The sequence below is a fragment of the Larimichthys crocea genome, chromosome XXI (genome assembly GCF_000972845.2).
Source record: "Larimichthys crocea isolate SSNF chromosome XXI, L_crocea_2.0, whole genome shotgun sequence".
Classification (NCBI taxonomy): Eukaryota; Metazoa; Chordata; class Actinopteri; family Sciaenidae; genus Larimichthys; species Larimichthys crocea.
In genome coordinates this window covers 11130722-11251815 of record NC_040031.1, presented here as the reverse complement: position 1 = coordinate 11251815, position 121094 = coordinate 11130722, and the positions used below count along the sequence as shown (strand labels likewise).

The 121094-nt window shown below is 42.1% G+C and overlaps 5 protein-coding genes and 1 long non-coding RNA gene across 11 annotated transcripts; 4 read left to right on the top strand and 2 right to left on the bottom strand.

Annotated features, from left to right (window-relative positions):
* Positions 1–3001: 3001 nt before the first annotated feature.
* On the bottom strand, positions 3002–12782 carry LOC104921032 (transcription intermediary factor 1-alpha-like). Its single transcript, XM_027273201.1, has 18 exons — positions 12419–12782; positions 12074–12192; positions 11815–11962; positions 10368–10500; positions 9886–10002; positions 9556–9670; positions 9206–9352; positions 8918–9032; positions 7466–7842; positions 6651–6785; positions 6462–6567; positions 6315–6372; positions 6057–6189; positions 5411–5733; positions 5087–5216; positions 4364–4438; positions 3781–3936; positions 3002–3685 (listed from the first exon to the last, which is right to left on the bottom strand). The coding sequence occupies exons 1-18, from the start codon at positions 12738–12740 to the stop codon at positions 3452–3454; spliced, it is 2943 nt and encodes a 980-aa protein (XP_027129002.1). The 5' UTR covers positions 12741–12782; the 3' UTR covers positions 3002–3451.
* A 900-nt stretch (positions 12783–13682) lies between these two features.
* On the top strand, positions 13683–19221 carry LOC104921014 (3-oxo-5-beta-steroid 4-dehydrogenase). Of its 2 annotated transcripts, XM_027273202.1 has the most exons (11): positions 13683–13781; positions 14033–14219; positions 14915–15045; positions 15262–15429; positions 15560–15676; positions 16003–16080; positions 16539–16661; positions 17712–17821; positions 18364–18529; positions 18611–18693; positions 18891–19221. In XM_027273202.1, exons 3-11 carry the CDS (start codon positions 14953–14955, stop codon positions 18931–18933), a joined length of 981 nt encoding a protein of 326 aa, XP_027129003.1. In that variant the 5' UTR covers positions 13683–13781; positions 14033–14219; positions 14915–14952; the 3' UTR covers positions 18934–19221. The 2 variants fall into 2 exon arrangements, with proteins under 2 accessions (XP_027129003.1, XP_010731737.3); XM_010733435.3 differs by lacking the exons at positions 13683–13781; positions 14033–14219 and having other exon boundaries at positions 14879–15045.
* A 4993-nt stretch (positions 19222–24214) lies between these two features.
* slc6a13 (solute carrier family 6 member 13) lies at positions 24215–36856 on the top strand. 2 transcript variants are annotated; one of them, XM_019265790.2, is made up of 15 exons: positions 24215–24525; positions 27961–28164; positions 28739–28873; positions 29891–30031; positions 30467–30548; positions 30760–30892; positions 31110–31244; positions 33313–33416; positions 33576–33700; positions 33880–33992; positions 34138–34275; positions 34592–34694; positions 35001–35101; positions 35343–35513; positions 36232–36856. In XM_019265790.2, exons 1-15 carry the CDS (start codon positions 24519–24521, stop codon positions 36394–36396), a joined length of 1857 nt encoding a protein of 618 aa, XP_019121335.1. In that variant the 5' UTR covers positions 24215–24518; the 3' UTR covers positions 36397–36856. The 2 variants fall into 2 exon arrangements, with proteins under 2 accessions (XP_019121335.1, XP_027128318.1); XM_027272517.1 differs by lacking the exon at positions 24215–24525 and adding an exon at positions 27368–27483.
* Positions 36857–41445: 4589 nt separating this feature from the next.
* On the top strand, positions 41446–72543 carry mon2 (MON2 homolog, regulator of endosome-to-Golgi trafficking). 4 transcript variants are annotated; one of them, XM_027272691.1, is made up of 36 exons: positions 41446–41952; positions 47857–47920; positions 48753–48880; positions 51376–51507; positions 51655–51784; positions 52535–52632; positions 52983–53108; positions 53208–53402; positions 53819–53943; positions 54312–54451; positions 54538–54691; positions 54925–55115; positions 55438–55519; positions 55692–55873; positions 56606–56718; positions 57377–57481; positions 58518–58598; positions 58690–58763; positions 59131–59221; positions 59316–59417; positions 60428–60430; positions 61289–61399; positions 62167–62342; positions 62458–62620; positions 63115–63408; positions 63571–63769; positions 64370–65013; positions 65788–65931; positions 66864–66881; positions 67465–67593; positions 69025–69215; positions 69300–69360; positions 69443–69566; positions 69819–70026; positions 71203–71285; positions 71721–72543. In XM_027272691.1, the coding sequence occupies exons 1-36, from the start codon at positions 41845–41847 to the stop codon at positions 71882–71884; spliced, it is 5133 nt and encodes a 1710-aa protein (XP_027128492.1). In that variant the 5' UTR covers positions 41446–41844; the 3' UTR covers positions 71885–72543. The 4 variants fall into 4 exon arrangements, with proteins under 4 accessions (XP_027128492.1, XP_027128493.1, XP_027128494.1 ...); XM_027272692.1 differs by lacking the exon at positions 60428–60430; XM_027272693.1 differs by lacking the exon at positions 66864–66881.
* A 3023-nt stretch (positions 72544–75566) lies between these two features.
* Positions 75567–79422, top strand: LOC113744156 (uncharacterized). The gene is made up of 2 exons (XR_003461310.1): positions 75567–76491; positions 78980–79422. It is a non-coding gene; the product is annotated as an uncharacterized LOC113744156 (long non-coding RNA).
* A 2746-nt stretch (positions 79423–82168) lies between these two features.
* On the bottom strand, positions 82169–115066 carry ppm1h (protein phosphatase, Mg2+/Mn2+ dependent, 1H). Its single transcript, XM_010733438.3, has 10 exons — positions 114526–115066; positions 104356–104521; positions 101709–102065; positions 94511–94623; positions 94298–94382; positions 93949–94067; positions 88824–88887; positions 86617–86724; positions 84436–84587; positions 82169–84074 (listed from the first exon to the last, which is right to left on the bottom strand). Exons 1-10 carry the CDS (start codon positions 114756–114758, stop codon positions 83927–83929), a joined length of 1545 nt encoding a protein of 514 aa, XP_010731740.1. The 5' UTR covers positions 114759–115066; the 3' UTR covers positions 82169–83926.
* Positions 115067–121094: the final 6028 nt, after the last annotated feature.

Below are 121094 nucleotides of genomic sequence, written 5' to 3'. Positions count from 1 at the left end.
TCAATGGCAAAGTAGACTTTTTCTGTCTGTGACTAATGACTGGACTGATTACTCAACATCTGGAGCCAGTTTTGGGGTATTTTAAAAATCTGTTGTGGCTATGTCCAGACTGTAAGCCTTGAAACCTTTGGGATACATCAGCCAGAGGAAATAGGGGAAATAAAAAGAAAATTAGTATTTTCACTGCAAAGATCTCCATTTATTCACTGCTACCCTCTTGAGTTTGCTTCATCTTTGCACCCTCCCTTATATTTTTTTTATCCGAACTGATCTGCACAGGGGTGTTAAAGGTCTCCACTACTGGGCACATACTTTCTCCCTAGTTACTAAATTTCACAGCTGCACCCAAGAAAATGAGGCATTTACCCTCAGACTTAATGAATTAAAGCTTCTGTAACGATGCCACAGATGTGGGCTCGCCGTCAGCCAAAGTGATCATGAACTGTAAGAGGGAGCTGGGTATAAACAAGCCACATGCACACACACACACACACACACACACACACACTAGTCTACCAGAATTGGCAAGAAGCGTAGAAATAATTGCTAGACTGCATTATAAACATTTTGTACCAACTAAGGCCCTCTGCAAATTCAATCAGTCTACTGACTCTGGGCATGGTGACAGAGAGAGGTTAAATGATCTTCTAATCAGAGCCATATGTCTCCACCACCAGTCTAGCCAGTCTAGAAAGAAACATCACCAAGGACTTGATATCAGGACACCACAGGCATACAGGAAAGCCCACAAGTATATGGCAGTTATAAACGTGCAACTCGCGCTGTTTACGTGTAGCGTGCGATAAGTCTTGCCTTAAACTCTGAGCTCTGCAGTTCACCACAGTCTATGTTTTCTGTTTGTAGTTTGTCTTCTACAAGACCATATTGGTCTTAATGTGTTGGCCCATTAAAATGCATAATATACATTTATGAACCTTCCAGGAAGCCACTTGTCTCCATTCACTATAAAGTACCACGGTTGCAGGGCTAGTTTAGGGTAGATGTAGTGCAGATTTCAGATTAAATTTCATCCTTATTTGGAAAAATACATCTGCCTTTTTCAGTATTGGTATACAGCATTCTCCTTTTTAATGTTTATGGTGTAAAAATGCTTGCAGAGAACTTACTTGAGTATGTTTTCCATCACAGTAAACGTGTTTTGCTTGCGTTGCAGTTGCACGGTAAAAGCACTTTATTCAATCTGGACTTATATCGCCAGTCTACAGCAATTTAACCTTAACAACAAAAGCAGACATTGCAGACGTTGTATGTAATGGGATTACTTCAGGTTTTCTTCAAGTTGAAGTGAAAACATTAGAAAAAATGAATAAAAAACAGGTGTCTCAAAGGAAAAACCCTACAGCATACATTGAAAGTGATGTTGTGTAGTAAATTCATTCAAACACACTAGAAAACCGTGCATTGCACCTCTAGGTTAAACTCAGACTGCTGCTACACCACATATATTTGGTTCCTGCAGACTTCTATCAGTCAAGCATGTGGCAACCCCCCTTTGTAATGTAACAGTCATCACAACAACAAAGAGCGCCCTTTTACTGCTGACTTCCCTTAATCTTATCTTTGCCTTAACGTAATGTAGGAAGGAGATAAAAGACCATATGAGGAATGACGAATGCCCAGAATGAAAGCCAGACCAGTGCCAGGCTCCAATTCTGGCTTCCTCAAACACATGTGAGGGCAACTACTCATGTCTTCCAGAAACTACCGGCCCTCCTCTCCACCTCCGATCTACATTTAGGATTTAACAAGTAACAGCAGCGTGAGCTGACCTCCTAGCTCATAGGTGGAGGTAATTGGAGCGGCCGAGGTCGCATTCAAACAGTGTTAATCTTGTTGCGGGGGGTGCGGTACAGTTCCTTTGAAGCTCAACAAAGCTTGTCTTGCCACGTCTGTGTCAATCAGCAGAGGGCCGCTAACGCAGGCAGGCAGTCTCTGCGACCCGCTCAATGTTGGTCATCAACAACTGTTGAAACTTGAAAGGAGAGAGTGTCTTTACTCGACTGTAAAATGTAAATTGTAATGAGGGTAATAAATAAAGTATGGCTTCATTAAAGCGACAATGTGTGACTGTCCTACCGTGAAATAACAGATTTGAAATCACTTGAATGCTGCACTGACGTGTCATCAGGCGATAAACTCTCGCTGATTCACAGAGTTTCGTGATGGACAGTAAACTGTAGCTGCCGTTAGCTAATGTTAGCCACTTTGTTAGCCAGGGTGAGTACCACAGGCGTTTTAGATCACTGGTGAGAAGAGGTTTTCAACCCTGGTGTGAGTTCTGACAGGGAATGTAGATGGTGTTGTGCCAGAACCAGAGCTGGGCCCATCATAACTGAATTATGAATGGAGTGACCGAGCAAAAGGCTGCCAGGCAAGAGTAAATCTGGGGCTGGCCTTTAGTTGTTAAATAAAGCCAAACTGGACTTTTGGTTGTTGGACTACTAAGTAATATTAGCTGGCTGCTATGTCTTGTGTTGTTGCACTTGCATGATGCTTGGCTGTGCAAAGTTAATCGTAACAAATACACGTGTAACTGTCCATAATTATGACTAGTGCGATAGTGCACTCTGAAACTTGGGGCTAAATTGCAAAAATACCAATTTCTATGCAACACTGCTTTAACATACAAAGGGCAAAGAAAGTATAAAACATTAAACATTACCCAGAGTCATTACCGAGAATGAAGCTTATATATAAGACTCATATTTTTTATTGTACCCTGTAAACACTAGCACGCTGGCTTACATGCAAGCAGTTTTATGGCTAAATGTTGTCGCTCTTGGGTATTCAGAGAAGTTAGTGGTGACTGTGCAGAAGAAATGTTGCTGAATTAAAGTCTCACACAACATCTGCACTGTACTTTTTCTTTACAATCAAATCTGAAGAATTATTTTTTGAATAAATAAATAAATAAACACAACACATAACATAACATTTGCCTTTACAACATTAAAGCTGTGTTTTTAAAAAAAGCCTGGCAAATTAGATCAAGAAGAAATATTATGTAACAATGTGTGATAATAGAATGTAACACCATCTCACACATCGGAAGCTAAACCAGAACACACAACTGACCTGACCACATCATCTATTAGCTCAATGTTGATGTAAACATATGTATCACCTGGTGAGAGCAACTGATAACTAAACCAAAACAAAACACTGCTTACCATATAGCGATTCATGTATGCACTTTTTGCATGAAGTCTTAATCTTTAAGCTCCCGCCAGAGATAGAAGCCATTTCTAGTTATCTAAATGCAGTTAAGTCCAGAAAATATACCGAATTTGGTGGCCTGCATCATAGAGGTTTGCTTGCGATACACTTTATTCATTAAACATACAAAACATTTTCAAGTGTACCACACCACATGTTTGCTGGTGCTGGCAGTGTTGTCAAACATCTAAACGATTAAAGAAGATTTGTGCCCTCATAATGCTGCCTCCTCTCTACCGGGACAGCCTGCTGTATCCTGGTCTAAGGCTGCACATGTGCGCCGGCGCTTTGCAATCTGGGATATGTTGTCAAGAGATGAGAGCTGAGAGTCAGGAGGGGCAGTCTCCAGCTTGATTTCTGGAAAGGTCTGGTCAGGGAAGATGACCCTCAGGTGATCTTCAAACAGCTCCTTAAGCTTCTTGCCTGCCACGGTGACTTTTGTGTCGACCTGCCGTCCAAGTAGAAGCAAGAACGAGGGAAAAACATTTGATTAGAATAATACTAAAACAAGGGATTTTTGCAAACGATTTTCACCTGCAGTACCTCACTGAGGGAGTTATAGTTCTCAAAGACGAGCCTGATGTCTGATACAAACTCTGCAGCGCTTTGGTAACACGGGCTCTGCTTAGCCTCCAGTCGCTTTTTCACAGTGGAAAGCTTCATGGGTCCTTTTACAGTCAGCCTGTTATTAGCACACACCTACAGTATTTAGAAAGGGAGAGATAATTAAACAACAAAACTTCATGGGAACATGTTGACACAAAATCCTGATTAGCATCTGATATTTATGGATTTCATGTCAGCATTGTGCACAAGAGGTTATGGATTTTTACCCCATTTTGTTATGTGAACATTAATAAAAAAAAGGTATTTCAAGTCTAGAATGCACACACATATAGTGCTGTATGCACTGTCATGTATAATAATAACAAATACCACAAGCTCTCTGTCAAGGCAAATACTTATATACTATATATTTGCAGTACTTGATTTAAGTTGCTCTACCCCTGATTCAGAACTCCTCTGTCTTTACTGATAAATACTACAGATTACAGTTACACTACACTCTATGTGACATTAATCCTGTAAACCTTTTGTCTGTAGTCAGCCATGCTTTCAGACTCACCGAGGCGGATAGGGGCTCTTGGAAGTCTGAACTCAGGTCACTGCAAAACAAGTGCAGCAACAGCCTCTCACACTTCTGCAAGGGTAGAAAAAGACAGCTGACTTAATACATGATGACCGAGAAACCACATACAATTATCCAATCTATATTCTTTTGTATCTGCTTTTGTATTGCTTTACAGTGTTAATGTAAATATTCTCCAATAGTGCAGTCATTCAATGTTAATGTTGCACCTCTTGCACCTGAATATCTTGTAACTGGTGTTTAAATTCACACCAATAAACAAGAGTAGAAAATAACTAAGGTTAAGGTTGTGCATAAGAATAGAGAGATAATAAAAATATGACAATATGGTATTTGGAAGGATCACTTTTTTATAAATGTACTTGTGTTATAATGGTATCTGTCAGTGCTATGCATGTTTGCCCTAAATTTGATATTTAATTAGAAAGAATTCAGCGATAGGCCTCGTTCCTTGACGTTTTACAAGCTTTTACAAGAAAAGCTGAACTTTCAATTTAACCTAACTTCACTATATCACTATAATTCTATCCCCTTTATTATAAGCAAATTATTGTTACTTTAAAAAAAAGAGCAGACTTGTCCAGGGTGTACGCCGCCTCTTGCCCTAAGTCAGCTAGGACAGGCTCCAGTCCCGACCCTTATGAGGATAAGCAGTTACAGATAATGGATGGATAGATGGATGAAAAAAAGAGCACTGACTTGTTTGTCTTCAGGGAGAAATCCTCCTTCAGTATCTGGCTCCTTCTTTACTGTCTTGGCGTCAGGTTTGCTTTCGTACCTCATCTCAGGCGTTAGCAGGTCACGGCAGAAAGAGCAAAACCATTCGCCACTGAAAAGAGACAGTCCAGAGCAAGTGCATAATGCTGCTGTCAGATTAAAAACCTCAAAAACTTTTAGAAGTTGTTTGTTTTTTTCATTCCACAGAGGACCATAATCCCTTAATTCTGGTATATATATGAAAAATAAAAAACACGAGTCATAACATTTCCATCAGAGAGTAGCAATATATAAATTTCCCCTTGCCTGGGAGATTTGAGGAGACTTGGAACGTGGCACGAGAGGTGAAAAACCTTTAGACACTTATCGCAGCACAGCAGCTCTCCACCGGTCTGACACACGGCACACAGGGCTTCATTTGAGTCTTCCAGCAGAGCCTGGTGCTGTTGTTCTTCCAGTGAACGGACATGATTAGCGCTACTCTGGTCCTGTGGATTGCTTGGAGGCCGTGAAGGGCCATGGAGTTTGTCATCTGTGCTTTGAAGACGAGTCGGGACTTCATCTTGGGCTGTTATTTGTGGTTGGTCACCTGTGCTGTCAGGGAGGCTGGCTCTTTGGTTAGCTTGTACCTGAACAACAACAACTTTTGTGAGCAATTTATACGAAATAAACTCAACCCTGACCTACAGTAATGGACAAAGTTGTGTCTATCTGCCTGATAAGGGTTTATTGTGGACGTTTCAATTCTGGTTTTAACTCCAAATAAGGAGGTTTAGAAAATTGAGCGAAGCTATTGGCCTGTTTACAACCTCTCTACCATTAGTCTCTGTTTGCTCTGGTAAGTACAATGTTATGACATCTAATTGAAATGCCAGAAGTAATACAACTGCAATTTTCCTTTCAATTCATGCTCTGCAAGGATGGTCTGTATAATAATTTATCATCTCCTTACATAGCCACCGTCATCATCTGGCTCATCCTTGATGACTATGACGGGACCTGGTGAAGACCTTCGTCTTTTCTTGACAGCTGAGCCCACGGCTCCACTTGTCTGATGTGTTTCCGGAGCTTTCCAGGATACGGTCCTTGGGAGCAAAGCGGGAACGAATTAGGGTAAAGCGAAATTCACCGGAGAGTCTGATGGCACAAAGGGACTACGGTGATATCAAAGCAGTGCACAACATTCAGATTGTGTGAGCTGTCTTCTTACCCTGGCTTCTCCTCCTGGGATACAGCAGCGTACTCTGCTGAATTCTCCTGTCCTTGCACTTGAGAGAAATAAAAATCGGCTTTATTAAGAATACAGCAACACATACAGCCTACAACAGTGCAAACGACACGGAGGGCATAGACGTACCATTGCTGTGCGGCAAAGAAGATGGCAGGATGTGGGAATAGTTTGGTTTCAGCATATATATTGGACCACCTGAATCACTCCTTCTATTCAGATATGTGGGCTCAATCTAAACACAGCATTTGCACATCATTAATACATGTAAATGTAATTTATATCAATGTAGTTCACATTATGGATGGAGCCACTTGCCGTGTGTCGTGATTGGGGTAAAGTGGTGCCAGCATTGACGGGCAGTGGTGTTATATGGGGGTACAGAGGTGGAGGGGAAAACACATCCATAGGTTTGGGTTGGTAGCTGGAGCTGTTTCCCATCGCCCTCAGAGGCTACAAATGACACAAGGAGAAACAGAAAGATGGATAGAAATGCTGACATCATTTTCAAGCACATTGTGATAGACGTGGAGATAAAAAAAATCCTTGCTGTCGCTGGCTCTAACCTTAAAGCTTTAACCTCACAGGAACTATAGACTTTATTATAGTATTTTTCTTTAAATCTCTTGAAGGTGATCGTGCCATAGTGAAGTATAAAGAAAACCTATGACTATACCATGCTTTCAAAAATCCCAGCTAGTGGATCACACATCATTTAAAGGTCAAACATGCAACAAATCTTTGATTTCTTTCTACTGCAGAGAAGATTTGAGACTTCATAATGCAGCTTATAACAGCTTGTTCACATCAGTATGATACAACTTATGCGCCAGCATTGTCCTGTGAATCTGGAAGCTGGAATCAAAACACCCAGTGAACTAGACTAAACAACTTGTATGACAAGATATTATCATCGCTTTCTTATGGAATCTTGGGTCCGTCCTCTGTCACGTGTTGGCTGCTGTTTCATTTTATGATTTGGAGTTTTAAGCTTGTCCAAGACTGAAATCCATCTTGACAAGGAAAGACATAAATTGCTCTGGATGTGAAGGCTGTCAGTTCTATTTAGGACAATGCCATCCACTGTCAGTGCTTGTTAAGAGGGTTTGTCAGTCAAACAGACACACACTAACCTGGGGCGTGAACCCAGGGCTTGGTAAGCTGCTAGTTGGACTGGCGTTGTTGGGAGGTAGCACCATAAACCTGCGGCCCGGTTGGGGAGGCATAGTGTGGGAGGGAGAGCCTCCTTGCAGGGGCCCTGGGAGGTTTCGCTGTAGTCTGACACTCTGGTACCATGTCCAGGGTGGAGGAGGTGGTTGAGGCTGCCAATGGGCCTGCGGGTTTAGCTTGTCCACCTGCATCTGGAGCTGAGCCAGAGTATTATGGGGTGCTCCCAGGGCAAAGCTGTGGGGTGAGCCTGAGGGGGCCTGCCCATGGTGGGGGAGCTGATGAGGGATTCCCTGAACACCACCCAGCTGTTGGCCTGGTACACTCTCCACCACTAAAGAACCTGAGGGAACACACACACACACACACACACACAGTCTAAGCATAACAAGTAGGGCAAAATACAAAACTTGCAGACAACTGTGAAGCATTAAAGCGGTAAAAAGTTTGGGAAACTTTGGGGATTATTTAAGGAGAAAAACAGGTCAAGAAGGGATGAAACTAAAAATAATTACATAATTTAAGTTATTGATTATACTATCAATGAATCTGTTGAGTGTTAAAGCGTAAAAAATACTAACAAATGGCCCTGACAAGTAATGTGTGGTCTGACGTTCCAAAGACTAAAAGCTGTTTAAAGATAAATTAATTTCTGTCAGCTGACTCTTCGAAATATATATATAAAAAAGAGACATTCTTCATCCAAATGACAAGAGGGAACCAGCAAATTTCTGGTAAATACTATGATTTGCCTGAAGACAGTGGCAGCAAGCAATGGAAATATTTCAGATTTATTCCATTTTAGAATAAATCATCCACTAACCACTGCACGGATGAGAAGACGAGCCCCAAACCTTGTATGCAAGCAACAATAAAAAAAGACATTTGGGGAAAACAGTGAAATGCAAAAGGGACTGTCTTGTGGAAAAGTTCTGATGTATGTTTAAGCACATAGTTTGTGTGATGTTTATTATTCCATTATGATGGTGTGACTGGTGATTCATAGTGTTTATAAAAACAGGAGACTTTGCCTTCGACTAAAGGAACCAGGTCTGCCATATTAAAGGTTCGGTGTGTAGGATTTAGTAGCACCTAGTGGTGTAGTTGTTTATTGCAACCCCCTGGGCTCACCATCTCCTACATAGTGTGAAGAAGAAACTATAGTGTGCAAAAAGTACAAATGATCCACTCTAGAGCCAGCATTAAGTTTGTGTGCTCTGGCCTGCTGTAGAAACATGGCAGTTCAAGATGGCACACTGGACCTTTAACAGAGTTTTCCTCTTATAAGAATATTTTGGAAATAAGGTTTAAGGGTATTAAAAACAGAAAAATGCCAAATAAAAGCAGTGTCCAGACTTAAATCCATAATTAGGGTCCTAGGTTGGGTTCTGTGACAGATACATTTGGTTTTGTCTTACCGAGATCAACATTTGAGGCCCAGTAAGAGGATCGACACTGGAAGCGCACAGTGCTCTGTGGTACAAATGAGGTACTGCATTTTGCCTGAAGGAGGTTTCCAATCTGAAACAAGATCTGCAACAGAAGGGGTGTTATTAATAATTTCAAAGGAGGACACTTGTGTGTTACAAAAGGCATATGTTCCCACTTTATCACATCCGAGATAAACCAGGCGCCTAACCAGCTGTCAGAGCTTGCATATTGTGATGAGATAAGGTCGAGAGGATAAATTATCAGACTGGCCTTACCAAACGTTTACAATACAAGAGGGCTGTACCCCCATTCCTGGCTGTGGCCCATTTGGTGAAGTTGATGACATGATCCAGGTGTCTGGATAGATAGCCAATATCCTCCTGTTGTTTTCGCAAGACACTCTCATGATCCTTTGTTACAGCCTGGAAAACATGAATAAGTGAACATCTGCAGTGTTCACACTGCTTGAGGGTATGCGCTCTGGGCCTCAGGGTAAAACAGTCAACTGAGCTTGCGAGCAAGTACTAGAAATGTACACCACAGAAAGCTACAGATCTACAGCATGCGGTGAAACTGATAAATAACAATGTTTTGTTATATATCTTAAATATTTAAAAGGTCATACCTCAAGTTGATTAATTAGCATCTTGCCCTTCTTGTTTATCTCGAGAATCAAACTGCAGATGGATTTCTTTATTTCACTACGAACAGACGAACGGTTCTGGTCGACCTGAAGAAGCCTGAGAGACATATATATTCAATGTAAGTGTTCAGATTTGACAAATCATGTGAAATCAGCACATACAGTATTTACAAAGACATTTTGGAGACTTCTCATTATCACTTGAAGTCTGTGTGGTTTTGTCCTTAAACAATCGCCTGGTTGTTTTCTAAACTACATGTTCCATTCTTGACATGAAATCTTGCAATTTGTGGAAATACATGCAAAACATACCCATTGTTTATGGAGTTTGATACCTCTTCAATGACTTTCTTCTTCTCCTCTAGCTGATGGGTCACGTTCTCCATGTGCTGTTTGTGGTTTTTATAAGCATCTTCAAGGAACTGGTAACTGACCCAAACAGAACAGAAGAACAGAAGAAGAAACAGAAGTCAGCAGATACCTTATAAAAGTTAAACACGGATTAAAAAGTGCTCTACTACTGTAACTGAATCCCTTTATTTTCTCGGCTGAGTAAGGAGGATGAACAGCAGCACTCCTTAAACTAACAAAGCTTCAGTGACACAGTATAATAGAAATCAATATCATGAGTTAATATGTGGCTTTTTATGCTGAATCAAATGTCAGATAGTTTAATTTAAATCACATTTCACTCAGTATTGTTCAGTTTAATGTCATGTATACACAGGTATGCATGAACCGTTTATATGAAATAGTACTTGTACTATGTTGTATTGTAAACCATGACTGTATACTTATGGTCCTTGTGCTTCACTAGCTGGCAGTCACGACAGGTCAGCAGGTCACAGGTCTCACAGAACAGCTTTAGTGGCTCTTGTTTGTGGATGTCACAGAACATCGGCCTCTGAGTCGACACACCGTGGACCTCTGGAAAACAGTAGACGATCGGCCCTTCACTCTCAGTACATGACAATAATTCTTATATCTATTGCCTCGGCACTACATCATAGACCGCAGAAATCAAGCTAATGTTTATGTTATAAAAATTAGGATTATACTGGAGTGCAGATGTTTTAACTCTTATAGAGAGTGTGTGTGTTTTCTGTCTTTTGCATATCTCGTCCACTTCCCTTATCTGGCATGTGTTTACTGAGGCAGGGAGAGATAATGTTCAAGGACAAGAGAGACAGGTTAAGGTAAGTGTCATTTTGGACAAGAAACATAATGTTCATTACTAAGCAGAAAACCAAAAAAGTAAATTGTCAGTGGGGAGATGTCCAAGACAGCCCATTTTAAGAAAATTGTATAAGAACTTTGATACTTTGAATCCAGTCTTCCTTATTCAAGGGTTTTTCTTTTAAAATATCCCATAACAATTTTAAAGGTCCAGTGTGTAATATTTAGAAGGTTCTGTTGGTAGAAATTCATCATCTTCATGGCCACCATAGTTTCTCCTCCTACTATTCAGTTGGATGCAGTCTACCAAATCACCACAAGATGCCACTAAATCCAACAGTACAATACGACAAGTTTTTGTGACTTCACAGGAAGTAATGAAGACTTACGAAGAACGAATAACTAGTTTTTATTGACGTGTAGTAAATCTCTGAAATGAATGAATCCAAGGAAATCTTTCTCTTGCGGGTTAATGCCAAATTAAAAAGTACTTGTCTTTATTTGTAGCCAGGCAAACCCCCTCAAAACTAAGTAGCTATTATAGGGAAGCTGTGACTTGTGTTTGTGGGGTAATCAAGTCAAAACCATCTTTGGGCTGGGCTGTCACGCAACTGAGTGACGTCTGCCGACAGGTATGACAGGGTGAGTGACAGCTGCCTGCCATACACTGAAGTGACGAGGTAGGCACCATTAACAATTGCATTATGGCATCAAAATAATAATAGATAATAGCTTTTGCTGATTTTGCATAGGGTCCCTGAACAGCTAGAAATGGCCCCGATTTGCATATTATAAAACAAATCTTTATCATTTGGGCCATTAAATATACTCTAAGGTGGCAATGTTTAAGTTTTACCATGCGTGGCATGAGTTCAAAGTTTATTATGTGATTTCTTTCCCTATGTACTGTATACTAGGTTGTGGCATCTTGATGCATTCACCCCCTTTAATACTGTTGGATTTAAAAAAGAAAATCTATACCACATCTCTGCTCCCATAATATCTCTCCCCTTTGTCATGGAAACAGCACAAGTACAAATGAAGAAAGAAAAACAAGATTATTACTTTGTGATAGCTCTGTCATCGGTCTGATGTTGTGGTCTCTGGTGAATTTGACTCTTTGGTGGGCCTCCACGCAGGTGCTGCACAGGTACTCAACACAGTTCACACAAAACCCGGCAGCTTCCGTGTTGTCATCGCAGGTCATACAGAGCTACAGGTAGACGAGACAAGCATCAGATCACACATCTGCAGGAGGGATGATGTCAGAACATATTACAGCCATTAAAACTAGTAACATATGGTAATGAACTCTGTCACTAACCTGGACTGTCCTCTCCATTGTGCTGCTGGGAGCCTCAACTGTGTCCTTCACAAAGACGTTCTCCATCACGTCCACCTCCATGCACTCCTGCCTGCACACCGGACAGCGGATCACATTGACTGGAACAACAGAATCACACATGTTGGTTTTGAATCAGTAACATTTGATTGATATGTGACACAGGATATCATATATTTATAGTCAAAAAGGGCATCACATGTGTGTGTGTGTGTGTGTGTGTGTGTGTGTGCCCTTCAACACACCACACACAGATCCACAATGAAGTCTCACTCCCTTTGCACGCGGATGATAATCGATCCATTGTTTGTAAACAAAGTGACTCACGTGGTTTGGTCGCCCTGTCATCCTGAGAGTTTGGCAGCTCTGTCACGGCCAAATTCCTCGACGGCGGGGGCAAACATTTCTTGCAAAAAGAGTGCAAACACGGCAGAAGTTTGGGCTCCCGGCTGTGAAAGTTTAGATGGCAAACGGGGCAAGTGTCCATGTGATTTTGTCCGGTTACAGGAGACTTTTGCTCCAGCACTGGCATGCTCTCAGCTTCGTTCTCCACGATGATGACAGCAGCAGCAGCAGCAGCAGCAGCAGCAGCAGCAGCATCCACCGTCTCCTGCATCTCCGTGCGTCCATCCATCCTCGTCACTTGCATCCTTCAGCGCAGGATTTCTCTGCACACATAAGATGTACGAACACAGGTGAGCGGACCATGACTCAAGAGCAGTTCATCCTTAAGAGAGCATCTTCTCACACCTGCGTCCTCCTCTTCACTCTTCATCCCTTTCTTTTTAAACACAGCACTGTGGATGCATTAATAATTCCACTCACATGTGCGTACAAACGATAATATATCGACTGGAGCAAAAAAAATAAAAAGAAATAAATATATAATATATAATATACAGCGTCCGCGTGAGGGTGTCGCAAGCTCGCGCACAGAGCGGATGTTGCTCCAATTGTACCGCACGCGCTCGTTGCCGCACGAGAGGGGTGGGGTCAAAGAGCGCGCGACACTGACTGACTGACTGACTGATTGAAGTCAATGTGTGTTGCTCTGAAAGTTAGCACAATACTAATAACTTCATGATTTGAATTTAATCAAATCAAATCAAATCAATTTTATTTGCATAGCCCAAAGTCACAAAGTACATTTGCCTCTGAGGGCTTTACAATCTGTACAGGGAGTGACACCCTCTGTCCTTAGACCCTCGGTTCGAGTGAGGAAAAACTTGCCCACAAAAAACCTTTAACAGGGAAAAAAGGTGGAAGAAACCTCAGGAAGAGCCACAGAGGAGGGATCCCTCTCCCAGGAACAGATGTCACATGTACAGAACAAATCAACACAAACATATTGTACAATTACAATAACTGACAAAATGACAATGAATCACAATGAATGATAAAAATGATTACAGTAACAGATATGGTAGTAATAATTGTAAATGACCTTTAGTTTGAGTATATATTTCTATAAATGTGTTGTGCTTACTCATTCATTTTCTGAGCTCTCGGTGAAGGCCAGGTTATTATTTCTTTAATTATAGCAGACGGTAAATTCGGGGCTTTTATTTTGAAGGCGTCGCGCTGAAAACGAAAAATCAAAACATCCGGACTTCTTTGGCGATAAAAAAAAGTGTGTCTGCCTAATATAAGGAAATTAGTTCAATTAGCACCTGGCTGATTCAGGCACAAGGTTCGTTTTTATTACTCTTTATGTGATGTTTACTGTCTAGCCTGAGTTTTGGTGCTTTTTCCATACTTTTCAAGATGTGTTTGTGTGTCGTATCTTTGATTAACTTTGGTTAAAATGTGATTTTCCATGATTGTTGCTGTAATTGTAGCAGTTAAAAGAATCCTAATTTCATTTAGTAAATCTTGTAAGGTTGTGATAAGTTTATTGCTATAAGGAAAAGTAACTTTTGTTTTGTGTTGCCCTTTTCATAGCTCTTACGGTGTGTTCATAAGTGAATACGGTTCACAAAATAAAGCAATATGAACCATCAGTTAAAGAGTACGACCATCATTCAGCCGGGGATGCTACAATAATGACAGTAATAGTGCGCAGTGGACGTCGTGCAGGATCCACGAGAACCTGCTGGACGACAGAGCACAGAAACTCCGGGGAAGTTTGGTTAGTAACATGCATTAATGAGACATGTCCACAGATGGAGAGCGATATATAGAGAGATATAGAGAGAATGTCATTAGTAGTAGTTAATTAGTCAGTTAGTAGTGCGTTACACTTCTGGTGACGTTACTCATTACTGTGTCACATTTGCCATTTCATCCATCTGACCTATATAACCTATATATGACCTATATAACCTATATATGACCTATATAATAAATTAAATTCACTTCAGTTCATTTCATTTCATTTCATATGTTACTATCTTTAAGGGGCATTCATTAATCAACGAATGAATTGTTTTCCTAAAAGTCTGTCTCTATATCTGGACTCTATTTCTAACTTAAATTCCATTTATTAGACACTTATTTGGATTATAATGGAGTAGCATAATTTGATTTGATAGGATTTTTATTTTGTATTGTGTGTTGAAATAATGCTACACTGCAATGTGATGATCATTCTGTTAAAACATGTCTGAGCTCATTTATTTTTTTGGTACTGTTTTCAATTAGGCCTCAAAATATGCAACAGCATGTCTATTTATTTGATATACAACGCAGCATGTTGAAATTGTTGAAAGCCAGCCTTTGCCGCCAGCGAAGGCTGGCTTTAATTTTTATTTTTTTGTGTGTGTGTGTGTGTGTGTGTGTGTGCAAAGGTTAAAGCTCAGTTTTAATAAATGATTTATCTGGAAGGCTCGCGAGCAGTTCGGGGCAGAACAGTTTTCGCAGACATGGAGCTGACTGCACAGAGCCACAGAATCCCTCTCAGCGATGGGAACCATATTCCACTGCTGGGATTGGGCACATACGGGGACCCTCGAACGGTAAGAAGAATATAATGTGTGTCGCTTTGTTTGTTGCCAATGGCTGCTTTACCCGTGATGTAGAAGTGCCTGCGTTTATAGCTCGCAGCACATGGATAAACACTGAAACATCTTTCAAATGTCACTGTAAAATGTGAATGTGTTGTATTTTTTGCGAACATGAATGCATATAAGTTAAACAAATCATTATTTACATTTTCTGTGTATTTCCAATAGACACCCAAAGGCACTGCACTTGAGTGTGTCAAGCGGGCCATAGATGTGGGTTACAGGCACATTGATGGGGCGTTGGTGTATTTCAACGAGCACGAAGTGGGTCAAGCCATTCGAGAGAAGATTGCTGATGGAACTGTGAAGAGAGAGGACATCTTTTACTGTGGAAAAGTAATAAGTGTTGTCAAGTCATGTTGTTTTCCTATTGTGTATCTGAAGGACATTTGAGCACAAAGCAGAAACACATACTTTGCGCCATGTTCATTTTCTTTCTCTGTTTGGTTTTCCTTTATGTTCTTAGCTCTGGAACACCTTTCATCCACCAGAGTTGGTGAGACCGGCCTTGGAGAGGACACTGCAAACCTTAAAACTAGACTATGTGGATCTGTACATCGTTGAGCTTCCTATGGCCTTCAAGGTTTCTGTTTAGATGGCTTATCTTGTGAACATTGATCTCGCACTCAGTGGTAATGTTTGATATAGATAACGCTCTTATCTGTCAAACAGGTTGGTTTGAAATGAGAAGAATATGAAGCCTTAAATGCATTTTATGATGCAGTTTTATTCATGCTTGGCTGCATAACAAATAAGTGAAAATGTGGCTAAAAGGACTAAAGTAATACACAGTTTGTTTGTTTGTTTAAGACTGGGCAACTGGAACCATTTGTCTTTGAAAAATAGTCTAGTTGAAGCAAGCTGCACCTCCACAACTTGTTAATGCAGATTGTTTAATTGTGATCGTAGCCTGGAAATGAGTTCTATCCAAAAGACGAGAATGGCAAACACATCTACCACCACACAGACCTCTGCGCAACATGGGAGGTGAGTTTTATTGACTGTGCATGACTTTGCTCTTTTGCTTCTTGCTGTTTGTAATGTCAGCGTGTCATATTTTTAGGACACGTTTTATCACCGAATATATCTGGTAATCTTTTGTGACATTACATGATCACATAAGTATGAGTTACAAATATGAAACAAAGTCAAAAGAAATGCTATAAATTAAGTGTGGAGATAAATGTCAAGTCAATGTAATTTCATTTCATTCATGTGCGCTACATAAAAGTGGTTGCCACTGCTTTTCTGTGCATTTTAGTGGTGCTTGTAATGTACTATGTGTCATAAATGTCCATGAAAGTATGAAAGTAACAATAACATAACAAATAGAGATAACTCACTTTGAAATTGGCATGAAGCATGAGAAACTGTCAAGGATGGTGTCATAACGGCTGTAAAGATAATCAGCCTTTGAGACGATGTCGATCTTTTCTTCTCAACAGGCTTTAGAGGCTTGTAAAGACGCAGGGCTGGTTAAGTCTCTGGGAGTCTCCAACTTTAACCGCAGACAGCTTGAGCTGCTGCTGAATAAACCTGGCCTCAAACACAAACCTGTATCCAACCAGGTAAATTCATCCTGACTCTTCAAACCCCGACTGACATCAAAAGTAACAGAGTTTGTGCAGGTGCATACTGTTTAACAAGAAGGAATAGCTTTTCGTATGTTAAGGCTACTGTAAATGATCTGCTTTCCATTCAGCAAATGTTAAGTATATAAACTGACATTTACCATTACTTGGAGAAATGATTGGAAGCAATTTTAACTGAACATACGCACAGTATGTACAGTATATGTCCTTAGTTGGTCCATTTCTTGGCTCACATTGCAGTTTCAATAGACTGGGCAGTACTGTGCATTTTTATGTACTTGATTATGATTAATACTAAACAGACTCCTCATCACAACATAGTCAAAGACTTTTCTTTCCATTCCCACCCAATGTCATACCTGTCACACCGCGGTGAGGTCAAGCTGGGTTTTTGTTATGTCTTGTCATTTCCTGTTTTATTTTGAAAGATAACTCGCCCTTCCTCATGTGTCACTGGTCTGATTGTCTTCCCCGCCCTGATTGTCTCCACCTGTTCCCCATTACCCTGTGTATATATTGTCTGCGTCTCCCTTTGTCCCGTGCCGAAGTGTTTCGTCTCGTTCAGCGTTTTCATAGCCCATAGCCAAAGCATTATTAGCTCTTGTGTTTTTTGTTTGCCTTCCTCGTAAGAGTGATTTTCTGTTGTACTTCTTAGTCTACTCTGTTTTGGTTTCGTTGTCTTTAGCCTAGTGTATTTTCAGCCTCATTGGAGCGCATTAAGTTAATGTTTCATAGCCTTTTGTTTTTCCTCGTTGTTAAACGATTTTGATTTTGTTAATCTTTGATAAGAGTAGTTCAGAGTTTTTTCCTCCTTGGAGTGATTTTTTTGTTTCACCTAGTTTAGGCCTTGTTTCATAGCCTCACTCTTTCGAGGGTGTTTGAAGATCTGAATAAAACCAGCTCTCTGCTCTACTCTGCATCTGAGTCCTCCTTGAGTCCCGGCCTGACAATACCGGCTTGTAAGAGCACAGTGTGCTAATTAAATGTCAGACCACTTAGCGCTTATTGTGTATTTTCTTCCTGCAGGTTGAATGTCATCCATATTTCACACAACCCAAACTTATGGAGTTCTGTCGTCAGCATGACATTGCGATTGTTGGCTACTGTCCAATCGGCTCTTCTAGAGATCCTTCCTGGTACGTATGCACTTTGTGCGATATTTCTAAGCAGAGTTTGCTTACAGCTGGTGTGTTTGAATTGTTTTCCCTCCCCGTTATGTACGGAAAGGTGAAAAGAAAACGTCACATGACACTAAAAGGAAAGAAGGCCCAGTCAGTCCTGGCCGACTAAAGTTACCCCCTGTTTACTGCTGTCAGGCCATAGACTTGGTCTACCAAAATGCAGGAAAAACAGATAGAAAAACTCTTTTTGTTCCTGCTCTCCTCTTAACAGCAAAGTGTCAAATTGTTTTGCAGCATGTTCTATCATTTACTGGTTGTTTGTTACTCAGGTTTGTGTTATTTCTGTTATGTTGTGACGTTCTGCTGCTGCACCACAAATTGCCCCTTGGGGATAATAAAGATACCTTGAACCTTGAAATCTCTGTGACACTGACACAAAAGCAGGAGAAACACTGGCGATGTGTGAATTAATACAAAGAAAGTATCATGACATCTAACCTGTGTCACAATAAAAATGTTTCAATGTTTTGTTACATCATATTCTGTCTCTGGTTCAGGGTAAATCTGACATCTCCTCCCATGCTGGAGGACGAGCTGCTTGTGTCCATTGGGAAGAAATACAACAAGAGTAGCGCCCAGGTGGCTCTGCGCTTCAATGTCCAGAGAGGAGTCATAGTGATACCTAAGAGCTTCAACCTTGAGAGGATCAAACATAACTTCCAGGTAGGTTTAAACCATACTATATTATACTGTACATTATCATGTGTATACTCATTGCAACCATTTCAATCACGTTTGTTCCAGATATTTGATTTCTCACTCACTGAGGAAGAAATGAAATCCATTGAAGCACTGAACAAGAATATTCGTTTTGTGAATCTGCTGATGTAAGTATGCGCTTTGGAAAGAGGGTATGTAATAAAAAAGAGAGCTGAACCTTAATCGTAATATCTAATATCTATCTATACATTTGACTACGTTTTACTGAGCGATGCAAGAACAGCGTTCGACTAGTCCTCTCCATCATACTCAGACATGAAAAGATAACACATTTGTTTTGTTTGTTTGTTTTTGTGTTAAACAGGTGGAGTGACCATCCAGAGTACCCATTTCATGATGAATATTAATTGTTTTTTTTGTGTGTATGTTTTGCATCATAGACATGGACTTCCATATTTCACCAATAAAGTCAGTACTGATGCATTCTCATATCAAACACCAGAGGGCACTAGTTCACAGTAAATGGAAGAGATCAATAAAAAGACTCAGATGATCAGGTTGTTTACTTAAAGAGTTTTTATGCAAGACTTACAGGACGCTCATGTAACATTTAAAAGGAGTTCATGATTAGTTAGCACTGATTTGAAATGAACTGATGCAACTGTTGCTATAAATAAAGCTTGATTTGAAATGAAGACAATTTGAATTAAATGAAGGAAAAATACATCGAATAGAAATACATGTGGCTTCCAGATACATCAGCTACTAATGGTGATCGATATATATATATTTCCGTTAGGAGATTAACTTGCAGTGCCCGGGTATTTTATATGCATTACTGCTTTTATGTGCTTAAAACCATTGGTTTTATATTGAGTTTGTTGACTAAAGTCCAGTACCACGTTCAAGGCAACCCTAAAAAAACACAGATATATGGCAGCTTAGGACTTAACAGATAGTTATTAAAGTTCAAAAGTCGAAACTATAAAGATGGCCTTTTAACCCTGAGGAATCTTGCTGAAAGATATCGTTGTCTAACATATGAGGGGAGTGGGTGTTATTTACTCTATTAAAGTTCTATAACATGTGTTCTGCCCGGAAATGTACAGCTTAGGTTAAGAACATAGATTGGTGTACTGTAGGTTTGAAAATATAAGGTCTAGTGTGTAATTATCTTGTCGAACAAGTACAGAAAACGCATTCATACAAAGTACATAAAATAAAAATTATTTTCTATTTCAAGACATGGCTATTTAAACTTTTTTTTTTTTTGACAAAGCAAATAAGAGTATCCAATGTACTAATACTACTAAGAAAGACAATAACAAATTCCAACTCAGTTCAAGGTTGCATTGTGGCTCAGTGAATAAATATCAGCTTCCAAAACTGGACCGAGTTGGACCAAATATGGAGAGATCATATGTTATGCAAGAAAATTGCATAATTATAAACTGATGTGGTTCTTTCTGTGGCCAGGAGAGCTTTATCCAATCTCCAATCTGTGTTAATCACAACACTGGAGCCTCTGAGGAGTGTTCTCATCAACCGACATCTTTATGAACATCAGCTTAGGTTCCCGGACAGAGACAGAAAGGAGTGTTTTCCAAACCCTGTGTGTGTGAAGAAATTCATAAGTTCATGAGATCCTAATCCTGATTTCTTCATACTCACTCACCCCAAGTCCACAAGGGCCTCAAACTTCGATTATCACTACACGTTCATGAAAGCAGACGTTTGATTGTTGCATGATGCACAACAGCAATGGTCACTGTTACGGGAATTTTAAAGAAAAAACCCTTAAATAAGGAGGACCGGATTCGAAGTATCAAAGTTTAAGTTGAATTTATTGTTCTTGTACAAGAAGGAGCGTTTAACAGTGCAACACACAAAAGGGGTTACAGAGGAAAAAGGCTCCCTGAGGAGCTCTGACAGTTGGTTCTAATACATTTTTCTATAAATGGGCTGTCTCAACCCCTGTAAATTGTTAACAGACAATTTGCATAATATAGCATCTAAACGGTTTTCTTCAGCATATCCCCTAATGAGTAACCAGTATATCCCCAATCTAAATGTCACCTCTCTGACCTGTGTCTGGCTCATTCTGTCCTGGATTTTCTCTATTTATACATTAACTTGAACTTACCTTACCTGCCAATCTCAGTAAAACATTACTAAAGGGAAGTAGGAATAGGAAGACACATTGTATAATTTAAAACATCTAAATAGCAGTCACTGTTTGTGTAAGTCTTTTTATTGTCTGCAATGCATTCCATGCAAAACACAACTACGGCTGAATCCTCTTTGTGTTAGTCAAATGATGGTTAACATTTTATATAATTGAAACATGACAACCGAATCTCTTGTTGTCACCTTGACAACATGGACGAACAGCTTAAAAAAACTATGGTTGGGTCAGAGTCTAATGAAATCAATATATCACAGTGTTGACTCACTGTGTGCACACCTTTTACCCAGTAAAACTATCATGGCCAGTTTTCACCTTGGCTGTCTGTCAAGGGGCAAACCCGTTTAGCTTTTATTTCTCACACTATACGAGCACTTAGTCACGTAAGAAAGGTCTGCTTTTATAATGATATCCTGTACTTGACAAGGTCCCGCTTGAGAAAGGTAAAAAAGTAAATGCCACAATACCAATTGATCATTTTGAGTTGATTAACCTGGTCAATCTGATCTGATATCAATCATTAACGAGCCATGTGAGTGGACCACCAGTATATCTGAACACCTCTATCCGCGTTATGGAGAAAATTAGATTACAAAAGGAGAAGGGAAACAAATACTGGGAAAAAATGGACTGTTACAACCATGTAGATCTATAATATATATGTATATTTTTTCTGATTAGACCCCTGGGGGTCAATGACCTATGTCTGTGCCCTTTCTATTGGCTTATCCTTATTTTGCTTATGTAAAAACTTTAGATCTCATCTTTTATGTGTTCACATTTAAGCAAAAAGTTTGACTTCTCATGCCAGGAGACCTTAAACAAAATGCTTTCACACATTCAGTTTAACCAGGGCACTTGAGCTTCATGTAAAGAGACAGGAACAGAGTCTTCCGAGTAAACAGACAGATACAATCTGAGCAGTGACCTGTGGCTGTACAGTCATAGAACAGCAGGAAGCTGCAGACAGAATGAAGAAATAAAGTTCATTAAGGAGGTTGTTTTGTCCTCTTTTGTCTTCTTTTTTCCCCGCCGGGACATTTGCAAGCATGACAGGTGTTCTGGATGACCTACTAACTTTTGATAGAAAGAAAGAGTTACACAATTGGACTTTTGTTGTAATGGCAGGGCCAATTTAAACAGATCTGAACTAATATTCCAAGTTATTGTGATTTTGTGTATATAGTAGAACATTGTGTCCCATATTTATCTGAAAGCAGTAATTTGACATTTTGGGAAAGAACGTTATTACGAGAAGATTGACATCACTCTCATGTCTGACAATGAGGCTGTTATGGGAATTTTAAAGAAAAACCCTTAAATAAGGAGGATCATCAAAAACATCAAAGTTTAAGTTGAATTTATTGTTCTTGTACAAGAGGAGCGTTTCACAGTGTAACACACTAAACACACTCTGACCTGTTCCTAAGCCCCATTCTGTTCTGAAATCCCTCTATTCATACATTAACCTGAACTTTACCTTCCCCTGCCAGTCTCAGGAAAACAGCAATAAAGGGAAGTGCCCTCAGGACATGTAATATAAGAACAAACATTGTATAAGTTAAAACATCTAACTAGCTGTGTAACCCTAATTTTTATAACAGAGGCTAAAAGCAGCAGCATGAATTTATCCACCAACCTGAACATTTCTTTTGATTATCAATGTGCCCATGCTGTAAAATGGAATAAGACCTGTTGTTGAGGGTTGTTACGTTTCCCTTTAAGCAGAAACAATAACGCTGACAACCAACAACGAAAGACAGGAGGCAGTCAAAAAAGAGATTTATTTACCATATTTAAAGGAAAAGGTGAACAACAAATGTAGGTTTGAAACATGGGGGGCGAGAACTGTGGGGGTTGTGCCAAACAAAATAACCAAAGTACAAAAAAATAGGACCTAGCTCAAACTTATCTGTGAGAAATGAAAAAGCAAACCAAAGGCCTGACTATCTTATCTACCAAAATCTCAGAAAAGAATAAAAATACACCAGATGCAACAACCCATATCCTAGTGTGATAACAACTGCTTTCTATGTGCACGAATGTATAAGGTAACCCAGCCTTATCTCAGTTCTATCCCCCACCACAAACCTTCATAGAGCATCAGTAAGTCATAAAGCAAAGACAGAGAGAGAGCAACACAAGAGAGGATTTTAAAAGGTGTCCTCCATCTCTGATTGGATGATTGACTGGAGGGTGAGCCAATCCCCAGCTCTTCTGGAGCCCACAGGTGGCAGCCAATCTCACCTGAAGGACGAAGGGAGGAAGGAGAGAGAGAAACACAAACCTATACACAATGGTTTGCAGCATTATGTATGCTGCCAGGAGCTGTATTCATGCCAAGTCTCCAAGGCTTGTTGACTTACAGTTTTTTGTGGTTTATCTAACTTAAAAAAAGACTAAACAAGCTGGTTGTTGTTACATTAAGGTGAGACGCTACCTGTAAAATCATTGTTTTTTTATGCATGGATCATTTTTGAGTTTGCATCTGTCTATTTCTGCTAAATTTGCCAGAAATTAGTATTAAATAATACTTTCAGTAATCCAAAAAATAACTGTCTTCAACTGGGAAAGTTTAATTATAACCATTAGTTCTATTTTTTTACCCTATACATCTGCAGTGTCTTCCCTTATAGATCCTGTGGGTGGAATTTACTGGCCTCCAAATCAGATTGCAACTGACTTGCCTCGCTCTCCCTTCTTCCATGCATGTAAAAGAAACTACTATGGCAGACTGCTTAGAAGAGAAACCCGCTCCCTCTGTAGATAAAATGGGCTCACTCAAGATAAAACACACAGAATGCTAGTTTTCAGGTGTTCATACAACGATGAAAACATTTTAGAATATATTCCGTCACCCTAAATCTGACACACGGGACCTTTAAAAGTCTAAACTGCCACAAAAGTCAGGCAGACAGCTTCATTTTTATAGAAAGCTAATGTGTCCGTGTCGTGAATTATAATTTCATTTGAGGTGGGGGGTGGTGGTGGGGAGTTTACAAAAACAAAAAGATCTAACCCTGAAAGATTTCAAACAGCCCCCGTCCCCACCTCCGTAAAGACCCTCTGGATTGTGACCTTCTAACAAATGCCTTGAACCGGACCACTCTGGACCCCTGTGGTGGGAAAATGTTCTGAATGGGCGACTGGATCTGTGAGGAAGGACTCGAGTTGAAGGAATAAAGACTCCTTTTTTTGGGAGGGGGGGGCCTGAATTAAGAATGTGTTTGGGAGCAGGGGCTGAGTGATGTTTTAATCACAATCGGTCAGAAATGAGCACAGAAATATCGCTTGTTCTGGTCGTGAATCCTGTGTACAAATCATTTCGAATCCACAGGGTTTGTGGACGATGCATTTTTGCACCTTTAAATCTGTTCCAAACCATCCTCGGTGGTATTTCAGATCAGTGCACATATCAATACACATGTGCACATGCCTGACCAGCCTTTTTTTTTTTCCCAAACCATGCTTTCTGGAGAGAAAGGCCATGGGAGAATGTGTGTGTCAAAAGGTTACGCAATCAGCCCACCACGCTGAGACAGCACAGACCTCTAGTGTGCTGTGGGGAGTGAGTTTGTGTGTGTGTGTGTGTGTGTGTGTGTGTTGGGGGGGGTGCTGAATGGAAGTGGATAAAGAGGAGGGGGGTCTACAGAGAGGGGCAACTCAGAGGGAAAATCTCACTGTGGGCTGCACCAAAGATTTCAGTTCCTCGTATCTCCACCTCTCCATGAATGTTATATATATATATAGTGAAACCTGAAACAGGAGAAGGCCTTTCTTTGTGATTGACTGGCTTTGTACAACATTATGAAAGGTGAGTGCTTTTTTGTTATTATCGGTCATATTATCAGCCAGAGATCAAAGCTAAATTATTATTAAAAAATTATGAAACATTTCATTATGAAACATTACTAACATTCTCGAGAGTAAAAGGTTAGGCTTCAGAGAATCCAAACTTTGCTTAGCTGTTGTTATATCTGGCACATTTTTATGCAGGACAGATCGTTCCATGCTGATAATCATGCTGTCCATGCTGCAATCAGAAAGCAGATCAAATCGGACAAATGTGCTGTGTTGATCTAAGACAAGAGCCGCTTGTGTGGAATGTAATTCGTGGACAATAAATCAAATGCTGGACACTCAAAATTACAAAAAGGAAATTCATGCAGATCACCGAACCTCATCAAAGGTTCATGAATCAAACTAATAAGCCGGTTTTGTTGTTTATTGATTTGCTTATGTAGCGTAGCTTATTATATTTCTTTTTGCATTAACTTTCGTCTAGACATATTCTAATTAGACAATTAGACATCACGTGCTCCTGTAAATCTGTAAATGTTTATGTGGCAGCACAGGTGGCTGATTAGTGGTATACACATTGACAGGTTGATAACTGGAAACTTGAAGTGATGCCCACAATAAAGTGTCCTAAACCTGCATTCTTTCTAATGAGCAGCAGGCGGCAGCTTCAAACAAACCTTTAGTAAAACTTTAGTAAGTTAAGGTCCCATTTAGAGTACAGATGATAAAGCTGGGTATGTATTTTAGTGTGCAGCTACCTTGTGATTGGCTCTGTGTCTGTCTCATGCACCTTGAGGCTTCTCCCAGGACAACACATCCACGACATAGCTGACCAAACTGCTGGTGGCCAAGTTGTATTATGGAGGCTTGGAAGAAAAAAAAAGACAGCATTGCTCGTTCTACTGCATGAGCATATAAAATAATTGTCCAGGAAGTCAGCCACACATTCATTCAATAAGTCCTTCAGTAGGTCAGTCTGTCAGTCATTCACCCAGACAGTCGCTTTTCAGAGAGAGAGGTGAAGTTGGCTCTGTGTCCTGGGATAAAGCGCCACTGTGCCTCAATGAGGTCATTCTTAATCTCGGCATATGTTTCTCACAGTGTGCCTCCACTCTGTCTTTCTATAAACATCTATGTACAAAAAACTCTCCCAGCCTGGTTATGCTACTATAAATAATTGTATGTCACCTATAAAAATAACTGTGTTTGAAGTGAGGCATTTGGCTTCTGTGTCGAGCTTCTCAGCATCCACAAAGAACCACTGTGAAGAAGTGAGGCGGTCTGTGATCTGGCTGCAAGGCCAGTGTGGATTCTCATTTGCCGGTTACGGAGCAGAAGGGGCTCCTCTGCTTTTGTTGCACCAAGTCTTCATTCCCACCAAGTACCTTCTGAAAACAAGGGGCTCTATTTTTACCTCGGGCCACAATTTGGCTCAAGTGTTGGGACATTTTGGCACCTCAAAGAAGCTCCAACCTCTAACCCCATGCATGCAGCACAACACAGAGTCACATTTGTGCTCCACCTCTACCCTTTGCCAGAAGGAGCACATTCCTTAAGATGGCTTCACACAAGGCTTTTTGGCTAAATGGGATTTCCATCCCCTGTGTTTTTTTTGTTTTTTTTGAGAATTGAGCTAGAAGCTGACAGCTTCATTGGTCCAATGAGACAAGGTCACCCAACATGTAACGTGTTTGTTTGGGTGGATGTGTGAAAGATAAAGGAAGGGGAAGGAGGACTTGACGTGGATTCTTGCAAACTGAATTAGATTGAGCACGTCTCCTGCAGACTGATGACCAATCTGCTTGAATTTGGACTGCAGCACAGACCACGATGTGCTTCAGAGAGAGAGGGAAAAGGGGTAAGAGAATGGCTGGTGGTGGTGGGAAGGCCTGTTAATGCAATCTGACAGGAGTGAGCATAGTCAGTGAGCTGTCTGTTTGTTTCACATAGAGAAATTGTTTCAGCAGCACTGGCCTCTAAACAGGATCTGGCCGAGAGCTTGACTAACTTCTAACGTGATCGCATAACATCAAGCCAGTAACTGACCTCAGCCAACACAGGAAAAGTGACACTGACATACATTATAGCTCATGTAAATATAGCTGGTACATCACACGCACAGTAGGAATTATAAACTAGACAAGTTTCCTTTCTTCCTTCCAGGTTTTGAGTAAATTCAGTCGTTAAATATGTCTGGAGTAATCTGACATAAACACGGATAATTACTTTTTGCACTTGTTGCACATTATTTAAACTGTAAATTTGATCTTTTATATATCTTATATATATAGTTATATATTTAAATAATTTCCCCTTGGGATTATTAAAGTTATTCTGATTCTGATTCTGAGCAATATGTTTAATTTTATTCTTACATTTATTACCAGTAAACCTAATGTGACTAATCATCAAGTAGCATGTGCAGAAGATTATGAACTATACAAGAAAATGCGATAGTAACAAAATAAAGCACACACATGGGAACTTAGCAGAAGCTTAGCAAAATAAATGAAAGTTTAGTTAGGGTTAGGGTTAAACTTCTAGTTTAGTTTTAAATTTGTCAGATCTCACGTTTCTAGGCAACAAAGTAACCAAAGGCAAAACTGATATTTCTTGACCTGATGTGTCGGGTCTGGACTGAGGGCAACCTGTTAAATACTTTAAGAAGCTATTGGGCGAAACTTGAAATCAATTCTGTTTTGCACTTGGATTAAAACATTGGAGTAATATGTTTGGTTCTGTTGAATACGTAAAGACTGGCTGCTGCATGGTTGCTAAGCAAATTGTGCTAATTTAAATATTTTTTAAAATTCCTTCCAGATTTTCTTTGTTTGAACTAGCCAACTTTCGTTTTACCCCCTTTCCCCCAATGTGTTTTGGATTTTCTGAACACATTGTGCTAATTCAAATAGTTTTTCTCAATTCTCTCCAGATTTGTTTTGTTCGACCGAAGAACTGCAAAAAGGCCAGGGTGAGATACAGTGTAGATTCTAAACAACACTTTTTTTGTATTGTTTTTGTTTTAAAGAGTTTATAATGCATGAAGCGGAGCACAGAGTTCATGACACTGAACTGTCACCTCTCTGGTTCTCGTTGCCGTATCACAATATATCTTGATATTGGGAAAATACGAATGTGGTGATATTGATTCTAAACAGACCTGGCACTTGGTGGTGAACTGTGAAAATGAAAGTGAAGTAAAATCACTGTCATTGCTGCAGGATTTATCTCCAAATGTCCATTTGTTTCTTTGATTTAAAGACTTTTACAAAGAAATTTAGAATTTAAAGCTGAGCTGCAGAACATGGACAATAGAATTTGTCCCTTAAATAATCTGGATTTGCCACTGAAAATCAAAGCGATCAGACATGCTTCATCAGACCTTTGGACCTCCACCCTGCATGCTTTATCTCTGTCTTTTGCCTATAATTTTTGTCTCCTTCTTTAGGGCGCACAGATGAAATGGAGACCAAGGTGGAACCCTCCAACGGGCACAGCAGGCAGCTGGACATTGTGCCCAGCACGGAGGAGAAGATGACAGACAGGGGTCAGTGGGGCAACAAGATAGAGTTTGTTCTGTCAGTGGCTGGGGAAATTATTGGCCTCGGGAATGTCTGGCGTTTCCCGTACCTTTGTTATAAGAACGGAGGAGGTGAGTGCTGGAAATATTTATCTCTGGTTTGATTGAACTTATGCATTTAGTGATTTATATACAACACTGGTTGCAGGATTGTAAGCAGCCAGTAGCCTGTTTACTTTGCACAGTCACAATGCACAACCTTCTGGAAATTTGCTTACAAACCAATTGTGTGGCAGCAAATCATCTTAGAGAAAATGATTTAGAATTTGGTTAAAGGGGAAGATAATGCATGGGTTAATATTTGATCTATTTCAAGGAGCTCTATTGATCAGTGAAAGTCATGGTTCACTGAAAACTCACTTAAACAGGAAGAGAGCCAGACAGATTCTGGCAGCGACTCAAGTAATGTCTGACACATGAAAACCTGCTGACAAAGAGAAACTGACACATTTCTTTATTGTCCCATAGGAAGGTTCTGAATATTGTTTGATTCTTTTGGCAACTAGATGGATGATTTTATATTTCTTTTACCATCATTTTACATTAATACTTTTCCATTGACACTTTCTAGAAACTTTAATTTTTTTTGCATTGTTAACGTGTCTCTAACTACTCTTCATCACTTAAATCCATGTGCTTTTTACAGGCGCCTTCTTCATCCCATACCTCATCTTCCTGTTTGCTTGTGGGATCCCGGTCTTCTTCCTGGAGACGTCTCTGGGTCAGTACACCAGTGAAGGCGGCATCACCTGCTGGAGGAAAATCTGCCCGCTGTTTGAAGGTAATTTTCTTCAGAAAGATAACTTTTTAATATATGTTTAATGTTAAAAATATGCCTGTTGCATTCCCAAATCTTTATTTCTTACACCATTGTGACATAACAAACATGTTTCCATGCTTCTTCATGATGTTTTGAGTGTAAATATGATCTCATGACACACAGCATGTGTGTTATCCCGACACAATGAGTTGCTTGAGTATCATGCAGGATGCAGACAAAGATTTATGAGGACAAACCAGTGACATCTAACATCTAAACATGTACAACCCACAACCCCACAATGTGGGAGGAAAGAGGAATTCCAAACATTTGTGTACAATGTGTTCATGCGCTTGAGTTAATTTTCAGCGTACACTATGTGCAATTGTGTGACTTGATGTGTATCTGCGTCGATGCATGTGCATCAAACATCGAGTACGCATGCCACACAGATGTGGGATGCGGGGATGTGTGTAGTTGTAACCGCTGCCAAGCAACCATCACTGGCGAATGTTCCATTTTGTGCCTGTAATCAACCATAATCATAACCCACAGAGGATGACAGCTGGTGAGGAGTTGAGTCAGGCGTGCAATCATGTTTTGGAACAAAAGTTTAAACTCAAAATTGTGCCTATTATAATTTACCCTGCATTTAATTTGCCCTACTTTGATGGAGTCATTTGGAAGGGGCAGCAGCGGTGAGCCGAGGATGGATTTAATCAAATACTGTAATCAGTATTTGCTTTATCCAAGCTTAAATTATGCCTCTTTGTCCGCAGCGAATGGAACCTTAAGGGAGCTCCTGATTCAGAATAATTTCTGTACTCACTTGAGATAAACTACAGTAACTGCTTACATGCGAGGCTATGAATATATTGCAAATGAAATCAGATTTGTTTGAGTTTTTCTGACAAATACAACACCGAACACTCACTTTGACCATACTAAAGTATATCTCTGTGGAACTAAATCAAAATATAACACCACATGTTAGTGCACATATACATAGTCACACGATATTGTGTTTTTTTGTTGCAGGAGTGGGTTATGCCACCCAGGTGATTGTTGCTCTACTTAACATCTACTACATCATTGTGTTAGCCTGGGCCCTCTACTACCTGTCCAACTCCTTCACCTGGGATCTGCCCTGGGCATCCTGCAACAACACCTGGAACACAAGTGAGACCATATTCATGCTCCAAAGAGGATGAATCCTAATGCCTTTGGTGATTCCTTGTCTTTTCATCTAGCGCCTTTTAAAAACTTGCAACGTTCCTATCAGTTGTGTGTAATTCCAGCATGCAAACACCTCAAACTAAGATGGCAAACATGGTAAACATTATACTGCATCATTCTGTGTCGTTTATATATATTTTTATAAGTAAAGTATAAGTTGGTAAATGAGTTAATTTTGCAAATATGGCCGTTTCCTTCATCATTTCTTGAATCTATAGTTTCATTTTAGCTGAAACGAGCGAATGCTTCTCCACCATTTCACTCTTCCGTCTCAGTGGTGGCATTGTTTCGCTTGCCCGTGTGTAACTTGGAAACCTTGAGAGAAAGCTTGGACTTCTTCACAGGATTGAATGTGTTTTTGTCTTTCCTTCATTCAAGATTCCTGTATGGCATTTCAGAGGGGGAATAGCTCCATCAATCACCATGAGAACACCACCTCTCCTGTCATTGAGTTCTGGGAGTAAGTGCCTTTTTGTTTGGCCATGTCCTCAAACGGCCTTGCGTGCCAAATATTCAACCTCACGTGTTTTTTTTAACACCGGATTTACCAGATTTTCCTTTTCTTTTCTTTTAAAAAAATGCATGGTTGTTACACTAGAGACAAGACTTCTTAGCTCGAGAGAGCATAGATGAAAATGAAATACAATTTGTCTTATTTGTGTGTGCCCCAGGCGAAGAGTGCTGAGAATTTCCTCCGGTATTGATGACATTGGCTCTCTGAATGGGCACCTGGTTGCCTGTCTGGGCATTGCGTGGGTCATTTGCTACTTCTGCATATGGAAGGGGGTTAAGTCTACAGGCAAGGTGAAAACTCTCCCCCCTGTTCATGATATTCAGATAAAAATCGTTATTATTACCCTCCAGTTTTTCTTATATAATGCACCTTTTATGCGTTTTTACTCTGGTTTTGGCTTTTAGACATATTTCACAGATTTAATTTAACACAATATAACAATTAATGAAACAGAGGCATTGTCATGAAGCTTGGATGTGATTTGGAGGTGTGTCTGTTGCCTTTCAGGTGGTTTACTTCACTGCCACCTTCCCTTACGCTATGCTACTGATCCTGCTGATCAGAGGGGTCACCCTGCCTGGAGCCTCCAGGGGAATCCACTTCTACCTATACCCCGATGTGGGACGGCTGTCTGACCCACAGGTAGGCACAAATACGATTGCCACTGAGATATCTGGTGGCTCATATCTGCTGTTTTATTTCACAATGAAAGTTACGCTTGTGTGTGAGGTTTGCGTTTTAGACAACGAGAGCTTTTTTTTTTTGCCTTTCTTTCTGGAGATATTTCACAGGATTTGTAATTTGTGATCCCATCAGCTGGTATCTATTTTTGCCCGAAAGTACTCCCTCTTGTTAAAATGTGCTCAGAAAGTAGTTCCCTGTAAGTAAGAAGGAGCGTTTAGCAATGCAACACACAAAAGGGGTTACAGAGAAAAGGCTCCTCAAAGAGCCTTGGCACTTGTTTTCTTCAGCATATCCCCTAATCAGTAGCCAGTATATATGCAGGAAAATGTATAAGAACCAACTGTAAGAGCTCCTCGGGGAGCCTTTTTCTCTGTAACCCATTTTGTGTGTTGCACTGTGAAACGCTCCCCTTGTACAAGAATAATAAATTAAACTTAAACTTTGATACTTTGAACCCCGGTCATGTTTATTTAAGGGTTTTTCTTTAAAATTCCTGTAACATTAATAAAGGGAAGTGTCCTCAAGACATGTAATAAATAGGAACACACACACATCATATGTTTTAAAAACATCTGAATAGCAGTGTAATCCTAATTTTTATGTTTCTTGAGGGGGGTCATTTAATAATGTGGAGGAAAAGGGAGTGGATGGGTATTGGTGGTAGTAACAGGGTCTTTACAGTTTCTTCTTTTCGTGACATTAGATTGAAACAAGTGTGAAAATCTAGAAGAGGCTCTCTTAATCTCTCGGGGATGCAGGCCAAGACAAGCTAGGCTGGTGGATTTAATGTCTTTGTATAATGTTGTGTCCAGACCTTGTGTTGTTCAGTGATCTTCGGTGTTGTGGAATTTTCTATCCTTAGGTTACATAGGTCCTCGGCAGTATTAATTGTTTGTCTTTGACTAAGTGCCACCATATCTCAGAGGCCTGTTGCTGCCTTCCTAGACATAATAGATCGCTTGTCGTTGACGTTCCAATCTGCGTAAACAGACATCTGTGTCTCCAGACTAGAATATGTTGACAATAACACCCCAAAGGGTAAAGACATTCTCTTTGACTTATTCTGGGCGTGTAGTATTTGTGGTGTTATCTTTGGGTTTAAAGTCTATCCACCAGGATGAGTTGGGCAGAATGTGAGACCGACTCAGGCACTTCTGATGAACTTTGAGAGTGTCTCTAATTCTCCTTGGCCAATAAATAATACAGTATAAGACATCAGAGGCTCCTGAACACTTTCTTCCTTCCTGACCTCACCATTGACCTTTATCTTCAGTAATTTCTCCACAACATTCAATGCTGGCTGCCAGCTATCTAAAGCTACGAAGTGTACATCAGGGTTTTAAAGAGAGCACTTTATGCATCGGAGAAGCCGCGATGGATAATGGGCTCTGCTGGCTGGGTGATGTCTGGATGGTGGAATTGAGGAGGGAGAGTTTTAAGATTTTATCGATGCATTTGGGAGTTTAATGTTTTTAAAAAAGAGATGAGTCTTTCAATATTAAAGAATGAAGGGTGCATGCGAGACAGAAAATCAAGCTCACATTTGAAAGATGAAAAATATTTTCAAAGTGAATTCATCTGTGACTCTGCTGCTGGAATGGAACACTTGATGTAGTGAGAATTTGGTGTTTAATCACATTATAACATGACATGAGTGTTACTTTAACAGCAGGCGCATCATTTATCATGTGTATGGGTTCTTTGGTGGTTCTTTTTTTAACTCTCTCCTGTAATTATTTGACAGCTCAGTTGTACAGGAAGCTTTGCGTTTTGCGGCTGTGGGTTGAATCCAGTCTGTTAAAATGAGTTAATGTACGATGTTTTCTTAAGAAAGACACATTTTCAAAGTTGACTCTTACTTGTACGTTCACTTTCAGCAGAAACAGTATTTTCCACAACAGATAAAATTAATCTTTGTCAATGGGACACCTCACAAAAAAAGAACATTTTATTTTTATCTCTGTCTGTGGGTAAATTATTACAATTTTCCCTCTATCTGATGATCTCGTTTCTATTCTGTCCTAAGGTATGGATGGATGCTGGAACTCAGATCTTCTTCTCCTATGCCATTTGCCTGGGTTGCCTCACTGCCCTGGGAAGCTACAACAAATATAACAACAACTGCTACAAGTAAGATGATAATGGATTTGGTATTATGACCAACTGCACAACACCACCTCTCTATTCTCAGTCAAAACCAGTCCAAACATTGTTGGGTACCGTTTCCAACCCATTCATACATACACGCACGTCCTAATCATTATATTCCCCTCTCTCTGTTATTTCCAGGGATTGCCTCTCCCTCTGTTTCCTGAACAGTGGTACCAGTTTTATTGCAGGTTTTGCAATCTTCTCCATCCTGGGCTTCATGTCCTACGAGCAGAACGTGCCAATCTCAGAAGTGGCTGAATCTGGTTTGTTTTTCTTTGAATGTTTTATGAGAAACTGTTGAGACTGTTAGGTATAATATCCTATGTCAGAGTATCATTCATACTTCTACTGATTTACTTTGCCTGAGTGAGCAAAGCTTGAACTGATGGAAATTGATGGCCTCTATGGTTTTAATGATTTTGATGATACCTGTCTTACTCAGGTCCAGGTTTGGCCTTCATAGCCTATCCTCGTGCTGTGTCCATGATGCCTTTCTCCCCTCTATGGGCCTGCTGCTTCTTCATTATGATTGTCTTTCTGGGACTGGACAGTCAAGTGAGACCAGCACTCCACACAAACACACTCAAACAAACAATTTTGATGACTTATCGAGCAAATGTGCACAGAACCACTTCAATTTTGTTTGCTTAGTACTTCTTTGGAAAGATTGGTCATACTTCTTTGTTTCTTTCCTGATCAGTTTGTGTGTGTGGAGAGCCTGGTGACAGCCATGGTGGACATGTATCCTTCCACCTTCCGCCGTAAGAACCGCAGGGAGCTCTTCATCCTGGCAGTGGCTGTGGTCTCTTTCCTCTTGGGGCTCATCATGCTGACAGAGGTTAGTCTCAAATACTTTATTTTATGATGTTTTTATAGAATAAGCATGCCTGGCACAAAGTAGGGTAACTGTACACCTCTAGCATCTATGCAAAACCACCATCCAGACACTTCTTTTTCAAGATAAGGGGTTGATACATTGTGGAAACTGCCTGTCTACCTTCGACAGCTTCTTGTTGGCAGCCTTCTGTCCACATAAACAGCAGATTTCCCTTAAATCCCTTCATTCCACATCATAAAAAGCTTTCATTATTTGGCTGCATGCAGGTTTTCTTTTGCTCGTTTATAGGGTTATAAAGCCATTTCTGTCTCCACAGGGAGGCATGTACATCTTCCAGCTCTTTGACTACTATGCAGCCAGTGGGATGTGCCTGCTCTTCGTGGCTATTTTTGAGACTGTTTGCATCGCTTGGATTTATGGTGAGTGTGTTGTTAGCGTGGGGAAATGCATGAATGGATCATTTAAAAGACAAAAGCTTTATTCTCTCCAGACACTATTCATCTCTGACCACACTGCCCCTCTACGCTCTGCCAATCAATAAAACTGAAAGCCTCTCATTTTCTTCAAGGCGCAGGGCTAAGTGAGGGGGTGTTGTTTCAATCCGTTGCTTCATTTAGTGAATAAATCCAATGATGATTATTCTTTTTCATGCTGTCCAAACAGAGTGGATCTTGACACCCGTACTGAGTCTCCGCTGTGTTTCCCTCATCTCTCCTTGATTACAGGTGCTGACCGTTTCTATGACAACATCGAGGACATGATTGGCTATCGCCCGAGCCCTGTCATCAAATACTGCTGGCTTTACTTCACCCCTGCCACATGCTTTGTGAGTTTCAACACAAATGCTTTTGCAATAGTCATCTGACAGAAGAGCGGCCTCTGCTGGCCGACAATGTAAACACATTTGCAAACGAACACAAATCTTATATCTCAATATCGTGTTAAAAAAAAATGAGATAGGATATGATTAAAGTTAAGAATGATTGTCATTTATGTATTTACTGTTCAAGTGTGAGGTATCAAGCATAGTCAATCCATACTGAATCATTCTCTATCTCTGTTATCAGGGAACCTTTGCGTTCGCCTTGATCAAGTACTCACCCCTGAAGTACAACAATGAATATGAATACCCATGGTGGGGTCATGGCATAGGCTGGATCCTGGCCCTGTCCTCCATGCTGTGCATCCCTCTGTGGGTAGCAGTGAAACTGTACTCCACCCCTGGAACACTGAGAGAGGTACGTTTTCCATAAATTCCCTGAATAACTGGCTACTTAAAAGGAAATAATTGTGTTAAAGCTGCCCACATTAATATTCTTGTGTTAACAATGGAACCTGTGCAGACTACAGAGTGTTTAAGCATCTTTCGGGGCACCAAAAAGACAGACAAACAAGGTTAGTGGTTAACACAGTGCACATTTAGTAGCTAAGGAAAAGAGGCATCCTGATCAAATGCCAGAACCAGCTAGCCACCGATGTGAAGGAGCAAGCGACTCCGCTTCGAGCTGCTTCTGGATGTCTGAGGTCCTCACCCTCTTTATAGGGCTGAGCCCTGCAACCCTACAGAGGGAAGTGATTTAGTCGACTCAGATCTGTAGCTCATGGCCACAGGCGCATTTTAAAACATAGATCAAATGGCAAATTGGAAAAACTTTGCCTTCCAGTTTCAGCTCCCTCTTCAACCATCCGGTACAATGTCTGCATTGCTGCTGACTCACAAGTTGTTAGAGCTATGAATTGTTTTGTTCTTTACCAAATAACCACTGGCTAGATTTCAGTGGGGAACCTTTATTGCATATCCTAACCCTTCATTTCTATTTTTATACTGCAATGCATTTCATTCTAATCTTGAATAATCTCTTCAGTAATAGTACTGATTACAGTCTTAGTCAGATAACTTCCATTGAGATTAGTTGCCATATGCAAAGTTATTTCATTACGTTTTTTGGTTCACAGCGCTTTGTTTTCTTGACCACTCCCTCCACGGAGTTACCGAAGACAAAGCAAGAACAGGAGAGGCTGCTGGCCATCTTTGCAGCAGACGGCGACAGCCTCCATCAGAAATCACCTCCCACCAAGGACGGATATTTCCCCGTCGACGAAAAAGAATCTCATTGCTAGAGACTTGAGGGATGGAATCAGAGCCTTGTACTGTAGGGGTCAAAGGTCACTCCTCAGCTTTTTCTGGCCCCGAACCCAACTTCCTCTGCAATACCTCAGGCAAAGGTGGTGAAACAGGCACAGTGCAGACTTTAAGAGTCACACTCTTGCTGACTGGTGACTGCTGAGCTGCTGCTGCTTTCTCCCTCGTACACTGCCTTCAACATACAGTATGACGGCATCAGCATTCTTACTTAAAGAGTTACATCTTTTGGAGAGTTGAAAAAAAAATGAGGCCATTGTTGTTACGCAGTGGCTAAGAATTTACATTTGATCGTGTCTGCTTTCTAAGGAAGCATTTTTTTCTTCTGTTATGGACATCTCTAATGTTCAGTTAGTCTGACATGACGTTCCGGTTAATGATGCTAACATCTGCTGTGAACGGTCAAGAGGTGTCACGTGAGTGCACAGATCATGAAGGTTGACTTGAATAAAAGCTGCAATTTGTGTGTTTGGGAAAGGATTTCTGTAGTACGAGCGTATTCCATCCATCCGTCCTGCTGACAGTGCTGTTTTTTTTATTGTGTGGTAGAGAGTTATCATCTCAGGATGTGAGATTTTCTAATAAAAAATAAAAAAAATCAACAAAAGCATACTAATAACAAATGCTTGATGAAGCAAGATTTTAAATGTACATTTAGCTGAACTGACCGCAATTCAAATCAATTAAGCTTTGTTTGTTTTTTTCAGATTAATGTTTTTATGCTCATTTATTCAAAGTGTTTTTTATTTCTTTTGCTTTTCTGTACATTGCAGAGTTACATGGATGTGTTACATGCTTTGTTCAATCTGAGTATTGACATGATTTTAATTTAGTTTTTTTTGCTTTTTATCTCTAATGCATTGAATTGTATGAAATTAAAATGTAAAGTGCCTGAAGGAGACGGCCGTGCCACTTAGATATGATGAAGAGGACGGGGTGGTTGAAGGGTTTCATTCCAAAATCTCTCTTGTCATCTCTTTTTCTGCTGTATAATAATGAACTTCAGCCTGTGGTTCTTTAGATGTCGGAATGAATATATGATCATTGATTACTGATAGGGAACACTTTTACATATATAACTTTTATATGCTAAAATTATTTTTTATGACTGAATAAAAAAATACTTTCATTTGAAACATGCATTTCTGTTGAAATATGTCAATATCTTACAATACAGTTCATCACTCAATACATAAATAATCTACTTTGAAGATCAAAAGAGAAATACAAATAGCAAAACAGGCAACATTTAGATTCTTAATTGTACATTTTATATATTTTAAGACTCATTTTTTATCAAGTCACCTTTCAAAAGTATTTAGGAATATGGTGCAGTCAACACATCCGACTAATTTTACGAGTCACTTTTAATTATATAGCGCCAAATCATAAGAATTATCTCATGACACTTTCCATATAGAGCAGGTTTAGGCCACTCTATATATAATTTTATTTACAGAGATTTACCAATTCCCACCCTGAGCAAGCACTTGGGGATGGTGGCAAGTAAAAACTTTCTTTTAACAGTCAGAAACCTTGAGCAAAACCCCGAACTCTGGTGGGTGGCCATCTGCCATGATCAGGCAGGTGAGTTAAGCATGGCTAAGTTAGTGTAATGTATGTTCCATAACTACATTTGAACATATTGTCTGTGATCATGGTGAAAATACCTGTAACACAGTGTAATATAGACAATACAAAGTACTCAATGCAGTATATGTCTAGACTCAATGTGTGAGAAGTTGTTAGCCGCCCATGCATTCAAAAATATACTATATCATTTGTTGAATAACTTTCTAAATGTATATTATCATTAGAGTCATGACATCCCCTACATTCATCTATCTCTGCACTTAGCTCTCAGAATGGAAGCTATTGTGTAAGTTTCACAGATGTCAACACGATTGCATGATTTATATCATTTCCAGTCTGTGAAATTCATAAAATATCCACAAGCTATACTTTCATGGATAATTTACTCCTGGCCCTCACACCTTCAAATCAGCAGGCTGTTTTTGGGTTTCACTTTAGTGGGATCCAGGAATGAAGAAAGACAAGTGTTTACCCAGACACGAAACATATTAATGGCTTCTACGGGAGGTTACTTCTAGTCAGTAACACTGGGAAAATGCGCCGACTCTCACAAATCGGCTTTACGCTGTCATTTCTTCACATCCTTAAGTTCTGAAAATCTCCATATATATTAGGTTTTGCTTGGGGAATTCCCTTTTAATGCTCTGACAAGATTAAGAATGTGGTGTTGAAGTAAAAGGTATGTCTTCATTTGACATTTAGTGAAGTATTATGAAAAAGAAATAAGGCTCTGGTTGGAGTGCAGCTCTGAGCTACTGAGAATCGATGATTTGGTGTAATAACTTGCAAACTGTTGCATGATTTAATTCAAAACACTCAACTGGAGCAACTACAAAACCTCTATTCGGAAATGCTGCACCGGTACACATTACTTGATTTAAAGCCGACAACTATCTGAAAGTAACTCTCTAACTTCACCTGTGCGGTATGAAAAGCTTTGCTGCCCACTTCTTGCTGCCCTCAGTGCTTTTTGTTGGATTTAAAGAGGTGTGGAAGTTTGGACTCCAACTCCCCGAGGACAAGAACTGTTTCTTCAGCAAGCCAACACAGAACTCCAGAGGCTGAGAAGCAACGAGTGGAGACCTCCTCGTCAGATCAGCAGCTCTTACAAGTCGAATACATTTAAAAGACTGAATTATTTCTTGACTGTATACATCGCGAAGACAAAAATGTTAACATATCTTCTTTTGCAGTCTGTTTACTGCTCTGGTGCGATAAACATGCCTCTCTTCACAGGTTGTGAGTGTCCGTTCTTTGCAGCCTCAGGGATTGGGTGCTCTTCTATACCATGTCTCACGAACAATTTCCATGTTTACTAATGCATTTATTGTATCTCATGCCTTCAATTTAGCATACTAGCCTACCTAATAATTAACTCGCATAAATACCTTTAGGTGCACCTATTGAACTGGCAACCAAATGCATGTTTATGCATCTGTCTATCTATCTATTACTGATCCTGAGGGAAATTCAAGCACCCATTAGCAGCACGAGACACAGTAAACATACATTAAAATAACCTATAACATAAATAAATCTGCATGTAAATAAGGAATTAAACCTGTGATAAGAAGTTAAACATGTACACGAGAAATCTTATATAACTGTATTATAATTGTATATAACAATATACAATACAGTATAAAAGGGTTAACCCTAGAACACTAACGCTGGGCGCCCACACAGTTCTTGTCATGTGATTTTCATTGTGTTGCTGCTGTCTGAGTTGCATGTTGGGTCCTTGGGTAGCTTCAGGCTGCTCACTGATGTCATTAATGGTATGTTTGTTTCCCTCCTGCCATCTATGGTTTTTTCAAAGAGGCATGCAACGTTAGTGATAGAGAGTGCCATCTCTCTCACAGTTGTCAGTGATGCAGGAAGGACTGTGCCTTCATCAGACAAGGCTCACATGTCCCAGGAATGGGTGGACCAAAGAACAAGTTCCCAGCTCAATTTTTTTTTTTTTTTTGTCAGGAAATTTCTCGTTAAGGATTGCCTGATTTTTCAATAATTTTGCTGCCTTTTTAAAGGGTCCCCCATGGTACCTTTTTTTGTTTTATGTGACATTGTATATTGGGAAATTAAAGAAGAGTACTACAATTTGGCATACAGTGTTGTAGTTTTACATAAATTGATGAATTTTATATTTTATCCAGGATATTATATTTGGTCCTGGGTCACCAAGAGACTTTTTTGTGTGTCTCTGTATGTTACATACGTGGCGAGGGGCCCCTCGTACTTGTGCGAGACCCCTGAAATACATAATTTTACACCCGACTTACACCACATTTTCGTGAGTTTTCGAGTACATAGGCCATCTAAAATGCAATTTACTTTTAAACATTCTAAATCCAACAGGGCCTCGCACTAATAAACAGAGATGTATAGTAACGAAGTGGAACTACTTACTCGTACAGTACTTAAGTACTAAAATGCAGTATCTGTACTTTTTTGGAGTATTATTTGATCACCCCTGGACTTGCACAGCTGTTCATACTCGTTATATCTGTATCATGCACTCTGTTAACTTATTAATTGCACTTTATCTGCACACAATCTCTACATATTGCCTTCGCGCTACTGTAAATACTGCATTAACTGTATTTATTGCACTTCGATTTTGCACTTCTGATTAGATGCTAAACTGCATTTCGTTGCCTTGTTTTTATACATGCGTAATGACAATAAAGTTGAATCTAATCTAATCTAAAAAAATATAGGCCGTCTGAAATGCAATTTACTTTTAAACATTAGAAATCCAACAGGGCCTCGCAGTAATAAAACAGGTTTTGTGTGCATACCTGCAGCTGCAGCTCCTGGCCTTTGGGCGGCGCATGGTGGGTCCTGGAGACTTTTTCATGAGTTTTCGAGTACATATAGGTATGGTGGCCCTGAAGTGCAAAACACAACAGCAAATCAAAAAACACAACAGCAAATTCAAAAAGTTAACAGCGCTCATATTTTGAAAACATGTAAACCATGTCCTTCCAGTTCAAAGGACGGACCACCAGTCCAATCAGTGACGATTCATGTCTCCCGAGGGTACCTACCTTTTCCGTTTTGAATTTGCTGTTGTGTTTTTTGATTTGCTATTGTGTTTTTTGATTTGCTATTGTGTTTTTTGATTTGCTGTTGTGTTTTTGAATTTGCTGTTGTGTTTTGCATTTCAGGGCCACCATATATAGGCCATCTAAAATGCGATTTACTTTTAAACATTCTAAATCCAACAGGGCCTCGCACTAATAAAACAAGTTTTGTGTGCATACCTGCAGTCATACATGTATATATGCAAGTTTTGTGTGCATACCTGCAGTCATACATGTATATATGTCTATACCTGCAGCTGCAGCTCCTGGCCTTTAGGGCGGTGTCCGGCCTCTCCAGCAGGGGTCGCTGCAGTCACCGCCCTGAGCCCGTCACTGTTTACGGAAGTCCGAGTGACGTGTCACTGTCCACCGAAGCATTGTGGGAAAGAAAGTGGAGCTGTCGGCCGCTGCTGATGGCTGACCCAGACTGACTGACAACTCCGAGAACCACAAGAAATATCTGCGACCAGCGACGAGAAACAAACCGGGCAGCGATGCTACTTCATGCCAACGGGCCGTGAAGGAAGAGGAAGCCCGGCGTCACCTCCCCGCACACGGCCGCCGCTCGCAGCACATACGCGGGGGGATCCTGTGTCAATGGACCGCGGCGTTTTTATTTTCCTTTCCACGGGAGACCAATAAAGTAGCGACGGATGTGTATGGGTTAAGGAGCGGTGCCCTTCTTCTTCCTTTTTTTTGTTTTAAATCGTTTTTTTGTGAGATTTCTCGTCGAAGACGCCGTCGAAGATGTCGACCAGCAGCCCCGAGGCGGTGAAGAAGCTGCTGGAGAACATGCAGACCGACCTGCGCTCCCTGTCCATGGAGTGCAAGAAGAAATTCCCCCCGGTCAAAGAGGTGAGGCCCCGGCTGTAGTTAGCTCCACTGAGCCGGTACTCCGGCGTTCAGCAGGTTGTCTCGGTTGTGAATATCATTTTATATCCGGGCCTCTTGGCTTTGTTGTGTGCTGAAGATGTGAACCTCATATGTTACTGGCTAAAATTCAAAGTTGTAAGTCAGCTGCAGGGCCTTTCTTTCTGAAGCAGACGTTCAAATAAATAAACACAGGTGGCTTTGTGTCATATGGTTTGGTTTAATACAATACGTGGAGTGTGATGAACTCGGCTGACCCCACGTTTGCGTTTAGCTTACATGGTTTTGGACTGTGCATCAGGTTATGAGGGTGGCATGTTCATTCGTAACACCGGTGTTGTGGATGACATGGTAGCAGCTCAGTTCAACCCCCTTCCCAAAAAAAAAATAAAAATCACAAATGAGCAGCACTACTGATGTATATCTGCCTGTGCATGACACAGGGTTCCCACGGGTGCTTGAATTCCTTGAAAATGCTTGAATTTTAATTCAGTGTTTTCAAGGTTGTGAAAATGCTTGAATTTTTTTGTGAAGTGCTTGAAAATGCTTGAAATTTGTGTGATGTCTATTTGTCACTGTTATTGCACTATGGTAGTTACACAATACACCGCTCACAAGCTGAGAATACAAGCCAATTCACAATTAGTTAAAAATCAAAACAGTCAATCTACCACCATATGAAATAATGCTAATTAGACCCATATTATTATGCCATACAGTGGCACCGCTGCGCTTCCCATGACCATCATGGCAAACACAACTAGTAGGCTACCTATTTAAAGGTGCTGGAAAAATGGAAAAACTGGTGTTTGAAAAGTGCTTGAAATTGTTCATGAAAAAGGTGTGGGAACCCTGATGACAAAAGATGTGAGCTTATATAGTTATACCACATTCCCCAACAAGAGTGACGCTCTGCAGATGAGCCACATTATTTTAATTTGAGAAATTACACTGTAGATGTTTGTTTTAAGTGTCAAGTCATCCAAATCACACACACACACACACACACACAGAGTACATATTTTCTCTCTCGGGCATGTTAAGGTTTTCCAAATACTTCAAAGTATTTCCATTTCAAACCTGTTTTACGGGACCAGCTGCAGAAATAAGAGATGGATAATGACGGCCACTCCGGTTTGCATGTTGAAGTGTCCTTAGGCAAAGATACCAAACCCCAGAATTGCTCCCTGTAAGTAAGTAAGTAAGTCGCTTTTTGGATAAATGACTTCAGCGTACATGGATACTAAAGAGAGAACATGTGTTTGTGGTGTTTTTGCAGTAAGCCAGTACGGACACAGCCCAGAGGCGACTCACACAAGCGTTTCTTTTCATATTTCCTTGGGAGCGACGTGCTGTTTTGCAGCCAGCTGCTGACTGCTGTCGTTGTGTAAGCCGGAGGGGGGGTTGGTGACATCATAATTTGACAAGTGAATAGTACAAAGAAGTGTGACGTCAGCCCCTTTTTTTTTTACAGTGCATGTGTTATCCCTACTTCAGCAACACAGTTCATTCATTTACATCTGGAATATATAGCTTTATTTAATAGCTTAAACATATGATAATAAGGCTGCTGACATACGATATCGGATAAACATCCCCATTCGCTCTGTCATGCCGTATTTCCTTATGCTATTCCATCATTTCCTTGTGCACACGCACAGCGTGGATAGTGTTTGCCGAAGTTGCGTAATTTCAACTGACAGCATCTCAGCCAGAGCCTCTTTACCTTTTAATTCCCTGTAATTCCTCGGCGTTTGCGTGCATATGTAACCGTGGTCACCGGGCGGGTCATTAGGTGAAACGCTTTGAGGGGCCGTGTGGCGGTATTCAGTCAGCTCAGTAGATATCAAGCTACAACCGGCTTGTCTTCTCTCAGGTCTCACCTGGATTAAAGACAACACAACAACGAGAAAGCAGAATAGTTCTTTCCAGTTTTCTTTTGTGTTTCATGCACTGCGGACTGATTTCATCTCTCCAACTGAGTGCCTGATGCTTCAGTATCAGCTGTGTGGCAGGACTGTAACAGGCTGCTCGCTTACCCTTGCCTAGGGGTTGGGGCTGGCTTTATGAAGTATCTTCAATATTGATTTATCATCACCCGTGTTTCCTGGTCCTTGCCAACATCTTCCCTCGGGGATCACAGCAGCGCAGGGAGCCACTTTGATGTTTCCCACAACCTTAACCCTGCTCACGCTTCGGTTGATCGTGTCGTGATTGAAACAACCTTTTCCAATTCGAGCCATCGTGGCTGCATTTGCTGGGATGTTATTGTGCTGCAAAGCAAGCGGAGCAGTGGTGGCTGAATTTAGATTATTTGTGTCCCCCTTGTTACAACACACATGATTTATTTTAGAGAGTTCATGAATTTCTTATGGACTTGTTGTTTCAGTTCCAGCACCACTTTTGTCATATTTGTTTGCATATGATCAAAACTGGATACCAATGTGTTGTGTGTCCCTGTTGCAAAAGAAAAACAAGGCTGTACTGTCTTCATTTCCCAGCTGGTCTCCATTCCAGTTCCTCCCACATTTCCCAGCCCATCTCCCACTGTGATATTGCACCACAGCCAGTGGTTTCTTTGGGCTAAGAGGAACCAAGAAGAGTCCTATTGATTTTTTTCTCTCTGCATCATCGCTTCGCACTCAGAACCTCGCTTTCACTGAGTAGCAGTCAGTGGAAACCACCAGGGCTTTGCTGTTTGTTGTGCTCTGATTGCTTTTTTTCTTAGGTGAAAATAAAAACAACACACAAGGCAGCGAGCTCTTTACTCTCTCTGTGGATGAGTTAGGTGCTGTCAGCTGTAATGTAGCTCGTAGTGAAATGTGACTGCTTGTTTTTTTGGGGGGGAAATCTGCAGAATTAACGGAAGCATTACGGGGCCAACCTTTGTATGGCTCGCCTAGCACAACTCGTTTATTAAGACGGGGCATGTCGGCTGCACGGTGGAGCAACACGGAGGAGAGGACTTGGTGAACTGACACTATTGCACTGAAGTTCTTTTTTTTAAATAATATGCAAAGTCAGTACCCCAGAAACTGCTGAGTTTCCAGAGTCTCACAGCGTGGTTTCGAAGGAAGTCAATCTGTGACGAGCTTAACTAATTTTGCTTTTCAAAGAAAATGAGCTGGCACTCAGACACGGGTCACTTCTGTTTTGAGGGTCTCCGCACGAAAAAGAGAAAAAAAGAGGAGAACTGAAAGTACCGAGCGCTTCCCGACACGGCCTCGTCCTGACGTAGTTTTGTACGGCAGAGACCAGAATTTAATGTCCCTTCGTACCGAGGCTTCAGATTTTAAAAACAGTTTTGTCCAGGGCTCTATATGTACCCTCCCTTATAAAACAGAGAGGCTAAAAGTATTTTGGCTTAAATGTCAAGTGTGTATGATTTATGGGGATCTATAGGCAGAATATGAAATTAATAAGTACGTTTTTTTTATTAGTGTACAATCACCTGAAAATAGGAATCATTTAGTTTTTCAAGTCCGGCAGAACGGACAAAGTACGCGCTGGTTCTAGGTTAGAGCTTTGCACAAGTTTCACGGCTACAAACCAACTTTAAAGGTGAGGCGGGGGCTATTCAGTTGTTAGATGCCACTACTGAATAACTTAATCATGCCTAGACAATAAAAATGTCATATTTTTAGGGGGTTTAATTTGATCCACCTTGTTTTTGATATCGAATACCAACATAATACTTTACTTCAGTACCTTGGTTAGACTGATACAAAACATGTTTTTTACAAAATCAAATTTTTTTAAATTCATAAACTATGCCAGACGTCTCATTCCAAAGATCTGTGATCAGTGACAAAGTTATGATTGGGTTTAAATATTATAAAATAGGAAATCAAAGTAAACAAATCTAAGAAGCCGCTTGAGATACATCAGGATTTCAACCTGGGGGAAAAAAAAAACTTCTTGAGGCCTCGATATCAAGTTTTTGGTTACGTGACTGTTGAATGCTAACAAATCAACTGTTGTTGTGCCTCGGTTAAAATGACTATGCAGCTGAGTCGTACTGTAGACACCCGAGAATATAGACAAATACTCCATGGACTGGCTTTAGTTACAATGACATAATCAGGCCAGCTGTACTTCCCTCCACGTGGTGGTGGTGGTGGTGACTTCATAATGCTGACTGTTTTCATGGAGAAGTAACGTCTACACTCCAGAACAGAAAGCTTAAACAGCACTTTCTGTTTATATACAGAAAGAGAAATCTCACTGTTTTTATTAAACGCTAAACTCCATCCATAAGAAAGCCAGTATGGAATAGATTTTCATCGTGGTTATTAATAAAGGTTTTGTCTCTTACTGTAAAGCTTCGGTTGTTTATTTCTTTAAAAACTTCACCCTTTGTTCCAGAGTTGCAGTCATGCCAATTTTCTTTTATCCTTCATAGCTCCTGTTTATTACAGCCTTAGCTTCTGGCAATATAAAAAAAAAAGTAGCCACAGTTGTAGCGGTTGTAATTATTTTAGGACTGTCCTCGTTGGCCTGTAAAGACCTCTGGCTCTCTTTGAGGAACAAAAGGAGACGAAGGAGACTGGCATTTTTTTTGAGGATTAACTTTTTTAAGAAGCTGTGTTGGTGAAAGGCCAGCTCACACTCAAACAGCATTAACAGCCCAACCCACTAACCGACTAACGGTCGCCTGGTAACCGACTGTTCAGCAGGTTATGAATTGTTGACTTTCACAGTGTGTCTCGACCTTGTGGCTGTTTAAATGACACGATAACGTTATACAGTCCTGTTGTTAGCCCCACTCCCCCGACATGGACTCGTTGAGGACGTTGCTGTGAGCCATTTGTAAAACATACAATGTTTTTTTTTGCAAGCGAGATCTTTCAACAATAGTGATTTAAAAAGCCTCTTTCTTGCCTAAGTTGGAAACTCTCCATGGGAATTAACAGGAATTTATGGGGGAAAAAATGGGAATAAACCGTGAATTTACAAAATTGAAGGTTAACAGGGAACTTAAATATAGTAAGTAAGTATATTCAATGTATGGTATTAATGTTTAACTTCATACAGTAGATAACTAGATACTAAATAAGCTCTAAGCTTGTCATGATGATATCTTACCCACAATTTCTAAATAGCCCCCAATTTCCAGTTAATTCCCATATATTCCCATGGAAAGTTTCTGATTTGGAATATTTCCACCCCTATTCTTGCCATGCATTGGCTTTGCAGATACCCCAGCATCATGTTAGGAGGTAAACGGTGTAGTTACGCTGTGTCAAACCGCAGACTCACATCACAGTCGTTGTCTCAAAGCACCGACGTGCACGTTGTTTCTTTCAGAGAGGGGATTTGCAGGATGTTTTCTTAGAACAGGAGAAGACGACTGGAGTAGATTGACTAGAAAGGGAGGGATGGGGGATAATGCTGGTGAGAGGAGCAGCGGTTGGAGACAAAGGGATAGCATCTTGACAGATTTTTTTCGGTGGCTTGTGATTGTTGGAGACGGATAAGAAGAGCTTCTGTTTTGACTGCTTAAATGCTCAGTTTCATCTCTGTTTCTCTCACACAGACACAGACTGACTCACATTAGGTCTCCGTGTCATTCCTCCCTCTCCTGCCCCTTCTCTCTGTCTCTTGATATCCCTTCTTGTCTATATCTTACCACCCCTGCCAAACACCTCACTGGGGAAATCACTTCCTTCTACTACAGCCGTCTGAAGTTGAAGCCCGTTCTCAACAGATTTACCGGCCCTTCCTTTTGTCTCTGCAGCCTGACCTTCCTCTTTCTCCCCCCCCTGCGGCCATGACAACAAGAGGTTGTGTCTGCCATGAGTAGCAGAGTGGTGCTGCAGCATCAGCACCTTTTTTCAATACGTTACATCAAATGTAAATGTCTTTTTTTATTTATTTTTTGCTCCCCAGGCCGCGGAGTCTGGCATTGTGAAGATTAAGACCATTGCAGCCAGGAATACAGACATACTGGCAGGTGAGTGAGAGCCAAAATATTGAATATTATTTGATATTCGAGCATGTTAATGAGGTTTTTCTTGATTTGTATTGCAAGTGCAAAGTCACTTTTTCAACCACTAACTTAATGTAATCCATGTAGCTCATTAGACAGCCGCTCGACCTGAGGTCTCACTACAAAGCACTTTCAAATGTTGGCTCATCTCAAAATGCGTGAACAGCAAACTGTTTCTGTAGTCTTGATTAAAACAGCCCAGCTTTTGTAACATCTGCAGAGTTGACACATAGTCGACATTTTCCGAGTTCCACTGCCGACTGTCCCGCTGCCGGCTGCCCCGCTGTGAACTGTGCAGCAACCCGTTGTTTCCAGAATAGATTTGATAGCCGTTACGTCGATGTTACAAAAAGGCTGAATGCATTCATGTCCTGTAATTGTAGTGTAGGTAGCTGCATGCAAAGCGCTGGTATCACACTTTGTTTAACTGGATGAACATTTTTTCACAACTCAGCTTTGGATTAATAAAAAACATTATAATTAATAATGGAGTTTCCTCAGATTTGTAAACAGAATGTTCCCTTTCTGTTATTTCACAGTTTTGACCATTGACTCTATGCCTTGGTACAGTATTTGTTCATTTGTTGATACAGACATGATTTTAATGCACCAAGAGATGATATATAAAAAAAAAAGAAGTTTGATTTGAATTCTTAAAACCGCAAGCTGTGTTTTACACAAGACTGATTCATATTTGACATTCATTTGAACACATTCTAAGCGATAAAGGCGTGTGTAATGACATGCATTTGTAACGCTCTGACATTTCGCTTTTATCTCTGTCCTTTCCCTGCAGCTCTGAAGGAGAACAGCTCAGAAGTCGTGCAGCCTTTCCTGATGGGCTGTGGCACCAAAGAGCCAAAGATCACCCAGCTGTGTCTGGCTGCTATCCAGAGACTCATGTCCCATGAGGTGGTATCTGAGGTGAGGGACATGAAGCACCGCCCGGTATTCGAAATGCACACTAAGGCTTATGATTACAGCTGAGATATGAGCACACACACAAAAATCTTGTCCAATTGTGTCAGCTCTGATACATCAAAGAGTAAAAACAAAAACAGGCTTTATTTCCTCATGTACAGTTTTGTCTTAACAAGTGAAATCAATGATCTCTCATCTGGATTCGTCACCTCGTGTCACTCTGTTGAATGACAAGGTGATTATCATCTCCAAGAGTGTCCGATCAATACGCACGTCCTTGTAGAGAATGTTTGTTTCCCCCCTCCAATGTACAAATGCCAAACACGGCTGTTTGTTTTTCCGAGCTACGTTCGCCTCCATCAAGGATGTTTGCTGAGATAATATGCATCGTCGCAAATTGATAAAAGGAGCCGATTCTCAAGCGCCGACTCATCGGCTGCCAAACAAAATAAAAAAATATTCACATAGCTCCACATTCAGTATGCGCACACATGCAGATTTAAGTTCACCCATCACCTGAGGCATATCCTCTTTAATAACCTGAGGGTAATTCATTCAGATCAATACAGGAATTGGTGCGATCCGATAACGTAAATATTGCTTCATCTGAGAGGCACCGACCCGCCGTTTTTTCCTCTTCCAGTGCTCATTCTGTCTTGCAGTTGTCGTTCCTCTTTTGCACAAACCCTGTATTTAAAGAAACCATTGGCCCAGAAGACGGAGAGCTGGACTCAGAGCCGATATCAGAGCAAAGCTGGAACCCCGGAGCTGCCGCACAACTGCTTTGTTATAATACACCGTAAAAGACTCCTGTTATTAAAATCTTTTTGAACTGCCCCATGCTTTCTACATTTTGATGTCTGGCGTTTATTTAATTAGGTTACCATTCGTTTCAAAGCTTCTGCCGAGTCGAAGTGCTCTACACCCCCTAAAGGCTCTCATAAGACTAGGCAGGACAGGCTACTTACTGTAATTTCTATTAAGTCTTTAGACACTATTTTCTCACTTAGTAACTTTTTATCATTCCTAATTAAGTTGTCTTTTCTAACTCTTAATCATAAGAAGAATTCAAAATGTTCCATCCCAATTTCCCTGTGTCGTGTCCTCATGGCTTTCTCTGTCTAACAACAGTCCAAAGCTTCACGATATTTGGTTCACATCTGTCTTAAAAATTGGGACATTTCTCGCACACGGCTCTCAGCTTTCTCTCTTTATGTTATGTCAGTCGAAGCTGACGCCTATCTTCACACCTCAAACGTTCTGACTAAAAGGGAACACCGTTATATTGTGGCCTACTTCTCGAGTGGGTGGCGGTTGAGTGCTAAGTTCAAGGACAGCTCAACACAAGTCTGAAGTTCGGGGGATTTTCTCTTGGCCTTTAAGATAGCACACTACTCTGAGTTCTCTATCCTTGTCTCCGAGTGGCTGTTATCACATTGTTGCTCCTAACAAACATCAAGAACAAGACAGGCACGTCACATACTCCACAACACACACATTTTCTGATCCATTGAACATTGTAACTCACTTTTTTTTCCCTCTTGCCGGCAGCGCCAGCACTCCGCTTCATGAGCAACTGCGAGGTTTAAAAGCTAGCCGACAGCCTCCCAAGACAAAACCTCAGTATTGATTCTTCAGGTGTCACTGGAGACAACCAAGTCAGATAGTTTGTCATGTAGACAGAATGGGGTGATGGTTGATGTCATCTTGTTTCCTCTGGGAAGGAGAGCGATCTGTTGAAATGCCTTGAAAGAAAATGTCGTAATAGGACAGAAAAGACGCCGATTTGCCTCTTACCGACGGCACGGCTACGAGGGCTCGACACGCCAGGGACAAAACTGTCAAAATCTAGGAGTTGACCTCTGCAACCTGCAATCAAAACAACACTGCTCATGATAAGTGTATGCTCCCTTGTTGGACAAGTCAGCTTTAAGGTTAATCTCAAACTAATTGCATCTAACCCAACTGTAGAAATGTTTGGGAGTTGCTATGTAGGTTGCTATGTAGGTTAAATCCTGCAAAATCTTAAATTTAGCACTGAAACAATTAATGTTAGACATAAATAAGACAGGGACAGTTTTTAAGTCATTAATCAAGCAAAAAATACCAAATTTGCTGGTTCAAGCCTCTCTTTGTTCTCAAATAACGAGTCCTCCTGTGACTCCACAGGTGCTTGTATTTTAGCCGGTTTGACCCAAGAAAGGACACAATGTGTCACTCACTGTTAGTGCCAAGTGATATAATATCAGCAGACAGATAGATTCAGAGTTATTGAACTCTAATAATGTCGCAGCACCAGCTGATCCCACAAGTGTGTGTATTTTCTTGCATGACTTCGCCTTAGGGTTGGGTGACCTCAAGCTGAGTCACTCGCTCGACGCTTCCGTCCGACAATCTAAGCGGCTCTGATACACGTGTGAGCGCGTGTGAACCGGTAGACGATGAGTAATATGCTGAAGATTGGATAAAGTTCAGCGGTGTTTGTGTGCACGTGACAGGCAGCTGCGGGGAACATCATCAACATGTTGTGGCAGCTGATGGAAAACGGTTTGGAGGAGCTGAAACTTCTACAGACGGTCCTGGTCCTGCTGACTACCAACACTGTCGTACACGATGAAGTACTTTCCAAGGTATATATGAACTCAAAATCCAAATGAACCACTTCTGTTTCTCATCTTCCATCCATTATTGAATGTCAGGACACTGATATATTAAAAAGTAGAACTTTCAAGACTCCCCTCTTACTCATAATACGTCAATATTCGTCCCATGCCCAGGCCATTGTGCTGTGTTTCCGTCTGCACTTCACCAAGGACAACATCACCAACAACACGGCGGCCGCCACCGTCAGACAAGTCGTCACCGTGGTCTTCGAGAGGATGGTGGCTGAGGACGAGCGCTTCAAAGGTCAGAGGGTGTTCATCTGAGGAAAGTCCCCACAGTGATGAAAGTTGGATAGAAAAGATTGTTAAGATGCAAACAGAGAATGGTGGCGTCTGATCTTTATGATGTAGAGAGTACAGAGCAGTGAACGGGTCACACGGCGTGTAGGATTGATGGGAAGTCGAGTGCAAAAAGCAGAGGAAGTTAGAAACAAGTTAAAATTGGAAATTTTACATGGAAAAATACCTTTCTTTTTAAGAGGTAATAATTCTACTACTATTACTACTACGGCCTCAACCAGCAGTGAGTAAACAACAGATATCTGCTTGTGAGATTACTGACAGAGGCTTTATCTTTTCTCTTTAAGTAACATGATAGTGACGTTTATGCTTATGGATTGCTTAGGTTATGTTTCATTCATCCTTGCTTACTTAGTTTTAACATTTTACTCAACTTTCGAGCAGCTTAATTGTCACTGTTGATAAAGTTCTTGCACCTCAGGCGCCCTGTGACAACGCTCATACAGTCGAATCTAAGAGCGATAGTGAACGCGACACTCTAAAAGGTGGTGCAGTGGTTCAAACGTCTTTCTCCTGTGTCTGCGTGGCTTCCCATTGAGTACTCTGGCTCCCTCCCACGCGCCTAACAGGTTAATTGGTGACCCTTAATTGGTTGTAGGTGTGAATGTGTGATGTGTAGTTAGAAACTATTTACTGCTGTATTCTCAACAAGTTTCCTAAATACTAAATTGTTTGAATTTTTTCCCCCCTGCAGGGATCGTGGAGCAAGCTCCACCTGTCCAGGGAAACACCAACAGGCGGTCTGTTAGCACTCTGAGGCCCAGTGCAAAAGATGCATACATGCTGTTCCAGGTATGTCCACCAGGGGTCAGCATCCGTCTACACGGAGTTACACTTCTCACCGGCCTCGGGGTGAAAACCTTTTGGTTTTGAAAATATGGCTCATGATGTCACCATTTGTTGACTAGAGACAAGGGATCAGAATAGTCGACAGCTGGAAATGACTGTAATTACCAAAGTCATAACCAGTCTTGAAGATGAAAGTGATCCCTCGTCATTCCTCACCCACGCTTGCACTTTGCGTGCGATCACGCTTGTGTGATCCAGCAGAGCTTAGTGACTGCACCGTTTGAACCGCTGTGATGCGTGAGGGGACACAGCACTCCATTGTTTAAAATGCTGTCGTGTGCCTCCCCATGCAGGACTTGTGCCAGCTGGTGAATGCTGATGCCCCCTACTGGCTGGTGGGGATGACAGAAATGACCAGGACGTTCGGCCTGGAGCTGCTGGAGTCCGTTCTTAATGATTTCCCCGGCGTATTCTTGCAGGTACATATAGCTTTTCGTGTTAGCAACAAACCTTACAAAGCAATGATCATGCTTGATCTAATCTCAACGTCCCTCTTTCCATCTCTGTATCCTACCCAGCACCAGGAGTTCAGCTTCCTGCTGAAGGAACGAGTGTGCCCCCTCGTCATCAAGCTCTTCTCCCCCAACATCAAGTTCCGGCAAGGCAGCAGTAGCGCGGCTTCACCGGCGCCCGTCGAGAAACCTTACTTCCCCATCTGCATGAGGCTGCTGCGCGTGGTCTCAGTCCTCATCAAGCACTTCTACAGCTTACTGGTAAGGGACCAGTCTGTAGTGAGGGTTGACTGGCCAGAACTGGTGCCCGACGGATAGATAAATGGATGGACGGATGGATTTTACTCAGCACAGAGCTGATACACTTATTCGAACCCGTCTGATTAATGTTGGATTAGCGTAGTAGTAGTTTTGTCTTAGTGGTGCTCCAGGCGCTTTAATGAGCTTAATTGCATCTAAGTAATTAAGCTTTGCAGCTGTTTTTATTTAGTGATACTCTATCAATCCTTGAAATGGAAATTTGTCCTCGCCTGCCTCATTCCAGAAGCACGATAAGCTACAGAAAGGCTTCGTCAAAGCCCGAGGGGGATGCAAGGATTTAGTCAGCTTCTAGTTAGAGGACAAAGCTTGGTCGTCCCTCCTAATCTTGACGTGTGTGTGTGTGTTTTGTTTTACAGGTGACTGAGTGTGAGATCTTCTTGTCTCTGCTGGTGAAGTTTCTGGACGGGGAGAAGCCGCAGTGGCTGAGAGCGGTGGCTGTGGAATCGGTCCATAGGCTATGCGTGCAGCCACATTTATTACGGTAATGCTCTACTAAAAACAGCCAGTCACAAAAGTTTTCCCGTTTTACTTTGACGTAGATTAAAATGAGGCTCCACGGCCGCGTCGGATGAAAAACGACTCGAGGCGTTTTGTGCCCTCGCACATGTCGGTAATCATTCCGTAATGACTCTCCAGTTAGCAGCCGAACAATGTGATCTATCTCATAATGGCTAGATGTGTCTATAATTGCTGATTTATCTACCTCTCGATACGACAACAGAAGTATGAGCTTTGGTCCACAGAGAGATATCTTTTTGCCATAAGTTTGAGGATGATATTTGCAGGTTAACGTGATCATATTTGACATTTAAAGTTTGCATGTTTTGTGCTCTTTTCCTTTTTTACCAGTTCGTTCTGCCAGTCGTACGACATGAAGCAGCACTCCACTAAAGTATTCAGAGACATCGTCAACGCCCTGGGCTCTTTCATCCAGTCCCTTTTCATCGTCCCCAATGTGGGCAACACTGCTGCCGTCAATGCACCTGCTGGTCAGTTCCTTGATTTTCCACTTTTTGTTCTTTGTTCCTGGCTTGTTTTTTTTTAACTCAGCCGCACTCTTCACTTTTTTGCCCAGGTGGATCAGGCTCAGGGGCTCAGGGCACAGCACAAGGCGGCCCAGGCACGGGAGGCGTCAGCGGCAACCTGACAACCCAGGCTGCGTTCGAATACCGTGGAACCTGGATCCCCCTTATGACCGTTAGTGTCCAGGGCAGCGCCAAGGCCACGTAGTAAGTCCTGTTGCTACACAGACTTCAGTAGTTCATCTTCTGACTTCATGTATTGATCTTCTGTCGTGTGTACACAAATTAAATTCCTGTAACAAACACACAAGCGGAAGGGGATTATGTTTCTGTGCTGCGGCATCATTATTAGGTTAGCTGTAATCTGCAAGCAACAGGCCATAACAAGGCGCTTTGCTTTTTCACTGGAAAGCGAGGTTTGAAATTCTTTCATTCTCCAGTCTAGAGATGCTGGACAAGGTGGAGCCTCCGTCCATCCCGGAGGGCTACGCCATGTCTGTGGCCTTCAGCGCCCTGCTGGACCTGGTGCGGGGCATCACCTCCATGATCGAAAGAGAACTGGCCGCGGAGGAGGAGGCAGCAGCCGAGTTCAGGGAGGCTCATCCTGATCAGGAGTGGCAGCCACAACCCGGTGAGAACAGGACAGAGGGAATGAGAGTGTAAAACGCAGCCAAACGAAGGATAGAAAACAATCAAATTAAAAAGAAAAGTAAGCCCGAGGAGGCACTGATGTTTCACTGATGTGTTTTTACGGCATGATTGGCAAACCCATTAGGATTCTGTTGGTAGCACATCTATGACCCCTGGTGGCCAGTGTCGGGCTTTGTGTTTTTGCCTTTTCAAATAAGAAATATATAATAAAGTCATATAATATGATAAGATCGTAGGCAGGTTTTGAAGTGAAATAAATCTTGAATCAACTCACAGATGCTTTGTGTTTTGTTCTGTCTCAGGAGCCCACCTGGTGTGGGAGGAGATGGTCAGTGCCTGCTGGTGTGGTCTACTGGCTGCTCTGTCTCTGCTACTAGACGCCAGGTAAGTGGACTCGGCTCATGTCCACAGAACTCTACCTGAGTCTGAGATCAACATATGAACACAGTACATACTAACACGTGTTACCATATCTGTTAATTATACGAACTGATAGTGTTCGATGTTGCGGATACCGCTTCACCTTTTCTGTTTTTTTTTTGGTTTCCCTCTCCAGCACCGATGAGACGGCCACAGAAAACATCCTAAAGGCGGAGCTGACCATGGCCTCGCTGTGTGGTCGCCTGGGCCTGGTGACGCCCCGCGACGCGTTCATCACAGCCATCTGCAAGGCCTCTCTGCCGCCTCACTACGCCCTGACTGTGCTGAGCAGCAACGCTGCCAACCTCTCCAGCAAAGGTGCGGCTCTTCAGCTGAGGATCGTTATCCTGTTACCTTCTTTTTTTCGTCGTAGAAGACATCACCAGAAATACTTAATTGCCCGTACACACCTGGATAAAACTGCGATCCATTTGGAGGATGAATTCAGCATGCGTATTTGTATTCCTGCTTTTTAATGAAGGCAACACGAAATCCAATGCACAACTGAACCACACACAGCTACAAGTCCAAGTCTTCTCCAACCCTGAGGATGGCCCGGTCATGTGTATTTATGTTGAACTAATGAGCACATCTGTTCTCCCATATGGTTAGACGTGCATGCGGCGAAACCGAACATGTAAACTGTCGGCACTCTACCTGGTCCCTGTTGCCCTGGTCTTATTGCATTAATCCATAACTTTTCTGCTGTGGCTTCTAATTAGAAACGCCAAGGAGAATGTGTCTGGAGTATGTAAAAAGTAGACACACACACACACACACACACACACACACACACACACACAGCTGCTCTCAAAACCAACCGCTCAGACATTCATTATTTGCATATTAGCTTGTAGAGATAAAGCCCGGCAAATTGGGACTCGACTCACGATGGATGTTTGCCTTGGAGTTAATTAAGAAATCTTTTCTTGCATGTCTTAAGCTTGTTACAAAACCTGCTTGTGTGTATTTACTGACTCTGATTGAAGGACTTGACTGCAGTGTGTGTTTATACGTGTGTGTGTGTGTGTGTGTGTGTATTCTCCACAGCCTACTCGATCCAGGGCCAGAGTGTGCAGATTATCAGCCCCTCCAGTGAATCTCATCAGCAGGTGGTGGCTGTGGGGCAGCCACTCACCTCCCAGCCCCAGGGCACTGTGGTGGTAAGGACACACACACACACACACAGTTATTAAGAGGCCATGCTTGACATATAATAATTTAATTCATGTAGCAGTTTTCCAAATAAAAACAAACTAAAGGATTAAAATAAATTAAATAAGAGGGAGCTGCAAAAAGAGAGAAATCGTCTCTCCTGTCTGCCGTCTCTGAGCAGTTACACACAGACACACACACACACACTCTCAGAGCAAAGCCATTTGTTTACCGGGTTATTAATATGCATAATGTGCACAACACCCCATTTATAATAACGCCCACATGAAAACAGACACACTTCCTCCCTCAAGCGACACTCAGGTGTTATGAACACAGGCGGGTCAGTGATTCTAAATTTCTCTCGAGGGCGATAACATTTCAGAGCGCAGGGCGGTGACCTTGACCCTAACCTAGAATAATCATGCGCTAATTAGAATTCTCCCTGTAGTAATAATAGTGTTTACATGTTGTTTTGCTCTTACATGTCTGTATTTCCCCCCGCCTCGTTTTTGTTACCATGGCTACACACGGCTGCAATCATCAGATTCAAGCTCTCCCTCCCATGTCGCTTATTGTGATTTCTGCAGAAGTGCACCAGTTAAATAAAACGTGCGTTCAAATGTAATATGATATAACTGTCTGTTCCCCCCCCCCCCATGTCAGCTGACTGCCAAGAACATCCAGTGTATGCGAACCCTGTTGAACCTGGCCCACTGCCACGGGGCCGTGCTGGGCACCTCCTGGCAGCTGGTGCTGGCTACGCTGCAGGTACTCCAACCACCTGGTACCACACACACACACACACACACACACGTACGCACTCTTATCTAATCAGACAAGGCAAAAAAGGGAAATTCACATTCTCTCTTTCTCTCAGACACTCGAGACCTTAAGGCAAAATGTCATTTATGCAAGCAGAAATGAATACTTGGACTTGTCTTGATGAGAAGAAAACCAAGCTATGAAAACGTTATTAGTTTACCCGTTTTGGATGCTTTTATGCTTCATAAAACAAACAGACAAGAGTAAGGCTAAGCAATTTTATCGATCCTGCGATATATATCGATATTTTGGTTCCCCAGAAAGTATCGATTTTTCAGCCGCGGGTATCGATACACATTGTTCTACGCCAAAAAACTGAAAGCACAATCTGGAAAGGACAAACGTTACTAGGCAGACTAGTTTCTTTTTCAGCCAATCAGTGGAGGGTATCTATGAGGTATTCAAGCCAATCAAAGGACTCTGGGGGTCTTGTGGGGGAAGGACAACAGAGAGAGTGTGTCTGTAGAGTGCAGCGACAGAATAACTTCATAAATACTATTTCTATTGAATGACAGGTTCCCCTTGACTAAGTGGCATTCCTTTTGTATTAAAAGGGCATTATTTTATTGTTCTTCACATACTTGGTTGAAAAAACTGCATATGTATGTCAGGCAAAGGGATTGAAAAATAAAATTTTCAATATTAAACTCTTCACTAGTTCTGTTTGAGGTGTGATATGACAAAAATCAGATTCATTTTGTCCAGCATTTGCAAGCTGTAGACTCTCTGTCCAGTCAGAGTAATGAATCGAATCGTATCGAAGTGAATCGAATCGTATCGTATCGAATCGTTGGCTGAATATCGTGTATCGTATCGTATCGTGAGATTAGTGTATCACTACAGCCCTAGACAAGAGCTGGTTTGTATTTTAAATTGTATTGGAGTTATGTATCAGTATGTCAGCGTTTTCTCTGTACAGTTGATGTGGATGTAGTTCCTCCTCTTTTAAACTCTCCTTCAGCTTCTCCCTTTTCTCTCCCAGCACTTAGTGTGGATCCTGGGGCTGAAGCCTGGGGTTGGCGGTGCCTTGAAGCCTGGCAGAGCTGTGGAAGGACCCAGCACGGTGAGTACGATTTTCGAGCAAGTGCGTTTTTAACCTTTTTGTTGAAGACCATGAGCTGAACTGGCGGTCGTTGTGTTTTGAACCTAAACAGGTGCTGACCACAGCCGTGATGACGGACCTGCCCATCATCTCCAACATCCTGTCACGACTATTCGAGAGCTCCCAGTAAGGACCAGCGCTTTTTATTTGTGAAAGCGTACACTCATTGTAGAAACTCACATTAATTATTCCCACATTTCGATTATAAATGTTAGTCAGGTTTCATTTTCTGTTCAGAACTAATAACCTTTTTTTTGTGTCTACAAATTCATTAAAACTTTGTGTGTAAGGAGTTTTAGACATAATGAAAAATCTCAACTTTAAATGATACTCGTCTGGTTTGTAAAAGTTTGTAAGAGTTGTTCGTCTTCATAAATATTAATTGGTCTGACCTCCAGAGTAACATCTTCTCTGCTTGGAAAAATAGTGACTTCAATTCAAAATCTGAATTCTGAACGTTTTCAATTCAATATGTATCTTGTCTGTGTTCCAGGTACCTGGATGACGTGTCTCTGCATCACCTGATCAACGCTCTCTGCTCCCTCTCGCTGGAAGCCATGGAAATGGCTTATGGAAACAACAAGGTAGACACTCTCTGTATTTTAACACATGTTATTATGTGGCTTCGGTTAAAATATACTGTAAGAATAACGTTTCTTTTCTTGTATCGATTTTCAGGAGCCATCTCTGTTTGCCGTCGCCAAGCTGCTGGAGACTGGCCTCGTCAACATGGATCGTATAGAGATCCTGTGGAGACCGCTAACCGGACACTTGTTGGAGGTAACATCTATTTAGAGTTACACAAGACCCACGAGGCGCAGATTAAGAACGCCACATATTATTCAAACTCAGATAAAAAGAGATGGAAGATTGAGCGATGCTTTTGCGATAGAATTTTATCAAACAAGGTCATACAGCGATGTCCTTGCGATCACTTTACAATTTATTTTACTGACTTTATTTCAGACGGTACAGCATGTGTATAAAGATTTTTTGGTCTGTTGAATTGGAGCTAGAGAGAAATGCTTGTTTAAAAAGCAATTGTAACTCTTTCAAATGCTGACTAATTCATTGAAGAAAACACTTTTGGTTGCTTTACCCAGTACCAAGGCTCTAATAATGCCATTTTTACACCTGGAGTGTGGATCTTAAAGCTAAAATAAAGTCTCTAGTTTATTATTTTTTTTAGTTCCGAAGAAGAAAAAAGGTTGAACATTTTAATGAGTGTGAGTTTTTTAATAAAACCAGAGAGGTAAACATAAAACTGACAATAGGCTGCAGTGCACGCAAGATTCTCCTCTTTGTCCTAAAACCTTCAAAATGCAGCTTATTCCGCTGATTTAAAAAAAATAAATTCTTTATTAAAATTGAGATTTAGATAGTTGATATAACCTTATTAAAGCATCCCCACAATATTCAGTATAAGTCACGTGACCAGAGTTCTTGTTGATAGTTCAGCAGTTCAAAGACGGAGCGAGAGAAAGAAGAAGAAAACGTTGTCCGACGTGGACACTTGAAAACAACCTTTTTTTTTTTTTGGAAGTGTTTGAAAATGAAATGTAACGGTGTACACACGCTGTAGAGCCCTGGCAAAGAATAGCAGTCACTCAGAGATGTGGGTTTAAATCACTTTATATCACATGTCCTTGGATCTGAAAGAGGATTCTTGTTCTTGTGTGTGTAAAGGTATGTGTGTGTGTGTGTGTGTGTGTGTGTGTGTGTTTGGAGGTTTTCTTCACATTTTCTTTGTCTATCTCCCCTTCTCTATTGCACTCCTGTCTGTTTTGCAGAAGGTAAGCTCAGATTCTCTCCTCTATAATCATTGGCTTTCCCGTCTTATTTCTATTTTTTTCTCTCCCTCTCAGTCTGGCATCAACATGTTGGGCTTCAGAGGTCGCTGTGTCAAAATGTGTCCGCTTGTCAGTGTTTGACCTTTTACATTCTTTTGCGCGCAATTTTGCAACGTGAAGCTCTTGATTTGTCACGGAAGGCGGAATCTGAAGCTGCACCTGCAAAGTACACTTAATGCTTTTAGACAAAATTCTGCTTATCTTTCTTTGCAGGCTTGTTCAAATTCAAATCCAGTGCGTCTACAGTGTATGCTTTGGAAAGGAAATCGCATTTATTGTGTCTACTCTTTTTACAAGATGCACATTAAGATTTAATGTGAGGAATTAATGATCACGCAGGGCTACGGAAGCCAAAATATTGAATGGATACACATGGATCATCTGGGTCCTGAAGGGGTACGGATACAGCTCTGTATCCTCTGTAAGCAATACAAAGTCTTTCACTCCTCCACCTGACACCATAAAAGCGAAATGAGTTCGACAAACCTCCCTATAGACCAAATATGATCCATTTGAATCACAGATGAGCTTAAAATGTTTTGTTTTTACAGCGTAAGTGTCTTTTCCTCCGCCGAGCCCCAGCCTCTCCATGTGTATCTAAACTCGCTTTCATGATTACACCGTTTGTCACAGCCTATCCTCTTATCGCAGTGGGGGGGGGGGTCTCTATCACACAGTCTGTGGTTTATTTCACCCACTTGTTTCACACCCACCACACTGCTGGGGAAAACACTGCCTCTGCGTCAGATCTGTTTTCCGCGTGTCTGCATCTACGTGCGTCTGTGTGATGTGTCCCCGCAGGTCTGCCAGCATCCAAACTCCAGGATGAGAGAGTGGGGGGCCGAGGCGGTGACGGCGCTTATCAAGGCTGGCCTGGCCTACAAACACGACCCTCCGTTGGCCCAAAATCAGGTAAGGCGGGTGGTCAAAAAAAAAAACCAACTATCTGTGTGCGGACGTTCTAAAACCTAAAACAATGTAGAGCAACAAGATTTCGCTCGTAGCTCTTCTACACCATATGAACATTGTAGAGGCACAGGAGGAGTTTAATAGAAAGACTTATTGTTTGTCTCCTCTGGATTTCACACCTTCGTACCGGGTTTGTTTGCAACGCTGACATTTAAGAAATCTCCTCCGCCGTTCTTTGTGTTTCAGGACAGATAAGAATGTGGAAAAACAGAAATGTCACAGTCACTTTCTCTTGTCACTCACAAACACAGACTCCGGGACCTTCACCTTACAGGAGACAGATAAAGGGAATGGCACAGAGCTTATCTGAAAGAGGGCAGAAGAAATTGTGCAAGAGGTTAATAGAACGGCACGGAGCCGCGCAAACGTCTGTCCGGGTAGAAATACACGATGCAATCATTTGTTCGGGGCCTTTTCTCGCAGAGTGGGCAAGCTTTTACCGTTACATGTTGTGTTAAAATACTGTTATTGTAGGTACAGTGACTGCATCCGACATACAATAAGGAAAACTGAACAAAAGGGTTATAAAATAGCAGTGGAGATAGAAATTGGGGGTTTACGTGGAATAAATTGTGTGTTTTCATTGTCCGTGTGTACTACGCAGTGCGGTCATTGCCTCATTTCCAAAGTAAGAATTGAATCTGTCCGTGTCCTTTTTGACAAATGGCTTACATTCTCCTTCGTTTTTTTTTCTTTTTCTTATTCCCAAGCGGCTGCAGCTTCTTTTGCTGAACCCCCTGAAGGAGTTGTCCAACGTGTTCCATGCGGACATCCGGCAGAAACAGCTGGAGAGCGTCCTGCAGATCCTGCAAAGCCAGGGAGACGGCCTGGGGCCTGGCTGGCCCCTCGTCTTGGGCGTCATAGGAGCAATCCGCAATGATCAAGGGTGAGAGGAAAAAAGATGGACAGAACAGGCTGGGCTGTATTTATTTAGTTGCCGCTGTAATAGTGTGTTGTAGCTACAAGTAACTGAACCAGAGCGTGCTCTCGTTCCCCTTCAGCGAGTCATTGATCCGAACAGCCTTCCAGTGCCTGCAGTTGGTGGTGACAGACTTCCTGCCGACCATGCCTTGCACGTGCCTCCAGATCGTAGTGGATGTAGCCGGCAGCTTCGGCCTGCAGAACCAGGAGCTCAACATCAGCCTGACCTCCATCGGCCTACTGGTGAGATAGCACAATTCTCTCTAACTGAGCTACTGGGTCACCAGTAGAGCGAGATCATGTAACTGGTCAATTAAGTGTGACTATCGGGGTGAGGCAGGGCTATGATACCGGAGAACGTGGAAATAAAAATGAAAATCAGTCAGAACTTCCTGCCCCTGCGTACAGTAAGATGGACGTGGTGGTTGGGGAGTGACAGGTTGGAGACTTTTCTAATAGTTTTAAAGCTGAAGTGTGTGTTTGATATGATTAGACAACTGTAAATCGCATAATTCCTTGTTTTGCATTATTTGATCTAATTTCCCAGCACTTAACCACTCTGCTAACATTTCATAGATACTTTCTACTGTATTTAGGACATGCAAAACCTGATATTGATCTGTGGTCTGCAAGATTATTTCTCCTGGAGTGGGGCAAATTCCCATGAGATGACTTTATGGTATTACTATAGCAAAACTGCCATAAGCTATTTGACCAACCTTCCTCTCTCCCCACAGTGGAACATTTCAGACTACTTCTTCCAAAGAGGCGAAGCCATCACGAAGGAGCTGGAGAGAGAGGAGGAAGCTCTCCAGAAGCAGGCCCAGGAGAGCGGAGAGACCCTGAACAGGCCGTTCCACCCAGCCCCTCCCTTCGATTGCCTGTGGCTGTGCCTCTACGCCAAGCTGGGCGAGCTGTGTGTCGACCCGCGACCCGCTGTGCGCAAAAGCGCCGGGCAGACGTTGTTTTCCACCATCGCTGCCCACGGGACCCTGCTGCAGCAGCCAACATGGCATATTGTGGTTTGGAAGGTATCGTGGAAGAATGTTGTCATTGTTATTCGATTTTTAGATATACCACAGGAGGCCGCCATCCATATTGTTTGTACAGACTACTCTTAAAATAAAAGAGGTTGTTGCAACACTTTGGTGGCAGAAATTGCTGCAGGTTTGAACTATCGGTGTCACCGCTAGGTACTGTTCCACCTGCTCGACTGCGTGAGGACGTCCTCCACCACGGCGGACAAGGAGAAGATCGAGTCCGGCGGCGGGAACATTCTCATCCACCACTCGCGCGACACAGCTGAAAAACAGTGGGCCGAGACGTGGGTGCTGACCCTCGCCGGGGTGGCGCGCATTTTCAACACGAGGCGATATCTCCTCCAGCAGTTAGGTAAAGCCGCACGCAGTCTAAATATTGTGTCTGTCACATAAGCACACCGCTACAGTTAACCTCAACCACGCACACTACTGTAAACAATGAACATCACATATTGAAATGTATTCATAAATCCGTGCCAAGAGTAGCAAAGGTCCAGGAACAGCCCAGCTGTTGCCGCTGCATTACCACACGTTTAGTCCATGTTAAGCCTCACGCAGACAGAATTAATATTCCAGCGAGATACGAATGATAAAACGTGAGCTCCTCATTAACTGCACGCCTCCCTCTGAACATTTTGGCCCGTGCCAAATTACAAGAGGTGACTCATAATATACAACACATCCACATCCAGCATACTACACATGAAATCACTCCGAGGAAGGCTCCTCTTCCTACACGCCACCTAGATAAAATTGTTGTTGGCTATGTAATGTCATTTAGAATAAGTGTTCACGACTGATAACGCGTGTGTTCTGGCCTGAACTCCCTGAACTTTGAAAAGTTCGTGGTTTGAGACCTCACATGCTTAATTGTCACACTTTATTTACAGTTTGGGTGCACCGCTAATTGTCTCTCTCACACTCCTCCCGTTGTTTTGCTGTGTGCCTGCAGGCGACTTCTTCGAGGCGTGGGAGGTCCTGCTGAACCACATTCAGTCAGCCGCCCTCAGCAAAAACAACGAGGTCTCGCTGGCCGCCCTCAAGAGCTTTCAAGAGATCCTGCAGATCGTTACACCCGTCAGAGACTCGGACAAAGCGAGCGACGCATTCGCCGCTATCGGCGTCCCCCCGGTGCTCATCGACCCCCTCTCGGCCTCCGGTCCCGGCAGACCCCTGGTGCGTTCAGATTCGCTGGTCGAGAGGCTGACGCGATACAACGGCGCCGAACTGCAGGCGCCTCCGCCGGGGGAGGAGTCGGCCTTAGAAGACTCGGCACTGTGGTGGTCGGCGTGGAACACTTGGTATCGAACCGGAACGGACAGCACGAGGCCGCCTAGCGGCCCGACGGAGAAGCTCTCTTTCATCCCCAGCCAGCCTTTCCTCACAGCATTGATCCAGATTTTCCCAGCACTCTACCAGCACATAAAAGCCAACTTCAGCATGGAGGACCTGAAGAAGCTGGGAGTCATCCTACACGGCGCCGTCTCCGTGCCCATCAGCAGCGACGCCTCGCCCTTCATCCTCCCCTCGTACACCGAGGCGGTGCTGACCAGCCTGCAGGAAGCTGTGCTCACCTCGCTGGATGTTTTGCAGAAGGTGGGCAAAGGAAGTATTGTCAGAAAACAAAAGCATGGCTCCAAAGTAAGCTATACTCTAAATAATGTACAAAAACGGCATCAAAATAATGCTTCACGATACCATGAAAGCACAATGTGTCTGGTTTGAACCCGGCAGGGAATCTTTGTGGCATGTCAACCCACACATATCTCTCTCCAAATTTCCGGTCCATCTGTCTGTGCCACGCTGTCATAAATATATAATTAAAAAAAAGACGAGATCCAAGCAGATAAATGAAAGGTGTTTTCTTGAAACTGCAGTGTTACGTGGGATCTTTTAATCCCAACACTACAAATGCTACAAACGCCCAACATTGATTATTCCATTCTCTTCAATAATTCAGTCCTTTAAAATGTCAGAAGATAGTAAGACGTGACCATGATAGGGTCTTCGAATGCTTCCTTTGTTCAGAGAAAAAATGTTTTTTAGACAAAGAAGGAAATCCTTCCCCCTGATAAGGTGGATTCAGCAATGTTTCCTTTTGTAAAACAATACTCTATGTACCGACTCAACGCATCTCCAATCAGTTAACGTGTATTTCTAATATTTCTGATATATCCAGTCCAGTAAAGTCCTGACACCTTGACTATCTCAGACCTTTGCTCTCCCTGTCAACCTAAACAAAAGTTATTTCTTCCCATTTTGTAATAACTCAGCCAAGGAAAACAATGTGTCAGTCTGTTAAATTATGCAATGCGCAGTCCCGTGGTGGATGTCAGCAGTGTTTGTTCCTCCGTTCCCTCCCTGCTGCAGGCCATCTGTGTGGGCCCGGAGAACCTGCAGGTCATGTACCCGGCCATCTTTGAACAGCTGCTACTCTTCATGGAGTTCTCCTGCAAGCCTCCTCAGTACGGCAGAATGGAAACCAAACACGTGGCCAATGCCAAATACAACCAGGTAAGGGGGAGGGGGAGTCGGGGACCGGCCTGTACGACTGCTCGATTTCACTTCTTTCTTTCTTTTACAGTTTGTTCCATTAAAATGTTTTATGGTGTACACTATTAGTCATCACCTATTTCCTATCTTCAGCCCATTTTTTTTTTTTTTTTACAAGATCATCCCTCTTCTTTGATGTCCATGAAGCCCCTGCCCTCCCTTCCCCTCTCTTCAGCGTAGTCTTTATGAAGTTCCTATTGCGGCCCTTTCTTCTGGACCAAAGACTAAAGTAGCCCCGAGCTATTTCTTCCTCATACTCCCTCTCTCATGCTTCATGTTGCTGGCAGCACACCAGAGAAATGTTTCACAAATTAATTTGATAAGATAAAACACTTTTTTTCCCTTAATATTATTATTATTATTTCAAAGGAATTTGGTGATCGTGAGCAAAGATAACTTTATCTATAAAAACCAAAAAATAAATAATGTCTTCTCAGGAATAGAAGAGTCTTCTCACACTGTGCTTCTGATATCTTACTCCTTGTTGTTCTGGAAACCTCCTAAATCCAGCAGGTGCTATCCCTTCAGGCATTTCTCCTGCTATGAAATGGTAGCGCTTGCACACTTCATGTCTTAAATCTTGCATGTGGGGTCCAGACTCCAGCCTTTATCCTGGACATTTCTGTTGATCTGGAAACTGGTTTAAAATGTTTAAATCGGGCCAAACAAACAAACAGATGTTACGGGTGGTCCGTAGTGTCCTCGTTGGCGTTCGTCCAGCGTTTTTGGTCAGATTGCCTCAAATGTCCGTGGTGCTAGGATCGAGCGGGTTCTCGAATCTCATTCATCCAACAGCAGCAACAACAACAACAACAACGCAAAGCCGACACCAGTTTAATTGCAATCTTCTCTCATTTTGTTTCTTGGGACTACTCACTGGATAACCGTTTTAGATCCAGCTGTTTGCACCGGTGAGTTTGTTTCATCTCCTTCAGCCCCCCCCTCTATAGTTTTTTTTATTTGATTTACTAAAGCTGTGCTGAATGGTGACGACCTACCCTCTGCGGTAGATGAGATATCGCGCCGCATGGTAGGCTCTCTCATGTCTCATCTGCGTCTCTCTCACTCGCTCCCCCTCCTCTCTGCCTGCCACTAACCGGTGGTCATGCCTCTGTGTGCACAGCCCCCTGTGCGGTTCCATTTTCAGTTGATTTCGTGTTTTTGTTTAGTTTTTTTCCGGCGACGTTCATACGCACTTGTGTGTGGTTCTGTTTATAATTCTTTTAAAGACACACTTTGTAGCAATCAAGTCATTTGTTTGGCTCTTAACATTTCAGCCGTGGTCCTTCCATATAAGCCTAACAAAACTTGAAGCAGACTAACGGTCAACTGTAAACTTCAAAATAAAACTTGTGTGTCATTTGTATACAAAGTGTGCCTTTAAAAACTGCTTTTAAAGTGATTTTTGCAGAGTATGTAAGCATAACGTTTGTTTTTTTTAGATTTTCTTTGACTTAATTTAACGTCGTGTCTCTCTTGTTTAACCCCTCACAGGCGGAATGGGTTGCCTTAAACTACGTGCCCTTTGCTGAGCGCTCCTTGGAGGTGGTGGTGGACCTGTACCATAAAACAGCATGCCACAAAGCTGTCATCAATGAGAAAGTCCTGCAGAACATCATCAAGGTATTCACGGTTTCTCAAACTCCTAAAGTAAAGTTTGAGAAATCTCAAAATAGTAGAAAAAAAATAGGACTGATGAAATTAATTAAGCACGTCTAAAGTTTGATTCACATCTGCGCTCTCTCCGGTGGAGAGTGATGTTTCAGTGTTGGGCTAAATGCAGCATTGAGGTCTTACGGCTCAATTCAGACCAAATAAGGCAGTAGAGGCCTCGGGGCATGCCGAAAACCAGAATCAACACTGCGGTGGCCGATCAGACGGGTCAAACTGCTCCACAGTCAGCATGACGTGTCACTGAAACCCAGGCGCTATCCAGGGAGAGTTCACGCCGGACCGAACTATGATCTGGTTTATTTCGTGCACTCTTCTTCTTCTTCTACGTCCGCTTCTGGCAGGCAGTCAAAAACAATAATGCAAAGTAATGTTGAGAGATGGCAGCGGTCGAGCGACACAGACAGTGAATTAGAGAGAGGGAGTGCCGGTAGCAAGAAAACCAGTGAATCGGAGAAATAAAAAAAACATTTTTTATGATTGTTTCACAGCTGATAGGTTCAGCACAATTAAACACATCCTTACCCCCAGCACACACACACACACACACACTGCTGCACAGCCCTGCAGCTAATTCCTGCATCGCCTGATTAGGTCTGAATACGAATAAACCAACAAAAGTTCCTTATGTTTACTCTCCGAACATGACTTTCTACTTTCTTGGATGAAACATGAAGGGAAGTTGAACTTCTGTTCCATCCTATCAGTGATGTCAAACACTTCGCTTCAGTCAGCTGACTGAGCAAATGACTACCTTTTTAGTATCTTTGAACTCTTACAACCCATGACTTTTGCTTCACTCTGAGTTGTTTCTGACCACAGAAGGCATCTGTTTTCAGTGAAACTGCAGGCTACACGCCCACCACCAACACAGCCCACAAAGTCAGCAACAAGCTGGTGAACGTGGTGACGACGGCGGCCTCTCAAGAGGAAAAGAGAGCTAAAATATCGGAGGGATATTCATCAGGCGGACGCATGAATGAATGCTGCTTCTAACAGCTCTTTTCCCGTAGTCTGTTTATAAGAAAGGGTTAATTTGCCGATGGAACTATTATGAAGATTCGAAGATTCCCTCTGGATGAATCTGGCCCACGCCCTTTTTTCCCCCCTCCAAAACAAGAAGGATATACTTGTAAAAAAGATAACCTTGGGGAACCCAGCTGTTCTCCGACAAGAGGACTTTGTCATTGAGGCGCTCTTTCACTTCTCCCGGTTTTGTAGAATGAAATTTGAACAGGAGTTCTCGAAATACTGATTCGATGTTAACGCCACGAGATAAAGACGCGTTTCAGTATGAAGGGGGGAAAAAAAGGTGAAAGGCTTACTGCAGTTAGTTTTTGTTCAGTCTCATGATCTGTCTCCTCCTTTCTTTTTCTCCTCAAGACTCTAAGAATGCCTTTGGGTTTGAAGTATGCCTGTCCGTCAGAGAGCACCTGGAAGCTCGCCGTTTCGTCTCTCCTCAAAGTGCTGTCTATAGGACTGCCGGTGGCACGTCAGCACGCCTCGTCTGGAAAGTTCGACACTATGTGGCCGGAGCTGGCCAATGCCTTTGAAGACTTTCTTTTCACCAAAAGGTACAGATCTAGACGACCTTTTAGGGTTAAGCCAGAGTACGAGCCTGGGTGCCAAACTCATTTGGTTTGCTTCCCTTTTTATAGCACACCTCCAGATAACCTGTCCATACAGGAGTTTCAGAAGAATGAAGCCATCGACGTCGAGGTAAACGCTTGTTCCTGGCTCCACTGTCTCGCCATGATTTCGTGCGGTAGCCTGTATCAGCATCGTGTCTTCTTCATTCTAGGTGGTCCAGCTGATCAGCACAGAGATCTTACCGTTTGCCAATTTCATCCCCAAAGACTTTGTCGGCCAGATCATGGCTATGCTCAATAGAGGCTCCATTCACTCGCAGTCGCCTTCGTTCACAGGTAAGATGTAACACACTGGCAGTTAAAGTCATTTGACTTTAGCTGTCTTGTTTACTTGTGTTTCTAACAGCCGGGTGGCCGAATGTAGGAGTCGTACTGTAACCATTAAGTTGCAAAAGCGTTCCCTGTGGCCCGTCACCAACAATGGCTCCTGTCAAACTCTTCATGCGTTGGGCAAGACGACAAAGCCGCCCGTCCACACGCTGTAAAACACTCCGAAGTAAATGTTGTTGTTTTTTTCTCTCTCGACAGAGGCGGAGATCGACGTGCGGATGAGGGAGGAGTTTTCGAAGGTGTGTTTCGAGACACTGCTGCAGTTTTCCTTCAGCAACAAGGTGTCCACCCCGCAGGAGGGCTACATCTCTCGCATGGCGCTCTCGGTGCTCCTCAAGAGATCCCAGGATGTTCTCAGACGCTACGTAGAGGACGAGAGGTTGAGCGGACGCTGCCCCCTGCCCAGGTACACTGAATAAAAATACATGGGGTGTACCTGCTTCGGCCATAAACGCCACCAAAGAAATGCAGCTCCAAACGCCGGTGCTTGTTAAGGTCATGGTTCTACCACAAAGCAATTTAAAACAATACCAAAGACCACCCCAGCTCCGGCCATGCAGCCATTACTTTTCTTTTTCTCTTTTGTAAACAACACAAAACCACCACACTTATCCACTTTTACACGCTGGCACCACATTTTTAGGGCCGGGTGTAATGCCGCGTTCTGCAATCGTTTATTTTCTTCCAAAGACATGATGGAAGTTAAATGATGCCCAAGGGGAAATTGCGCCATTAGTTTCAGAAGATGGAGTGGGAGTTCAGGAAAAATAGGATAATTATAATATAGACATGAATAGAAAGCAATGTTTCTTATTAAATTCAGACAGACACGCAGAACTTTGAACTTTTGAGAACGGAATAAAAAGTAAGAAATGGTTTCACGGTCAAAGTGGTCACATCACACAGATCTGTGTTGCGTTTAAAGAGGAACTCCACCGAGTTTTCACACCAAATGTCTGATTTTGCATCTGTGGGGAAAAGCTGAATGAAGCCTTTTGTGGCTTCAGAGGGAGCGGCGTGAAATCTCATCAAACGGGGGCGGCTCGCACCCACAGCCCGAGGCTACATTAGCCGCTATTAGGGTAACAAGTCCGAAACGAACCGGCGGCACGTCTCGTTGAACTGTGGGTAATGTAGTAATGTGCATGTTTTTGACAGGCAGATTATTTTTTTAGCCTTTATTGATAGTACAGCTGAAGATAGACAGGAAGCAGGGGGCAGAGAGAGGGGGAGTGACACGCAGTAGATGCGGGATTCGAACCGGGGCCAGCAGCAGCGTGGACTATAGCCTCCACACACGGGGCGGCCGCTTAACCCACTACGCTACCTACCGCCCCATTTCGACTGTTTTCACTGCATTTTCACAATCTAATAATTTCACAGGTTGCTGTATAGTCGTGTAAAGTAAAACCTTTGCAACCTTTTTCCTTAAACTATGCTGATTTCTTCCCATCAGTAAAGATCTAAATCATCTCTCTTTGTTTTCACCCATTCTCAGACTCTAACCTCTACAGGTTCGATGTCTTATATATGTTTTTTTTCTTTTGTAGCTAATGAATGTCTTCGCTCCTTTTCAATTCAGGCAACAGGTGACTGAGATAATCTTCGTCTTGAAAGCTATCAGCACTTTGATGGACTCGCTGAAAAAAACACAGCCAGAAAACGGTGAGTGTCAAGGATTGTGTCAAGGATTAAACGGATAGACGTTAGAAAGAGGTGATGGTATAAAAAAAAGGCATCTGTATCTATGGTCTATTCATTTCAGATAAATGTGTCAGAGTACAGTTGGGACCATTTTTCAAATGAGGCTAGAACTGTTTACGTATCCAGCGAGGATAATTAGAAGAAAAGTGCCATAGATTGAAATTAGTCATTCTAAAAATTCCTTTTGTGAGGTGCCCTTCAAGATGTTTGCATTACAAAACTCATTTTCATACGCCTCTGGGAATTTTATCAAGGAAATGATTTCTTTGATTGCTTTCTATCACGACTCATATTTTTTTCCCTTCCTCTCCCACCCATCCCCACTCCTCCTCCTCCTTTTTTTTTGTATTCTCGCTCCTCTCGCTCTGCGGTTCTTTCGTTAAAACCCGCCTGCAGTGGACGGCAACACGTGGGCTCAAGTGATTGCCCTGTACCCGACACTGGTAGAGTGCATTACATGCTCCTCGTCTGAGGTGAGCTCAGCCCTGAAAGAGGCCCTGGGGCCCTTTAAAGACTTCATGCAGCCGCCCGTCTCCAGAGTCCAGAACGGGGAGTCCTGACCAGGCTTGCCTCTCAGCTCTGTGTTTGTTTTTTTATAATGAAGAAATCTTGAATGTGTCTTCTCAACCCACGTGCTTTACAAAGTGCACGGACACGAACTCCACATGAGCCCCCATCTACGGTGACATGAAGCAACCCTCCCTGGCGAACAGAGGTCCAAGGCCCCCCTGCTTGGACCACATCGATGACCCCCCCTTTACCGACCTTCATATTCATATGCTTCTCATGTGAGCTGAACCCCCCTCCCCCTCTCTCTCTTTCATTCTCATACAGACTGGCTGCACTCTTGTGTTATCTACAGAAATTTAACAACAACAACAACAAAAAAAAAAAGTTGCAGTGTTGCCTCTGGGTTTAGTTTGTTTTATTCTCCTGACACGAGGCCGAGTCAATGTACAGTGTGTGGTGATAGTGTTGATGATGTAATTACGAGAAGTAAAAAAAAAAAAGAAAAAAAAAAAGAAGCAAAAACTTTGGGGCTTTATTGATCTTTAAAAAAAACAAAACAACGAACACTTAGACTTTTGCAACATTTTCAACAGTGAGGATTTTATGCAAGAAAACAAATCTTACTGTAACATTCCATGTCATCTTTAGCCAGCCATCTGAGAAGGGATGTACTCGTCTGTATAAAATAAATGAGACAATTCTACAATTAGCTCTGTGCTGTGAGTGTGCTCCGTTACAGTTCCTGTTATGTTCCTCGCTATACCACAAGTAAATGTCATTTTAATATAAATGCAGGATCCCTGATGAAAGAAGACTGCGACTGCAACATTCCCTTTTATTTAAGAGTTATCAGATAATATGCCACTAAACATAAACCTGTTATAGTTCATCAAGGTGGTTCTGGTTAATTTATTTAATATTTCAGTTACAGTCGTCCCTCGCTATAACGCGGTTCACTTTAAGCGGCCTCGCTTTTTCGCAGATTTTTTTTTAGGGTAATTTTGCATGCTTTTTTTTACATTGTACTGTACAGTATGAACGCGCATTGTGTTCTGCGTCCTGATTAGGGAGCACTGTACAAAATGCGTGTAAAAAGGTGTATAAAAGTGTGTGGTTAGGGGTTTTACGGCCTTAAAACATGTATAATAATTGTAAAACTTACTTCACAGATTTCGTTTATTGCAGGTTATTTTTAGAATCCCCCGCGATAAACGAGGGACCACTGTATTATTATTTGAATACAGTATGTATCAGGAGTCCACGGGCATTTCAAGTCAAGCAAGGACACTATAGTAGACTCACTCACAGACTCTTCTGCAGTTTCATGACTGAAATACAAACTGCCAAAAACATACAAATCAATACAGCAGCTATAAAAAAAAGAAAAAAAAGAAAAGGGAGCAGCCTACTTCCTGCAGCCTATATAACACGAAGCGTGCGGTCGAATAGTCAGAAAAAAAATGACCTCCTATGTCCTTTCCTAGCCACGTTTCCTTCACCTCGATGGAGGACGTCATGAGGTCAAGGAAAGGAGGCATGAAGGAGGGTTCGTAAGGAGTTAGGAAAAGACGGCCGCGATGTTCAGAGAATCTGACTGCACCATCCTGTCCAGTCCTATATAAACATATTAGCAAGTTAGGACAAAAAAATGGGTGATTTAATAATCAACGGTAACTTCCATGATGATCTGCAGGGACGCTCCGTAGTCAACAACACAGAACAGGCTTCATGATCAAAGTTATTATATCACATCGACACATGTGTCCATATTCATATGCTGTCACTCTGCTGTTAAATACATTGATGTTTTCTTTTTAATATCTGTTTGTGAATGACCGAACAATGACCCCTATTTCCTGCAGGTAGCACGCGTTTCTGTACAAAGATTACAGCAGAGAAAAATCTACAACTGCTGGTTGGCTGTCTGCTTGTTCTACAATGTTAGTGGTTCAATTTCTGGGCGTAGATTTACCCTGCTCTGCCGCATGTGCTTCCATATTTTGTGTGGCCAATAGAGCACTCACGGTAGAGACTAACCTCGGACCTAATGGATAAAATTCTGATCATCTTGGTCCATAAAGGTCTTCTAGCTTTGGAGTTAGTAGTGTTTCTTCCCTGTAAGCCCCTACTCAGAATATAGACTTTACATTGTGACGTCGCCAAGTTTTAGATCATTTTTATCGAAAGTTTTACAAAAATTCATCATAGAAAGAGTCATAAATTCACCTTGTTCCTGTCAACAGTTCAACAGACGTCTCTTTTATAACGGTGGTGTATTCTTGGGAAATGATTTTTGGATTGCAGGAGGATTTTTCTTCCCCCCCCCCGTCAGTTCTCACGGGTGTGTTGCTGCTGAGACAGAGACAGGTTTGGAACAAAGTGAATTTTCTCCTGTTTTATCTGTCTGAAAAATGTCATTTTAGTGTCAGAATGTGGCTCGTGAAAAATGAGTCCAATATGTAGTCTTTGACTGTGGGGTGAAAGAATCGCTCAAAAAAAGTACAAAAAAATCTGTGCTCATGTTAACTTCTCCTATTAGAGTCTCTAGAGTCAAGACCGGCTGCTGGTCTCCTCAAAGGGGGGCGGCGGATGCAGGAAACGTGCGGCTTCTCTTTTCTAAATTATCTTTAGTTTACTTGGTGTGTGTAGAACAAGTAGTCACCTTACATGGCTGTGAAATATAATGAAGCCAATGCAGAAGTGCCAAAAAAAAAACTGCAGTTCCTCAAACGTCCACTTGAGGCTGGCTCCAGAAGTGAGTCAATCTCCATAAGCCCCCATGTTAAAATTAAAACTTCCAACATGTTTACAGCCTGGTACAAAAAACTGTTTTGGTCTCTATAGCTAATTTTCCCGTTCATGACAACTGTACTGAGGGTAAATTTTCTATATTATTCTATATTAAGGCTTATAAGATATTTATAATCTAAATATTAAACAACATCAGCAGACCTGAGGCGGGCCGAATTACGCCTGGGTGCTCTAATAAGCCATGCCAATCAAACCGGCCACGCTGTTAATTATACGTAACTTTCTTAAGCCTTAATATCATTTGAATGGGTGAGTTATATACAAATTCACCCTCGGTACAGTTGTCACGAACGGGGAGATTAGCTATAGAGACCAAAAAGGCTGTAAACATGTTTATTTCTGCTGTGAAGTTGGACATTTCAACATGGGCAACAGTCTGATGTTTCTACAGTAGCCCAGAATAAACACTGACTCCAGAAAGTGCCTTTCGCATACAGACATGGACCCAGGTCCATGTTTGATCGACCTGCACCGACCGCCATTTTAAACTAACCCGCCCGAACTCGGACCGCAGCAAATAATTGTGAAATATTGTACCCAACCCGCTTCCTGACCCGCATTTTAAAAAGTAGTCTATACTCTCGATTAACTTTGTCGCGTCATCGGGCTACATAAAACTGGCATTACTGAGTTATATATTCATTTAGAAGTAGCCTATTAAAATGCGGTTAAATGGCATTGCTCAGTTCCACATGTTGGGAAAATCTGTCTTTTTGTCTCGCATCAGCATTCATTCAAAAGTTAATAGTGCTCAACATTCAAAATAAATAAGGATTTCCAACTACAAATTAGATTACAATAGTCTATTTCGTCACGTGGATGCCTAATTGAAGTGCTCACAAACACAAAATGCAGGCATAGAATATGTTTGACTCTTTTATTAACGTCTTTTTAAATGGACCAAAAACAGGTGGCCGAAGACTGAGGCTACAATTGTCCATACGCATAGCCCTATAAATAAAAATATTCACAAATATTTGCAGGGCACCCGCTCAATTTGGATCAACCTGTGCATCACTGGTGCACATGGGAGGGTGACGCGAGGGGTAACCAACCGGTCGCAATCATCTACTTCACCACTAGATGCCACTAAATCCTAACATGCTGGACCTTTTTGTAGTTTAAAAGAAATGCCACCACAAACTTATTACGATGATGCATATTTAAAGACTGAGCATATCTTGAGTTTGAGGTACTTGTACTGCACAGTACTGGGTACACAATATTGTGCATGAACTGTTGTAGTCAGTGCACACACACACACACACACACACACACACACACACATATGACACAAGGAAACCACCCGTGCATGCTGTAGGGACCCCTGGCTCCCTTTTTAAATGTCCCCTGCAGGTCCCCGAGCCCGAGGTTCGGATCATCCAGCAGGGTCATATGAGGGGAACGAACCGTTTTGTGGTTAGTACTGAAGAAAAGGGAGGAGGAGGTGGAGGAGGAGGTGGAGGAGGAGAGCAGGTCTGCTTGGGCGGGGTTTCCCTCTTATTACAAGTCTGCACAGAAGAGGAGCGGAGCTGGGGAGAAGGACGGACCGTCTCCGGGCTGCATGGGAATGTCGAGGACTCCACATTTTATTTTTATTTTATTTTTCCTCGGTTTCTCTCTCGCATGATTTTTTCTGCATCATTCCCCCCCGGACCACATACTGGCTGAGGTAGTAGTTTGTGCTGTTGGTTGGGTTGTGACACTGCCCGCTATGGAGATGACTGCGCAAGCTACTGCCTTGCTAGTGCTGGTGCCTCCACTTCAACCGAGAGGAGAGAGAGAGAGAGCGAGGAGAGGGGGAAAAAAAGCCCGTGCGCTGAGCGCTCTTAGGCGGGTTGAACAGGTAACGCGCACCGCTGCTTGTTCCTGGAGCTTTGTAAAAAAAAAAATCTTTGTGGGTTTTTTTTGCATGAGAAACTGTATCATGTTTTCATCTGAATAAAATAGTGAATGTGTTGGTGGCACTTTGTTTGTGTGCAGTTTTTAAATTTGATTTTTTTGGTTTTGCAGGTTGCAGAGGAAACTTGCATGCATTGGGTGTGAATCTGCAAGTTTAAAAAAAAAAAATCATGTGTATGTGAGAAGAGAGAGAGAGGAGAAAAAAAAAAAGCACAGGGAAGTCGATATCTGGTATGGATTTGCATAGTTTTCCACCACCCCGGGCGGAGTGGGCTGTGTAGAAAGCATGTAGGTCAACAGTACTGTTGCTATGAGCAGAGGAGTGACGTGGCTCCTGCTGCCCACAGAGGTATCCTACAACACATCTGCTCTGATACACACTGGCTTTATCTCTCTCTCTCTCCACCCCAGACGTCCTTTTGTTGATAATGCTGCATACCATCAGACACTGTAGCAAATAGCTGATGTGCAAAACCCTCCTTTGCACCCAAACAAGTCTTTTTTTTTTCTTTCTATGCAGGGCTTGATTTGTGATGACACCAAGTAATCTGATTATTATGCTAAATCTGCATGGTGTGTGTGTGTGTGTGAGAGAGAGAGCTTGAACTCTATGGTATGCACAGACAGACGCACCACATGACCTAACCCACCCTCCTCTCTTAACACAGGCGTTTCAAGCAGTGGTGTCCTCGCCGAGGTCTGAGGGAGCGCTGTGGTTGTGGGTCACGCGTTGTAACCTTTTTTTGAAATCCTCCCTCTGCTGCCCAACAGCATCTGGTTGCTCTGTGTCGCATTAGTATGGGCAGTCAGGGGTCTGGTGATGGGAGTAAAAAGAAAAAAAAGGGGTGGTGGTGTTGGGGACCGGAATGGGTAATGAGCTTTGATTGGCTGCAGAGGGCCATGCGAGCCTGGGTCGATGAAACCCAGTGCAGGGGGCTGCAGTCTTGTGTGTCCAGACCCTTCACAGAACCAGATGACAGGACACTGCTCGCTCGCTCAATCACTCACTCAACTGACTGACTGAAGATTGAATCCTGCGTTTGACCTTCCAAGAAGACTCCCCATGAAATATTTATGAGTTCACACTTGATAGTGTGTTAGAGTTATGTTCATCTCGGGCCACAGCTCTGCCCACTAGCATCTGTGCTGCTGATATTGGACAATAAATTCTACTCCAGCTCCTCGTTGAAGAGGGAGGTTAAAAAGAAAGAGTGCTTCTTTTTTTTTCTTCTTTGAAAAGGAGAAGCATACTAGTAAACAAAACCACACAGGAGACTTGTAGTTATTGGCAAGCCTGTTGAGTAGCAGGTCTGCATATTTATATATTCAAATAAGTATCTGTCTCATGCAAGAAATACAAGTAATCCAACCTCCAGGGTAAAAAAAAAAAAAAAACTAAACATCATTTATCAAATCCTGGCTGTAAAGAGAGCCAGCCTATGGACCAGTGAGCAGCGCAGAGGCAGCCCATGTCCTCCTCATCCATCTTGTGTCAGAGCTCTCATTTGAGCCGGGCCGCAGATAAATCATACTTTCAGGCAGCCCCCAAACCCTGAAGCAGTAAATTAGAGCCCCCTGTGGAAAAAAAAAAAAATGCCCGCTCAGATGGGTATCACAGCTGCACCGCCGAAGCAGCCGCACCCTTGTGTGTCCTGACAGGGACAGTCGACCGCCGTGCGTTCACCAAAATACCCCACGCACACACACGTCGTGTTTGGAATTAAGAGTTGGTTGATTGATGAGTTGGGTGTCAGCAAATAAAAGCGATTGTGATGTGATTTCCTTTGTTTTGTATTATTTGGAGTGACAATTATCATTTTTGATTCATCTGCTAATTATTTTCTTAATTCTTAATCAGTAGTTTGGTCAATAAAACATAAGTGACCAGCAGGTTCAGTCATGCCACACAAAATATTAAATACTCAGTGTTGAATGAAGAGAAGCAGTGCGTTCTTACATTTAAGCACATGTCAGATATTCAGCATAGAATTGATCAGATCTGTCGCAGGTTCATTTTTATTTTGATCGGTGAATCAACAAATGATTGTACCTTTTATTATCTTTGGGTTTTGGACAAAGATGAGAATTTGTGACGATCATTTGTCACATTTTTGTGTATTAAATTATAAATCGACTCAAGATCAGCAGAATAATGTGCTGTAAGTAGATGGGAAACAACTAGCCGGTCGGTGTTAACTAACTGGTAACTATTGTGATAATTGATTCATTTTAAGTAATTTTTCAAGTAAAAACCTGAACGATCACAGCCTCTCAAATGTCTTATGTTACAGTAAACTAAACATCTTTAGGTTATGAAATGAAAGAATTATTCAAAATTAAGAAAACAATGCAAATAAATGTTTGTTGCAGCCTTACTTAAAGTGCAGGATACAAAAAATAATATCTTTTCACTTAAACCTCCTCGGCCACAGCAGCGCTTCACCTTAAAGAGACGAGCATCTCGCTTGCAAAGCCCACTCAGCATCTCCCTCAGATCTGTCCACGGGTGGGGTGGGAGTGCTGCAACCTTGGAAAAACAAGCCACCCACAGGAATGACTGTGTCATCATTGCCGTCATCCAATCTGGACCACACACACACACACACACACACGTGTGGAGAGTAGGAGTGGAGTGCCAGATCAATGCTGGCCTGACTGGAGGAGGATGCGGCGCTGGTCCTGTGGGGACCAGATGGCCCTCCAGCTCCTGCAGAGGACCCAGAAGTGTGAGACTCCCACGATAGCCCTTTATGATCGTCTTAAGTGTGTGTGTCAAGGTTTTCATAGAGATATCTGTGTGTGTGTGATGAGCTCATATCCTAATCTTAAAAAGATGAATTGGAAAAAAGTGAGTTATAAAAGTGATTGTTTACAATTCTAAGAGACGTGTGTGGTTTGTAAGCCTCGTCCTGGCTTGTCTGCTCTGTTATACCTCAAAGCATTCACTTCCCATCCTGCAGTATGTGTCTTGATTCCTTAAAGGACCAGTGCTGACTGCAAACCCCTCGCCTCACCCTGTCTTTCCTCACATGGAGAAACTACGGTGGCTGCAAAGTGCAAAAAGGAACTTGGTTTAAAGTCGACGGACATTCTCGGGTAACAAAAACAAAACATTCTTATTTTCAGGCGATTATACACAAATGAAAAGGTACTTGTGCGTATAATACTACATTCCTGCTATATTCTGTTAATATAGGTCCCTAAATTTTACATGCCGGACCTTTAACTTTTAGATTTATTTCAAATAAAGTCAGTTTTACAACAAAAATAAGAGAGAGAGAGATGAGGAAATAACCAAAAGCTATAACATACCGTACATAATAAAGAGTTAAAAATAATGTAAAAATGTTTTATGAGTTCTTAAGGCCTCTGTTGTCACAATTCCAGTTTTTGCGTTGATTTATATTTTTTCTTTTTTTAAAATATGTCACAGTAAGACAACAGCAGGTGTAAACGATAAATAACGGTGGCTGAATTCCTTTTCGCTGCTTCAGTTTCAGGGTCACGGTCATGGTGTTGCGCGTGCCGGCTCGCTGGCTCACTGTCACGACTCACCACGTAGAGAACATAGTTGATGTTATGAGCAAGCACGTGTGTTTTTCTTACTGGGACATGTCAACCTGATACTCTATTTAATATCAGCTAATGATGTGTAAAATGACATATTTACATACTTTTTCCAGGAGCTGTTTCAGGTCTGGCAGCTGAACCCGCTTCACTCCAACATGTTTTTAGTCTCTTAAATCAGTTTGAAGTATTTTCACCTTCCAAAGAATATTATGTGAAGAAATGTGAAATTCTTGGTGGATATCTGAACAATTTTGAAATAAGACGTTGGCTATAAGCAGTGGCCCTGGTTTTCAAAGACGATCTCTACAGGGCGTTGTGTAAAAGTTCTCTAAAGCCAAAGAGCATCAGGTTCCCTTTCACTATTCGTACACCGTGGAATGCGTCGTTTTTCATACGATACCGCTGTCATGTCATGAACTATAAAAGCTTTATCCTGCGATTTGATTTTCCTCTCAGGTCTCTCAGGTATTTCATGTATTTGGTATCAAAGCATCTAAAAATGATGAAGTTATTCCCACATCCATCCATCCATCCATCCATCCATCCATCCAGCGAAAGGCCAGTTGATACGAGGATGAACATCTCATCCACCTTTCTTTTTTTTTTTTTTTTACCGTCAGGTTATCAAGTTGTCTTTCATCACTTGAGGGTGTGTGTGCTCCAGTGTCAAATTACGCCTCTCGCAGCAGCCTCCACCATGAAATCTTCCGTCAGGCTATTCTGTGAACTGATACCCTTCATCCACATATTGCTTTGGGGACTCTCTTGACACAGTTTGTCACAGTGGTGATGGTCTTATTCTGTGCTGGAGTGTAAGAGAGAGGGAGGGGAGAGAGAGAGTCTGTCCCCATTCGAGTCCCAACAACATTTCTTTTAAGATTTAACAGTCAAATATGTGGATGTAGAGAATTGAATTTCAAAGTAGCAGATTAACACAGCGGTGGAAGAAGTTTTACGATCTTTTACTTAGTAAGTTGTAACATTATAGTGTATGAATGGAAGATGATGCATTTATGTGTACATCACTTTGATGACGCATCATTATGTATTAGTCGATTTATATTTTGTATTAATACAGTAACTAAAGCGGCCAGATTTAGTAGCGTGAGAAAAAGTGGAATATTTGCACCTGTGCAAGAACAAAACTTCAGTAAATATACTTAGTTATGAGGTGTCTGCACACAGATGCACAGTTACATATTAACAATAGTACTATTATATATATATAGTTTACATTAAGACACTTATTTGTGTAGCTAGCTGGTATTCTGGACTTTGGGGTTATTTGGATAGGAGTACCGGAGAGCCACCATCCTGGTATGCTGCCGGGTGTGTTGATCCATGTAGGATGGGGTGTCTCAGGTCACATGTGAGGTTGCTTTTTCCTGCTGTGTGTTTTACTTTAAGAGAAGTTAATGGAGAGGGCAGGTCAAAGGTTAAGGCCCATAGGTGGGGTATCTTTGGAAAGGAAGTTCTCTTAGCTATCTGTCCTTAAATGTCCCCTGTCTTGGGGTAAGTTATTTTTGATTATATGCTTTGGGGGAATAACCTACTGTATATAAGGGCTTGCCCTGCACAGTCTCATTTTTCGGCCAGGGGCTCTTCAAGTAACGTTTTACTTGTTACGATGCTGAACTTATTGTAATAAATTTGTTATGCAACTAAGACAGTGTCGGCGGAGTTTCTCTTCAAACATCTTCAACTGCATCACCACTGAATATACGACAGTTACATTCTACCACTACTAATTATGTATAACTTTAAGCCTTAATATTATGCAGATGGGCGAGTTAAATAGAAATTCACCCTCAGTATAGTTGTCATGAACTAAAACTGTTTTTTGTACCAGGCTGCAAACATGTTTATTTCTGCTGTGAAACATGGGGACTTATGGAGACTGACTTGTTCGGTATCCAGCCTCAAGTGGACGCTTGAAGAACTGCAGCTTTCAGCACTGGCTTCACTTCACAGCAACTTGACATTAATTGCACAATACTGTACACAGGAAACTGAAGGAGATTAATGTGGAAGAATGAGGTTAAAAGATCAGAAATTGTCTATTTTCTTTTATTAGAGCAGAAAATTGAGCATGTAAACCATTTTATTTTTATTTTTTTTACACTGTTCTAGGTTTCCAAAACAGTACAAATCACGCCTTTTGTTTCAGTAAGATGTACATCAATTACATTAAAAGAAAGAATCAAAGTGTCCACTGAAAACGGTATTTACATTTTGTACATTTAAATTACGTTACTCCAGTTTTACTCACTCATACAGCAGTTAAGATACAATATTTGTGCACGATTAGTTAGAAGCCTGAAACTACAACTAAAATAAATGAAGTCGACGTGTGGAAGGGGAACGACGTTGATTGTAGAGAGACATAATAAGGGACGTGTCGCCTATGCAATGAGAGTCTTATTTCGACTTCCTTTTAAAGTGACACGTTAAAAGTCAGAGTGAGTCTCGCTGTTGAGGCACCTGCTTATTTCAGAAAGATGGGTTTGTCTTAACGGGGACAATATATCCAGCGGATACAGAGAAAAGGTAAAAACGAGGGCATGAGAAGAATATATATATAAAAAATATATTTTGTACAATAGTGTACACTTCACACCTTTTTTTTTGCTTCAGTGCTATTCTGATGTTTGTTTGTTTTTAAGTTACATGAGAAAATCGTGACGATGTAACCGAATAATGGCACAGGTAACGGCTGATGGAGCACGCCGACAGCCGCTCGATGAGGGCGATGACAACGGGCGTCGTTGTGTAATAAAAAAGGAAGGAAATTATGAGGTAGATGGCTGATGAGTGCAACAGAAACAATTTGTTTCTTTCTTAAATATGAATTAATGTGTAAAAAAAAGAAAAAAAGAAAAAGCTGGACACGGTTTAGTAGTATGAGAAGATGTCGTACACGGCGTCACGTGAAAACCTTGACCGTGGCTCCTCCTGGTAGTGTATTCTTCGTAAATGTGTTTCTTCGGTTTTCGAAAAAAAGGGAGCAGCTTTTCCTTAATAGAGGATGCAGTTTTTGCAATGCAAGTGAACAAAAATAGCAACTGCAGCATTAGGAGAACCAGCTGACATGCTGTCTAGAGAAGGCTCGCAAGCTTTTTTTTCCTCCTCTTCTCCTTTTTGGACAACAGACAATTGCACGTGACTGAACTTGGCTAATTTTAAAAAGCTCTACATGGGACACAGATGGAATGATTCATATATGCAGGACATCAGTCATCAGGTTGTTGTTTTTTTACAGTATACAGGTAGACTTATCAAATGTCATGATTAGGAATATGTACAATTTCTCCTTTATAAATATTGTGCATTAGTTACTAACAGCAGTCCTGAGATGTGCGTCACCATCTCATCTATGAGTCCATGATCTCGACCTTAAGAACTGCCGCCCCGTTCCCTCCCTTCCTCCCCGAAAAACGAGATTCATGATGGCTTTCTCGAGATTGAAAAGAAAAAAAACAGTTGTTCAACTTTATAACAGCTGCTTTCATGATTTGATTTCTTTTCTATATGTGTATATATATATATAAAAAAAGGGGACCAGACAAAAAGAGATCATCCTGATTGAAGATGATCAAGGGGGGGAAACAGCCTGGACAGAAATCCCATCTCTGAGCAGAAACATCTTGGATAGAGGAATTGGAGGAATTCCAGTCTAAAACACTTTAAAAAAAAAGAAGAAGAAGAAAGAAGAGCACAACAAGGGCTGAAGGGAACTGCACAAGTGAAGTCGGAGGGGATCAAGGCGGGGTTATGTTTCCGTGGTGGTTGTAGTTTCGTAGTTTTTTCGGCTAGTTCTGCTTGTTGCCGTACATGAGGGGAATGATGTAGACGGAGATGTCATCCCCGGAGCCTAATCTGTCGTTTGATATCCTCCAGCCTCGATCCTTCAGCACCCCTCGCGCTCTCATTACGAGGTCTTGAGCTGCCATTGTGTACCTGACATAATAAAAAGTGATAAACGATTAAGGCACAGTCGTAGTGTGGTGATATACAATAAGATGAATGGTCACATCTGATCATAATTATTCACAGTACACAGCCGGGTGGGGTGGGGGTTCGGGGGGGCATCGTAAAATATTATGCTGGAAATAAGCTAACGAGAAGAAGAGTCGGAGTGCCCTGTTAATAGTCTTACAAGCTTTTCCTTGACATCAGAGAAATGACTCATCTAAATGTTTGGAAATTTGCATAATTACAACGAGATAACAATATTCATCCTCTACAAATGAGACGGGGGGTGAGAGGGAGTTCAGGCCTGACTTGGTGGTTGCGTAAGCCGCGTGATGAGTGAACGTGCCTGTGCTGGTCGTCGGGGTCGCAGTTTGCCAGGAAACAGGTGACCGCCTCGCATACTTCCTGGTTAGAGAGGACATCCCACAGTCCGTCAGTTCCCATCACCAGGACGTCGTCGGCTCCGTGCTCGCACTGTGCCAAAGGGTACGCTTTGACCTGAAAGTCAAGGGCAAAAAAAAACAAAAAACACAGGCAACAGTTGAGAGACGCATGGTTTCTAGGAATCATTTGAACCTGTTGCATGAATTTCCTGTGACGACGTCAAGTAAAAAGGGCGATTACTGTTGGCAGAATAAGGAGAACAGGAAAAACTCTCCTTATTCCCACTTGGGAGTGTTTGTGTTTTCACTGATTTTGATTAACCTGGATCGTATTTTTTGGAGGAAGCTCGACTCTGTGTGATTTACAGAGTTTCCTGATGGACAGTGAAAGTAAAATGTGGTGAACTGTAGCTGCTGTCAGCTAATGCAGGCTCAGTCTGTTAGCCAGGCTGTCCAGACTGTGAGCTTTTAAATTCTACCATTTGTTTTGCAGATTTCAGTTTTGGTTTCATTAGTCAAGATTATATGATTTCAGTGACACACAGCGAGGTGTGGGTTTTTACTGACTAACAGGGTTTGCTTTTTTAAGGACATTTTGCGGTTGAATTTTCTAAAAATAACTAAATTGAAGTACCACGGGCAATGCAGAAAATATGTGCAGGGCTAGATCCTGCTGAAGTGAGAAAATATGATTTTATTTTTTAATAATTTGTCTGAAATCACCCTTTAATTCCCATTTTTGTGACACACACTCCTCTGTATCTGATATATAGGTGTAATCTCTCAAATTACTACGCCTACTATTAAATATCTAACAAAATACAGCCAGTGGCCTTGACCTGTGCAAAAATAAAAAAATAAAGAATGCTATTGTCTGGTTGCCTTTGCTACTGCGTGGTAGTTGCCTATTCAGAGCAGAGGCAGCAACTTAATGCAGAGGCTACTGCGAAAAGAGCATGCCATGACCACGGTGCCTGTGAAAGTGGTTTTAATGGAATGAGAATGACCTCAAGCCTTCAAGTTCAAGTTCAAGTGCAAGAGAGAGAGAGAGAAAAGGACTGAGGCCACGAGTACATGAAAGTCACGGCAACTCCCAGAATCGATTTCAAAACAGGGATTTCAACAGAAACCTAACTTCTCTGGAAGCAGGGGTGATGACCAGAGCATTTGATTTCTGACACGACGCCCATGTTTGATCTCATGATGAGGATCATCTGATGACCCCGAGGTTAGCAAGACTTTATTCTAACTTCACAGGAAAAGGTTTTTTTTTCGTCCATATGTATGATGTCTGTTTTTCCTGCATTTAAACATCCAGTGGGACTTCTAATGCTCAGTATTATATTATACTATGTGTTTACACTGAACAGTGACTACAAGTATCTCGGAGAGGGGAAGAAAAAAAACTGGAAATGAAATACATCAAAAAGGAAGCTGAACTATGACTGAACTCGGCGGGTGATGAATTAAAGATCAAGAGGATTCACCGACTTCGTGACTACTGCAATCATGTGCCGGTCGACACTGGGAAAGGGGAAAAGAAGTCGTTCCGAGATCCACGGCCGGTCGGGAATGTTAATGTGCACGTTTGACCGCGTAGTTCACAGCGTGGACCGTTAATGGCCAGAGGCATCTTACATCGTTAGCTCTGTGCTCTATCAGGAGGAGAGAGTTTATGAGGTGAAGTAAAAAGGAAAGATCCACCATAAAACGCTGCGACGCTGTTAACACGCTGCTATTAGTGACGTGAGCTGCTTTTACCATTATTTTGTATTTTTTATATGTGCCTAAATGCTCAAATGTCTGTTTTTTTTAAATTTTACAACAATCCTGTTTGATCTCAGTAACGCTGTAACTAACTATAAATGTGATGCTCAGACCCTGCTGATCTTTTAAAGTCTCAGTTTGCCACAATACATGTCTTATGTTCAGCTTTTTTTTTTATTTACCCCCAATTTTTTGGAGGTAAAGTTCATATCCCTTATCTAGAAGATAAATACTCCGATACAAATAGTTCAAATGGGGGAGACAGTCCTTGAAGTGACAGTTTGAGACACCCAAACTTGTATTACCACTCTTAGTTATGTATAAAAGGATAATGTAAAATGTGGAATGAGGACACAATTCAAAAACATGGAGCGTACCTCAGGGCAGCAGGACAGGAAGGGCTTAATGTAGATGTTGGAGTCGTGGACTTTGAGATTGTGGTCCCCGAGACCTCTGGTGACCCCGATGGTCGCCAACACGCGAGCCTGTAAAAGATCAGGAGTCAAAGAAAGCAACAAACAACTTGAAAAGTGATCAATGCTCAGCTCCTGCTTCTTTTTTCAGTGGAAGTCTTAACGGATACTTTGATGTTTTTCGAGCTTGTAAGCTTTGGTCTATTGGTTCCGATAGCATCGTGCCCCCTTTACACTAAAGCCTGACATGCGGGGGCCTCGGCGCTACAATGAATCCAGACAGGGCAAACTATTTTATTTGGAGCTGCAGCTGCAATGCACAGGAAAAACAACTACAGTGTGTACAAAGTACAGTCAGCACAAGTTGAACAGGAAGCTGATCTGTGAGGAGAGTTTTAAAGAACTGAGGGTTCAGGCCTGTTTTCTCTCCTGCCCCGTCTGTCTTCGGGTTGCACTCCCACATCTATGCAATTAACTGGAATGAGTGCAATGTTATCATTCCCCGTAAGAATGACGGCCAGAACTTCAAGAACAACACCCAAGTTGTAATAAGCTGGAATGATCTGTTAAGTCTAAAGAAGCAGGGTTGGGAAAACCTGTCTGATATGTCGAGTAGAGCACGATACGTAGTTGGAAAACATCTTGACAGCTGTGTAGATGCCTGTTCCCGAGCACATAATTTAACCCCAAACTGCTCTAATGAACTGCGAGTTTGTAACTGTGAAGCAAGATATTTTTAAACCGAGAGCCGATACGCTCCTCCTTGTGAATCCTCCTCGGATGAAGTTAATACCGAGTTCATTAAAAATAGTATATGACTCCGGTGAACTTTCTGTGAACTTCCTGCATTCATCACTGATAATTGTAAAGAATAACCTGCATGACACATCCCGAGCCACATTTCACTGACAGATACAGGCTACTCCCAGTGGGAATCTTTATCTGGATGGATGAGCAGCATTTAGGCAAATAAACACAAGCTCATCGTCAGCATCTTCCAGTTTTGTGAGCGCCTAACGATCGTTCCCCGAGCCCCAGGCGCCATCAAACTCATTTGTAAGCTGCGTAAAAACTCTTTTTGACTCCTACTGTCTGCACACATCGCCACAGACGCTTCTAAAAACGGCTGCTGGCACAGGACTGGGGAACTGGGCTAATTGAATCTACTGTACGGCGTATGGGACAGGGTGGCAAGATAAGGACGGGGGGAGAGAGGTGTACGAGAGGGCGAGTGAAGGCTGGCAGGGATGAACCCGGATCAGTATGCAGCACAGAGAGGTGGAGAGAAGGGAGAGCGTTTCAAAGTGGCGGCAAAGCTCCTCCGGCAGAGAAGGGGAAACATCCTGGGATTAATTGTTGAAGCGTTGGGGCCCAGCAGGCTGCGCGCCGGGCTTTGAAGTGCTCTGGCATTCCCTCTCCCTCGCACAAAGCCCCCCCTCGCTCTATCTAGCCATCCATCTCCGCGCCTCACTTCAAAGGGAGCGAGCGCGACGTGGGCACGGCCAACTGTGCAAGGGGGTAAAAAAAACCCCGAATGTGGTCGCAGGCAAGGGAGAGCAACGGTGAGGTGACATCTGCCCCAGTCATCAGTCAAAGCCAAATCTACTGTCTGTCTGTGTTAGACAGAAAACTGGAGAAGGCCACAGTGAGAACACATTCGTATCTATCGTGTTTCCTATCTGACCTTTTCAGCGCGACAAGGACGAGACGCCGCACACCACCGCGCGTACAGCATCAGCGAAGGAAAGGGAAAATGCCACGAACAGTGTGCTGAGCTTTTGACCTTTTCTCGCGTCAAAACACCGACAAGGTTCTCCCGGTTTTAGCGCCGCTGTATTCCGAATTAACATACATCACTCTTTTGGACGCTTTCCATCCGCCTGTCTCTCACATTTTCATCGTCTAACGGGCGTCTCTCTCTCTCTCCGATGGGAGTCCAATCTCAGACCCCTTGGCTGGAGTCCATTAGTGAAGAGATATTTTCCGTGCCATAGGTTGTTGCAGGTCAGGAATCCTTTCTACTAAGCTGGCTCCGACATACAGCGGCAAGGTGGAGGATAAAGGGGAGGGTTGGGTTGACTAATGGTGCCCTGGCGAGCTTTGATTACAGGCGAGGCGCACAAGGCCGTGGGAGTAACTCTGTCAGCGAGTGGCGGCCGAGCACTACTTACCTTCTTCCCTTCGCCGTAGATCAGGGGAAACTTCAGGTCATCGTCCTCGATGGTTTTATACGCCCTGCGCAGAGGAGAGAGGACACTTTAATGGGTTTTTGGTTTATGGCAGGCAGCACACACGTGCCCTGGAGATACATTGCCTCCCCACACACCCAACCGCCTGCAGGACCTGCTGCTGAGGTGACTGTCACAGAGAGAATATGCTGGGAGGAAAAAAGGAAGATGGTGAGGAGAAAAAAAAAATCCACCCAGACAACACGAGACAACAAATGTTTTCCTTCTTTTTGTTCTTGTAAGTCTCCCTAGCGACAAAGAGTGAGACATCTACGGCTTTCTCTTGGATTACTGTTGGTTTTCTGTGACTGTCTGCTGCAGTTATATATATGTGTGTGTGTGTGTGCATGTATGTATCTGAAAGGCTGGATGTAAAGCAACTGAATGATGCAAGAGTATCCACGTTTACATCCCCCTGCTGCTGTTCAGAGCAGTGTTTAAACTTCCCTCAACTGATGAATAATTTACCATTTCCAGACCGGGACCAGACAGACCTGCAGCGCGAGTAAAGCGACTCTACATTACCGTACGTCTTCACGCCGTACACTTTTCACCTCTTACAGCTCAGAAAACTTGCAATGTGGTTAACCCCCTGCGCTCGTACGACTCGCACGGTTTTTCACTTCAGAACAGCAGCTGTGTCACTATGCAGCGTCAGAAACATTACAAATCTGAGGCAATTTCCAGCAGAGCTGCCAGGACAAAGTTTTCCATTCACAACTCGCAACCAGGTGCTACGGATAGAAAAATCTAGCACCGTTTGAAGGCAGAGTTCTTACCTGGATCAAATAACAGTGAAGGAATACAGGTTACAACGCTGGAGGAAGAGAAGTGTTCGGAGTGAATTTTAGAGAGCTTCTGATGGCAGAAGATGACACTTCTCTCGCTCTGAGAAAAAAAAGCTGCCTAAAACAAACCTCAAAGTGTTATTTGCAGATCTCACATGACCCAGACTGGCCCCTCGCACACCTTATCCAATGTATTTCAGCTGCTGTGAAGCAGATTAGCAGGGACCCGGGGATGGTTTTTACATTACTGCTGGTTCCACTCAGAGAGACCATATGTTTCCACCTTAGGCGAGCGCGATACTGCTGCACTCAGCACTTTTTTTTTTCTTCTTTTTTTTTTTTAAACAGTGTGCAGAGCAAGGACTATCACACAGAACGCAGCCCACAAACACAGAAATACAGTTTTTTTTTCAGGCTGAGACTCTTCTAAGCGGAGAGCCGTAGCACAAAATAACGGCCCCTGTAGAAGAGCTTCCTCGCCAATGTTTGCAATATTCATGGTGCGGAAAAACCCCTCTAAAAACAGCAGTTTGATGATGTACAAGTTAAACAGAGCATTAAAGGAGACATTAATTGAACTGGGGGCAGGTTTTACTCACTCTATTTTAAAACAAATAGTATAAGTTTATAAGTCTTTCACCTTCAATTTTGCACGTTTTATGTTATTTCAAAGAGTCTCGGATGAAAACCCCAGAGCCTGCTGTCGGGGACGCCCCCCCACCAACCCCCCATGAGACTTGTGTTTACAGCTAAACCATCCCTGTCTGACTCGAGATAACAAGTGTGTGACAGAAAGAGAGAGATACAAATTAATCCTGTTATAATACCTGCTTCCCGCTCCGGGACACGTCGAGTCGAAAACATTTTATTTATTTATTTTTTTTAAACGGCGAGCAGAGTTGCTCAAGGGCCGTACTGTTTGACCACAACACAGAGCGCTTTCACATTCAAGGGCTGAGAGTGACTGACTGGGGGAGATAGAGGGAGGGAGGGAGAGAGAGAGAGGCAGTGGGGGAGGGGAGAGGAAGATGGGATGCAAGGAGGGAAGGAGGGTGGGGGTTTGTATCATCCTCTCTGCAGGTGACGAGAGGCGGGCAGGAGAGGAGGGGAGTGATGTCATCTCTGCTCGGTGCAATGAGGGGTGACAAAGAAACATTAGCAGTGTGTGCTCAGCATCCCAATCTGCACACACACACACACACACACACACACACCATTGTATACATCTCTACGCGCCCCAAACACACACACACACCCGTCTGCAGACTTTAAGGTGACATTGTGGCAGGCTTGTGTCAGCACCGGATGAGTCAGACAAAAATTGGAGCAATTGACAGTTGGGTTCAAATAAACTTTTTTTTTTTGGCCAACCTTGATGGGGCTTCTTCATAGATTGGAGCCGTGCTCCGAGGGGCCAGAAAACGTGGCAGTGACCCAACAGCGTTCTGAAAGTAAAGCCGGAGGCCTCGGTCGTACAACAACAGCATCAGAGGGAGGAGAAGAGGAGCAGCAGAGGGAGTGAAAATGTGTGACAGTGATGAAGGTGTGTGTTAGTCTCCCTCCTCTCTCATTCTTTGTCTGTAGGATCAGGGGGAGGACAGACACCCCAGTGGGCGTGGGCACTAAGGAGAGACAGCTTGAGCGTGGTTCAATGTCATTTATCACTGCCCTCCTATGTGGTCCGCACACCATCTTCTTTTTTCTATCTTTACATCGTACCTCCTATCGTTCCCCTCTCCTCTTTCATCTTTATTTCTATCTTTGCAGCTCACCTCAGTCTACTGACATTTCTCTCTGTCTTTGAAGCAATTTCCTTCTCATTTGTCTCCCCCTTCCCAACCCACCCTCTGTCCTCTCCCAGCCTCCCACCCTCTCCGCCTGGCTGGCTGTGTTTGGATCATGTTGAACACAGCCGACTGCTCAACATCCATCACTCCGGGACGTCTTGCAAACAAAACCGCCCGCCATCCTGGACGGCGTCCACCTAGTTACAGTTTTGCGACGCCAAAAGCCAGCTCGTACACACCCACACGGGCCGAAGGAGGGGAGGTAAAAAGGAAAAGCGGGGGACGAAAAACAGAGAGAGGTGGGCTGCGGACCTGTATGCCTTCATTAGAGCGCGGCCTTGATCATGGATGCCTTTGAGGGAATTGGATGGCAGCTTACACCCACACAGACACGCAGCATGTGGGCACACTGGCTGCACATAGAGAGTGTACATGTACAGAGAGAGAGAGAGCTGCAAAGACATTAAAAAGAAGAAGAAAAAAAAGATCCTATAGAGCATCTGAACTGCACCTATACAAGATGACACACTTAAATCACACCCACGCACGTCAGAGCAATCAGACATGCTGACAGACGGGGCGCTTCACCGCAGACCCAGACTTAGTCCGGGGTGAAACGAGCAGAACTGGGTTATGGGTAGAACCTGATTAAAAATACATCACAGGACGTCTGCGCTACAGAGACAGTAAGCAGGCAGACAGCGGGCTGAGAGTTCTGGGCCCAATAAGGAACACAGCCGCTGACTGACCTACATCTGCTGAACCGAGCAGCACTGCAAAACACATATGGTGCGGAGGTGGTGTCCATACATTCAAAAACGTGCTGCTTATCTCTCTTCAGTCACTTGCACCTGTCATTCATCTATATGCATACGTGTAGAACACATTTTCTACACAATAAAAAACACAACCAGAGTCGTACATGTACTCAGGTAGTCTGTGTAAAGGCAATTCTGAGATTTCTTTAAAAAACATGTTGGAAAATAGTTGCTAAAGACTTTGAACGATAGATTACTGAATGTGGAGTTAGAGATTCAAACTGTTTTTCACCAGTTTTCAGTCTCAGGATTTTTGTGGGCGGTCCTTAAAGGGTGGCTCGATGACACGCTGAGGCCACCCTGAGCTAGAGAGATAGAGATGAATTCATCTCGGCTCAGAGTGTTTCAAAGTTAGTCACGTCATTTTCTGAACTCATGTTTCAGTCGCTTCAAAAAGGCTGCTTGACTGCTCGCACAAGTGGGCGTGGCTTCAGCACATTCAGAGGACACGCCCCCATTTTGACACCTAATTTCATAAACCTGTCGATGTTTTTAATCATTTAAATTTGCCTGGGTGGCTAATAATTTCTTCTTTGGTCTGACAAACTCAGAACAGAAGATTCTAGATTATAGATTATAGCATTAAAGTTGATACTAATCTCTAATCAACTACAATTCAAAGGCATTTTTACATTTATCTGTCTCTAATTCTCCTTGGCCAGGCGTCAATAAATATTACAGCATAAGACATCAGAGGCTCCTGAACACTTTCTTTTCTCTCCTTCCTGACCTCACCATTGACCTTTGACTTCAGCAATTTCTCCACAACAATAGTCAGATAAACTGTACGGTCTCGCTTCAGTCACTGAGCGTACACACAAAACAGTAACTCTCAAGTGTCATTCCAAGGTAACAGAAACAACGATTTGTATTTGTATAATAAAAACATACTTATGCTTATTTTATTCAATTCTGTAAACACACTGTGACCTTAGGTGCCTTTGCTATGCTAGTAGCACGCAACTATGATTAAATTAAATGAGATGATCTACCCCCTGGACACTTTTCCACTATATTTTCTCTTGCTATCACATTTCCATCTGTTTCTCACTCTTTATGTATCCTCTCTTTTTTTTTCTTCCTTCTCACACCATCTTCTTCTTCTTCTCTCTTCAGCTTTTTTTTTTTAATCTCTCTCTGCAGAAATATAAAGAGCTGGGTCCTCGCTGTGCACACAGATTCCTTCTACCCTTCTCCTCACACATACAAGGCCAAGGCCACCATGGCCTCTTTTCTGGAGGTGGAGCTCTGAATGGCTTTTTTGTTTTGTTTTTTTGTACACTGAATAGGATGGAGATTACTATTATTAGTCATTTTCATTGGGGGGGTACATTAAAACAGTACATTAAACTTAAAAAGGAAAGGACTTGCACATAAAGAATGTCACAAATTAATGTTTCAGCAAGGTATGAGGATAGCTAGAAACTATATTCACACAAATTTCTCTCGGGGGGCTCATAAATGGATTCTACTAGATACACAGGAAGTATAAGTCCGTAAAAAAACAGTAAAAACAGGTTTAGTGTTAAATAATTTAGCTGCAGGGCAGAAGAGAAACTTACTGACATGCAAATAGGGAATAAAAATCCTTGCAGTGTGCACTGCACTGATGAATCCAATCAATAAATAAGCAAAAATAAATAAAAAATAAAAATCAATGAATCAGTCAACCTACCATCCCGCCATGGTGAAGTCACGGTACAGCATCCTCTTCCCCACCTCCTTCCTCTGGACTCTCCTCGGGAATTCCAGATGTGTAAACTCGTTCCCTAATAAGTGGGGCTGCATGTAGGCCTTTGATATGAAAAAGGGAGAGAGAGAAAAAAAAAAACAGAAAAAGAAGATTGACATGCCCAGGGGATAGGAAAAACAATTCCATAGTCTATTAAGCTGGCAAAGAGAGCAGGCAGTGTAAAAGAGACAGAGCTAAGCATAGCTGGTGTCTCAACGGGAGGGGAGGTCAGCTCTGCTAATATCTGACAGCTGTGCTCGCTGGAGAGTAGCTGAGGAAGGTTCAGTCTTACCAGGAACTGCAGTCGTCGTCTCTCTGACTCCGGTGTGAACTCTGTTGACATGGGGATGACTTCCTTGGCCCGGATAATGATAGCTCTGAGGGAGAGGAGCAGACAAAATAAAAGAAACTCTGTTGGGGACAGTGTCACTCCTGCTGCTGGCTGCAGGGCACCCAAAGGTGAGTGACGTAAAGAAGCAAGGTCACACTACATCTTGTGTCTCACCTGCTGTCCCCAGCGTTCCCAACAAAGAGCTTCCCGAGCAGATAGACGACCACCAGAGCAGTGCAGCCCCCTGAGACGTTGTAGACCGCCTTCTCCTTTTCTATCTGCACATCCTGAATACAAAACACACACACAAACACATAAATGAATCTGATGAGAGCACATAATCCAAACCCATCCCCTGCACGTAATCATGTTTCCAATCATCACAGCCTTCAAAAAGTTTTTTTCCTATCACGCAGCGGCACATAGCATTTCAGCAAGGAACCAGATACGGAGTAAAATACTGGCCCCGAAAACCCGCCATGATGCTATTATTAATTATAGCCACATAATGAATTCATTTATCAATAGCACCATGAGTCAAGGAGCAATAAAACGAAATGGAGACCAAAAGGACCGGAGAGAAAGTTTGGAGGGACCGCTGGTTATTACACCAGTTAATTAGCCCAGATTAATTCGTTGCTAATTAAACCAAAAAAAAAAAAGATTTGGAAAAAACCCATGCTATCAGTTCATTAATTAGATGAATAATTAACCTGTCAGCGAATTAATCAAAACGCTAACATAAATTTTGAAGCGGGCTGCTCACACTTGGTTTAACCCTTTTGTGCTCGCCGTGGTTATCGTTTGGTCTGCGGGTTAATAACTGCTCCCGAGGGGCCTGCAATCGTGAAACAGACGCAGGAAGTTATCCCAGGAAATGGATGACCCTCCCACCCTCCTCCCGTGGCACCACCCTCGCATCCCTCCGTCACCATCAACAGATTGAGCGGGGATGAGAAATGTTGGCGGACACGTTTTTGCAGCGAGGCCATCCCCTAACATGTTTTCCCATGAGGGATGTTACCCCAACTAAATCATATCGCCTTCTGCTCCACTGCTGACGACCTCCATCTGATCACAACTCTGTTAATGTGTGTGTGTGTGTGTGTGTGTACAGTAAGTGTCTGTCTCACTGACAGGAGACAGCAGTGGACGGTATGCGTGCCTTGTGTGCATAAAACGTGTGTGTGCTTGTGTCTGGAAACAAAGATGGAAGTGTGTGGACACAGTTCTGAATGTATGTGTGTGTGTGTGTACATTTTTGTGCAGACTGTTTTGTACAAAACAGAATTAGCGTGTGTGTGTGTGTGTGTGTGTGTGTTTCCAGTTCCAGAACAAACACACGCGCCACCGTCGTCGCCATACACATTTCTCAAGAGCGAGAGGGCATGACGGAGTGCAGACGATGGATGTGTGTGTGTGTGTGTGTGTGTGTGTGTGTGTGTGTGTGTGTGTGTGTGTGTGAGTGTTGGGAGGGGGAGACGTGAGGGTGAACAAATGTGTCCTTCACCCTGAATGAATTATGAATCCATAGTGAGCCATACATATTTATCCTCGCTGTATCCAATACCTCTCGCTGCAGGCAAAGTCTTTAATAATGTAGAAGTCTGCATAAACATCTACACCTTTCTCCTCTTCACTTCTGCCAGGAGGAATGTAACAGCTGAGCTCAACAGCCAGCAGACAATGGAAGAAGATTCCACTGAAATCCACTTTAATATGAAAGGCCGGAGACGAACACAAAACCGTGCAGTACGCCCACGTCAAAGTTTTATTTGACCGCTCAAACACGGAAACATCTCTCAACACCTCCCGTCCAAACAACACCTCAATGTAGTTGTTATAAGAAGAGGTATTTCTAAAAAATGGACATGTGTACACTCACGGTCGATGTGTATAAATGTTTAGTAAGTTGTGAATGAGCTATAAAATTCACCATATGGAGTTTAAAGCACTCGGGTCCAAGAACAGGAGGGAGAAACTCAGACGACAGCGATGAAAAGAGGTCGAACGTCGGAAAAGAGGGAAAACTCTTTAGTCGGACAGTGAGACAGGTAATTAACTGCATTAATCATTTGAACTAATTAGGAAAATTAGTGGCATCTCGGCTGTTTTCTGAGGGCAAGAACGACCTTTGGGCAAATTCTTTTGTGAAAATCCTTATAATATTGAGCATTATTAACCTGCTGCCAACACACACTCACTCACACTCACATACCTTGGCATTCTGACGGTCAATATTTATGCGTTAAACTATTATTAACTGACACACAGACTGGCAACCTGTCCTGGTTGTGCCCGGCATATTACCAAATACTGAAAATGGATGGAGGATTCAAACTACTCATACTGTACCACACGACAACAAGAAAACACACAAACGACAAAAAATGCACATCTGGATGTCGTCCGAAATCGTTCAGACATTCTGTTCATTTGCGTTAATTTCCTGAAGGCTCAATGCTTCGACCACAACAGTTCAACACTGTACACTAAACGCTACACAGGTCTGTCACGGGCTGAAGCCATGGGCCATTTTTTGGGAAATATGCTTATTTGGTTTCTTGGCCAAGACTTAATCCGGAAGATAAATAATGACTCATGGCTTGTACGGTAAATATCTTAGCTTTAGCACCCAGACTGGAAACCTGCAGGAAGCACGTGGCACGGTTAGCCTGCTAATTAAAACATCACATCTCGTTTATTTAATCTGTACAAAAATATAATAAATATAAAAAGAAAAACACGTTATGTTGGGTTGTTTTTGGGTTACGTGCGTGGCGGTTTCTTGGCAGCGGTGACTTCCTGGAGTCTACGCTGTTTGCCTGTGCAACCTCACGCTGATGATAAGACTCTGTTTTTACACTTTTTGTACAGATTGTACAAATGATATAATAAATGAGCCTCATAGACTAGTCAGGCTATCTTTTTTTTCCATATATACAGAGTAGAAGGAACAGAGGCCACAAAGAAATGTCTTATACTGAGGCCTGTGATTTCTCTCACCCCTTTGGCTGATAAGTCTTTGTCTCTGACGCCATACGTTGTTTTTGAGGTTTACACATCCCTGAGTGATTATCAGGCTTCAGCAGCCGCTCACGCAGTGAGTCGTGTCGGGAGAAGTAAAAGGCGGATCCCTTCGATAAGATACGGAAGCTCGGGTGAACTCGGAGACAAAGATTTAGCGCGATAACAACCCCGTTCCCAAGATTCTCTGACACTTCCCATTTTCTTAAAGGATGAGCTTCATTAAAAAAAATAAGATTTTGGTACAATCGACTTTTGGGTTGTTACTCAGCAAAAGTAGAAGTGATGTTTTTTTTTGTATGTGTGTGTGTGGAAAGTGGAAAGGTGTTCCACTTGTAGAAGACTGCATCTAATTTCACAAAAATTATTAGCGAAATTCAGGTAATTGACAGCAGTGGAGGAATGTAGGTGCTGTAATTAGAGCCCAGAGAAAAATGTGGCAAGAACCTTGAAGACCAATTAGTGAAACGCTCAACAATCCAAGGCAAATACATTGTATGTGCTTCCGCTATCTGAAGAGACAGTTTTGTAGCTGTGAGCTTTTGAGGTACACGTTGTGACATCGATTCCGACGTTTCAAATGGTGGATTTTGGAGCACGTGCCCTTTAAGAAAAAGCGAGAGGACGCGGGGTAAAAAGTGCAGATTCAGAGCTGGATAAAGAGCCAGAGAGGCAGAGCGAGACATGGATGTTTGCTGATTGCTCGTGAGTCGTGAGCAGATACGTTTCTGACGAGGAAAAGATGACGAGAGGATAACAGAGGTAGCGGAAGAGAGAGAAACCATTGTGCTGTAAAGTCAGAAGATGTAACTAACTCAACAGAAGTAGATCAGAATTTGAATATTGTATATTGATCTGAATCCTGTTTAAAAAAAATTGATTTCTGCAAATTCCTGCTATGCAATTAAAGAAAAAAATCATTGTGACACAGCTGTCTAATTGTACTTCTATTATTATAATAAGTCACTGAAAACACAATCCTCGTGACGGTGTAAAACAGCATCACCTTATCATTAAACAAAAACATCACAATGGACCTGTCAAGTCATTAACTGATCTTCATGCAAGCATTAATTACACCCACACACACCAAGCTATAAACACAATGCACTTTTTTGAATTTTTATAATTGCCATGTGGTTTGGTAAAGATAGTTTAATGCACGCTACCATCTAGTGGTTAAGAGGTGGAAGCACAAGGACAGGCTGAGAAATTGTCTTTTTTTTAAATTGAGATTGATCGGCATTATCTATCAGGATCTAGGAAAGAAACGCATCTCTGTAGATCCTTCCCACCCCGGACACAACCTGTTTGGATTTCTTCCCCTCTGGAAGGTACGACAGAACACTGTACGCAAAAACAAACAGACACAGGAACAGTTTCTTCCCACAGGTTGTCAATGACCAACAGCTAAAACCGGATACACAGTGTCAGTAACATAACCTGTAAATCTATGCATCTCTGCCTCATGTACGTAACACAAACCGGTTTAGAAACCATATTTATTTCATCATCTTCTGCACAGGTTTATGTTTCCCTTGTCTTTTAACTGTACTTATGTCCATAACTGTATGTACAGCTGAACTGGAGTCAAATTCCTCGTGTGTGTACACACACACCTGGCCAATAAAGTGATTTTAATTTAACGTCCTCGATTGATCTCACCCAGAACGCAAATGTTAGCCATGCAGGACTGCGTGGAGCATCACTGGAGGGTTCAGGTGTCTGTTACAACCTGTTTCTACAGCCGGGGGGCCTTTCTCAGTCACAGACACTGTAATATGAAGAGCATATTTACTGATATTTTTTAATCAGTTATTTCCATGATTTTAAAATGGCAAAAAAAGTAAAAATGTTTCTAGGGTTTGGGGTTAGTTTTTAAATGTGAACATTTTCTGGTTATGTCAGTCTTTCCATGAAAGTGACGTGAATGTCAGACAGAAGAAAACATCAGGTCACAGTGGTCCTCTGTGAACTTGTGAAAAAAGAAAATAATCAGTGCGGGAATCGATAATAAAACAAACTATTTTACTGTGTACTCTATACTTTAAGGGGAAAATATTCAACCAGCTTCGTGTCATTTCAGTGTGAGTAGTACATGCAGATAACCAGTGTTCACCTTCCCTCCCCGCCTCTCTTCAGCCCACTGTCACTGACTTTAGGACTTCAAACTACAGACTGTACTGTTGTTTGTATGCCCACATCCACAGACAGTCAGATCAAGAGAGGCACAAGTCCTGCTGGCAAATGAGCGAGGAGCTCTGGTGAACACTGAACACGGTAAACATTGTTTGCATAAACGAGCCACATGAGCTGGTTGAAAACAGGCAAAGTTTCCCTTTAATTAAAGTCATTCGATGCTTGTTTAGCAGCAGGTATTACACCGTCGACATGGCGAACCGTGAATTACAGCGAGTAAAACTGAACAAACGGTGACTTTGATCCCTCGATGTAACTGTACATAAGTTCTTTACTCTCTCACGAGCCAGCAGAGGACAAACATAACACAGGCTGTTGATCAGAACTGACGCTGAAACCGAGGGCAGTGACTTTTGCCCTCTTCCCCCTCAAAGCCTGTCAGGCAGCCCAACACTGTTTTGATTGGCTCTGGTTTTGATCTCTTGGCCTCTGAATGAGTCAAGTCTCCAACATCCACTTACAGCACGGCCAGATGGCTGGTGTGTGTGTGTGTGTGTGTGTGTGTGTGTGTGACCTGTAGCAACCAGAAGGGAAAAGTACATCAACTCTTCTGGCTCTGAGGCTGTTTGCTGACTGACTTGACTTTGTCAATTTGGAAAAGGTGCTTCCTGTACTAGTGCACACGTGTGTGTCTGCGTTCACCCAGCTGGTTAGACGACAATGATCGTGTTTGGTTAAACACTGTTCAGAACATAGCGAGCACACAGCTGAGCAGCAGAGAGGTGAATCATTGTGGTTTGATGGGTTTCTATGGGCGATCTGATCTATTTTAGTTTAAGTTACATGAGGGAAAAGGGACAGGAAGCCTAGAAGAGATGTGCTTTAATGCTCAAAGTATAGATTTGTTTGTAGTGTCACTTTACAGTTTTTACAGAGTTGAAATATGTAATAAAATAAGGCTGTTTGTGCTATGAGGAATACTATCTCTGTAAGCCAACAGCAGGAAACCGTGAGGCCAATGCACATTTCGCTTGATCGTCTAATTAGAGTGAATCAATATCAGCTGACTTGGTGAGTAATTAGAGTTTAATAGATGTTAAGTAACGGTATCAGATGCAGAAACATTTGGCAGCTTGTTATGTGTTAAGAGAAGTCTGGAAATGTTGTGATCAAAGTCTGCAGATTACAAAGTCTGTAGACAGTTATTTGGATTGGAGGCTTGCATTTAGCAGGGCTGACAGAAAGTGCATATGCTTTGTGACTTTCTTTCTTTTTTGAGTAATTCCCTCATTGTGAGCAGCCAGAAAGAAAAAAGGGAATGACCAGCCTTTTTTTCTCCAAATACACATAAAACGTGGGAGGGTGACTCTGGCCAACTCTGGCCGATCTGACAGAGGGTTGTCCAGCATGCTCTAAGAATTATAGGGACTCACTAACTGAAGGACTGACAGTACAAAAAAATAAACTAAAAACATACTGTACATAAGTTCAGAAAATAGTGCACATATTTTTTTAAATTTAGGGTGGAAAAAGTGTCACCAAATCTCTAAATTTAACCGCAGCTCTTTCCAAAATATTAAAAATTGACCTGAGTAAATAATAAGGTTGCAAAGGGGTGGAACATTTCCAGTAAAAAGGTCTGGGAAGTTAAGCTAAGAATTTTGTAAATATTCCAAATTGGAAACTTTCCATGGGAATTAACTGGTAATTGTCAGGCGCTAGAATAATAATAAGAGATAGATGGTCAATGAAACAATGCTAGAGCTTATTTAGCACCTAACTTATCAGCTGGCTATCTGCTGTATGAATACATTTCCATGTGCAAGTTAAACATAATAATACCATACAGCGAATATATTCACCCCAGAACATCATCAAAACTTACTTCACTGCAGTCCACAAGCTCAAATGTGTGGCTTCAACAGCTTTGGGCTCTAAAGTAGGGACCACCCAGGGTTCTAGAAATCATCTGTGGGGCCAGTTTATTTCTGTTTATTCCCATTAATTCCCATGGAAACTTTCCAACATTGAAAATTCCTGATATTTTGCAACCCTAGTAAAAAGTCTCAGATTTGGAGCACAAATACAAAAACAGTTTCTTTAAGAAGTCTGTGTAAAGGTGGAATTGTCCTTTTTCTTTGTGCAACGAGATGATTGGGAATGTGTTTTGCACGACTTTCAGATTTCCAGATTTCAGAAAACTTACCATGTCTTTGAAAGCGTTCTCGATAGCTCCGATCACCAGGCTCTCATGTGAAACCTTCTTCTCGGTGAAGAAGCGCGTGGGTGGGGTGCTGGGTGAACCCGGAGCCCCTGCTGCACCGCGGAGGGAGGCGGCCCTGGTAAGGGCGCGTTGGGATGTCGGGGTGAGGTGATGATTAACGGGCTCTTCCCCAAGACATGTGGGAGGCAGCAGGTTGGGAGTGCAGAGGATTTCAGTCACCTCCTGAAGGTGCAGCGCGATGTGGTGATGTAGAAGACGGGAAGCCATCACAGCTGCCCCAGAACCAGCGTGACCATCGAACAATGCCCAGTAGTGCAAGGTCAGGTCTTCAGAGCTGTCCTGGATATAGATAAGAGTCAGACACAAATCAAACACAGACACCTTCATCAATTCTATTAATATTTGCATCTGCAGGATGTAGCATGTAAGCAGAGGAGCTTTGTCGGACCTTGCATTCACACTGTTCAACCAACTAGGGGCTGAAAATCCATTTTCTATGGAGAAAACTCAGTGTGTGAAGTTTGCCAATATTAGGGTTTATGATAACTCCAAGAGTTGTGTTTTTATGAGAATTTTAAATTACAAGATGCTTCATATTCTACTATGAAGTTATGTAGGTGATGACTTGAAAGTGTGAATGTTTGGTAAACCAAAGCCTTCTTTCTCCTTGCATGTACTGCTGTGCTTCCCAGCCTGAGGGGGGGCCTGTTAAGATCGCTCTTAGAAAATAATAATTAAAAAAAACATTTCTGCAATACGAATTATGTATTTTTGTGACTCCTCTCTTATCTTGTACACCGGATAGTTTTACTTCTAGAAGCCTCCAAAAATAATCTGCGACGGGAGCCGCTTGCAACTGAAAACCTTGCAGCTGATGTTGTGTTAAGCATCACAAGCCAAAGAAAGGTAGAGAACCACTGATGTACCTCTGCCTCAGTGACCAGATCGAATAGAAGAGAAGCCCTCGTTCACTACCACCTGGATTGTACTCGAGTATAGCTGCTATGGAGACACAAACAGGAAGAATGTACGGCCCAGCTGACTCACGCAGACGTCAGCGCTTCACACGTCGCCCGAAGTTAAATGGCTGAAAGCTCTGTTCTACTGACATACGACATTTTCTATCGTTAATGTATGCTCTGGGATCAATGCTTCAATCTGCCGGTTTTAATGGACTCACCACGATGCACTGTGTGTCTGTACTATCTTCTGTCTTCACCTACAAAGTGCCACCTCCTACATAATAGATTAAAAAGACGAGACAAAGCGTCTTGTGATCCGATTCATTCACTGCCCACCTTTTGAATTTGAAAAGTCACAGTGTCGCTATGATCTTCCGCCCTGCTGGAACCAATGGTCACCCTCGTTCAAAGTCTGTCAGATGCAAATTTAACTCCATTCTCAGTAATTAAGACGCGTGTAATGAAAGCACAGAGTCGCACACATCTCATCGCGCCGTGACACGTGTGAAGATAAAGAGAGAGGCTGACTTCCTCTTCACCGGCCGGGGTTTACGCTGCATTTTTCTGGTCACTGGAGTGTAGATCAGTGCTAACACATATTTCTGCAAACACTAAAGCTGAAGCTGATTTTTCTAAATATAGCACAGGCAGATTTCCACAACGCGAGCCTATGAAGCAAGCAAACAGCACTAGAAAGGCTCTACACCACTAGTGTTTTCGCTGCAGTAGTGAGTCATGAGATACTTGCATGAGTTTGCTGCAGGCTCTGGGTGGGCCTGAGTAAAGTGCGGGTGGGCTGAGAGGAAATTTTAGCAGTGGTATTACTTCATATAGATACAAATTTAAAAATCACAAAAAGGGCTTTTGATAAAAAAGGTTAGAGGTGAAAAGAGGGAGGAAAATACAGAAATCACAGACATCAATCGTTTTTTCCAGCCTACTAGAAAAAGAAAAAGGACAGAGACACCATTCAGTAACTGACTTAATGTGTCAATATACTGCACGTCTTTGGTACACTGCCCTACAAACATTACATTTCATAATGACGTATAGCTTTTCTTTGTACATGACATACTGCACATGCTTCCAATTTGTGCCCAAAATTGTGTAACGTCTCTACTGTGAAATAACAGTCCTATCATATTTTAATAGAGAAAATGTTTTCTGCCTCAACTCTCAATGATCTACAGAGGTTGTGATGGCCAGTAAAGTAAACTGCTGCGATCTACAGCTGCTGTTAGGTAATGCTAGCCCAGTTTATTAGCTGGGCTTGCCCGCATTGTGAGATCAGAGCGTTACGGGAGTGTTTTAGACCACCGGGAAGAGGTGGTTTTTCCAGGCCTGGAACGTTGGCGAATGGTGAAACAGGGAGCAGTGTCGTGCCAGAACCGGAGCTGGGCTCAGCAGCCTCTATGGACATAATGACAGAGGTGAAAATACTGAAGAGGGCGTTGATGGAGGAAGCTAAGAAGACAAAAAGGAGAAAATGACCATGTCCATCCTGTCAGAATGTGATTATTTCTAAAGGATATTATAAAGACAAGGGCGGCAATAACTCTTACTGCAGTTTCTATAATCTCATTTTTCTCTCAGGTTTGAACTCATCTCTTCCTATGGTCATAAAACGTATCTGCATGCACGTGGAACCAGACATTAGTTTGACTGACCGGACACTCCCGGACACCCAAACCCTCTCCGTTGGGCAGGGAAGACCTCCTGCGACTCGTGGGGGTCCGGTTGGGCGTGGAGCTTCCTGCAGGTCTCCTTTTGACCACCAGCACCTCACAGCAGGCCTGGTCCTCGTTTAATGTGCTCTTTCCTGCATTGATCACCCTAAACAGAGACAGAGAGAGGACACAACAAAAGGAGACTAACATTAGATTTCAGTTTAACAGCACATTTAAGAAAAGAGACAATTACAACAAGTAAATACCTGAGACTATATAAATAAATTGTGCAAATAATAAGTATGAAGTGTCAGGAATAATAAGTCAACACTAAGTAATGGAAAATAACAGCTTGACACAGCAAATAATATTATATAATCTCCCTAAAAAACAAAGGCTGAACTATTTCCAAAACATCTGTTGTCATCTCCACTCACATCATTTCACTGACAAAAACAGGCGAGCAACAGCTGCGTCTTGGATTAAACTTTAAACTGCATTAATCACAAACCAAGATAGCAAATTTTCCAAATATTAGTGGTAAAAGATGATACACAATTAAAAAGATTCGATGCCTTTCTTTTTTAAATTTCAACTTAAGCTGTGACCTTCAATTCACTAAATGTTCTTAGGGAAGATAAAACCTTTCCAAGTTTCTATGCGAGTTTTTTTTTTTAAATCGAAAGTGAGACGATCAATTCAGCAGATACACACTCTTTAAATACACATTTCAATTTGAGGCCCACGCATGTAGGGCAGAGGACAGAAAGACACATAAATACTGCATTATACAACACCTGGCAGATGGTGCACTGCTGCTGCAAGCTGCTGTAGTCATGGACAAACACACGCTGCTTAACAATACTCCAGGCATTCTTGATTTAGCCACACCGTAGGAGACCTTAGGTCTGTGGTGGCCCCATTAAAAACTGTGCATATAGCAACTTAAGAGCTCAAGAGGTCAGATAATCAAGGGGCACACAGGGGAAAATATTAAATATATCTTATCAATATGTTTTTTGTGGCATTCACTCACTCCGTTACTCATCAGTCTCTGATTATTTCGTAAGAAAGATAGCATGTCTCGTACATCTCAAGTGAAAATCAGAAAATAATGAGACATTATATCATGTTGATATGAGAGGCAGTCATGATTATTTTCCTTTGGAGGATCATATATAAATAATCCTAAGTGGTCATGGGGATGAACATGCAGAGCAGGGATCCTCTGTCTCCAGCTAAGAAAACACTGCCGGCTGACTGGGCAGACCTTGGCTCACCAAGATTGATTTTAATTGGAGTCTTACACAATGGGTCATTCACCACTTCCTATCCTAAAACTTAAATATAGCACACTCCCCGCGGTGTGTCAACAAGACAGGTATAAAGGAAAACGCTTCATCTGCCTACAAAATTACACAGCTAGAAGATTTATAGACACAGCGACATACGCGTGACGCACGGCACGGCACTCGTGCTGAACACATTAGTCAATAATCGACTAGTCTATCCAAACAAAATCATCACAGATAACTTTATTGAATAATGGTTAATCATTAATCCACACAGAATGCTGAATATTTGAACACTTTCTGATATTTTTTCTAAATTTTTTTGGCCTTTATTGATAGTACAGCTGAAGATAGACAGGAAGCAGGGGGCGGAGAGAGGGGGAATGACACGCAGTAAATTAGCCGTCCGATGCGGGATTCGAACCAGGGCCAGCTGCAGCGAGGACTATAGCCTCCACACACGGGGCGGCCGCTTAACCCACTATGCTACCGACCGCCCCACTTTCTGATATTTTTTAATCAATTAAATAAAAAAATATCAACACATGAAACCCCATCCCTATCCACACTTTACTCACCTCATCACCACTGAGTGTAACATAATAAATGTACATATTTTGCACTGATCTTCCCTCCGCGCTGGTTTAATGGTTCATAAAACAGCACGTACCCAAACCTCGAGTTCAACAGGCCTCTTCTTTAACAGCAGACATTTCGACCTGTCAAACACAGGTGTTACTAATAACGTCATTAATTGCTGCGCTGCAGTACTGGTGAGAAATCACCTCGTTAACGTGATTACTTCCACCTGCGTTTCCCTCCTGCCGCCTCCGCGGCTTCAAGACTCGGGTTACGTTAACGGAATAACCAGGTGAGTGGCTGAGGAGGTGAAGTTTTGTTTCTTTATTTGAAGGACAGAAGTTCCAGTATTGTTACAGGTTGATAAAAAAAAAGGAAAATAACTTTCATAGCTTCCGTGATGGAAACAAGTTCGATAAGAATACATGCTAGTTATTTCACACGTATTTTTCTGGGGCAACAACCACATCTCATGGGCTTCATCCACACCTGGCATTTGTTCAGTTGCTCACTTGTATTTCAGATAGATGTGTCCACTATATGACTAAATGTAATATTAAAGCTGAGTTAAGTTTAACTAGTTTACGGCAAATTCAGACTTGTTTTCACTTTAATTGTGACTATTACTTATTTAGTTACAAATATTTCAGAGAAATATCTAAGATTTAAATCCAAAAATCAAGTTTTTCTTTTTGTAGTTGAAGTACATTTACTTTGTACCAAGTGTTTTAGATCTAACTTCCCAGGCAGCTGTTCATTTCAGCTGATGGCCAGTTCACAACTCTAGTGTCTACAAATGTCACAAGCTTTTAAAATCAGTCCATAAAAAGTTAAAAAGGCCAACAGTAATGTAAGTATATGATATGTAATTATTAGGTTAAAATGTGTAAAACCAAACAGCGTGTCCTGTTAACTCCTTCCCGTCACTTCACGTGATGGAATTGAGGCCACAAACTTCACGCACCGTCATGCACGTCTAAGACCAAAACACTACAGGGAGTGACGTTTCGTTTGGCCCTGGACGAGATTAACAACAGACGAGCTTTCGAGCCTTTCCGTCTCTGATATGAGAGGGAAAGCCACCCACAGCCCGAGGCACGAGAGCAGGCCTGTCATATTCGCTTATCTCACTTTTATTTCTTCACATTTGAGACAATGGCATGACCTTAATCGTCTGTGAGAACTGTAAATCTACATCTATTTTGGGATTTAGTTTCTATTGACTGACACCTAAAACACTCCACCGGGTCATTTTAGGGACAATATATATCCCATGTGCCAAAATGAATTGATTAGTTGATCAATTAAAAGTCTTTTTTTTAATTTTTCAATGTGTGGATTTGTTGCTTTTTTCTGTTGTTGGTCACACAAAAGTTCAGCTCTAGCATTGTGAGATTTTTCACCATCTTTAGCATTTTATAAACTGAACAATTGACTTATTTCGCAAAACTAATAGATTAATTGCTATTGCAAATCATCATTGTAGCTGCTGCCCTACAGCTACATTTTGAACACTGGATCCTGAACATGTGCACAACCAAAAACATACGAGTGATGCCAAAAAAAACAGCCTGCAGGCAAAGAACTGCTTACAAAAGATAAGTACCTGTAATTATAGCTTTCCAGGTGAGCTACTGAACTACTACACAGTGTCTATTTTGATATATCTTCCACATTCATCTTTTAATCTATATACTGCTTGTTAGATCTCTCTGTATGCAGAATATTACTCCTGTTACTGGTCACTTTTTGAGTATGTATCCGCCTGCCATCTACTTATACAATCCTTTTTTGTGTTGCTGTAACTTCCTGCTGCAACATCTCATTTCCCACAAACTCCCTCACTGAAGAAGATGACGATAAAGATGATCCCTTTATGATGCGATTACGGTTGCGCATCACATGCCGTGTTCAATGGTGAGCCTGCCACGTTAAGGAGAGCTGGAACTGAACCGAAACTGGATTATGTTGTCTCTGCCTCGGAGCGATGCGCCTCATTCACGTAGCAGAGACAACACAAGAACACGTGCGGCATCATGTGATCGAGCAGTGGGAGCTCTTGTATGTAAAGAGTGCTTCCTCACGCATGAGTGTGACACTGACTGGAGATGATTTAGCTGCTTCACAATGGGGAAAAAAAAAATAGAGGAAGTGGCTGAAAAAATGGGTTTTATGGATAAATCTACCATACAAATAGAAGGTTGATATATTTATTTAATGGTATGCATTTTTGTGGTTCTTCATCTAGGAAATCTTTACTGAACATGCATGCTTTAAGTCCTTTCATCAAACACTCACTTCACACTGTTAAACAACCTGAAGCTGACACTTTCTTGCCTGTTTTCTAAACCTAACAGCCTTCTAGTCACAAGCTAAGCACAGATATCAATGGTGTGCGATACTGCACATTTTGGTATCGATCCAAGTAAGTACGGGCCAGTCTCGCCGATACCGATACTTTTCAATAAATAAGGTGGATGTGTGATTGAATTGCTGTGTGATTGAGTGTTTTTTGTGATGTTTCCTTTTTTTATTATTAAATAGTTAAAACCCAGGACAGAATTAGGACAAAGTTTATAATTAAATAGAAAATGCTTTATTATCAATTTTTTTTTTTTTTAGAAAAATCTGAAATAAAAAGTACTCGCAAACCAGTAAACAAATTAAAACAAACAAGTACTGTTGAGAAACTATAATACAAAAATTAAATTCAACAACAAAAACAACAACTGGTGAAAATCTAAATAATATGTAAACAACTTGCCTACAACTTGTTTTTTTTTTCTTCTAGAAAATAGCTGATGAACCTGAGCCAGCAACTTGCTTGTTTGTTTGCTTTGTGACGGCACAACATCTAAACACAAGAGGGTGGAGGGGGAGCAAAGTGTGCCTTCTCTGCGCTGACACAGGAGCGGCGAGTCCGGCGACCTGGCTGTTTCCTTTTTGCCGAAACCGCAGCATTGCAAACAAGAGCGGGACTTAAAGTAAAGAATCGATCTCAGCAGGCTAGTATCAATCTGATACCGATACCGACTTGATATCGATATTTGGATTGATCCGCCTACCACTAACAGACACTCCCTCCCACACACGCGTGTGGTCTCCTGACCTGCAGACAAAACATACAAAGTGCTGCGTTGGTGCTCGCGATTAGCTTTCAGACACGCATATTGATTAAGTATTGATCAGACTGCTGCTGAGGTTGGAGGGGTATATGAGGTTTGTTGGTACTTCGTTAGTCGAGTGACTGAGTGAGTGAATGGTGAGTGGGTGGAAGAGCTCAAAATTTGATCTCTCTGACTGATGAAGTGGCTCTGAGAGTTACTTTTGCTAAAGAATTTGCTGATCCATCCCACTGCTACTATATTTCATGCCAACTGTCAACCTTGATTTGTTCTCAATAAGTCGGACCCCACTTTATTCCAAACTGAAGCTACATCCTCGCCCTCGGCTAGAGCCAAGCAGCCCAAACTACGTCGGATGTCGATGGAAAAAGACAAAAGGTCAAGAAATGATGTGGAGCAGAAGTTATGAGAGGTTAGGCAAAGACAAGAGTGACGCTGACAGAATCTGACTCAAGCTACATCAGCTTATGTAATCATGTAACTACGGTAACTAATGATAACTGGCACTCCATTTATTTACAAATTAATTATTTGATTAGATAATCACTTTCTCATTTGACTGCATGTAAACAATTAAGAGAAAGGGACCAAGAGCGAGAGACATTTAAAGTTTAATGGGGTGAAGTGTTTGATTACTTAAAGTACACAATGTTTACAGAGACCCGATGGTGCTGATGTAAGCTTGTACTTATTATAAATACTGACTGTACCACAAATATAAATACAAGGTATGTTAGCTGTGATAATGATACAGATTATATAAGTTGGCATTTATGGTTTTGGGAACGGTCACAGCAAGGTCAACCCCTCCACATCTGAAAAGACTTCCTGGAGCGAGCACACCTGCATAAACTGGACTGAAGGTGACAGCAGGAGCAATTTTCCTCCCACTGAGCGACGTGCAACACCATCCACACCCAGAACTGCTCCCTAACAGAGAACTGAGACGTGTGCAGGAGGAAAAGAGTGCGAGCGAAACTCACTGATCCATCCATTCACATGATCGTGCTCACCGGACCTGACAGTCAGCGTTACCCGCTGAGAGACAGTACATCAGAAACACCTCCTCATGAAGCCCAACTGCTCTTCACGTCTCCACGGGGAGTGACACAATAACCCAGGATAACACCGAAAAAGCTGCGAGAGGCCCACTCATAGAAAGGCAGCGGTACAAAAGAGAAAGAGAGTACAGAAGAGCGGGGATGTATGAAAACTCATAGATTCCATGATACGATCATGAAATACTGACATACTGGCACAATGTCAACATCATTTAAAATGTTGTAAGGTTTACCAAAACTGGCTTAACTCCAGCCCATCCCAGAGATTCATTAAAAATAAAAAAAGAACCAAATCAATTTTGTTAAAACTCTGCATCTAAAATATAAACAAGAGTTTACAGCCACGCTATCAGCTTGGCTGCTTGGGCTGCTGCATTAACGTGATACGATTCCCACAACAACAACAACTTCCAAGCGTTCACATCATCAAGACGGCTGATTAGAGAAGATGTGTGAAGATTAAAATACCGTGCAACGGCAGTGGAACGCCATATCCACTAACAACGTCACACTTTGGCTGTTGTGAGGCGTCAATATTTGTTTATTTACAATGTTCACCATCTTAGTTTAGTGTGTTAACATGTTAACATTAGTACTAAAGGTGTTGGTTTTGCACTCACACAGTATCAGCCACATTTGAATTGATCTGATGATGCTAAAACAAAACAAACAAATGTCAATCTCATGATGGCACTAAAAGAAAGGTCAGAAGATCAGGCTCATTAGGCTTCATCCCCTGGGGACCAGGGATTTCTGTGCTAAATGTCATGGTAACCTAACTAACAGTCGAGATATTTCAGTCTCAACCGACCAAATGAAACGCCATGGATGAAAAAGTGCAAAAAGTTATTTGTTTTTCAAACAATCTACGTGTGATTGTGTGATAGAAAGCAAAGCTCACAGACATAATAACTGAATCTGTCCATATTAGTCACTACAAGATTGAACCAGCAAGGCACTTACAGGCCTGACCGCATCACTGTCAAGCAAATATTGACAGTAAAGCACACCCTCTGATGTAATGTTGCTCATTGTTTTATGATTATGAGCACTGTCTTTTAGCAAAGAACACAAGGTCACGCTTTGTTTAATTGCCGGTTTCCCTACAGTTGTTAAATATTAGCAACTTTTAAGTCTCAGCAGACGGAGACAGAGCAGGAAGCACCCAAGGAGAAAAGGTAGATAAGGCTATGAATGAACTGCTGTATCAAATAAGGGTCTATTGTTCATCTCTGAAGATGACGTATGACGCTGTGTGTATAAATATGGACTTTCTAGCTGTAGCTGGAGATCCGTTCACAGATTTGAAAAGAGTGAAAGAGCTGCTTCTGTTCAATTCCCTTTATTACAGAGATTCCCACAAAAAACTGGCCGTATACACACATTTCTTCAGACGATGTGATCTTCAGAGAAGCAAATCAAAGCATCTCTTCTGTATTGCTGATAGACACTCATAAATACACTCATAAATACTGCATATACATCCATTGTGGATGTTGAAAACATCATATCTTTAGCCTTAAGAGCCCCTCACAATACTAACCACCAAGCCTTCAGATGCACTGAGAATATCACTGGCGTTTCATTTCATCAGAGCGAGCCAATGGTTTCTGACCCGGTGAACCCTCCCGAGCGCACAGCACATCTTAGACGGGCTCAGGTTTTCTCCGCTGACAGCGAGATTTCACTACAACAAAGCCTGCTGGTCAGCCAGCTGTTGACATGGCTCAGTCCTGGCTGATGCCCAGCTGGATCCTGCACTGTAGATCATGCCTCCAGTTAAAGTATGTTGATATTTCTAAAAGAAAAAAACACACACTATTGTTTCTATGATAGTCTAACAATAATTATGCTAATTAATCAAATTATGCAACCCACTTTACATATGAGTGGGTGAAGGCTTCACAGAAGCAAATTGCCGTCTTTTCTTTTTCCGTTTTGAAGATTGAAAATTCTTCATGGCAGATTTAAACGAGGAAGCACTTCAAATGATTTCGACAATCTGTATGAAGCAGAGACCGAGCAGATCTATTTTAATACTGACAGTCAACCAATCAGATGATCAATAGAAGATAAATCAAACAATACAGTTACAATAAAAAACTGATTATTGGATTAGATATTGATTGTTTGGAGTCATTTTTAAAGACAAAAATGTCCAAATTGTCTGATTTCAGTTTCTCAAGTGTGATTTTTTTCTGGTTTCTCAAATTCTCTGATAGTAAACTGAATATCTTTGGTTTGTGGACAAAAGAAGACAAGACGTGACGACGTCACCTTGGACCAGACAACTAATTGATTTGTCAAGAAAATGATCAACAGATTATTTGATAGTCTTCAGTTGCAGCTGTAAATCGACAACTATTTTTTTAGCACTGAATCGAGCAAAAATGCCAAACTTTTCTCTGGATCCAGCATCAAAAAATGTGAAAATTTGCTGCATTTCTCTGTTTCGTGTCACAGCAAATGATTTATCTTTGGGTTTAGGAGCTGGTGGTCAAACAAAAACAAGCAATTTGAAGGTATCAGCTTGAGCTCTTCATGGTTTTCTGACGTTTTTCATTTCAAACGATTGATCTGTCAAGAGGGAAAATGAACTAACAGATTAGTCAGAACTGAAATAATTGTTAGTTAGAGCCCTGATCTCGCTCGCTGCTGTTTAAAACGTGACAGTGTCCGGTTTATTTCTTGTAAACAAAGAACAACTGCCTGAGGGAGTGAGACTGGACTGAGCTGGTCAGTTGAAATCGCAGCATGGCGGCTGAAGCAGAAACATTAGATGCAAAGGAGGAGGGTTCCTGATGAACGTCTAACGTCATTGATTAAACAATTAAGCTCGGAGAAACAAGCGCTCGATCATAACAGCATGACGGGAAGGACTTTATGTGGAGGGGAAAGAAAAACAGAAACTCTGCTTTGTGAATTTATGAATTCAGGACAGTAAACTGCCGTGCAGCCAGGACGGCCTCGAGGACTGAACTGTGACCTCTATAGTTATGAGACGGCCTCACTACTTTATGTGGGCTCACATGAGTAGAAGTGATTGTGACTTTGCGCTCCAGGGCGATGAGATGAACACTTTTTTTTTTTGGAGTCGGTTCCTGCCAAACGTAGATGGAAACTCTATGAAATGAACTGCTTTTGTGTAGTGTAGCGCCTGAGACAACATGCAAATGAATTCCTCATTTCCCTGCCCTGTGCGTTGGCGTTAATCGATCGACATTTTCTCATGTCGGCACAGTTTACAGACACAAAGTAACTCTTCTTTCAGGCTGTACTAGACGCTGTTCAGAATATGTCCTTTAAAAAACAACAACAACAACAACACAAGCCGATTTATTACAGCCTTGACAGGACGGGATGCAGGGGGGAGCCAAATGGATTGTGGATGTGGATATCAATAATACAACAGATGATCTTAGGGTTTGAGATTGCTCGTCTCAGATGTCAAGTGGAAGTGGAGGAAAGAAGATGACTTTTAAAAAGTGTTGACAAGCACACACTCTTAAAAACCTGCTATCCTACAAGTGTTTGCTCCATGTGACCTTATGGGAAAAACAAATATTCATATTCATACTAGACTATACACACTGAAAGAGGCAAAGTGGGTGCAGGTTGCATGTTTTGCATTGATAGCCTGCACCAATGAGCTTACACTGACCTTATTTAGCCAACAAAACATCCCTATATTCCCCTTATTTCTATTGCTATTGCTTTTCTTAATGTCAAATGTTTTTCCTTGCCTCTGTAAAGCACTATGAATTGCCTTGTGTACGAATTGTGCTATACAAATAAACTTGCCTTGCCTATATAACCATAAATGCATTATATTATTGCATTAGAGCGACCTTATCTGTGTGGTGGAGGTGTGTTTACGTCCTCTGGTCTTGGCCTCCCAATGGAAAACTGTGATATTGTAATGTAGGCTGCATGTCTGAGAGGCCAGCTGCTGCACCTTGAATGTAATATCCATAATAATAATAATAATAACAAAAGGCAGAGGATGGTGCTTGTGTTTGTTTACGCCCCTGTTTTCTTCATGCAAAATAAATAAAAAAAAGGATGCTGCTGTGTTAAGCTGTGCAAAGAAAAGATGGACGCAGGTTTACTCACTCTGCGTAGCCGGTGGACCACGGCAGCCGCTTGGTCTCCTTCAGGATGAGGATCGGTCTCGCAATGTGATCCGCCGAGCACTCGATCTCATCCGGCGACAGCCCCAGGAACTCCGGTCTGCTGTACGGGAATTTCAGCGGCAGATCCGAGCCTCCCGGATGGTCTCCGTTGGAGCCACCAGCCATCATGCCTCCCATAAAATTGGCCACCGCCGATTTCACACGCGTGAGCATGGTCCTGCAAAAGGCGGCGCGGTGCGGTGCGGTTCAGGCGATGCGATCTGCGTGACTCGCCCGACAAATCCCCGCACGGAGACGCAGTTTGGCGGCGTGCAAAAGACGGACACGCAGGCGGCCGTGAAGACTCATTCAGCTCCCGGCTCCAGCTTCGGTGAACGCGGAAATAAAAGACACACACACACACAAGGAGAGGGAGAGAGTCATGTGACAAACCGGTTGCTGCTGGTGGATTTGGTCTCAGCAGCTTAGTGTTGATAGAGCTGCAGGTCAGAGGTGCAAGGAGCCTAATCCACGAGTGACCTTCCCTGGGCAAGATGCGTGGAAGAGCTGGGTGCTGTCATTAAATCAGAAATCACACATGTAAACATCACATGTGACCATGCACATTTATCTTTAACTGGACACTGGTTTGCAAAATCCTTATCCATAACCACACGTCGCCTATTAATAATAATAATAAGGAAATATGTCATGTTTAATATGTTATATCAGTGGTTCTTAACCTTGTTGGAGGTACCGAACCCCACCAGTTTCATATGCTCATTCACCGAACCCTTCTTTAGTAAAAAATAAAATATGATTTTTTTTTTTACTGGTGCACAAAATGAACCGTGCATTAACATCACCTTGTTCAAATAACAAAACCAACACAGTGCATGAACTCACAACAACTTACCTCAGTGTGACTTCTGCTGTTGCCTTTGAGAGACCAGTTCAGATATGCGTGGCTTCACCTTGGCAAGTGCCAGTCTCATGTCATTTTCACAGCAAAGTCTGTTCCTTTTCTTAGTTTTTATGTCCAGCATCCTCGAAAACGATTGCTCACAAAGATATGTTGTAACAAATGGTATAAAAAATTCCAGGGCGGAGGCTCCACCGAACCCCTGAGACCGACTCACCGAACCCCTAGGGTTCGATCGAACCCAGGTTAAGAACCACTGTGTTATATGAAGGCGTCTCTCAGTTGTACATACAGGTATGACAGGTAAACACAGCATGAACATTAAAATAACTATGTGCATATTAAAAAAAGGTAGATATGATGGAATAAATATGGTTTCTACGACCGGTTGTGTCGTATGACAGTGAGGTTAAATAAATAAATATTGTACAGGTGTTGCATAGATTTACAGGTGATTGCACAGAGTATGTTACTGACTCTGGCAGCCTGTGGGAAGAAACTGTTCCTGTGTCTGTTTGTTACAGTGTTCTGTTGCACAAAGTCCAAACAGGCTGTGTCCGGGGTGGGAAGGATCTACAGAGATGTGTCCTGCCCGTTTCCTGACTCAAGACAGGTGTAAGTCATGAATGGAGTAGGAGGTGATACCAATGCTGGATCAGCAGCTCCTGGAGCTACCTGAGCTTGGCACAGTAAGTACAACCTCTCATCTTAGTTTATTTTGTTGAAGAAAGTCACAGACAAAGACATGTATGACAGTACAACACCCTGCAGAGCGATGTCCCTGTGTGTTCGGGGTCAGTTAGAACCTTAATCCGTGTTAAACCTCTCAGTTTATCACATTTACATCATTAAGATACTCCAGTAACAGAAAATATAATAGGAATAGTTTGGGATGGTACTTCCAGCACGGATCACAGACACCATAAGGAAATCCATCATGTTCAGCAAAGTTTTGCAGCTGTGCAAACACAAGTCGTGCGTAATTTCCCAGCATGTTGTCAATTCAAGGTTCATCTGGTTTATCAGAAAATGTCATAAACCGGGGGAAAGCCATAAAAGTATTAAGCTGATTAAACCGTGTTTGTTTGAGCTGCTAAAGAACGCGTCGTGTCTCGTAAAGATTAACCCAGAGTGCCTTGTCTCACCGTAACAGCTGGATTTAATCCTAATTCTGTTGACAGTCGCAAACCCACTGATGTTTTAAAGAATTTAAAAAATACCTAAAATGATACTTCAGTTCTTCACAGGCAACTTGTTTGCCATCATAAGAAAGAATAACGTGAACTCACTCCCATGCAAAACTCTCTTTAGGGAACAGTACATAGACATCATTCATCTAACCACTACTTACCTAACCTTTACCACTGAAAACCCCTCAACCCAAATTAGCATTTATCCACACACACACATGCACTAGAGCAGACACGGGAAGTCAGCGTAAGTGCAGTCAGCTGACTTTGGCATGCTGTCTGTACCTGATAAAACCTCCATTGTAAATCAGAGGAATAGACAACCAAGTTTAATTCATGAGAAACCAAGTAAGCAATTCATATGTAACCGGAGTCACAGTAATAATAAACGTAATAACAATAAGGCAATAATAATAAAACAACTAGAAAAAGATCAAAAAAGATACATCAGGACTAATTTAACAAACAGTTACAGAGAAGATGGTGCATTAAACTGACACTGGACTTAAACTATCAGCGTGTTCAAGCGATAATTCAGCAGAGATGTTCTTACTAATGTGACACATCTCGCCATTTTTATGGCACGAGACTTTCTGTTGTTTCTTTGGCATTCACATTGTTTCAGGATATTTTCTTCAGTTTGTTCTGGCCCGTCAGTTTAAATCTGACTGACTGGGCGTTCAGCCAAGCCACCAGGATGTGTGTCTAGACATTGTGAACTTACGAACACACTTGGAGCTGCATTTTGGAGAAGCGAACCTCACAAAATGATCTGTTATACAACACCACAGTCTGCAAGACAAGCCAACCCACAGGACAGACTCACAGGCTTCTTTCTATTCGTGGACCGGCCGGCAGCTTTGAGCGGTGAAGTTTACCATCATGGACAGTCTGAGAATGACTTTTACAAAAGACATGCTACTCGTAATGATAAAAAGAGGACTTTTGGAATAGGGATAAAAGTTGTCTCTGTTACAATCATCTGGGAATAGACTCAAATCCATTAAGTCCAAAAGTTCACTGGAACGTGTTGCCAAGTGTGGACATTTGGCTTCTATCAACAACCCTCAAGTTAGATTTTTGAGTTTACTGAGAGTTGGCAGATGTCTGACCAGCTTTCAAACATATGTATGCATGTTTAGCATCATAATCACAAGCATAGCTGATTTGACAAGATATTTTGATCACACATGGCAGTGGTACTCAGCTTTTTTGGAGTTGTGACCCCCCAGAATAATCAGATTGGGATTCAAGTATATAGCACTGTGAGGGCTGGTTCTCCCTTGAGGGCTGCCAGCGAATACCCGGAGGACCTCTGCAAATTTGAGATTTATACTATAATTTATGATTGTCTGCCAGTCGAAACATCAGTCGTCAGTAGTTAAACAAACTAAGCTCTGGCTCATGCTACCTTTGGGTTGACACATAGACACAAACATTTACGTTGACATTCACCATTTAACCCGCAAAACACAAAAACATACAACCATTTGGCGATCCCTGGAAACTGTCTTGTGACCCCTTTTGAGGTCCCAGTTCCTTAATTGGGAACCACTGTCTTGTTTCGTCAGGCTTTACATGTGCTTTCATCAATAATCTCTGCTCTTTACTGTAAAGCCCTTTGTTTAAGTCATGTGCCTCCAGTTATCTCCAGCTATATTAGAATTACTGATCTGCTTTAAGTCTCAAGTGAAGGTTTCGTTGTCCCAGGACAAAACTTGAGCCACTACTGTCTTTCAGACAACAGCGTACTCGAATATGACTGCATGGTAATTTGATTAAACCCAAAGAATAAATACTAAACTAAAACAACGAAATAATACATTTTTGTCCCACCGACAGGAAACAAGATCACTCCTAGAGAAGAAAAACACAGGTTTATTTGTCACATGCAAAATACAATTCACATATTACATTAAACATATTTTAGATATGGAGAAATCCATGTTAGAAATGTCTCAAATCCACATGCACCTGCAGGTGAATTCACTGCAGACTTAATTTCATGAGTGATTTTTTTTGGTACTCTTCTGACCAATTTCTATGACCAAGGTTATTTAATCAAATCAAATCGAATCAAATCAGATTTTATTTGTATAGCCCAAAGTCACAAAGTACATTTGCCTCGGAGGGCTTTACAATCTGTACAGGGAGTGACACCCTCTGTCCTTAGACCCTTGGTTCGAGTGAGGAAAAACTTGCCCACAAAAAACCTTTAACAGAGGAAAAAAGGTGGAAGAAACCTCAGGAAGAGCCACAGAGGAGGGATCCCTCTGCCAGGACGTGTACAGGACAAATCAACACAAACATATTGTACAATTACAATGACTGATAAAGTGATTACAGTAGCAGTGGAACCTGTGATAGAGATAGAGAGTCACAGATGCACAGCAGCAGCAACTCATTAACTGACTATAAACTGTAATGGAGATATGGTAGCAATAATGACAGTAGTAATATATGTAGTGGACGTCGTGCAGCAGCCACGATCCACGAGAACCTGCTGGACGAGAGAGCACAGAAACTCCGGGGAAGAAGATTAGTTAGTAACATGCATTAATGAGAGAGATGGTGAGAGAGAGAGAGAGAGAGAGAGAGAGAGAGAGAGAGAGAGAGAGAGAGAGAGAGAGTTTTTAGTAAGGGAGATGTGACTGCATCTTCAATCAATACCGTGCCTGACTAGGTATAACCCTGAAAGAGACAGACAGGGACAGACACAGACAGAGAGAGGGAGTGGTAGTCCCCCGGCAGTCTAGTCCTATGGCAGCATAACTAAGGGATGACCTGAGCCAGCCCTAACTATAACCTTTATCAAAAAGAAATATATAATATTCATGCTGAACATATTAAACATTGACAACAGTTCTGTAGTTTTTTTGTACATTTAGACATTTATTTATCACTTGTATAAGGACATGAACAACGATTAAATGATCTTGATTAAATAATGAGAAAGTAAACACTGACTGAAGCATGAGACAGGACATGAAGCTGGCTCTGTGCATCCAACAAGCACCTCTTTATGTTTTCTCACTGGGATATTGTGTCAAACTACTTCCCGCTTTGGAACAGTGAACATGAACCAGATGGTGTTACGCTGAATACATATTTGCAGTACGTATTTACAAGGGAAATATGAATGTGTTATGTAGGAAACAAGTTATTCAAGTTATGTTTTCATCATACCGATTAGGTTACACGTTTAGAAACCATCAGAGTAAATGAAAAATCTCTAATAAAGAGCAGGACACTGATGTCTTACACGGCTGATTCAATTCTCAGACATGAAATTAATTTTTAAAGTCGTCGCCTGGAATGGAAGAGTCCCCCCTAGTGTGAACGTGACTTGGTGGTGTGGTTTGTGACCTCAAATGACTCAGCAAATTCACATACCAGTATGCGGTTTTGGTTACATTTCCTGTGTCAAATATTATTTCATGTCAAATGCAAAATTTTACATGAGAAATATCGGAAAATCAAAACCACATTTACCAGTATGTGAGGGCACAGACTCTCTGATGATCAGATTACAGTACCCGGTTTATATTCGCCAACGCACAGTTCCATCATTTTTTAGTCTTTATAGGTTTAAATGCCCATTAAAAGTGTGAGCTCACTCATTATGCAGAACGTCTCCAGAGAAAAAAATGAATGAACTCCAGTGAAAGTGGAGTTGCCAAATTGGCAGACTATAGCCAATCAATAATTCATGAGTTTGCCAGGAAAGAGCTCCACTGACCTAATTACACACAAGAAGCGAGTCAGACTGTGAGCAGGGATGCAGGAGATGATAAACTCCTAAACCTCAAGATGTACAATCATCCATCATTAGTGAACATTAACCAGAACACTGACCCTGGGACCCTGGTCTACAGAAATCCAGTAAACAATAACAATACTTGTATGTAATAATAATAAGATTAATAACTTTATTTATATAGCACCTTTAAAAAAATAGAGCAGCAGAGCCAACAGAAGGCCACACAGGAAAAGTAAAAACATAAAAATTTAACAGATTTAAGAAGATAAAAGAAATGATCAAATCAAAGAAAATAAAAGATGAAAAGATACAAGAATAAAAGATAAAAGTAAAAATGACAACAAGTCTGTAGTGATGTAAAAGAGTTCGGCGCTATCACCACTATTTTTTAACCTCCACCCCCGAAACAACCAGAAGCGACCCGCCCTAGGATCTAAGGCTGTGAACTGGCTCGTACGTTATTAGTATAAGGGCAATATAGCTGGGGGGCCAAAGCCAGACGGTATTTAAAGTGATCAGTTGGAGTTGGAGATGTGAAAGTGTTTTTTTGTTGAGTGAATTGCAATAGCCCAGTTTTGAGAATATGAAGGTCTGGATTTTTTGGGGGGATTAAACTCCAGAGATGGTTCTTAATTGAAAAGAAAACATGCCTGGACAGGTTTATTGACATGCGGCTGAAAGGTAAGTGAGGTCGTAAT

What these genes read in the sequence shown, in the direction of transcription:
- ppm1h (XM_010733438.3), bottom strand. Translation starts at nt 114,758, where the DNA reads ATGCTCACGCGTGTGAAATCGGCGGTGGCCAATTTTATGGGAGGCATG. An exon ending in GACTTCACCATGGCGGGATG is followed by an intron (nt 88,888 to 93,948) that starts GTAGGTTGACTG and finishes TCCTCTGCGCAG; the next exon opens with GGCGTATAAAACCATCGAGG. An exon ending in GACCCCGACGACCAGCACAG is followed by an intron (nt 84,075 to 84,435) that starts GCACGTTCACTC and finishes TTATTATGTCAG; the next exon opens with GTACACAATGGCAGCTCAAG.
- slc6a13 (XM_019265790.2), top strand. An exon ending in GGCTCATCATGCTGACAGAG is followed by an intron (nt 34,276 to 34,591) that starts GTTAGTCTCAAA and finishes CTGTCTCCACAG; the next exon opens with GGAGGCATGTACATCTTCCA. An exon ending in TCACCCCTGCCACATGCTTT is followed by an intron (nt 35,102 to 35,342) that starts GTGAGTTTCAAC and finishes CTCTGTTATCAG; the next exon opens with GGAACCTTTGCGTTCGCCTT.
- LOC104921032 (XM_027273201.1), bottom strand. Translation starts at nt 12,740, where the DNA reads ATGCAAGTGACGAGGATGGATGGACGCACGGAGATGCAGGAGACGGTG. An exon ending in TCAAACTCCATAAACAATGG is followed by an intron (nt 9,671 to 9,885) that starts GTATGTTTTGCA and finishes TATGTCTCTCAG; the next exon opens with GCTTCTTCAGGTCGACCAGA. An exon ending in TCCCAGGAGGAGAAGCCAGG is followed by an intron (nt 6,190 to 6,314) that starts GTAAGAAGACAG and finishes TTTGCTCCCAAG; the next exon opens with GACCGTATCCTGGAAAGCTC.
- LOC104921014 (XM_010733435.3), top strand. Translation starts at nt 14,899, where the DNA reads ATGATTTATCTGGAAGGCTCGCGAGCAGTTCGGGGCAGAACAGTTTTC. An exon ending in CATACGGGGACCCTCGAACG is followed by an intron (nt 15,046 to 15,261) that starts GTAAGAAGAATA and finishes TATTTCCAATAG; the next exon opens with ACACCCAAAGGCACTGCACT. An exon ending in AGCTTCCTATGGCCTTCAAG is followed by an intron (nt 15,677 to 16,002) that starts GTTTCTGTTTAG and finishes TTGTGATCGTAG; the next exon opens with CCTGGAAATGAGTTCTATCC.
- mon2 (XM_027272691.1), top strand. Translation starts at nt 41,845, where the DNA reads ATGTCGACCAGCAGCCCCGAGGCGGTGAAGAAGCTGCTGGAGAACATG. An exon ending in TGAGGACGAGCGCTTCAAAG is followed by an intron (nt 51,785 to 52,534) that starts GTCAGAGGGTGT and finishes TCCCCCCTGCAG; the next exon opens with GGATCGTGGAGCAAGCTCCA. An exon ending in GTGCAGCCACATTTATTACG is followed by an intron (nt 53,944 to 54,311) that starts GTAATGCTCTAC and finishes CTTTTTTACCAG; the next exon opens with TTCGTTCTGCCAGTCGTACG.